Source organism: Trachypithecus francoisi, unplaced genomic scaffold, assembly GCF_009764315.1.
Source record: "Trachypithecus francoisi isolate TF-2019V2 unplaced genomic scaffold, Tfra_2.0 Lachesis_group2, whole genome shotgun sequence".
Lineage (NCBI taxonomy): Eukaryota > Metazoa > Chordata > Mammalia > Primates > Cercopithecidae > Trachypithecus > Trachypithecus francoisi.
Genome location: NW_022681465.1, coordinates 88,127,227 through 88,271,405, shown reverse-complemented (window position 1 = coordinate 88,271,405; position 144,179 = coordinate 88,127,227). Strand labels below are relative to the sequence as shown.

The 144,179-nt window shown below is 38.6% G+C and overlaps 3 protein-coding genes and 1 non-coding gene across 12 annotated transcripts in view; 1 reads left to right on the top strand and 3 right to left on the bottom strand.

The window, feature by feature from the left end:
- Nucleotides 1-32,742, top strand: part of MIER3 (MIER family member 3) — a 33,339-nt gene extending 597 nt beyond the window's left edge. The window contains exons 2-13 of one of the 2 annotated variants that reach the window (XM_033179603.1): nucleotides 913-937; nucleotides 4,445-4,590; nucleotides 12,398-12,532; nucleotides 13,734-13,854; nucleotides 15,701-15,786; nucleotides 15,953-16,025; nucleotides 18,061-18,212; nucleotides 21,323-21,404; nucleotides 23,161-23,252; nucleotides 28,307-28,434; nucleotides 28,516-28,658; nucleotides 28,764-32,742. In XM_033179603.1, coding sequence (XP_033035494.1) covers nucleotides 913-937; nucleotides 4,445-4,590; nucleotides 12,398-12,532; nucleotides 13,734-13,854; nucleotides 15,701-15,786; nucleotides 15,953-16,025; nucleotides 18,061-18,212; nucleotides 21,323-21,404; nucleotides 23,161-23,252; nucleotides 28,307-28,434; nucleotides 28,516-28,658; nucleotides 28,764-29,221 — 1,641 coding nt within the window. In that variant the 3' untranslated portion in view covers nucleotides 29,222-32,742. Of the gene's footprint in view, nucleotides 1-912; nucleotides 938-4,444; nucleotides 4,591-12,397; nucleotides 12,533-13,733; nucleotides 13,855-15,700; nucleotides 15,787-15,952; nucleotides 16,026-18,060; nucleotides 18,213-21,322; nucleotides 21,405-23,157; nucleotides 23,253-28,306; nucleotides 28,435-28,515; nucleotides 28,659-28,763 lie in introns of both variants that reach the window. The other variant, XM_033179604.1, reaches the window with a different exon arrangement.
- SETD9 (SET domain containing 9) lies at nucleotides 12,720-42,970 on the bottom strand. 5 transcript variants are annotated; one of them, XM_033179606.1, is made up of 6 exons: nucleotides 42,472-42,970; nucleotides 40,684-41,051; nucleotides 39,117-39,240; nucleotides 38,260-38,375; nucleotides 37,295-37,400; nucleotides 12,720-12,836 (listed from the first exon to the last, which is right to left on the bottom strand). In XM_033179606.1, the coding sequence occupies exons 1-6, from the start codon at nucleotides 42,567-42,569 to the stop codon at nucleotides 12,821-12,823; spliced, it is 828 nt and encodes a 275-aa protein (XP_033035497.1). In that variant the 5' UTR covers nucleotides 42,570-42,970; the 3' UTR covers nucleotides 12,720-12,820. The 5 variants fall into 5 exon arrangements, with proteins under 5 accessions (XP_033035497.1, XP_033035496.1, XP_033035500.1 ...); XM_033179605.1 differs by lacking the exon at nucleotides 12,720-12,836 and adding an exon at nucleotides 35,034-35,454 and having other exon boundaries at nucleotides 42,472-42,967; XM_033179609.1 differs by lacking the exons at nucleotides 12,720-12,836; nucleotides 42,472-42,970 and adding exons at nucleotides 35,034-35,454; nucleotides 41,840-42,170.
- A 12,928-nt stretch (nucleotides 42,971-55,898) lies between these two features.
- On the bottom strand, nucleotides 55,899-133,539 carry MAP3K1 (mitogen-activated protein kinase kinase kinase 1). 4 transcript variants are annotated; one of them, XM_033179598.1, is made up of 20 exons: nucleotides 132,883-133,522; nucleotides 92,636-92,786; nucleotides 89,482-89,682; nucleotides 86,060-86,260; nucleotides 85,537-85,653; nucleotides 85,019-85,167; nucleotides 79,213-79,334; nucleotides 78,537-78,618; nucleotides 78,242-78,425; nucleotides 75,983-76,261; nucleotides 72,193-72,314; nucleotides 70,510-70,601; nucleotides 69,707-69,896; nucleotides 68,118-69,399; nucleotides 67,314-67,466; nucleotides 65,864-66,026; nucleotides 64,623-64,754; nucleotides 62,929-63,071; nucleotides 62,089-62,220; nucleotides 55,899-58,522 (listed from the first exon to the last, which is right to left on the bottom strand). In XM_033179598.1, exons 1-20 carry the CDS (start codon nucleotides 133,362-133,364, stop codon nucleotides 58,373-58,375), a joined length of 4,527 nt encoding a protein of 1,508 aa, XP_033035489.1. In that variant the 5' UTR covers nucleotides 133,365-133,522; the 3' UTR covers nucleotides 55,899-58,372. The 4 variants fall into 4 exon arrangements, with proteins under 4 accessions (XP_033035489.1, XP_033035493.1, XP_033035491.1 ...); XM_033179602.1 differs by lacking the exon at nucleotides 132,883-133,522 and adding an exon at nucleotides 131,823-131,976; XM_033179600.1 differs by lacking the exon at nucleotides 62,089-62,220 and having other exon boundaries at nucleotides 132,883-133,526.
- Nucleotides 92,134-92,242, bottom strand: LOC117066296. The gene has a single exon (XR_004430270.1). It is a non-coding gene; the product is annotated as a small nucleolar RNA U13 (small nucleolar RNA).
- Nucleotides 133,540-144,179: the final 10,640 nt, after the last annotated feature.

Genomic DNA, 144,179 nt, shown 5'->3' with positions numbered 1-144,179 from the left:
GCGAGATGCGCGGCCACCGGGCTTCGCTGAAGAGCGGGACTCCCCGCTCCGTAGCCCGGGAGGTGCGGGCGCCCCTGGGGTTAAAGGGCAGACCGAGACCCTCGACGCCCTCTCCAGGAGAGAGGCTTGATAGCCCCAGTTTACTCTGGGCTGGAGGAAAGAAGGCTGGGCAAGCGAAGCTGCCCCGGCCATGTCCCCCGGGACTGGTGAGCTGGGGGGAGGGGGCGTTGTGGCAGGAGCCCCTGGGCTGGAGCTCGCTGGGGCTGGAGGCGCGCTGGCGGTCCAGGGAGGGACTGAACACTCTGGAAGGAGCCAGCATCCCTGGAACTGAGAGGAGCTGCATCTCTGGACTCTGGAGAGAGGATGGGGGGCTCGCGCTTTGGTTTGGGGGCGAGTGTCCGATTCGAGCTGGCCTATGCTCCAGGGGAAGAGATCGGCCTCGGAGTTGGGGCTCCCGGGCCCCAGGGGCAGACTGGGTGCTCAGAACGCGAGTTCCTTCCAGAAAAGGGTGTTACGTTTGGAGTTGTTTGGGGCTTCGGAAAGCCGGGCGGGATTTGGGGGACACCGGAGATGCCAGCGATGGGGACTGATGGTGCGAGCCGACTGCTCTGGGTTTTGCTTCTCCGCTTTGTAACTTGCTGGGCTCCAAGAAGCGACTTGGAGTTAGTTGCCTCTCAGACTCCGGGCTTAGTCCCGGGTCTGTGAGTTTGTACACTGGGGACTCGGGGAGGAAGGCGAGGCAGCCAAGAGGGGGCCCGAAAGGGGCCGGGAGCGATTGGAGCGAAGCTACGTCTTGCACTTTTGGCAGCTGCGGTGGAGCGCTCGACTCCGCCTCCTCTGCGCCCTGTTGCCGGCGCTGCCTCTTTCCCCGGCTGCGGGATCTAACCTCACGTTTTCTTCTCTCTCTCCTAGGCTTCTTTTGGAAGTTCGAGCCCAGGTTTGTCCTATTTTCTTACGTCTTCAGTGGTTCCTAGTGGGTAATGTGAGCTCAAAGAACTGTTGCTAAATGATTCCCCACAGAAATGTATCCTGCAGGTTTTTGTTCATTGATTTTTAAGAGTTTCAATGTGCATTTAGTAGTTAAGTTTGGGGAAGGAACAGTTACACTGTTCTTTGTTGTTTTCTCTTGCATGTTGGAAAGGTAACTGTTACAAAGCTGCTTCAACACGCGTTCTTTTAAGTAATATGGCTTTAATTATTACATATCTTATTTTTCCTCCTAGCCTGAAACAGTTAATCCCAAATTAACTTGACACCAACTTTAGCAATTTAGATTTTAATTTCGGTTTCTTCGAGAGAGAGAGTAATTTGTCGGAACTCTGGGACTACTTTACTAACCGTAACTCCTCATCTCCTCTTACTTTGTTTCTTTTTCATCATTAAATGTCTATGAATCGTGTTAAAATTGGAAGTTGAGAGGTAAAGCTACCTTAAAATAAAAAAGAACTTCCAAATTTGTCACAGAAAAATGGTGATTTCGACTTCTGAGCTGAGACAATCTTAGGTCATCTAGTACGGTGTTTCTTAACTTTCTTGAGGTCAGAAACCCCTATGAGGATCTAATGAACTCTGCACATATGCATAATTACACACAATCTGGGGTTTGTAGAATTCCTGAAGCAGGTCCATGATAAGGACCTTTCCTCATGTGCTAATCATGTAAGGATATCTTTGTTTCAGTTTCTCATCCCCTTTCTGTTTACCTCTTCGCTGTCCTCCCTCTCATAGTCTATACGAAAAGCACCTCTGGACTAGTCCAACTCCATTATTTTACACTTGAGGAGACTTTTAAGTAACTCTAGTTCGTGGTGGAGCACAGATGAGCTCCTAAATCTTCCATTATAACTTGTTTCCATAGAGTGAACAGTCTGTTTCCTTAACAGTATTACTTTTTATATCTACTCGACCTTCAGAGCCTCACTTGACTGTCATTTAGGCTACATCTTTAAAGTGTATTCTAAAAATTTTTGTTAATTTTAAGATGAACTTTTTTGTTATAACTGATTTTAGGAAAATATATACACGATGTCAAGCAGCTGGATTAATGGAATTTTTCCGTTTGGCCTCACTGACTTCTTTTAAGAAGTTTCAATCTAAATAAAAAGCCAAAAGACAGTGTAACCGGTCTTTAATCAACTAGCCTGTTTTGTTGTTGTTGTTGTTGTTTGTTTGTTTTTTTGAGATGTCACCCAGGCTGGAGTGCATTGGCGCAATCTCACTGTAACCTCCGCCTTCTAGGTTCAAGCCATTCTACTGCCTCAGCCTCCCAGGTAGCTGGTACTACAGGGATGTGCCACCACACCCGGCTAATTTTTCTGTATTTTTAGTAGAGATGGGGTTTCACCATGCTGGCCAGGCTGATCTTGAACTCCTGACCTCAAGTGATTCGCCCGCCTCAGCCTCCCAAAGTACTGAGATTAATTATCCAGTTTTTTAAAAAGAGAATTTTTGAGTTGGAAGGGACTTTTGAGGTCCTTTCAGTCATCCCCATGTATTTTGCAAATGGAAGACAGGAGCTTGACCTAGAAAGTTTAAATGACTTGCTTCAGGTCCCAAAAAGCCAAGGACAAAGCTGGGAGTAGACCCTCAGGTCCTTCGATTTTTGGCCCTTATTGAATACCTTCCATGTTAAAGGGGAAGCCTGTTGTGCCAAGTGATAGAGGAGTAACAGAAGAGTCCAGAGGAGCTCTGCTACCAAAGAGGTGGAAAAGTCAGCATCTATTTCATTTCTGCCTCTTTGGCATACTGTGGAACTTGCCAGGAATTCCTCAAAAAAAGAAAATTTGTAATGGTGGATGTGAGCTAATTAATTAATATTCATATGTCTTTTTGTTTGTTTTTTGTTTTTTGAAATGGAGTCTTGCTCCGTTGCTCAGGCTGGAGTGCAATGGTGTGATCTTGGCTCACTACAGCCTCGACCTCCCAGGTTCAAGCGATTCTCCTGCCTCAGCCTCCCAAGTAGCTGGTATTACAGGTGCCCACCACCATGTCGAGCTAATTTTTTTGTATTTTTAGTTGAGACAGGGTTTTGCTGTGTTGGCCAGGCTGGTCTGGAACTCCTAACCGCAGGTGATCCCTCCACTTTGGCCTCCCAAAGTGCTGGGATTACATGCATGAGCCACCGCCCCTGGCCTGTATTTCTTTTTAAATTAAACCACATGTAAATCAACAGGTTTTTAAATGAGCAGATATTTTTCAACGTTAAGGAAGATAACATAATGTAAACCTGCCAAAAAATTAAGTCCTGTAGAAATTGTATTTTTAAAACTAATTAGAGTTCTCTGAACCTAGAACCAAAAATAATGAATTATGTGTGTGGTTTTTCCATAGTGAACAATCTTTGGCCTAGTTCCGTGTTTTGGTAATGATCTCACACTGTCCTGAAATGTTTGAAATTTTAAAATATTCAGTAGCTTGACTAAGAACAGATTAAACTTTTTATGTTGAGTATGCTTCCGTCCACTTCTTCCTTCCCCCAACTGCAGTTTCTGATACTTTCCTTCCTTTCTCTGAGGGTTACTGGTCTAATTGAATTGGATACTAGAGTAAAACAAGTGGAGAAAGTCCTGTTTTCTTATAAATTTGATTTCATTTCTTTGGGATTGTGGATTTTAGTCATTTCTTCTCTTGGTTTTTGGAGTTTCCTGTAGATTTCATATTTGCTATTAAAAGATATTATAGTTTTATAAACAAGTATGAATTATCCAAAACAACTTGCAATGGATACATCTTCCAAAACCTTCAGATGTGATTTTCTGTATTCCCTACACATAATCCTAAGAACTTTGTTAGTAATCCAAAGTAAAGCAAAGTCTTACAGTTTAATGCTTGTCTGATTAATGCTAGGGAACTTGAAGTACTGTTAGAGACATGTAAAGTGATACAATGCTTTTAAAAGCTGAATGGCTGTATAGCTGCTTCACAAACTTTTATTTGTTTTATAAAACAGATTTTTGTTGTGTTTTTGTGTTTATTTGAGGGTTAGAATTTGAGTAAAATTTATATCATCCTGAAGTGTGAGTCTTAGTGTATAGTAGATTCTTGTGAATCTTCCGTTCATGGAAATTTAATTCTTCTGACATTTTACTTTGCTTTTAGACAGCTGTATTAAACGACCTGATAAGCGAGTTTGGCTCCTTTTTCTATTAGAATGTTTCTTTAAGACCATGCTGCTTAAATCACTTTGTTGTTATAAGATGTTTTCTTGTGGACTAGACCCCTTATAAAACTGTTTGTGAATAACTTTGCCTTGTTATTTTGCTGGTTTAGACATATTTTCTGAATCATAGGGTCTTAATTTATAACCTATAAAGTATATAGTAAATTCATTTATTAAAACCCTCATGTAAACATTAAAAGGAACTGGCAGAAGAACATAAATTTTTATTTTATTTTGTTAATAACCTTGTAAATGTGTAAAGTGATTCAGTTTGTTTTATTCCAGTTGGGTCTTTGTCTTCTGAAGATCATGATTTTGACCCCACTGCTGAGATGTTGGTCCATGACTATGATGATGAAAGAACTCTTGAAGAAGAGGAAATGATGGATGAGGGTAAAAACTTCAGTTCTGAAATTGAAGACTTAGAAAAGGTATAAGATTTACTTTAATATACACATTTACAAAGATTTTGAAATTCTGTTGTAATTTTTAAAATAATCTACCTGAAATAAAAATAGGATCATAATCCTTTTTTTTTGTTTTCACTTTTATTTTGGGGGATAGCCTAATAAGTATGTTTTCATTTAATTTTTCAAAATTATTTTGTATCTCTTAACCTAATTTTTAAGCTTATATCAGCACAGTGAAGTAGGTACACATAGGCATTTTACAGATGAGAAAATTGAGATACGGAAAACTATAGGCCCTTAGATTAGTTCTGAATCCTAGTCTAGCCCTCTTCCCATTATATCGTACTATTCTGCTAAGGGTCAAACTTGAATTTGGCTAAGTACTGTAGTAGATACAGAGAGAAGTCTTTTCCTTCAAATAACTCATAATCTAGTGGAATATTTTAAGAAAATTGAAAAAGGTTTACTGTATTTTCAAATATAAATTGGTAATATCCCATCCCCTGCTCCTTTAAAAGTCATCTTTTAAAAGGTTGGCAAGAGTGAGTGTAGTTTATAATTTTTTAAGCCCCAAGTCAATATAAATTCAAATGAACTGTATTTTTAACATGCATTTATAACAGGACTGTATATAGAGAGGTCCCTATAGGGGTTACCTTGAAAACATGTAGGATTTATGCTTACTTAACCATATTTGAAAATTTCTAATCATCCAGAATAACAAAAGCTTTCAGAAATGATACTTATCCCCTGAGTTATCCTACACCTCTTTTTCTTGAAAAGGGCAAGCATATTCTTATATCATTTCCTCCGCTTAGTAGCTTTGTGAGGCAGGAGTGGAATATTATTTTATTTCCTTCTTCACATTAATATGCAGGGAAACAGAAGAGTGACTTAACTGCCCTCCCACTTGCTCTGATCTGTGGTTTTTATCTGTAGTAAAGTACAGCTGTATACATGTGGTCTCTATTATTTTTATTGATGTTTAATGAAACATGAAAGTGAATTAAAAAACAGTAGAGACACAAATATAGAGTAAGGATCAAGTTTTTAGAAGGAATTTCAAATTATGTTTTGATTATTTCTATATAACTTGAAATAGTGTATTAATCTTTTATTAATGGAATAGTGTAGGTATTGGTGTGTGTTAACAGTCTTAGGGGATTGATGTTAATGTTCATTTGCAAGAATTTTAAGTTTTTATGTTGATAGTAAATAAACTCAGTAGTGTATTGACTGTAATATGGCCCATATTTTAGTGTTCACAAATTTTTATTACATCGTGTGTTATGGAAAATAAGGTAAGTACAAAAGCAATTTTCTTATAGTAGCTCTTTGAGTATAGAATATGTGGCTAGATTTTAGTTATTAAACATACTAAAATATGGTTTATGTAATATCTTTATATATTTTAATGTATTCATATTACTGCCTTCTGAGAGCTTTCAATAGTCGTAGATTTATAGGTAGAACTTTTTTCTTTTCTTTGAGAAGGAGACTTGCTCCATTGTGCAGGCTGGGGCGCAGTCTTGGCTCACTACAGCCTGTGCCACCTGGGTTCAAGTGATTCTCCTGCCTTGGCCTCCCAAGTGGTTGGGATTACAGGCATCCACCATCACACCTGGCTACTTTTTGTATTTTTGGTAGAGACGGGGTTTTGCCGTGTTGACCAGGCTGGTCTTGGACTCCTAACCTCAGGCAATCCACCTGCCTTGGCCTCCCAAAGTACTGGGATTATAGCGTGAACCACCGCACCTGGTTGGTAGAACTTTTTAAAGAGTTCTTATTTCTGCTTTTATTAATATATAATTATCGCCTTGGTGTTCACTGTTAGAAAAATTCAAAAATTCAGAAAAGCGCAAATGAGAAAGGTTTTTTTCCTTTTTGTTAAAAGAGAAAAAGAAAAAGCATTTAGGCTGGGGGCAGTGGCTCACACGTGTAATCTCAGCACTTTGGGAGGCTAAAGTGGAACGATCGCTTGAGCTCAGGATCTGAGACCAGCCTGGGCCACATAGTGAGACCCCATTTCTACCAAAAAATTTAAAAATTACCTGGGCATGGTGGTGCATACCTATAGCCCCAGCTACTTGGGAGGCTGAGGTGGGAGGATCACTTGATCATCCCAGGAGTTCAAGGTTGCAGTGAGCTATGATTGTGCCACTGTATTCCAGAGTATGTGACAGACTGAGACCCTGTCTGGGAAAAAAAGATCACAAGACATTAAACAAATTATATGTGTATTGTTTAGCAGCCTGTGCCTTAAGGTATCAGACAGGCGTTAGTTATTAACATGAAATGCATCTCAGACAGTCTCATTTGGCCCATCCAGCAATGCCATCAGTTGTGTCAGATGAATGTTGGCATTATTTTTCTAGGCTCAGAGGCCTTGTTGATTGTAGGACGTAGTGTTGATTTCTTTTCTTTCTTTTTTTGAGATGGAGTCTTGCTCTGTTGCCCAGGCTGGAGTGCAGTGGCGCAATCTTGGCTCACTGCAAGCTCCGCCTTATGGGTTCACACCATTCTCCTGCCTCAGTCTCCCAAGTGGCTGGCACTATAGGTGCCCGCCACCACAATTTTTTTTGTTTTGTTTTTAGTAGAGACAGGGTTTCACCGTGTTAGCCAGGATGGTCTCAATCTGCTGACCTTGTGATCCACCCGCCTCGGCCTCCCAAAGTGCTGGGATTACAGGCGTGAGCCACCGCACCCAGCCTACTGTTAATTTCTAAACAGTGTAGGGGTAGGGGGAGGAACACTTGTATATGAAGTTTGCACTTTAGTATCAGGCTACATCCTGATTCTGATATGTGAGGGAGTGCATCGTAGGATCAAGGAAATGATGGTATGTGAGGAAATGGAGGTGAGAGGGATTAGGTGATTTGTCCAATATAATGGTTAGCAATTAGTGGGTCTTCTGCCCTAAATATGCTACTCTTCCTGATAGAAATCCTTTGATTTATAGAACAGTTCATTTATAAGTGTGACTAGATTCTACTGTATGCCTTAAAATGTAAATAGGTTCAACAAAATAACCAAGAAAAGGAAGAAAAAAATCCTTATACCTGGGATAAGGTGCTGGATCACACTTCTAAGCTGATTTAGCTACCACAGATCCTTACAGACTTTGAGACTTACTAATTCAATTTTGAAAAAATTGTTTTTATGTTTTAAAGGACTTAAGTGCTTTATTAATAGGCTCTCATAGAGAGCTCATTTGTGAAGTGCTTCAGAGACTAGAGTCACCTTTTCCAGTTTTGCTTTAAAAGTTTTGGTACAAATGATTTGTGTTTTAGCATCAGCCCTCTGGCCACCACTGTCATCACTTGAACTTATTAATGAAGTTTCTATGAAGATGGTCATCTTCTCCCTCAACAGATGGTCATGCCTGTGTCTTTATAGAAAAGTGGGGGTTTTCTTGAGTGAGTGCTGGGAACCTCCCGTCTCCCTCACATATACAAACTTTTATATTGTTCTTTCCCTCCTGTCCTGTGAAGTATCTGTGATATCCCAGGCTAACCTCTAGATTCTATCCCTCTTGCCCTCAATTTATTCTTTTACCCTTTTTTTTTTAATTTCCACATAAGAATCCTACTCATGTAGATCCCACATTTGGAAGAAATTCTCTTTTCATCTTGTGTTGCCCTCAGTCACTCTCCTTTTGTAGCCAAGTCTCAAGTCACGTATGTACTTTCTTCCCCTCCCATTCAGTCCTTAGCTTGGCTTCTTCCACCATGCTATAAGGCCACCAATAATTACTTACGTAGAGATGGTCTCACTCTGTCACCCAGGCTAGAGTGCAGTGATATGATCATAGCTCACTGCAACCTTGACCTCCTGGGCTTAAGCAATTTTCCCACCTCAGCCTTCCAAAGGCTAGGGATTACAGGTGCACCCCACCACCCTGGCTAATTAAAAAAAAAATTTTTTTATGGAGAAGGGGTCTTTCTATGCCCAGGCTGGTCTCCAACTCCTGGGCTCAAGCGATCCTACCTTGGCCTCCCAAAGTGCTAGGATTACAGGCAGCAGCCACCGCGCCTGGCCCAGGTCACCAATAATTCCTGATTGCCAGATGCTAAGATTTCTTGTCTTTTTCTTAATTTCTTTTTGGAATTTGACCCAAGTGACCATTCCTGGTTATCCATACTTGTTTCTGCCTTAATTTATGTAATCCTACTTTTTCCTGGTTCTATTGTCTTGACTTCTCCCTCCTTATTTTATGATCTTTTCTTTCTTTGCCCGCATTTTCATTAACATTTTCTGGGGTTTTGGCTGTTGTCTTCTCACTCTGTATGCCTTTTCTGGGTGATCTCACTCAAACCACTGCTTTAGCTTTCACCTTAAACTGATCATTACTGTCCCATCCTTAAATTTATCTTGTGTTTCTGTCTCATAGTGGTGCTATAGTTACCTAACTTCCCAGGCCAGAAATCTGGCAATCCATTTAAACTCCTATGTTGCTTTCATTGCTTCTATCAAGTAACTCAAGAAATGTATCTTTCCCTAAATTTCACTCAAATAATCCCCCTTCTTAGTTCAGGCTCTCATTCTACTTTCCTTAGAATATTATTTCCAAAATACGAATCATGTTTAAGAATTTTCAGACATACCCATTGCCCATAGTGTAACATATTTGAAAGTTCTTCTGATAAGCATAGATCCCCTCCTGTTTTCTCTCTACCCTCTCCGTGGGTGAGCTCATCAACTTCTGTGGTTTTAAATATCATCTAGATGCTAATGAATGCCAGATTTATATCTTTAGCCCAGGCTGGTTCTCTGAGCTCCAGGCTCCTGGCCAACCTGACTTTTCTACTTGGATGTTTCATAGTCCTCTTAAACTGAACCGTGTCCTTTGCAGAACTCTTGTTTTTGTTTTGTTTTCCTTCAAAAACCTTTTACTCCTTTAGTATTCTCTATCTTGGCAGAAGTTACCACCGTCTAGGCAATTGCTCAAATAGAAAACTGGGGAGTCCTCCTTCCCTTTCCCTCCCACGTCCAGTGACCCATTTGGTTCTACCTCAGAATATGTCTCTTCACTTCTCCCCTCTTGTGTATCACTACCCTCACCTAGCACGAGGCTTTTTAAGTGGTTTCCCTGCTTCTCCTGTATCTCTCCACCCTTCTCAACTTTTCTTCATGCAGGTGTTCAGTATTTTAAGAAGAAATAACGCCATGGTACTCCCTTTTTATGAGTCTCCGAGAGATGGCTCCTCATTGCCCTGGGAAGGAAGTCCAGGTTCCTTTCCCTGGCCCTGAGACCCTTTGTGATCTGTCCCTGCCTCTCTTTCCGTTCTCTTGAACCATTCTTCATTCTACTCACCAAACTTTGGCCACTTGGCTTAGTAGGAAACCACCTTCAGCCCTTCAGGCCTCACGTGTCATTTTTTTTGCCTGGAATACGTTCACGGGACTGGCCTTCTCAGACTTCAGGCCTCTGCTGAAGATTGCTGACTATCTTTCCCTGCTACCCTCTGAAGGTGGGCCCCAAGTGTTACTCTGTATCTCAGTGCTCTGTTTGTTACACTCATCAAACTTGGCAGCCCTATATTTGTGTATTGTCAGAAGCCTTGTCATCTTTCAAGACTTAGCTCAGTCTTCACCCTCTGTGCATACCTCCATACTCCATTTGAGTATTCTTGGGGTGTAGATCTGCCCTTCTCTATACTGACAATTGAATATTGAAGTCATTACATTGTATTATAATGGCTAACTCATCAGTTTCCCCCACTAAGACTGAATTCCTTGTGAGCAGGGATTCTTCAGTGAATTTAATTTTTATGTCCAGTAGCCAGTAGCCCTCAGCCAAGTACTTAGAACTGAGTAAATGATGGGAAGGTGGACCATCAGTGCATAAGAGGTGAAAATTGCCACTCCCCATTTCAGGAAGAAAGACTGAAACTGTGAGGTTCTGGAGAAATACTACTGACAGGTGCTTGGCAAAGGCTGCAACCCAGGCACCTCTTACATTAGAACCAATATGAGCCAAAGGGAGTGCGCTGCGTGGACTCTGCAAGGAGCAAGATAGGACTGTAGAGAGACTCTAAATCTGAGTCTTGTTACCTTCAAGGGATTCTTTGGTTTGGAAGAAAAATAATTCATGGAAGTTTCCCCGTGATGTAGGTGAACTTCACCCTGTTCTGACAATCCAACTCAATTTATGCTGACTCCATGCTCCCAAAGGAGTTTTGGTTGATTTAAATCCCAAGCTGAAAAAGATTTTCATGATCATTTATGGTCATTAGAAAGGCGTATGTCTAATACTGCAAATTTATAAATTAGTCTTCTATCATATACCTGATTGTGTAAGTCCATTTAGCATGAATCTGTTTTAGTTACGCACAATGAATTATATAAGTTCCATACCCGCAAAGGTGCATCCCCTGTGGGCACTGTGGGCAGCCAGCTGGCCCTCTAAGGAATCGTCACTGGCTCTTCTCAGGTCACTTTGTGATCAACTGTGGACATGTTTTGCATACTCTGCTTTAGCGTTTTCATGCTGTTTGCTTTATGGATTATTTTATTTTAAGGGAAAACTAAACCATAAGCAAATTTTAAAAATAAATCTCTTAATTGATGGATACAGAAATCTTAAAAATATTTAACAGATTAACTAGTTCATGAGTATATTGTTTTGAAGTTATTTATTTGAATGATAAATAGTTCTTTTTTTTCTTTTTTGTATTTTTAGTAGAGATGGGGTTTCACCATGTTGGCCAGGCTGGTCTCAAACTCCTGACCTCAAGTGATCTGCCTGCCTTTGCCTTCCAAAGTGCTACGATTACAGATGTGAGCCACTGTGACCGACCTTGAATGATAAATAGTTCTGTACACTTTAGTAGTCAAAACATAGTCATGTGTCGCTGAACGAGGGAATACATTCTGAGAAAGGCGTCATTAGGCAGTTTCATTGCTGTGTGAACATCATAGAGTATGCTTAGACAAAAGTAGTTAATGTAGCCTACTATACACCTAGGCTATATGGTGTAGCATATCATTCCTAACACAGTTGTATATGCAGTCTGGCTGTATATACAGTCTGCATGCACTGAATGTTATGTAGTATATCGTAACACATTTTCACATGGATTCCTGAGAGGGAAACAGTGACTTGGTGTCACTATGAGTCATGGCATAGGTATTCATAACATAGGCAGCACTGTAGCCGGGGCATGTAATTTTATTAAAGCAGACAGTAAGATAACTGGGGAACTGGGATTCAAACCCGGAATTAAGCCTCAGTTTTCTCACCTGTAAAATGGTGATAATAGTATAATCTTCCTCAGACAGTTGTTTTAAAAAAAACTGGTATAAAAATATGAGATGTAGTAAGAATATAAAAGGATAATTGTGCTTTGAACATAAATATTGCTGATGTTAGTAAACATTCAGCAAAGGTTTTTCTACCAGGTGTCTTCTAATTAACATGAAGAGTAAAGCAAGCGGTCAGCTGTTAAATGCACGGAAAGAAGCTGTGAATTACAAGTTATTGATTGATTAATTGGAAATGTTTTCAGGGCAAGTCTTTATGTTAACTTGAAAGCTTAAAAAAAAGGTACTAAAGCAAATATGTGAGGAATTTTTAAAATAGTAAAATGCTTCTGGAAAATAAAAACTAAGGTGTTAATTGTTAGGCTTTTGTTTATACATAAATTATAGCTCTAGGTGTTTGCTCCTGTTTTCTGACAACAGCACAAAAAGAAAAACTGAAGCTTGCCTTTGATTTGTTCTGCTATTTTGATAATGTGCTTTATGAACCTAAGGGGACAGTACAGTTTACCTGCAGTTCAGTATTATGACATCTGCTGAGTCCGTGTTTATGCCCTGGCTTGAACAGGAAGGAACCATGCCTCTAGAAGACTTACTGGCATTCTATGGCTATGAACCTACGATTCCAGCAGTTGCAAATTCCAGTGCAAATAGTTCCCCAAGTGAACTGGCAGATGAACTACCAGACATGACATTAGACAAAGTAAGTGTGAGTATTTGAAAGAAAAATTCAGGATCTGTTACCATTGACTGCTTTTATTAGAGTTTTTTTTTCCATTTAAAGTATTATTTAATAATTCTTAAATGTAAACTTCTTGTTGACCCATTGGGCTTATTTCGGTGGCTGATTTAAACATTGTTTGGTTTTGATCACACTATGTTAAGAGTAGTATTAATAGCAGCTTCATGGTACTTTGCATGCCTGAATATTCTCCCGTAATGTTTTCATCTTTCCTGTGTAGACACATTGTATCTAAACTTAGATCTTGGCTTAACTTCTTTTGATCCTATAAACACATAAAAGCCTTGATTAATAAATCCCCCAGAAGCCTTCAAACCAAGCTGACTTAGGCGTGGAGTGGTTGGAGAGAAGTTCTGTTTTCTTGGCTCTGGGAGTGACAGCGGCCGCAGCAGCCAAGACCACGGTGATCCATCTCTAACATAGGCTGGTTGTGGGGAGGCCTAGTCCCTGCTGAGGAAAATTCACACGGCCATGGCCTCTGCTAACAGATCCCTGGGAACCTTTCCTTGCCTTTCAGATCTCAGGCAGGGAGAGGAATCCACATCTTGGAACCTCTTCCTGTGAGTTATGTTGTTCCCACTTTTAAGTCAATGTGATATTAATGTACCACAGACCTTAATGACCATAGTCATTCAACAAGTATTTATTGAGTGGCTACTATGTGCTAGGCACAAGGATGACTGTATACTTACATAAAAATTAATTCAAACGTGTTTCTTTTAAAATTATGTCAGTAGTCAGAGCTGTTCATTAGTTGGATTTTTAAATTATTGGATGAGTGGAGGTTGGAGGCATTTTTTCAGTTTTACTTTATTATTGACAGAAAATGAATATAATTGTTAAGCACATAAAAGTCAGACTATTTTTGTTGTAAATTCACTAAAAATTAGCCTACATCTTTAGATAAGTTCTCTGTATACCCACAAATTAGGCAATTGTTTAAGTATATAGTTGCACTAATTATCATTTAGTAGTATATTATTGAATATTACATAATATCAAATACTAAATATTTTTGTACATGAAGTAAATAATAGGAGAATTTCATATTTCTTTCATAAGGTTCCAACTGCTTCTTAATTATATGTTATAAAAAGATAGTTTTCTTAATTAATGAGATGTAATCATTTCTAACGCTAGCACTGCCTTCTTATTCTTCCAGGAGGAAATAGCAAAAGACTTGTTGTCAGGTGATGACGAGGAAACTCAGTCTTCTGCGGATGATCTGACGCCATCTGTGACTTCCCATGAAACTTCTGATTTCTTCCCTAGGCCTTTACGATGTAAGAAACCCAGTGGATTACTGATTAATAGTAACATTGATACTGTAGCTTTAGTACATTTTATTGTGTTCAGTAATTTATGTCAGAATAGTCTAAATATTTTATGTGGTTGAGATAAAATACGTCTGTAATTTAAACAAGATTATAACCTTTCTTTTGGGATAGAGGTGAACTAATACGTCATTTAAAAATTGAAATATTTGGCCAGGTGCAGTGGCTCACGCCTGTAATCCCAGCACTTTGTGAGGCCGTGGCAGGCGGATCACTTGAGGCCAGGAGTTTGAGACCAGCTTAGCCAACATGGTGAAACCTATTCTTTACTAAAAATACAAAAAATTAGCCAGGCATGGGGGCATGCACTTGTAATCCCAGCTACTAGGGAGGCTGAGGCATGAGAATCACTTGAACCTGGGAGGTGAAGGTTGCAGCCAGCTGGAGATCATGCTACTGCACTCCAGCCTGGGCCACAGAGAGAGACTCTGTCTCAAAAATAATAATAATAATAACAAGATAAAAATGGAAATATTGACTTTATTTTTACAAGGCCATTTTCCTTCTCAGGACTCATCTGTTGCTATGGTAACCATTCCTAGTTTCACCACAAAACTTTTTAGACTTTTTTGAATTTCTGTTAAAAGGCTCCTGCTCTCCTGGTTTTGAAAACTTATCAGTGCTCAAAAGGTATTTTTACTTTTAATGATTAATCTTTTGCCTATTAGTTCTTGGTGTTACCTCTTAAGGTTTATCAGTAATACTTAAAAGGTTTTGGGGTTGGGTGTGTGATCCCAACACTTTGGGAGGCTGAGGCGAGAGGATCACTTTAGGCCAGGAGTTCTAGACCACCCTGGGTAACATAGCAAGACCCTGTCTCTACAAAAAAATTTTAAAATATAAAACTTAGCTGAGTATAGTGGCATGCACATGCAGTCCCAGCTATTTGGGAGGCTGAGATAGGAGAATCACTCAAGCTCAGGACTTTGAGGTCACAGTGAGCCATGATCAGGCTACTGCTCTCTAGCCTGGGTGACAGAGTGAGCCTGTTTCTAAAAATAAATAAATAAAATGTTTTGGACTGAAATAATTTCTTAGATGCAATCTGTAGTCTCACTCTTTTTTTTTTTTTTTTTTTTTAGGTATTTTTATGGTAGAAGAACTGTTTGGTTAATAAGTTCAAATATCCATGCATTCGTGTGTGTACAAAAACAGTTTTGATGGACCTAATATGCAACTCTGTGTGTGTATCTCCTTCTGGATTAGTATAATCAGAACTCCAGTGTTTTACTTTCTTTTTTAAGGTGGCCACAGTGGTTTCCTTTTACCTCCCAAACTATTTAATAGTATACCATAATAATTATCAGGATACTATACACTTTTTTTTTTTGAGATAGAGTCTCACTCTGTCGCCCAGGCTGGAGTGCAATGGCGTGATCTTGGCTCACTGCCACCCCTGCCTCCCAGGTTCAGGCAATTCTCCTGCCTCAGCCTCCCGAGTAGCTGGGATGACAGGCGCCTGCCACCATGCCTGGCTAATTTTTTAATATTTTTAGTAGAGCCTGTTGGCCAGACTGGTCTTAAACTCCTGACCTCAAGTGATCCACCCACCTCAGCCTCCCAATGTGCTAGGATTATAGCCATGAGAGCCACTGCACCGCCCAGGATACTATATACTTTATTAGGATTTTCAGTGTCTCATTTTGACCAATGTCGATTGTGAAAATCATGCCGGTGGTTTAGTATGCTTATGCTGATCTCACTTATTTAACAACATTTAAAAAAATACAACAGGCATTCTTCCAGGTTCTGCAAAAATAGGCAGTAAAAACCTTTTAAATTTTTGTCTTTTAAGCAAATACTACATGTGATGGTGATAAGGAATCAGAGGTTGAAGATGTTGAAACAGACAGTGGTAATTCACCTGAAGATTTGAGGAAGGTAAGTTGAGTTAACATAGTGGACTAAATGGGCTTTGAAAAATATTTCTGAAATGATTTATGATAATTTTGTTGTTTTGACCTGTAGAAACTGATTAATGAGTTGGGGCTTTTTCTCAGTATCTATTTTTATAATAAGTTATTTTTACCTCTCAATTTTCCTGTAGGAAATAATGATTGGTTTACAGTATCAGGCAGAGATTCCCCCTTATCTTGGAGAGTACGATGGTAATGAGAAAGGTAAGGAAAGCTTTTGATTTTGATAATGTTTGGTAGATCAGATTACCACTTGATATGTTTATTTAAATACCTGGTTTTATACCAGTCTTGGCAATATATAGATAGATTTGGGAAACATTCAGAGTTAGGATATTTAGGCCTGACTTAGGAAAAATCTATCAAAGTTAATCACTAGACTCAGAGTTTCCCCCAACCCCCGGCCCTGCCCAAGGCACACATAGTGCTTGTTAGCCAGTGCGCTCAGTGCCTGTTGGAATAGTTCAGAGCCTCCCACAGTGCTGTACTGTGGCCTTCATCCTGCTTCAGTAGAAGTGGGTAGGATCTCATCACATGAGATAATGAGAATATTAAGGATATAATCTTCTGGAAAGAAAACTCTTGAGGGAAAAAGAGACTGGAAGAAATTCTCCTTCCCCAGCCCCGGAAGAGCAGGAAGTAAAATGTAAGGATCTGCTGCTTTTGCTTGTATACTCCTAATTATGTGTAATCAGTTTTTCCTTACATTTTTGGTGCATTCCAACGGTAGTTGGTTTTCAAAATATGGAGGGGATAAGGTGGTAGGATATAAAAATACAGTTACACCTTCTTAGTTGAACTCGGGAACCAAGTACATTAGGAATATTTTCATGGGTGTTTGACTTTTTCCCTAAGTTGATTTATCCCTGTGAAGTCAAAAGGGCAAAAGCAGCACCCAACACAATACTTCCTGAGTCCTTCTTTTTCCTTTCCTCCATGCCAGGTCATCCTCCATTTAAAGGAGGGAAGGACTGGTTACCGTGGGATTGTTAGCCATGGCAGCCACTAGGAACACTGTTTTCCTAAACTGCTTTCAAAGTGTTAAAAGACAGTTGTCCCAGGGGAAGCAAAACATAACTGATGATCTTCAGATGTGCCAGCCTTCTCACCCCACCACCCAAATGCCACACTTGGCCCTTTGAGCCAAGTACATGCTCAGCAACTGTAGGTCCTTAGGTCACACATAGTAGAGGTGAAATTTTGTCAGTGCTGCAGACTGGAGGGAAGGTGTACTTTATCTTTTGAGGGAATAAGCCCAAATTGTTTTACCTATTTTATTTGTGACCAGAGATAAAGTAAGTTCTAGGAACTGCTCTCAAAAGACAAGTTTTACTGCTTCACAGGCACACTTTATTTTTAACTTTCCTGCTACCTGGGACTGACAATGCCTGCTTCCTACAGTTGGGATCATAATGCACTTATCATGGTCACTGGCACGCAGTGTGTTCTCAGTACATTATTTTTATTAACTATAGTCAGTATTATGCACTTGAAGAATGGATTGCACTTGAAGCACTGGACTAAATACTTGGGCCATTCATATTACTTTATTGTGTAAAGTAGAAGCTTTGAGTAAAGTGGCAGAGTGCATTAATAAAACATAAACTTGTTTTAATGACATTTTGTTCATTAATGTATCAGCCTCTTTAAGAGATTGTAGAAAGTTTACTTTTCTTACTGTTTCTTCCTCTTCCCAAAAACCTCCCTAGGGAGGTTTGGTTAATCTACTTTCTCCTTTAAATAAAAGTTATCTTATTGGGAGAAAAAAGTATACCTTTCTTAGCTATTTCTTTATTACCAGATATTTTGGGTTTTATTTATTTGCAATTTTTAACCCCTAGAGATTTCATAGAGCAATTTAGGGATTTCAAGAGAAAATTCCAATGAGGTTGTTAGAGAATTTACACAGGTTTTGTTTGCCCCTTCATTAGAAGAGTATAAGATAAACCACTATGGGGTTTTATATTAGACTTTACTAGGCATGGAGAACCTTCAGATTGGTCAGTATGTCCAGCCACCAAAAAAGCTACTTGCTTTGGCCACTGGAATCCTTGGCCTATAATAAAGTTAAATTTTTGCTTGTGTGTGAAAGGCCCTACTTAATGGATAATCAAATTACTGGTGTCTTCAAAGTTATTTACTTGTCCCACTGGATAGCCTATCAAGGAAGACAAAGAATTGTGTACGTCTTTGAGTGTGTTCATGATTTTTAATGTGTTAATGGGATTTTCTTTATCAGTATATGAAAACGAAGACCAGTTACTTTGGTGTCCTGATGTGGTTTTGGAGAGCAAAGTTAAGGAATACCTTGTTGAGACTTCATTAAGGACTGGCAATGAAAAAATAATGGATAGGATTTCTGCAGGAACACACACAAGGGACAACGAACAGGTATACTTCAACTTCTGTGGAAATAGCATCCAGTTGACAGTATCTTCTTGATTTCTTATATTTGATACAGTTATTTTTAACATGTGAAGTAGGTATCTTTTCTGATAGAGTTTACAATTTGCGAAAGACTGGTTTAAAAAACCATAATCTTGAGTTCTAGAGATAACTTCACTGTAGTTTCATATCTTTTCTTCTGGTCTTTTTAAAAATACCTTTACATATGTCTTACTTGAGATGCCATTTTATATCCTTTTAATTAATTAATCTTATTCTCCTTTGCCATTGAGAATTATTTAATACCTTATTCTTGATGTCTGTATAGTCTATCCTATACTTAAAAAAAAAAAAAAAATTCCCCTAAATTTCAACTTAGTGTATACTATCCTATACTTATAATTCATTTATTTAAACATTCTGTGGTTGGACTTTTAGATTTTATAAGTGTATTCTTTGAATTGTTCTCAATTTTAGGAAGTAATTAAAAAGTAATGTCTATTAAGACTGTATAAATTTGACTTAGGAGCATTTGTTAAGCACTTGTGTACCTGTAGATTCAGAATACTGTCCTGAGTGCATGTGGGATGGGGGATGGGAACATTGCCTATTTTTTCGAATGCCTCTAAGTTTTGCCCCTCTGACATTCTGCTTCTTTCATATGCCTTTATCACGGAGAATCCCCAACCCTGACTAATGAGTATTCAGAGGTGGGCAGACACAAACTTGAATTTTGAAGTAACATAGGGAAGTCATACTAGCTGTCAGACAGAAATCTCTGGGTTTTTGTATTGATATTTGAAGTCTATATTAATTTTAGAAGAATTAAAACCTTTATAACATTAGAAACTCAAATGGTTTTGCTTTTTTGAATATCACATGCATCTCACTAATTCCTCAATATCTTTTATGTGTGTGTGTATTCAATGCTATTGGAAAGGGGATCTCTATTTTATTTATTTATTTATTTTTCTGAGATGGAGTCTTGCTATGTCACCCAGGCTGGAATGCAGTGGCGCGATCTCAACTCACTGCACCCTCCGCCTCCCGGGTTCAAGCAGTTCTCCTGCCTCACCCTCCCGAGTAACTGGGATTACAGGCATGCACCACCGTGCTCAGCTAATTTTTGTAGCCAGGCTGGTCTCAAACTCTTGACCTCGTAATCTGCCTGCCTCAGCCTCCCAAAGTGTTGGGATTACAGGCGTGAGCCACCACGCGTAGCCCTCTATAATATTTATAATTGTATATTGTTGATGTTGAGAAATACCAATTTTTTTTTTTTTTTTTTTTTTTTTTTGAGACGGAGTCTGGCTCTGTCACCCAAGCTGGAGTGCACTGGCCAGATCTCAGCTCACTGCAAGCTCCACCTCCTGGGTTCACACCATTCTCCTGCCTCAGCCTCCCAAGTAGCTGGGACTACAGGCGCCCGCCACCTCGCCCGGCTAGTTTTTTGTATTTTTTAGTAGAGACGGGGTTTCACCATGTTAGCCAGGATGGTCTCGATCTCCTGACCTTGTGATCCACCCGCCTCGGCCTCCCAAAGTGCTGGGATTACAGGCTTGAGCCACCGCACCCGGCCGAGAAATACCAATTTTTAAAAAAATGTACCTTAAACTGTTGAAACTACCTGACTCAGTTGTTTCTCAGGTTTTCTAGTTTGCTTTTTAAAAAATTTATGGGTAATATCATTTTTGTTTGACACATCATAATTGCATACATTTATGGAGTGGTTTTTTGGTTTTTGATTCATGATTAAATTACACTTTTGTTCCTTCCTTACCATTATTATTCCTGCTTTATGTCTTAATGCATTAGCTGTAACTCTGAGATATTTGGTAATAACAGTGATTTGGTGCCTGCTTTTGGTGGAAGTAATACATCTAAGGTTTTTACATTAAGAATAATACTGGGCCGGGCGCGGTGGCTCAAGCCTGTAATCCCAGCACTTTGGGAGGCCGAGACGGGTGGATCACGAGGTCGGGAGATCGAGACCATCCTGGCTAACACGGTGAAACCCCGTCTCTACTAAAAAATACAAAAAATTAGCCGGGCGAGATGGCGGGCGCCTGTAGTCCCAGCTACTCGGGAGGCTGAGGCAGGAGAATGGCGTAAACCCGGGAGGCGGAGCTTGCAGTGAGCCGAGATCGCGCCATTGCACTCTAGCCTGGGTGACAGAGCGAGACTCCGTCTCAAAAAAAAAAAAAAAAAAAAGAATAATACTGGTCCTTGGTTCTACTGTCTTTATTATAGCAAGATAATATCCATCTATTTATAAGTATTGTAGTTTTTGTCTTTTTAAAATTAGAAATGAGTATTTATCAGATGCTTTTTAAGCAGCTGTTGATTTGATTTTTTTAAATTAACATTTAATTACACATATTTAGGTACACAGTGATATCTTGATACACATAATGTGTAGTGATCAGATCAGGGCAATTAGCTTAGAGATGACTTTTTAAAATGTAGGCTATTGATATATTAAAAGTTTTCCTAATATTGAACCATCTTCACTTCCTTAAAACTTACTTGGGAAGGTGGATTATTTAACTTTCAATTGAATTCTGTTATTCCTGTTTATTATGTTCATAATTCCAAGCAGATTTAATAGGAATATATTCTAATTTTAAAAAGTGGCACCTTTCATAGTAGATGGAAATAACTGAGACCATTATAATCCTAGTCTGAAGTGCCATGCCTGTTATTCCAGGCCTGCTGCTGTTCCCTTATATTAAAACTAAAAGAGACAGGGAGGAAATGACATCAAGGGACAGACTGTAACTAATTTTTCCAAACTAGAAAAAAAAAGCATTTAAAATAGGGGAAACTCAATCTTAGACCTAGTGTTTTTGTTTGTTTTTTTAAAAAGTCAGAATGATACAGGCAGGTGATTTCTGAGAGGTAGCATGAGGATGAACAAACTCACATGGTACCAGAGTCAATCTGCACGATAGTTACATAGACTAAATGCTTGGGCAGGTATACCTTCAAATGCCCTGAAATTAGAGAGGATTTCAGTGTTTATCAAGACTCCAATATTTATCAAGACTCTTATACCTGTTTTTTAAAATGCTGTTAGGTATGAACTTTTAATACTTTTTATTGAATATCCACCCCAGGCATTATATGAACTTCTCAAGTGTAACCACAATATAAAGGAAGCAATCGAAAGATACTGCTGCAATGGAAAGGCCTCTCAAGGTAAGAAACACTTGGGTTTAAGAGAGGGACATGACAGGGATGGTCATTTGGGGATCAGAATAAGCAAAGTATCCTAAGGGACAGAGCAATCCTGTAACACTTTTTTAAGATCTGGTTCAGCTCCATAGCAAATAATTTTTCCTTTTCTTGTGCTCTATTTTTAGATGTATCAGAGATTGTTCAAATACAAATTAGTCACCCCCCTGCCACCTCTACTTTCTGGAAGAAATAGTTACAGAACAAAGCAGACCCCAGAGATGACAATATGTCCAAAGTAATTAGAATAGTTTTATGATTTCATTGAAAAAAAGTTTTTTCTTTTTTTTTTTAGCCAGACAGGAAATGAAAAGATTAAAGATTAAAAAAGAAACATGTATAATATATTCCACTGAATTTATTTCAAGAAGTGTATTTTTAGTAATCATGTAATAACATTTTATAGTTCTTACATTTTGTCAAGGAAAATGGTTAGCTTCTATTTTAGTGTTTTTTGTCATATAAATGGATTGCATGCACCATAGCTTTCATTAAATATGTGTAGAATGAAAATAATACTTAGTAATATTACTAGATGACTTGGAAAAGTATGAAAACTAAAAATAATACATTTAAACTTACGAATTGAGATAGTCTATTAAAATGTCTCCCTTAGAAAAGCTGCTTCTTTGAAAAAAAATTATTTTAGACTCTCAAAACTCTCAAAATACAGGTTTCTTCCTTAGTTCAAACTATTTTTCACCTTTATTATGGACTACTATTAATGGCTTTGGGGACCTGGTCTGCAGTACCAAATAAGACACTTCATAGATACAGATGAGTAATAGCTAATCTTAAGTCTAGGCTATGACTCTTTGAAGACCTTCCAGGTCTCTGCCCTAGGTAGATAGGGAATTCACCAACATTAACATCTGCTGGGAAATTGAATGGGATTTATTATTTTGAGAGCATGGACCGTTTCTTATTTCCTTTATATTTCCAGAGTATAGCACTCCACACATCAATTTCAAATAAATATTTGTTGATTATACTTTAATTATGGTCTCTAATTAAATAATTTTTGGTTTTATTTTTTGTCTTTTTTTTCACTCTGTCTCCCAGGCTGGAGGGCAGTGGCATGATCACAGCTTAGTATATCCTTGATCTCTTGGGCTCAGGTGATCCTCCCACCTCAGCTTCCTAAGTAGCTGGAACTATACGTGCCCGCCACTACGCCTGGCTAGTTTGTTTTTTTGTACAGACAGGGTTTCTCCATGTTGCCCATGCTGATTTCAAATTCTTGGGCTCAAGCGATCCTCCTGCCTTGGCCTCCCAAAGTGCTGAAATTACAGGCATGAGCCACCACACCTGGCTAGAACTTGTGGTTTCGATGTAAGACCAAAACAGAGCTTCTTTCCCTCGATAAAGGAGAGTTTTTTTTTCTAATTAAAAATATGCTCATTGTTAAAAAAAATTTTTTTTAATCAGAAAAACAAGCATGTTATAGAAAAATGTTAAATTCTCATCCCATAATGTAGTGGAAAAAAGCATTGTTTATATTTTTGTATTTTAGACTTGATCTGTATACTTTTGGTAATTCTAACTAAAATCTGCATGCAGAGAGAGTGTGTGTGTGTGTGTGTTGTGTGTGTGTGTGTGAGAGAGAGAGAGAGAGAGTTTATGACCTTTTACAGGGAAAACTTAACTGAAAATAAATCAGTGATTCACATAAGAGAATTTGGGGGCCCACGAATTTTATTTAAAAATTTTTTTTTAGAAGGAATGACTGCATGGACGGAAGAAGAATGCCGAAGCTTTGAACATGCACTCATGCTTTTTGGAAAAGATTTTCATCTTATACAGAAGAATAAGGTAAATTAGGGAGATTAGTACAGATAAATTACTAGTTACAATGAATGTAAGCAACTAATTTATAAGTCAGTTAAGTAGGGAAAAAGCAACAACTTACTAACGTTCCCCTGCCCTTAGCATTTCAGATACCATTCTAACATAACTAATTTGCTCAGAGATGCCACAGCCTGCTTATGGAATGGCTGATAGTATATTCACATATCTTTCCACATGAACAGTTAACATAGAAAGTGGATTCACTGTATTTTTTAGGAAGTCTCATTCTGATTTCTCCTTGACTTTCTTTCCTTACCAAGCCATTCAGAGGTTTGTGGCCTCAAAATAATTTCTCTTCAGCAGTGAGAACAGCTGTTGCTGAAGGAAGAATCATTTTTGCTAAAACAACTAGAAACATATTCTAACACCACCAAATGCTGGTAAGGATGTGAAGCAACAGGAACTCTTATTCATTGCCTGTAGGAATGCAAAGTGGTACAGCCAAGTTGGAAGATAGCTTGGAAGTTTCTTATAATACCAACCATACTCTTACCATATAATTTAATAATCCTGTTCCTTGGTATTTATCCAAATGCATTGAAAACTTATGTCCACACAAAAGTGTTTATAGCAGCTTTCATCACAATTGCTAAAACTTGGAAGGAACCTGTATGTCCTTTGAGATGAAAGGATAAACAAACTGTGGCACCTCCAGAACTGGACTATTATTCAGCACTAAAGAAATTGAGCTAACAAGCCACAAGGAGGCATGTGAAATCCTAAATGCATATTATTAAGTGAAGGAAGCCAATCTGAAAAGACTCCATACTGTAGGTTTCCAAATATATGGTATTCTGAAAAAGGCAAAACTGGAAACAATAAAAAGATCACTGGTGCCAGGGCCGAGGCAGGAGGGAGAGGTGAATAGGCAGAGCACAGACCATTTTCAGGGCAATGAAACTATCCTGTATGATGATACTGTAGTGATAGAGACATGTTATTACACATTTGTCAAAACCCATAGAATGTACATCATCAAGAGTAAACCCTAATGTAAACCATGGTCTTTGGGTGTTGATGTGTCAGTGTAGGTACATTGATTTTTAACAGATGTACTACTTCAATGTAGGATGTTGAAAGTCGGAGAACATCAGGATATATGGGAACTTTCTACTTTCTGCTCGGTTCTGCTGTGAACCTGAAACTGTTCTTAAAAACTAAAGTCTTTTTTTTTTTTTTTTTTTTTGAGGCGGAGTCTCGCTCTGTCGCCCGGACTGGAGTGCAGTGGCCGGATCTCAGCTCACTGCAAGCTCCGCCTCCCGGGTTTACGCCATTCTCCTGCCTCAGCCTCCCGAGTAGCTGGGACTACAGGCGCCCGCCACCTCGCCCGGCTAGTTTTTGTATTTTTAGTAGAGACGGGGTTTCACCGTGTTAGCCAGGATGGTCTCGATCTCCTGACCTCGTGATCCGCCCGTCTCGGCCTCCCAAAGTGCTGGGATTACAGGCTTGAGCCACCGCGCCCGGCCAAAAACTAAAGTCTATTCAAAATACATATTTGTGTGCATTAGAATAGTTTGGAATAATTCTCATTAAAATAGGTTTTGTTTATTTCTTCTTTTCATCCTAAAGGAAGGCAGGGTTCTGAAGCATTTGGTGGGCGGGGGTAGATCAGTATTGTATGCTTTTACAAAACTAATGGACGTTAGTTTTTAGAGCAGTTTTAGGTTTACAGCAAAGTTTACAGCAAAGCTAACCAGAAAGTATTGAGTTCCCATATGTCCCTTCTACCCCTATAGTTATTATTTTATCTTTTATTATTAATATCTTACATTAGTGTGGTACATTTGTTAAAATTAATGAGCCAATATTGATACATTATTATTATTAATTAAAGTCCATTGAGCTTTGCTCTTCATGTTGTACATTCCATTGATTTTGGCAAATATATAATATATATCCACCAGTACAGTATCATACAGAGTAGTGTCACTGACCTAAAAATCCCATGTTTTCTTCTTCCCCCTGTCCCTTCCCCCTCCTCCCTAACAACCTCTAGCAGCCATTGATCTTTTTATTGTCTCTACTGTTGCCATTTCAGAATGTCATATAGTTGGAATTATACAGTATGTAGCCTTTTCAGATTGGCTTCTTTGACTTAGCAATATGCATTTAAGTTTTCACCGTGGGGTTTTTTGTTTGTTTTGAGGCTTGATAGCTCATTCTTTTTTTATCACTGAACAGTATTCCATTATGTGGATGTACCAGCATATTTATTCACTTACCTATTAGAGGATATCTTGGTTGCTTCCACGTTTTGGCAATTATCATTAAAGCTACTATAAATATTCATGTGCAGGTTTTTATGTGGATGTAAGTCTTCAGTTCATTTGGCTAAATACGAAGGAGTAAGGATTACAGGATAGAATGGTAAAAATATGTTTATTTTGCATGAAACTGCCAAACTGTCTTCCAAAGTGGCTGTACCATTTAGTATTTCCAGCAGTAATGAATGAGATCTATTGCTCCACATCTTCACCAGCATTTGGTGGTGTCAGTGTTTTGGATTTCACCACTGTGGTAGTTTTTAATACCATCTCTTTATTGTTTTAATTTGTAATTCCCTCATGAGGATGATGTTGACCATCTTTTCTTATGCTTATTTGCCATTTGTGTTATTTTTTCGGGTGTTCATTCAGATTTTTTGCCGAGATTTTAATTAGGTGGTTTGTATTCTTGTTGAGTTTAAGGAGTTATTTGTATATATTTGTATATTTTGGATTAGATACATGTTTTGCAAATATTTTCTTCCATTTTGAGGCTTGTCTTTTTATTCCCTTACCAGTGTGTTTGCAGAGTAAAAGTTTTTAATTTTAATGAAGTCCAACTTGGAATTTCATCTGATTGTTCATGCTTTTAGCGTTCTATTTAAAAAAGCATTGCCAAACCTAAGGTCACCTCTATTTTCTTCTGTTGTCTTCTAAGAGCTTTATAGTTTTACATTTACATTTAGGTCTATAATCCATTTTGAGTTAATTTTTGAAAGGAGTAAGGCCTATGTCTATATTCATTTGTTTTTTATTTTTTTTGTATGTGGATGTCCAGTTGTACTAGCGTTTGTGGAAAATACAGTCTTCCTCCATGGAATTGCCTTTGTTCTTTGGTTAAAGATCAGTTGACTGTATCTGTGGGGTATATTTCTGGGCTGTCTCTTCTGTTCCTTTAATCTGTTTGTCTTCCCCCCCCCAATATCATACTGTCTTGATTACTATAGCTTTATAGTAAATATTGAATTTGGGGAGTGTCAGTACTTTGGTTTAATCTTTTTGTAATATTATGTTGGCTATTCTGGGTATTTTGCCTCTCCATATAAAATTAGTTTGTTGATACCCACAAAATAACTTGCTGGGATTTTGATTGGGTTTGTGCTGAATCGGTAGATCAAGCTGGGAAGAACTGATGTCTTAATAATGAAGTGTCTTCCTATCCATGAACATAGAATATTTCTTTATTAAGTTCTTCTTTGATTTCTGTAATCAGAGTTTGGTCATTTTTCTCATATAGATTTTGCATATATTTTGTTAGATTTATACCCAAGTATTTTAATTTTGGGGTGCTAATGTAAATGGTCTTGTGTTTTAAATTTCAAATTTCAATTGTCATTACTGTTATATAGGAAAGCAATTGACTTTTGTATGTTAACCTTGTCTCCTGAAACTTTGCTGTAAGTGCTTGTTAGTTACAGGAGATTTTTTGTTGATTCTTTGGAATTTTCTACATAGACAGTCATGTCACCTGTGAACAGAGACAGTTTTATTTCTTCCTTCCCAATCTGTATACTTTTTGTTTTTCTTGTCTTACTGCATTAGCTAGACCTTCCAGTATTGATGTTGAAAATTTCACACTTTTATACGTTTGAAAATCTAATGTTTCTCAAAGATGAGATAAAGCGTATAATTTAGTGGATAAGACATTTTTAAAGAAGTCTGGATTGTCCTTTTAAGTAAAAATAAAACCATCAGTTTTGTAATGACTTATGAAATTCACTGTATCCATTCATTCTGTAAACAGTTACGTCCTTCCACTTCACTTACCAGACATTGTTTTAGACACTAGAGATACAACAGTGAGTAAGACAGAAAAGGTCTGTGGCCCCACGAAGCCGGCATTCTCTGTGAAGACTTATAGTTAATGATGTTTATTGAAAGGTATACTGTATTTCTTGGTTTAAAAACCTTATTCGTATATTAGTAATCTTATATCACAACTTGCTCAGGAGTCAGGTTAGAGATACTGAAACTTCTTTATTGGGTACTGATTAAGCAAGGGAGAAAGCGTTTATTGAATAAGGATGAAAAATTTTGTTCATACATCTGAATTCGTATCTGTGGCTGTATGTGGTTAGAGGAACCCTGGTTTGGGTGTGGAACCAGGTTGGTGAGGCTCAAATTTTATTGTTATTTCCAAAATCTGTTGGATCTAAAAACCAAACATACTGGAGGGAGAAAGCCCTGCCTTTAGCTAACAAGTCATCTTAAATTCCAGATGCTATAGACTGTTGATCCATTTGCCAAGGGTTCTTAATCTCTTTTGGATAGTGGAACTCAATCTGATGAGGCTGCATTCCTTCTCCCCAGAAAAGTATACCTAAATACAATTTTGTGAATTAATAGATTTCAATGAAATCCATTTATGGACCCCTCAGAGGTTAGTTAATCCAAAGTTAAGAACCTCACTATAGTCAAAATCATAGAGCTCAGTGAAGAAAAGTAAAGAATGCTAGTGTTTAAGATTTTCAGTAAAGGTGTAAGATAATTTTTGGATACACACTTGTTTTATAAACTAATACATTCTGATTTTTAAAAAAAAAAAACCTTGGGCTTTTGAAAATGGCCTCATTATTAAATGTAAAGGCATTCCACTAATAAAAGTGTTCAGAACTTTATAATTTATTAAAAGTGTTCAGAACTATATAATGGGAAAATAAGACCCATGGATTGAAGTTGTAGTTTTGGGAAAAACAGTTGCTTAAAAAAATGGTTGAGTTTGTTGGTTTTTGAAAAATTCAACTTTCTCATTAGGTGAGAACTCGGACAGTTGCTGAATGTGTAGCATTCTACTATATGTGGAAGAAATCTGAACGTTATGATTACTTTGCTCAACAGACAAGATTTGGGAAAAAACGATATAACCATCACCCTGGAGTTACGTAAGTACTGTGGCCTTGACTTCAAAGACTTATTTTTAACTGTGATATACAGTCATAGAATTACTGTGGTGTGTTTTTCAGGGACTATATGGATCGTTTAGTAGATGAAACAGAAGCTTTGGGTGGGACGGTAAATGCTTCAGCCTTAACTTCTAACCGGCCTGAGCCTATTCCTGATCAACAACTAAACATTCTCAACTCATTCACTGCCAGTGACTTGACAGGTAAAATGAAGACCTTTTTGTGTTTAGTACAGTTTGTTGCAAAATTGTGTCCTCTGTTTCGTGTCATAGGACCACTTACTTAAACAATTTTCCATTCCTTTTTAGCTTTGACCAACAGTGTAGCAACTGTCTGCGACCCCACAGATGTGAATTGTTTGGATGATAGCTTTCCTCCACTGGGCAACACACCCCGTGGACAAGTTAATCATGTGCCTGTTGTAACAGAAGAGTTACTCACCCTGCCCAGCAATGGGGAAAGTGATTGTTTTAATTTATTCGAGACTGGATTTTATCACTCGGAGCTAAACCCTATGAACATGTGCAGTGAAGAATCAGAGAGACCAGCAAAAAGATTGAAAATGGGCATTGCCGTCCCTGAATCCTTTATGAATGAAGTTTCTGTAAATAACCTGGGTGTGGACTTTGAAAATCACACACATCACATCACCAGTGCCAAAATGGCTGTTTCTGTGGCTGACTTTGGCAGTCTCTCTGCCAACGAGACCAATGGTTTCATCAGTGCCCATGCTCTGCATCAGCACGCGGCCCTACACTCTGAGTGACCTGAGTGAGGAGCCCAGAAATGCGTGTGCAGTACCAGTAAACTTGAGGGGAGCTATCAGGTTTGCATAGTCTTTCACTGGAAGTTTGAACCTTTCTCACTATGACATCAGTGATGTCAGTATGTATAGAACTATATCTTGATTTATCAAGAGTATTTTCATTTTTCAATCCATAAATGTGGAAATGAACTATGATCAGCAGAGTTGGGAACTAAGATTGAACTCTGTGGTGCAGCTTTAAGCTCTGCTTCTCTCTTCCTCATCTCCCAATACCTCTTCCCCACTCCCTTCTTTTTCTATTCTGTTCCCCACTGCCCTCACTCCCAATTTTAAAACCTGTAGACAGAGGCCACCAGCTCAAAACCAGCACAGATGTTCTGAACTGAATGGTGTGGCCTCTTTTTGTGTAAATTCCTTTTGCCATAATGGATGCAGTGGAATAACAATGTTTACAGGTACCGATCCCGATCCCTGCTCAATGTAGCATTTTTTTGGTTTTATTTTCTTAATAAAAGCAGGGGTAGGTTTCTTTAAACTGCACAAACATGCAAGGATTTTTTAAAAATGGAAACTTCTCTCATGTTATTCAACTAGAGCACTTCAGTTTACAAAACAGCAAGTCCATCTTTATGGAAGCCAGCACGAGGAACTGTGTGCAAATAATGAAGACGCTTGCTTGGATCCTGTTTCAAAATTCTAGACCAGGGCTACCTTACACAGAATTGGTCATGTTACTGCCAGGAGATTTCTGTGTAACTTCATTTATTGGCTGCAAATTTGGCATTTGAAGATGTGGTACTCAGATGGGGTTTTGCCCACCATTGTCAAGATTGTAATCTTAAAAATCATACCAGTCATTGATAATTTAGTTTATCCTGAGGCAGTTGACTTGCGGAGGCACAGTCTACAAAGCCTAGGATATTGCCACTCAATGGTTTACATTTTGGGACACCTTTTAAGTTGTTTGTAGCACTGCAGTTCAAAGTGTTAATATTTAGAGGGACTTCTAGATTTTATACCTAATGCAGTAGAACCTTGAAGTATATTTAAGTTTTTTTGTTAAGCTTGAACAGTTGGCAAGAATAATGTGAGTTCCTATCTGAAATAGAATGGTACATTACCACTTTAAGTTTTAAAAATTGATAGATGTTCAGGTGTATCTCAAACTCAGTTTTATTTTTATTCCAAATATTGTGAATGAGAAGCCATTGTCCTAAACTTTGGCCATTTTTGCGCTATAAACATGCATTTTTAAGTTATAAGGTGAATCAAACAATATGTAATACAGTATTAGGATGTAATCTTTGCTTTTATAGTACTGTTAAAATAGAGAATTACCTTTTTTTGCACCGTCTTAATTAAAAGTTTTGACTTTTACTAGTTGCTTTGCAAAAAACTTAAATGTTTGGCTGCATTGCTAATATTTGTAAGTATAAGTTGCTTCAAGGTTGTGCTGATGAGTAGATAGGATGTAGTGATCTTAGTAGTGATCGAAAGGGAGGGTATTTATTATACAAACTGTGAACTGCAATGACATCCTTAGTTTTGGATGATGTGTATTCTTGTTTTTCTTTGCAGCATTTTAATGAAGATTGCTTTGAAGTGTTTACGCAGTAGCACATTAGTATAAAATTTAGTTTAGCACAGTGGACAAAAAGTAGTTAAATTAATAACTTAAAATCAGTCTCTAATTTATACATCTGAAGTATAGCATTCCTGTATGCACACAGTAAATAATGGGTAGCCTGGGCTCTGCGTTACTTTCTTATATTTTTATCCAAGTTGTTAGCTTCTTATTGCTGTGTTGTTGTGCTAAACTTTGAACCTTATTTCTTTTATTAAAAATCAGTACACTTTCTATAATTTAGTTAAGATACTGGCCATAATCTTCCATTGTTATAACTTTAATTTTCACTCTGGGTTTACAGTGGCTGGTCTGTATAAATAATTTACACAAAGATGACTGAATGCTAATACCAGTTGCACTTAAATGAACATGCCCATTCTCAGTAGCTGATGCAGTAATATATTCAGTTTATCTATGCATTGCTGGGGTCTTGATATAAGATGGAAACAGTGTTTCTTATCTAAAGTTTTGATTATCAGCAAGTTGAATGGACACTTTAGTTATTTAAAGATTTTTGACCAAAATCCAGAAAATGATATGAGAGAAAAATAAATTCCAGCTAGTTTAATAGATTTTTAAATGCCAATCTGATTTTAGCCTCTTAGAGAGTGCTAACTAGCTGGTAATGTTTACTTTTAATTCCTTGTTAAAATGAGGCAATAATTTGCAAGATTTTTGTATATAAGTGTAAATTCTTCATATCTTTTTAGATCTAATTCAATATTTTCTGACTACTTCGGCCATGTATAATACCATTTTTGTGCATGCTTGATGTGACATTCATAAATTGTACCACTATGACTTTATCCATGTAAAATAGCTATTTATTGAATTTTAAAAGCTGGATTTACTGTTTTTTTCTCTCAGTTTAAACATCTTAACAGAGAATTTGTTACTGTTTATTAAAAGAATTGCATTTGGAAGCAAGAAAACAACCTGATTTGCAATCACATGAAGAAACAATAATGCCTTTATTATCAAGTGTTAAGCACAATTCTTATAACAAACTGTGATAAATTCTTTTTGTTGTTGTTGCTGTTTTTTTTTCCTTTGCCACATTATTTTCTTATGAACAAACCAAAAATTCATGGTGAGCAGTTGCAGTGTTGGCTGATATATCTTTTATGTACAGGGAATTTGAAGAGGACAGTGGATTCATTTAGAAGTGTAACTGGTGCTGTGATTATAGCAATACATTTGTTAGTTGTACTTCATCTTTTTCATGCTAGCTTTTTAAATGTTTAGTTTTCCTCTTGTCATGGTCAGCTGCTGAATTTACTTGAAGGATGTAGATTACTGTTTAAAAAATACTAAAATCTGTACAATTAGGTCAAAGAATTGTGCAATCGTTTCCTTTTTAATTTTTAAAATGTTGAAGGTCATAAATATTTGAGAACATCAGATCTAATAGAGCTTAGTGATACTATTTAATTTAACCAAAGTCTCTAGTGAATATTTCAACTTTGAATGTAAACAAACAATAAACCTGACCAACAAGGAGATTGCCCAGAGTTTCAAAGCACATTGTCTACAAATGGAAATTGAAATAATTTATAAAATATTGACATTACTATGTTTTTTAAAAAAGTTCCTAATTTTTTCACTAAATGGAGGAAACTATTAGTTTTATTGTTAAATATGGTAGATATTAATATTCCTCTTAGATGACCAGTGATTCCAATTGTCCCAGTTTGAAATAAGTACCCTGTGAGTATGAGATAAATTAGTGACAATCAGAACAAGTTTCAGTATCAGATGTTCAAGAGGAAGTTGCTATTGTTGCATTGATTTTAATATTTGTACATAAACACTGATTTTTTTGAGCATTATTTTGTATTTGTTGTACTTTAATACCTGGTGTACAGTTCCAGAAATAAACATCTGGGAATCTTTTTTTCTTGGTTTGTGTGAATATTTGCCAAAAGTAGATATTTTATTTAATGAATCTTAAGCTATAGCAAATAGGTAGATATTATACCACTGTTAAATTGGTTTTAGATGCAGTAAATAAGATATAGTCAAGTTGGTAGATTAAATGTTTTCCTTAAATCCTCTATAATAGTTTTCCATCTATAATGAAAGTCCCCCTGTAATTCCAGCACTTTGGGAGGCCAAAGCGGACGGATCATGAGGTCACGAGTTCAAGACCAGCCTGACCAACATAGTGAAACCCTGTCTCTACTAAAAATACAAAAATTAGCTGAGCGACGTAGTGCGTTCCTGTAATCCCAGCTACTCAGGAGGCTGAGGCAGGAGAACTGCTTGAGCCCTGGGGGCGGTGGTTGCAGTGAGCTGAGATCCCACCATTGTACTCCAGCTTGGGTAACAGAGCGAGACTCCATCTCAAAAAAAAAAAAAAATCCCAAAGTAAGGATTATACTTTTAGTTTAATTCAGGAAACATTATGTTTCAAACACTGTTCTAGGTAACTGTCTTTTAGGAAGACAGATCTGAAATTTGGTCAAATATTACTTGACAGACTACATTTATGGTCAACTAGTCTTTCTTATCCATATGATTCGTAGTTTGACCCTAGTCATATCTTTCCTAAACATCTTTTTAAGTTAACGTTCCTATCTTGGCCTTATTTCACAAGTTTGTCCCCATATTTCATTTGCTCAGACCAGAACTTTATGTAGTTCCATTTTTAAGATGCAGTGATCAGACATCCAAAGTTTGTACAAGGCCAAGAAGGGGATAAAAGGAAAGCAAAAACCTTGACTCCTCTGCTTTGGTTACTTGACTAAAACCACATTCCTTCCTTCTCAGACACCAAAGGACCTTAGCGCATAGGGCTCTGTGGTGGACACATGCACAGAAGTGCCTTCAGAGCAGGGACAAGCACACATATTCTGAATACATCAAGAATGCAACAAAGTGCCATGTGAGAGCTCATAATATTTCAGGCTTTAGGAGACGGAAAAGCCTGTGGAAGCAGGATAATCTCTAGTTACATCTGTGTTACTAGAAGTCATTTTGGCCATAATTTCCATCTATGGTATGTTTGCTGGTGGTAAGTGCTGAGAATGAAGAATATATCGGGGTGGGGGCAGTGAGGGATTGTAAATTTCAATAGCGTGATGAGGCAACGCTCCTTACTGAGGTGACAGGAAGGGAGAGAACAAGCTATGTGGCTATCTGGGGGAAGATGTTTACAGGCAGAGAGAACTAAGTGCAAAAGTCCTGGGGTGGGAATATGCCTGGCAGGTTTGAGGAGTGGCCAAGAGGCAGGTGTGGGTTGGGGTGGAGTGAGCAAGGGGAGAACAGGAGAGGAGCTCTGAGATCCTGAGCAGCTCATGCATGTGAAGGACTTCATAGGGAGAGGGTTTTGAGCAGACGTATGTCAATACCTGCCTTTCATTTAAAAGAATCACACTTGGTGATATGTTCTGTAAGGGGGACAGGAGTGGAAACAAGGAAGGCAATGAGAGGCTACTGAAATAGCAATAAACGAGGTGAGTAAAGCTGGTGGTAAGGAAGTGAAGGTGGTCAGATCTGGTTATATAGGTTCCACGAATTTCTGAGGGTCCCAGTGAAGAACACCCTCCTTCCTATCCAAGTTTGGAACTGAGAGCGCGGGAGTCAGGTCGATGGAGGTCAAAGTAACTATTGCTAATAAAACTGGGGAAGGCAGCTTCAGGGCTGCAGCCAGGTTGGCCTGCCAATATATCACACCTCTAGACTCTGTCACTGCCTGGGCTGGCTACAGGCTACTGTCTGCACAAGGCAGAGAACTGCCAGGACACATTCTTTCTGCTGGCAGCCAGAGTCCACAGAGAAGGAACTAGGAAGGTATAGGACATGGGTGCTTAGTTATTTTCCAAACATAATCAGGATGTCACTCTTCCTCCAGTGGGTGGAGAGATAGGCTAGGAACATTACTAGTGGAAGCCTCCACATGAAGACATGAGACACGGGGAATAAGTGTTCCTCCCACCAACACTATCTTGCACTTTTTTTCACCTTTTCCTTGGTGTGAAAATGTTCAAAGAGTAAAGAAAATAGTATAATGACCTCACATTTTCCCCTTATCCAGCTACAGCAATCTTTACATTATACATACATATACCAATTTACTCATGGCAACACGATAGATATTTTTTACTCAATTCTGTAAAAATAAAGTTTTTACAGAAGTTTGTACACATCAGCAGTACTACAAGAACTGCTGATGCCTGGCTACAATTTTATAAACCACCACAGAGCTTACAAAATAAACAAAAGAAAAATTGAAATTACAATTTCAAAGAGTAGGTTTTAATTTAATAGGCTATTGTGTATTTAGGTGAAAACCAATTAAAATTGAAATTGCATTACAAATTTGAAATTGTAATGAAGCAAGTAGCTTTTATCATGAAATTGGAACATAAATATAATATCGACAAAAACATAAAAAATTCCTATTCCAATTAAGTCTCAAAATATTTGTTTTACAGGTATAACTCAGAGAAGTGATTAACAATAAACACTTAGAATTAATAGATGAGTAGAAAACCTAATAATTTCTGATTCACAGAGTTAGCTGACAATTGTGTAGTAGTTTGAAAAAAGCTCTTCTCCTTGACTGATGTCCCTAAGTGCGACAAGAACAACACATCGAAGTGGGCTGAAAACAAAAAGAAAGATATACAAAAGGTAGAGCATTAACAAATATAAGCTCATATTTTTAATATAACCAACACGGCTTTTACAGATGTGACTTTACTCAGGTTTCTTACATTTTAGTTTATGCATTTGATTTCCATGAGGAAATAGTTCTTATCCCTGGTGCAGGTATTCTAAAGTTATTATCTATATCATTTAAAAAATCACAAATCAATGTTTATACAACTGACTACTTCTTCTGAAAACACTGTTTCTAAGTTTAGGCCCCCAAAACTAGTATCACAAAAAGGATTTAAAAATGACATTATAGTTTTTCTTGTGTTCATTTGTATCTTCTGAAAAATGAAAACATTACTTAAAATTAGAGTTTTAAAAAATGCTTTTTCCTAGACATCATAAGATACTGTTTGTTTGTTTTTTTTGAGATGGAGTCTCACTCTGTCCCCCAAGCTGGAGTGCAGTGGCATGATCTTGGTTCACTGCAACCTCCGCCTCCCGGATTCAAGCGATTCTCCTACCTCAGCCTCCTGAGTAGCTGGGATTACAGGTATGTCACCACGCCTGACTAATTTTTGTATTTTTAGTAGAGATAAGGTTTCACCATGTTGGTCAGGCTAGTCTCAAACTCCTGACCTTGTGATCCACCTGTCTCGGCTTCCCAGAGTGCTGGGGTTACAGGCATGAGCCACTGTACCCAGCCTAGATATTGTTATATATACACATTCAACATTCTAATAACATCATCCCCTGGAGTATATGGCTAAGAAAAGCTAATTGTTAAACACACAAACATACACATGCAGAGAAGCAAAAGTTATCAAGTTTTTTGTTTTTGTTTTTTTCTTGTTTTGGGACAGGATCTGGCTCTGTTACCCAGGCTGGAGTGCAGTGGTGCCATCTTGGCTCACTGCAACCTACACTGCAATCCTTGATCCCAAGGTCAAGGATCCTCCCACCTCAGCTTCCCAAGTAGCTGAGACTACAGGTGCAGCACCACCACACCCAGCTAATTTTTGTATTTTTTGTAGAGAAGGGGTTTTGCCATGTTGTTTGGGCTGGTTTCAAATTCCTGTGCTCAAGCAATCCACCCACCTTGGCCTCCCAAAGTGCTGAGATTACAGGCTTGAGTCACCATGTCTGACCTCAAGTTTTAAGTATAGAGAATAGTTCATGTTTTCATGTCATTCATCTTACAAGGACAATTTAATAGGTCCTATATAAAATAAAGTTTGCTAGCAACTCAGCAAAATAATACAAAGATTATATCTTCCTACAGCACTGTTAAGAAAGAACTCTTAGCTCTCCAGAATTACCTATATTTTAAAATTGCTATTTGAATATTCTCGGTAGACTTTCCACTGAATGAACAGAAAATAAATGCTATGTTAAAATATGTGTCTTCTGAATATAGTCCTTTTTTTCATTATTAAGAAACTAATAGTGAAATTGGCAAAGAAATCATAGTGTAATTTGGCCTCTTTTGGATGCTTTCTTATAAGGTAGAGAACATGATATTATAAATGAATAAAGTAAAAATATATTTGAAGATTTTGTAGGTAGGGAAAACAACAGAATTATCTGAAAAAACTTTAAGGTGGATACTTATGAAGTATTGCCATAGAATAAAAATGGGTAAAAATAAGCAGACTGAGCTAAGTTAAATGAAAATTTTAAATTTCAAATAAGCCTACATTAACAGGTTAAGGTGTGAACATAAAAATCTAAGTTATAATTTTTCACTAAAAAAAAATCTTACCCCAAATTCTATATAGCTTTTTCTTCTATATTTTTTTAAGTACAGCATAAGCAGAAGATATGAAATGCTCTTTTAGCAAACGAACCTTTGTTTGTCATAGCTGTAGGCAATGTTTGGAAGATACTGCTTCAGTTCTATAGGGAAAACTGCAGGCACATCAAATTCCTGATAACAGACATTAGCTGCTCTGTCTAGGAACAAGCACATAATTTTTAGAAAAAGAGCCATTATACAAGGTCATGGAAAACAGAACTGAATTATGACACTTAATGTCTGTTTTTCTAAATTATCAAAACATGCTCAAAATAATTACTACCATGTTCCAGGCACTGTTAGATTTTATTTACTTAATTTGCAGATACATATATGGTAAATCATAAATATATCAAATATTCAAAAAGCAAATAAGGCATATATAAAACTTTTTATTATTTACTTTTTGCATAAACATATATAATAAACATATATGTTTAGATAATATATACCAATATACATAATAAACATATATGTATGTTTTCTTGTTTACTTTTTATATATCAGGAAATAGAGGCTCAGAAATGTTAAAGGTTAAATATTAATAAACGAGTCAGGCTTGGACTTCATTTCTCACTAACGACGAAGCCCATGTTAAATGTAGTCAATCAATCAAACTTTTACCTATGGGAAAGTCAACTCCTAAAGAAGATATAGTAACTCACAAACTTAGCAAAAGAAAGCAGATACTAGTCTAGCCGTTAATCTACAAGGCTATATTGAAGTACTGACATAATAATTTCTATTTTTAAATGCTAAAATAATAATGATCAAAGGGCAGTTATCAATTGCCTATATTCACTGCAAAATCAGAAGAAAAATAGTAAACAATTCTAAATAATGTATATCATTTCCCCCAATTCTCTGATATTGTCTGCCCAAAAGTGATAGTTGCTTAAGGACTTGACTAGCTTATTATATGTTATACTCAACTGCCCTTGGCACTCAGTCATATGACAAAGGAGTAGAATTAGCCATTGCTATATCGCGTCTCACAGCCCCATGATGCCTTCTTACCATTGGAACAATTGTTGACATACTGTCCCACAGCCAGAGGGTTATGAATATCTGACGTTAGCCATGTACTATCACTCATTTTTAAAGGGCCGAGTCGATCCCTCCCATTGCAAGATCTGAAACAGGTGAAAGCATTAGCTAATGGATCTGTACCTTAAAATAGAATTCCAAAATACAGAATTAACCTAGAATGACACAAGTGCTTTTTTTCTTTAAAAAAAAAAAAGGCTTTTGTATAATCAGTAGGGCAATTGAGTTGTTACACAGCAGCTATCTAAACAGAATTTTATTTAAAGTATAAATGCTGGCCAGGTGCAGTGGCTCACACCTGTAATCCCAGCACTTTGGGAGGACGAGGTGGGCAGATTACTTGAGGTCCAGAGTTCGAGACCAGCCTGGCCAATATGATGAAACCCCATCTCTACTAAAAATACAAAATTTATCTGGGCCTGGTGGCACATGCCTGTAGTCACACCTACTTGGGAGGCTGAGGCAGAAGAATTGCTTGAACCCGGGAGGCAGAGGTTGCAGTGAGCAGAGATCACACCATTGCACTCCAGCCTGGGCAACAGAGTGAGACTGTCTCAAAAAATAAATAAATAAAGTAAAAAATAAAATAAAATAAAGTATAAATGCTGAGCTGGATGCGGTGGCTCAAGCCTGTAATCCCAACACTTTGGGAGGCCGAGATGGGAGGGTCGCTTGAGGCCAGGAGTTTGAAACCAGCCTGGACAACATAGCAAGACCCCATCTCTTTTTATAAAAAATAAATAAAGCACAAATGCTGTCAGTCATAATCATTGTGATAAGTGTGGTTCTGTCTCATATAATTAAATTTGAACATGGACATCACTTACCTGTACACAACTTTTGATATTCCTTTGTCATTCCCATCAATGAGTACCCCATCCAGGCATCTAAAAATAAATGGATTTCCAATGGACTGGAAAAAGATCGGCTCATACTTCTGATATACTGTACCTATTATACAACAAGACAAAGAAATATTACAGCAACATGAAAAATCATAAACACTGCGGTAAGAACCCCTCTTTGGAACACAATCACATTCTGTTTAGTTACTTTCTCCCTTTTAAAGAGTGAACGCCCAATAGCAGATGGAGCACAGAACCAGGTTATCCACATGGCAAAATAGAATATGGCTATCTTGGTTAATGATAATATGAACAACACATTTTAGACTCAGTTTTAAAAAGTCATATATATATATATACACACATACACACACGAACATAAATATTTTTAAGTAGAATATGATTTAACATCTAAAGAGTTTGAAATTTATTTTGCTAATAAATAATGTAGACACATATGGGAATAGATGAGTCTGACATTAAGGCTGTTTCTCCTTTCACTGGCAAAAGAGGAAATGAGAAAATATTTACCTTGTGCGTTCTGTGTTCCAGGCATGTTAATCTATTTATTAAACTTGTTTTATTATGATTTATTCTATTTAGTTTTTACAAAATCAGGTTATTTGTACAGCAGGAAACTGAAACTCCCTTGCTTGGGGATGTAAAATTAGAAAACAGGAGAATGAATTTTTAAAAACCTGGGTCTATCTGACTCAAATATTCACACACACACTTTCCACTATACCAAATAATATAATGTTAGTTTAACACATAACATAGTCTATTTAGCATTCTAGTAAATGATCTTGTGCCAAGAAATTGCCTTACTTTCCAAGCATAGAAAGGGCAGGAAGGTCTTTATTCGGTGATTTATGGGTTTAAACGCTATCTTTTACGTTTTGATTCTTACCTTTTTTTTTTTTTTTTTTTTTTTTGAGATAGAGCCTAACACTGTCGCCCCGGCTGGAGCGCAATGGCACAGTCTCGGCAACCTTGGCCTCCCCGGGTTTAGGTGATTCACCTGCCTCAGCCTACCGAGTAGCTGGGATTACAGGCGCACACCACCACACTCGGCTAATTTTTTGTATTTTCAGTAGAGACAGGGTTTCACTATTTTGGCCAGACTGGTCTCGAACTCCTGACCTCGCGATCTGCCCGCCTCGGCCTCCCAAAGTGCTGGGATTACAGGCATTAGACTATCCATACCATTTTTTATTTTTAGCTATCAAACCAAACTGACATGTTTCTCTAGTGCTTTTTAAGTAATTTGTCAAAGTGGGTCATACTATGTTCTAAATTTAAACATTGACAATAAAGCTTTCCTTGAAAGAAAAAGTGCATTTATCCCAACAAATACTCCAGGATACTTTCTAACATATAACAATTTACAAACAGTTAATTTCCGAATTAGAATTATAAAAATCTATGGAAACTCGAGTTTCCAATTTAATCCCTTACTCTAAGGATTGCAAGGCTGGGTATTTTATTGAACTTATATTTATCAATACATAAGAGGCTTGGCAAAGTATAATATTAATCGTGCTGTTACCAGGATACATAGATACGACTGCGCCTTTTGGTACCAATCCTTTTGTAACGAAGACACCTTTTCCAGCAGAAATCAATGAGCTAGTTGCTTGGGCAACACTGAAACCCAGAGTCTTGTAAAGAATTTCTTCCGGTTTAAAGGTACTTTGCTGTTGATGTCTGTTTTCAAGCAGTTTCACCCCTTGATGTTCAACTGCCAGTAGGTCTTGATATTTTGATTTAACAGATTCCGGAAGCATAGTCAAGATTTCTGATTGTTTATTGAAATCATTTAAGAATAGAGCCTGGAAAACTTTCAGTAACGTTCCTAGGACATCTTCATCTGAGATAACTTTGTCTTTGGATTCCTCTGGAACATACCGGAGGGTCCTGAAAATGGGAAAAGTTTCTATTCACTACCCTTCAACTGGTAAAAGCCAAACTTATCTGCATACTTTTTGGGTTCTTGGCCTTAAGGAACTATAAGCTTAGTCTCATGTGTGTGAAGGGCTGGGAACTAAGTTCAGAAAAGGTTTGGGGGAGTTCTAGTTAGCTAACTCCCAACACTTCCCACCCAAGCAGCCAGTAATTATGAAAGACCCATTCTATACCATATGCTGTGGGGTCCTTACATTCTTCCATTTTTGCAGACAAGGAAAGCAAAGTTGTTAGGGAACTTGCCCAAGGTCCCAAAGCCAGTAAGTGGGAGAGCCAGAGGCAGAAACTAAGTTCAGCTCTTTCCCGTACTACACCCAACAGCCAAGCTGAATGTCATCACAATGAGAATGAATGACCTCACATTAAATTGCTTTTTAAAAATGGCCTTGTAGATTCAAAGACAAATTCAACATCGTATACTTTGTGACATTCTCTCCAGGAGTACTAACGTCTTCAATGACTGCATCTCTTATTTCCATAATCATTACCTTTTTGTACTAACTGCATTATTTTTACTTGAACAAAAAGGTTGTAATTCCCGCCTCACGGTTCCGTAGTCATGATACAACTGATCTCCTGTTTCCCTAGTATGCAACCTTCGGGAAAGCGCTTTGTTTCCCTATTTTTCGGACACTGACTTCAGGGAGGCCCGGTCGGCCTCTTTGGTGAGCACGGTGTTGAGCTGATCACTGGGGAGCCCTTAATAACGCCTGCGGGACGCACCCCAATCCGAAACCCACCATCCCGACTTGCTTTTGAGTGGCGTTCTGCCCGTTCTTAACGCACGAGCTACTCCACGCTATTCTCACAGCCGGGACGGGTTTCTTTAACCACGTGAAGTACTTGCATGAACTATGAAAATAAACCCTGGCTTGGCTTTTCTGAGGAAATTCAAGCACCTAATTAAGGCCTGGTGGAGAAAAAGCCACGCACTCTCACGCGGTAAGAGAGGTCTTTTAAAAAAGTTTCCATTTTTTGCCCAGATACAAGGTCCCTAGTCAGTGACGAACGCAATACAAAATAGGAGACACCTCCGGCTGGCGAGCCCCGCCTGCCGGGCCCGGCAGCGCGGCGGACACTGGGAAAGAGGACATAGGCCCCGCCCACTTGAAGCCACCGCCCACTTCAGGCTCCCAGTTCGCCTCTGACTCCACCAGCCTCGGCCCCGCCCGCCTCTAGCCCAGGGTCCTTAAACCCCTCCGCGGCCTCAGTCCCCGCCCACCCGGCCCGCCCACCTCAGTCCCTGCCCTCCCTGGCCTGCCCGTAGCAGGCGGGCAGTCCGCCTCAGGCAGTCCGCCTCGCGTCCCGCGGCCGTGGTGGCGTCTGGGAACTGAAGGCAGGCGCCCTTCGTTCTGCTGTCCCGCCCTCTCACCTCGGGTTGTGGCTTAGGTTCAGCGCGATCCAGGGAACGAAGCGGTACTTGTAACGGCCCCATCGCTGCCACAGGCCCCGCAGCAGACGTCCCGGCATGGCTGCCCCGCGGGGCCCTGACCAGGACGGCACGGGGAAGGCGGATCCAGGCCTCGGGCCCGTCTCGGACCGGGAGGAGCGAGGACCGCGCTCGGCAGCCTTCCCCTGGCTCCGCCCTCAGTGTCCCTGGCACTGCCTGACTTCTGTTGCTCTGGGGCTCGGTCCTTCCCCTTTCCTGACCTCTACCTCTGAATGAGAGGCGCGTAGAGCTGGAAGGAGGTCCCCTGACCCCTTTTTCTTTCTCCAGTCGGTCGGGTGTTTCCGTGGGCGCACACAGGCGCTAGCCCTGGTTGCGGGCGAAGGGTCACCGGGCCTCAGGGGCCAACTCGCCCCCGAGACCGCATCCCAGGAGCGGACCGCCTGGTTTCTCTGTCACGGCGGTCTGGCCTGCCCCTTTGTCCCGGCCGCGCTCTGTGTTCCATCCTCCGTCCGCCTCAGCTCTGCCTCTTCCTCGACGTTCTCTCCCCTTCTCTCCGTGGTCCCCGAGCAATCCGACTTCGGGAACCCGAGTTTCAGTCCTGCCCCCACAGCAGCCCTTCTCCTGCGTGAACCCGTGTTCCCAAAGTTACCAGTTTGGGCGTTTTGCGAATATATACACGTTAAGGAACAAAATGTCATGACGCCCAGTTTTCACTCGTTTTTCTCTTCATTCACCCCAAAGGCAAAACTACATGGGCAAATGTTTCTGAAAAACAGCCTTATTGAGGTATGGTTGGGATACAATAAACCGCACATATTTAAAGTGAACAATTTGATAGGTTTTCGACACCACAACCAAGATAGGGATCCAGCCCCTCCCCCAGTCCCCAAACAACCACTGAGATGCTTTTGTCCTTTTAATATGGTCTTGGATTCAATTTGGAAAAGTTTTGTCTAGAAGTGTTGCATCTGGGTTCATGGATATTGTTCCGTAGTTTTCTTGTAGAATCTTAATCTGGCTTTGGTTATTAGGCTAATGTTGACCTCAGAGGATGAGGTGGTAAGTAGTCCGTCTCTAGGTGAAATTTAAGAGGACCTTTACGACTGCTCCTCGCCAAGGCACAGATGCATACACACTCACACACATATTTAGAGCATGTTTGGACAAAGTTCACTTTTAAGGGGAGCAAACTACAGGAATCCCTTAACCATATTCAAATCACCAAGTGTTTATTGACAGATAAATACATTGGTATCATTTCCTCTATTCTTTGCCTGAGAGTGAGGTTGGATCCTAAACAGAAGTTGAAATTGAACGGCTCAGATCTAATAAAAACTCAGCCAAGGCCGGGCGCAGTGGCTTATGCCTGTAATCCCAGCATTTTGGGAGGCCGAGGCAGGTGGATCACCTGAGATCAGGAGTTCAGGACCCATCTGGCAAACATGGCAAAACCCCGTCTTTACTAAAAAACAAAAACAAAAACAAACCAAAAAAACCAAAAATTAGCCGGGGGGGGGGGGGGGGGGGGGCGTGGCACGTGCCTGTAGTCCCAGCTACTCAGGAGTGTGAGGCAGGAGAATCGCTTGAACCTGGGAGACGGAGGTTGCAGTGAGCCGAGATCCGCCACTGCACTCCAGCCTGGGTGACAGAGTGAGACTCCGTCTAAAAAAAAAAAAAGGCAGTTGCCAGTAGCTGCGGGACTAATTTGTTCTATTCTGAAAGAAATAAAGAGAAAAAGTCTCCACCAGTGTCTCTATTTCATTCATATCGTATAGAATGTTAGCAAACTCTAGAGGCTTTTCTCTCAGACTCTGTGTTTCATAATTTGGCATAATCTAGATTTACCTGACTTGATAAATGGAGTCAATTCAGTTCCAGGATGTATTAATAAGTGGCATACAAGAAAGTTTCTTTATAGTCGCCAAACTTAATAAAGAACCCAAAAGAACTACTTTAATCTTTACCAATGGTAATGTACTTGTCTCAAAAAAGAAAAAAAAAATCAGTTTTTGTGTATTTTTTACAGTGTTTTTTATATTTATGGTATTAAATTTTGGTTAGGTAAGTAATTAATAAAAACCTTCTTTTTCTAGTTTCTTAAAGTAGGTTATTAGGTCACTAATTTTAATCTTTTCTTCTTTTCTGACAGAAGCATCTAAAGTTATACAAATAGAAACATGGTAGCTAAAGCTTAAGTCACCCTTATCCAAACTCTGTACCTTGTACTTCCACCAATCCTGGTCCTTGGCTCGTCTCAGAAATTATCAGACTGGTGTGTTTTCTGCCAGTTTTATTTTTATGTATTTACATACCTGCGTATGTTTTTATAGAAAATACATAGTATTTTGTGAGTATTGTTAAAATACTATAAGGATCCACAACTTCTTTGATTTACTCAAAAATACTTCTTGAAGATCTATCCTTATTGGTTAGTGTAAGTCTACTGCATTCTTCTAGTTTTGAGGTTTTGCCTTCAAGTTTGGTATTTACTGTAATTTTCTGGTAGGTATACTTTATGAAGTTTTATAAAGTTCTGTTTTTGACTTTCCAAAAATTTTTTATTGTTTTAAATTTTAAATGAATGATAAATATCAAATACTTTTCTCTGTTTATTGAGATGACCATATAGTTTTTATTCCTTTATTCATGTAGTGAATGATGACACGTTGTCAAATGTTGATCTGCCCTTGGATTTCTGACATAACTGCTGAGTTATGAGTACCTCTTTGGTCAGATCCTGTAGGTTTTAAAATGTGCTATTGTCGTCCCACATTATTTTGAAGTATGTTTTAAAATTTTTTAGATCGCATTTGCCTGTGAAAACATCTGGGCTTGTAATTTTCTTTGATAATGAATTCAACTTATTTTAAAGTACAGGGCTATTCATAATGTCTGTTTCATCTTGTGTTTTTTGGTAAGTTATATTTTTATGGAATTTGTTCATTTCATCTAAATTGTCAAATATCTTGGTATAAAGTTGTTTATAAATACCGTCTTACTAGCCTTTTAATGTCTGTATGATCTGTTGTAATAGCCCATTTTCATTTCTGATTTTGGTGGTTTGTGTTCTCTTCTTCATCAGTGTAATTGAGGGTTTGTCAATCTTCAAAGAAACAGCTTTTGGCTTTATTACTCTTCCCTGCTTAATTTTTATTTTGTTGACCTCTGTTCTTGTCTTTTTTCTTTCTTTTTTTATTTTTAATGATGGGGTCTCACTATGTTGCCTGAACTGGTCCTCAAGTGACCCACCTGCCTATGCCTCCCAAATCATTGGAATTACAGGCATAAGTCACTGTGACCAGTCATATTCTTATCTTTAGTATTTTATGTTTTCTACTTACAGTGGGTTTATTTTTCTCTTCTTTTTCTAGTTTGTCAGAATAAAATATTAGGTCACTGATTTTGGTCTTTCCTTCATTTCTATAGAAGCATCTAAAGTTATAACTATCCTTCCAAGCATTACTGTAGCCAAATCTCAGGAATTTTGATATGTTGTATTTTCATTATCATTCAGTACAAAATATGTTTTAAATTTCTTTGTGATTTATGTTTTTAATCCATGAAATATTTAGAAATGTGTTTTTAATTTCCAAATATTTGGGATTTCTAGATATCTTATTGTAAGTGGTGTTTAGTTTAATTCTGTTGTGTCAGAAAACATGAATGAGTTCAATTCTTTTAAATTTATTGACTTGTTTTATGTCCCAGCATGCACTCTATCTTGGTGAATATACCGTGTTCAGGTAAAAGGAATGTGTATCCTGTAGTTGTTGGGTTTAGTGTTCTATAAATATCAAGTAGGTCATTGGTTCATAGTGTCTTTTAAATCGTCTATGTCTTTATTGATTTATATAACATTTAAAATACAGATGGATGAAGAATGACAAATTGACAGTTTTATAATACATCATAGATAACAAGCAAAAGATTGGCCATGATGGGCATGGAGATGTGCTGCTATCCAAAATTACTCTCTTCTTCTGACTCTTTTTCCCACTTCCTGTTGTTTCCAGTTTCCCTAAATACTCTACCCAATTGAAGATAAGAAAGTATGTGCTGTGTTTTTCCATTTAAAGCCCATTTATGCTATAAATCACAAAAATACCGTGTAGGAAAAATGTTCTTTTTTGAAACAAGGTATATAGCTCACTGCAGCCTCCAACTCTTGGGTTCAAGCAATCCTCCCTCCTTATCCTCCCCAAGTAGCCGGGATTACAGGCACACACCACCATGCCTGGCTAATTTTTTAATTTTTAATTTTGTAGACATGGGGTCTCACTATGTTGCCCAGGCTTGTCTTGAACTCCTGAGCTCAATCAGTCCTCCTGCCTCGGCCTCCCGAAGTGCTGAGATTACAGGCGTGAGGCACTGCACCTGGCCGGTAAAATCATCTTTAACATCAGTGTCCTAAATATCTATAAATAGGGCATGTATGCCTGCACAGATTGTAACTTCCAGAGTTCAAAATGAGATTAACTTGATTTTTAAATAATTTATTGAACTCCTACTATGTCCCGAGCTCTAGTGCAGGAGACAGATACTAAGTAAACACATAAATAATGTCAGACAGTGATTAATGCCATGAAGAAAATTAGGCAGGATAATGAGAAGAGAGTGGGCTGGATATCTTATGTAGCCTTTCCAGAGCCACTGTCCACACCCTGGGGGATTGACTGGCTTGCACAACAACAAGGTCTCTTGTCTTCCTGCTTCCAAGTGGATTCGACCAGTGGAGAGCACTGGCAGAAAACTGCAAGAAGAGAGGAGAGTGAGGTGCTGATCTCTGTGTACTGGCTGTATCCCAACCTAAGGTCCTCTCCATGTAGTCTTCTGTGTTTCCGGGTTTCATTCAGGCCTATGGATGGTAACAGCACTCTATTATTGCCAATTCTGTGGTTCTATACAATCTCCCTGTGGTTTCCCTTCATTCTGTCCATGCTGTTACACAATTATTTTCAAATGTCTTATTTTGCATGTGTTATCTGTTTCCTACTGGGACCCCACTCTCTTTGTGTGGGTCACATGGTGTGGGATTAGGGGTAGCAATTTTTGATAGGCTGATGACACAAATGACTGAGACCTAAATGACAAGAAGGCAACAAACTTGAAAATATTCATGGGGAGATTCTCCCAATGGGAAATGCAAAGGCACTGAGGTAGTGATAGGGTTTGGAGGTTTTTTTCCCTCCAAATCTCATGTTAAAATGTGACCTTCTGTGTTGGAGATGGGCCTCGTGGGAAGTGTTTGGGTCATGAGGGCAGATCCCTCACCTATGGCTTGGTGTTGTCCTCACCTCAATGAGTTCTTACTGTGTGAGTTCATGCGAGAGCTGGTTGTTGAAAAGAGCCTGGCATCTCCTCTCTCCCATGCTCTCTCTCTGTATGTGATACACCAGCTCCCCTTTGCCTTCAGCTATGATTGGAAGCTTCCTGAGGTCTCACCAGGAGCAGATGCTCCAGCACCACACTTCTCATACAGCTGGCAGAACTGTGAGGCAAAACCTCTTTTCTTTATAAATTACTCAGCCTCAAGTATTCCTTATTGCAATGCAAATGGACAAGCACAGGTGGGGAGGAGCTTGACATGTTCAAGCAAGGAAAATAAGGTTATGGAACAGGGTAAGTAAGAAAAAGGGAAAGATGAAGTCAGGGAGAAAGAGAAGAGGCCAAGTCCTGTAGGTCCTGGTGAGGAGTTGGGATTCTTAGTGTAATGGGAAGCCACTGGAGGGTTTTAAGCAGGAGGGTGATAGGATCTGATTCATGTTTTAAAAAGATCACTTTGGATATTATGTGGTGAAAACGTTTGTAATCACCACACCGGTAAGGCCAATTAGGAGGCAAATACAGTAGTTATGGCAGAGATGATGGTAGCTTAGACTAGGGTGGTAACTGGAGATGGAGAGGGTGGATGGACTGGGGTTTTCTATTTTGGAGGAACTCACAGGACTTGCCAATGGATTGGATATGGGAAGGTGAAGTTTTGAAATGCCTCCAAGAAATGTCAAGTAACTAGTTGAATATTCTCACATCTGGAGCTCCAAAGCCATAGCTGGTGATAGAGTTTTTAGCCAGAGCACTGGATGAGATCACCTAGGAAGAAAAAGGGGATGACAAAGAACATAGATTGAGCAGTGACCATGAAGTCACCTGTCAATAAATGCAGACCCCTCATAAGATGGTCAAAAGCAGTTTTAGTGATAGGTTTGAGTGTGAGTGCATTGAGAACCTAATGTGAGGCAAGGAATGGGAACAAGTGTGCGTGTCTCTTTCAGTAAATTTTATGGAAAGAGAGGAAGAAAAATGGAGCTAAATTAGGCAGAGAATAATTCGGTAAGATAAAAGATCTCATAGCATATTTGTGTGTTGATGGGAATGATCCAACACAGAGAAGGAAATTGTAGTGTGTGTGTGTATATGTGTGTGTGTGTATTGGGTGTCAGGGGACAGAGAAAGTAGCAGGCACAACTTTGATTTCAAAATTTGGTGCTGGAAGAGAGATGATAATTAGAGATAGCAGATATTCTGTAGACTATTTGAATAGCTATGTAGCCTAATGTGGGTAACATAACTGGCAAATATTTATTCACTGAAAACTGTATGCCTAGGTACAACTTTAAAAGATTACAGTCTATTTGGGAAAACATATAATTTCTAAAAATTAAATATTAATTACCATAGAATTTCCGTGTGAGCTACCAGAGTTGGGGAGTGCTTCAAGGAGAAATAAGTAGAAGAGAAGTAGAAGGGATTAATAGAAGCCCGCAATTCTCAAATGTGGTCTGGGGACCCTGGAGGTCCCTAGGATCTTTTCTGGGCTCTATGAGGTCAAAATTATTTTCTTAATTGTACTGAGATGTATTTGTCTTTACTCTCATTCTTTCTTGAGGGTACAGTGGAGTTTCCAGAGGTTACAAATGTGTGATAAAACAACAGATTGAATGCACAAGCAGATATGAGGATCCAATTGCCTTTTATTAAGTTAGAAATTACATAGATTTAGCCAGGCACAGTGGCTCACGCCTGTAATCTCAGCACTTTGGGAGGCCAAGACGGGTGAATCACTTGAGGTCAGGAGTTTGAGACCAGCCTGGCCAACATGGTGAAAACCTGTCTCTATTGAAAATACAAAAATTAGCTGGGCGTGGTGGTGGGCGCCTGTAATCCCAGCTACTCAGGAGGCTGAGGCAGGAGAATTGCTTGAACCCGGGAGGCAGAGGTTGCAGTGAGCCGAGATGCCACCACTGCACTCTAATCTGGGTGACAGAGTGAGACTCCCTCTCAAAAAAAAAAAAAAATTATATAGATTTGAAAAAATATAAAACGTCACTCTCCTATTTTTTGGGGGGTGAAATATAGCGATTTTTCATAAAGATATGTTATCTGATTTAACATATAATAAGTTTTAATAGTTATTTCTTGTGAATTAATGCATTTTATGCATTTATCAATTTTAATATTGATACAGTAAATATCAGCAGCTATTAACCACATGAACAAAAGGTCCTTGGGGGCTTCCGACAATTTTTAAAAGTGTAATGGGGTCTGAAGACAAAAATATTTGGGAAATTGAGTGTTAGAACCACATATTGTGATTCAAAATTTTGAGAAGGAAAGTATGTGACATTTCATTGAATGTTGTAGTTAATACCAATTCTATGAATTATAGTAGTATGTTACATATTGATGAAATTAGAAAGTATTTTAAAATAATTTTGTGCTGCAGGACCTAAAATATTGCATAAAAAGGAGGAGAAAATGGTCTCTGCTAGTTCTTTGTATGAATTAGCAAAAGGCACCTTTTCCTCTGGCCACTTTACTGCCATCGACTGTAAAAAAAATGTAATAAATATACAAATCTATTAGGACTATACTGTACAGCATGCCACATATAGGTGTGTAGTACACCAGCTAGTTTTGGCAGTCTTGGGAATCAACTGGAATATTCTGTGGCAGCACTTCTTGACTGCTCTGAGAACAAAAAGTTTGAAAACCACTGGTGTGAGGGAAGGTGCAGAGGTGGGGTGGAACACAGTGGATTCGGAGAGCAGGAATATAATGAAAGGAGTAGAACAGAAATTTTGCATTAGGGATAGTAGGAAATAAAGATTTAGGCAGAGTAAGTTCAGACCATTAAAAAACATGGACATTTGAGGTAATCAGCAGTAGATAGTCATTGAATGTTCTAGTAGCAGAGTACTAGCTGGAAATAGAGTTTGAAAAGCTCAGAGGAAGAGTGGTTGGCAGGATGCATGGATGGATAGATGCATGGATAGATATAGATAGATGGATGGATGGATAGATGACCCTGCCAGCTGACAGCAGAGTGGTTCTGAGAACAAGAAACCAGGAAAGGGCATCAAATATCTTGCTACAGCCTCTCCTTTTGTTGTTATATAGACTGTTGGAAGGAGGTAGAGGGACTAGGAACACCCTGTTATGCAATAGATAAGCATTGAATCTAGGTTTTAGAATGGACAAATGCAACTCTCAGTGATTGTTTTGAGTTTTTTCAGCATTCTAAGGGGGACACTGAGATTTCTGCTCTATTCCTGAGAAAGGGGTGAGATAACGTTTGATTTTTAGATATCTGGCAGTCAGTGCAAATTAAAGAAAAGTTTTACTCTGCTGCCCTCTTCTGGATGTTGCATCCAATAATTCTTCCAAATAATTCTTCCACGTTGTTCCCTTCACTTTTGCTCCTAGACAGATTTCTGGACAAAGTAGGTTATGCACGTCATCTCCATGACCATGCTTGCCCAGATATGATCATGTTTCCTTCCAGTCGGCTTCACTGGAATGGTCCTTGCCATTCACCTTGTGAGACTAAAGTTCTTATCTTACCTGACGTCTGTGGCTTTTGAAATTACTGACCTTTCTTTAAAACATTCTCCTCTCTTGATTTCCCTGACCCCGTGCATTTCTAGTTTCTGAAGATGAGCTCTTGTCTCCTTTATCTATTCTGCTTCTCGTCTATGCCTTAAATCTTGGTCTTCATCGGAGTTCTGGTGTTGGTTTTTTCTCACTGAACGTATTCTCCTGAGTATTCTCCCCCATTTCCCTTGTCACTCATTGTGGTAGATGCTGTAAAGTTGCCTGCTTGATGCCCATTCTTCTCCGACTTCCTTACAGCTGGGGAGTCAAATGAAATGTGAGTGAAAATCTCAGAAGCATTTTTAGGAAAGTTTGTGTCTTCCTGACACAGGCACTACCTTTGTATCTTCGTTTTTCTTTCTCTGATTGTAGATTGGAGACCAGAGTTGGAGCCTGAAGATGAAAGCCTCATGCTAAGAAGAGTGGAGTGGAAAGATAAAGCATGGCAACATTGCTGACATCCTAGGCCTAATACACCGGCCCTGACCTGCTTACCCTCTCTCGTTCGTAGGCTATGTAGTCCAGTCACTTTTACATGCAGCTGAGTACAACCCTACATGATCTATCAGTCGCTTCAGTGACCATTTCTATGTCAATAGCTTCCACATTTATTATTTGCAACCAAAGTATCTCTGGAGGTACTGATGTGCATATACAGTATTACTGGAAACTTCTACTTGAATATCCTCCAGACAACTCGAATTTAACATGTCCAAAGCACATCTTGTCCTCCAATCTACTCCCCCTGTCATTTCCTTGTATCAGTAATGGCATCAGCGTTCACACAGGTGACCAAGCCTGGATAGCAGACGCATCCTCGATGTCATTCTCCATCCTCCTCATACCCTTCCCCCAAGGTCATTTCTATAATCTTTCAATTCTGCTGTTTAATATCACTCAGATTTGTCTCTTCCTCCTCATTCCCATAATGCTACCTTTACCTAGGCTCTGGATACTGCAATTGCCTTCTTTCTCCCTGCCTTTTGTATTGGCTCATGTAATTCTTTCTTCAAGATACTGCAAGGGTGCTCTAACGCACAAATATCATCATGCCACTCTCTCCCATCTTTTTATTTCTCCTCCTATCCTTTCTCTCCATTTCACCCTGGTTACAATCCTCATCCTCTCAGTATGTCTACATAGATGTTAAGAAATCTTATTAAGCAAATTGACCTTAAGGGAAGCTATCACTTAGTTATCTCAAAAATAAACTCTAACAGGAATCTCAGCATTGTGGGAAAAAGAATTTTGGGGCATGAAGGATTTATCCCTTGCCACATCAGCTTAGGCTGGTTTTACCTCTACAGATCTGATAAGCTACAAACTGAGGGCCATGAGGCATGGGGTATAGAGATGTCAGGTTGCATACCAACTAATGAGACTGGCTTCCGTCATCGATGGAGTTCTTTTGGTAACAGATTGTGCAGACAGTTATCTATTGCGAAATAAAACCTACAAAGTTAACTCTAATATTGACAACATATTTGAAGGCTACATATGCATATTAATATTTTGTAACATGACACTTGAGCTATAGTGGTAAGCACTTCACATTAGTGTGTATAGTTAAGATATTAATTTTCTCTTCAGAGGTAAGCTCTCTAGCATTTATAATCAGCATCTCCACTTTTGTTCATCTCACATCTTAGAAGACAAAAGTCTTGGCTGGGCATGGTGGCTCACGCCTGTAACCCCAGCACTTTGGGAGGCTGAGGCGGGCAGATCATGACGTCAGGAGATCGAGACCATCCTGGCCAACATGGTGAAACTCCATCTCTACTAAAAATACAAAAAAATTAGCTGGGCGTGGTGGTGAGTGCCTGTAACCCAGCTACTTGGGAGGCTGAGGCAGGAAAATCTCTTAAACCAGGGAGTTGGAGGTTGCAGTGAGCGGAGATCACGCCACTGAACTCCAGCCTCGTCACAGAGCGAGACTCTGTCTCAAACAAACAAACAAAAAAGACAAAAGTCTTAGATCCAATTTTCCAAAGCTGAGATTCCCCTCTAATTTTCTACCTCTTTTATTTTCTAAGTCTGGGCACAGGTCAGAGGTCAAAAGGTATTCAGCCACAGGCCAGTAGTCTAGCCCAATAGTTTTTATAGTTCTTAATAAGGATTTAGTTTTTAATGTTTAAACATAGGGAATTGCACCTAAAATCCAGATTTCCAGTTTCTCTTGAAAATTTAGAGCATTTGACAATACCGGGCTTTCATTCTGACATGGTAACAGTGGCCTCCCCTGGACATGAACTTGATGCAAACTCTTAGGTCTGCCACAAGCCTTGCTGGGGATCTAGTCCAGTGGGTGTTTTAAGTCTATGACCTTTGGGTCGGTCATTCATAAAAACACGTATTGTGCATTCACTACATGCCAGGTACTATTGTACGCCATTTATATAGGCTCTCTTCTCACAACACTGTCACTTTCATTTTATAGATGCAGAAATGGAGGTTCGGAAAGTCAAAATGGGGGTCACGTAGCAGGTAAGTGGCAGAACCAGATTTAACCCAGGCTGTATCTCAGGTCCTGTAGTCACCAAATCCATCATTACCTACTTTAAGAGGCCAGTCCTTTCCTTTTTTATCACAGCTCAACCTGGCATTTATGCTTACAGTATAATTTAAAACAGCCAAACCATGTCATGACATAGACAACAATTTGTGTAAGTTTTCATTAGTCACTGTTTTCCCTGACTGTAGTTATTTCATGCATTGTTTTATAACAAATGACTTACATCAGCTCATAAATGCAATCATCGGCATTTCCATGAGCATAATACCCCAACATTTTTCTGGTTTCTGACATGAAGACTGTCACCCATTTTATAAAATTATTAATATCATTTAAAAAGAATTAAGGAGCAATAGAATTGATTCTATTCATCTGGAACAAAAACTTTTCTCCAACTTAGTATTTTTCTTAAGTGACAGAAATATACCCTTTTGCAAAAATACCCAAAACCTGTTTAAAAGATGTACATTTAAAATCAAATTATACTTTGGGAGGCCGAGGCAGGTGGTTCACCTGAGGTCAGGAGTTCGAGACCAGCCTGGCTAACATGGTGAAACCGTCTCTACTAAAAATACAAAAATTAACCAGGTATGGTGGTGTCCACCTGTAATCCCAGCTACTCGGGAGGCAGAATCCTTTGAGCCTGGGAGGCAGAGCCTTTAGTGAGCTATTGTGCCACTGCACTTCAACCTGGGCAACAGTGAAACTGTCCCCCACCCGCCCCAAAAAATCAAATCAAATTATACAGAAACTTGAAACCAATGTAGAGAAACAAAATGGCTTCTGAACTCTGACATTAACCATCCTGCATGGAGATTGGTTACATGGGGGAGGGAGATGGGGAAGAATTAAGCAAGTTAGTCAGTATGTTGGGAATAATCGGAGTCACGATTCTCACTGCCCGAGATGAAAGTTACAAATTTGGAAAAAGGGAAAGCTTGAGTGAACCCTGTTGGCCTTGGATTGCAATCGGAAGGTTGGTGTGAGCTCATGGTTTTTATGTGTATGTATGTAGGTATATGTATGCATATTTTGCAAGTGTGTGCAGAACTGTGTATATTCATATATATATTCTAGCTCTACCGAGAGAGCCAACGAGCAGTGACACACAGTAGAATTGAGCCTATCTAGCACCCAGATCTTGGTTTTAAAAATACTGTTCTCCATCAAAGGAATCAGAGCTCTTTGGGAAAATGGCTGATCCCAGTGCCAAAGGAGACACTGCATAAGATGGGGCTGAAAGTATGGAAGTGTTCAAAGAATAATGGTGGCTTGCCAAGGATAGAGAAGCTACCTTTCAGACATTCCCACTGGGCAAATCCGCAACTTGAGCAAATATATGATACATGATAAACAAATGGGAGAAGGGAAAGCTCTTCTTTGCAGCATGCTGCAAAGAAGAAGTGAAGGAACTAGATCACCATTTGGCAACCATCAGAGTAATATATTCAGGCAAAAAAGCTAAGAGCAGGGAGTTAAAACTGGGCAAGAAACGTGGTATTTATGTAGTCTCAAATATTGCCCCTAAAGAATACTTTCAATTATAAAGGTGGATTTTAATGATAAAAGGAAAGAGTAACTATACAGTGTTACTATCAGTCATCACCAGTGACGGGGCAAACGACCTGTCTGCATCCTGACATGACACACCGAGAGGAGCACAGCATCACCTCTGTGATGTTCCTGCCAAAAGTGTGTACTCTGAATCTAATTAAGAAGCAGCATCAGACAAACTCAATCTGAGGGGCTTCTATAAAACAATAATCTGAAATCTTTAAAAAATTAAGGCCATTAAGGTCAAGGAAGAACTAAGAATGGCCCTGGATTCAATGAGACTGAAGAAACATGACAACTGAGAGCAACTTGTGATCCTGGTTTGGATCCTCTTGCTATAAAGGACATAAATGGGCAGCTGGCGAAACCTGACTAGGGTCTTTGGATGAAGGGTATACAGAAGTTCTCTGTGGTATTCTTGCAACTTTTATGTAAGTATGAAATTATTTCAAAATAAATAAAAGTAACAACATTTGTTCAAAAACTTTTATTTACTATAAAGACAAAAACACCAAAATAGGTACAAATACTATAAAATCGGTTCAATGGGGTAAAAATTTTAATTAAAATATCTCAATATATTTAAAATAACAAAGGATACATTTAAGCCAAATTTTCTTAACCCAGAGATTTTTTTTTTTTTTTTTTCTTGTAACATTTGCTTACACAGTAAGGTGCTAATAGAAGTTAGCCCTTAAGCCCTGGAAATCTTAGGAATCATAGTCACAAAGCAAATATAATTTCATTGTGAAAGTGAACTTTGGTAGAAGAAAAATCTATAGGACACCTGAGGTAGTAGAAACTGGAATAAACAGTAGTAGACGTTATTTACAACTTGAGTACCAAATAACATTAAGAACACAAAAATAATTACACAATACAATTTCCAGTCCAGCTTTGATCCAAAGAAAATAAGAATATTACATCACATTTGCATTGAAAACGAAACAAAAAACAAAACGCCACAATTACCAGCAAGCTGAGGGAACTGCAAACAAACTCAAACACAATGGATTCTGAAATCTACAGATAGTTTGAGTTTGAAATGTGGTGGGCATGGTGATCTACAAAGTAATACTGATTAGCTGAGGTTCCTCAGTTTATACAGTTTACATTTTTGTCAGACACAGTATTCATCTGACCAATGATCTTCCAGTACATAAAATGGCAAGAGTGCATCCTTTAAAGCTTGCACATGAGAGACTTGGAAACAATCTTATTAGAATTATGAAAATTCTAAGTAGTCAAAAAATAAAAAATTAAAAAAAAAACAAAATAAAAAAGAAAGTCAAGTACAACACATTTAGAGCTACCAAACTTCACATTTCTGTACTATTTTTAACTCTTCAAATATCGCCAATCTTCCAAAACAAAGGAATGTAAAATTTCACTAAGAAACATATTCACATAAAAAACAAACTGCCTTTTAAAAATTATAAGCAATATATCCCTGTAAACTTATCTTGTAACTTATTGTATTTCCAATTTGTGTTGTACATTTTAAATGTACTCTATATAGCTTATTTAGTTTATCCTGAGTCTTTGAGAATAACCAATTCTATTTCACACTGGCTTCTGAAGAGTTAAAACTAAAATCTCAAAAGTTGTATTTAATAGTTAATCAGTACTTGATTTAAAAGACTCACACACACACAAAAAGATTAAAAAGCTACCATTTTCCTTCAGGATTCCATGCATCTGAATTTAACTCCAGACTAAAACCATTAGGTAACTGTGCAAAATCTAAGGAATTAGTGTATAAATGAAATTCAATTCCACTTTTCTTTCTGAACACATTTTCCAAGTTCAAAGCAAATGTATTCTTTAAAAACATTACTGATTGGTAGTTGAATAATCTTTTTTAAAAATGATCTGCCAGGCCTACTGTAAAGAGATGATGCATGGTAAAAGGAAAATGGCAGTCATATGTTATTACCAGTAGTGAAGGTGAATGATGGATTGTTACATACAGAGTAAGACTTAAATGTTGTGAAGTTTCCTACAGTTTGACAACCAAAACATCTAAAAAATTCAAATAAATTTTAAGGTAATCTTGATCTTCGTTGTGAGTTGCATCACAGAGGACAGTTCATTTTTAGTTAACTTATATTTAACCTGCACAATAAGAGTGGTGACTGACTCAAATGTAGGTAGTACTTTATTGTATTCCAATATAAAAAACAAAATTAAGTCTGTATTTTAAAAACTTTTACAATAGCAAGATATTTAATGAACTCTTGTTCATATCTATTTTTTTTTCGTTTGAAAAAAAGATCACCTTTCCCTGAATAAACAAAAATGAATGTAAATAAAAATGAAAATACAAAACCATAATTTCCAAAAACGAAATGAATGGGCCAACAGTAAAATGCACAATGAGCCACAATTGCCCAGGTGTTTAAGAAAATAAAGGTCACGTGTGGGTCATAAAGAAGTATCAACTTTTAAAAATATATGTATGTAATGCTACTCATAGCATATTCTGACCTAAAAGAGGCAGATACTGATTTTATAGCCAGTGACAAAAAATTTTAACGGAATTGTAGAACCCCCGCTTGTGATCACTATATGAAATGGAAGAATAATTCAAATATTAAAATAGATCCTGAGCCCCTCAGCCGCTAATATTGCTGAAAAAGTGCCCCCCAAAAATAAAATTATGCTTCTGCAATTTAGTCATGCAAACTTCACTGTTTTCCTGTTCACCTAGGGCCAGTTCTTTGAAAGGCACAGTTTACAATTTCTGCACTAGTTGTGGGCTTTTGCATACTGAGCTTAGGTACAGATCATGATTTGTCAATCACATACTTAGGTAAGGGTTCCCCACTGGCCTCGTTCGTAGCTGTTCAGTGGCATCATGGCCAGTAGAATATCAATGTGGTTCCCCAAAAGTTTTTTTCTCTTGTTGAGCATCCTGTTTTTATTGTAGTTGATCTGCATAATTGGCTACCACGTAGTACGAAAGACTGGATGCTTTAGTAACTCTCTTGATGGAGGTCTGTCCTGAGGTTGAAGTTCTAAACAACGAAGAGCCACATCTCGTAAGCCGGGAGACAAATGTGAAGGGATTGATGGAGCAGTCGTTGCACTAGCAATCTGTGGAGAAAAAGCCAGAATGTTGGAGCTTTGCACGACTGGAACTTCTGATACACAAGCACATGTGCATAGACCTCATAACCCTTACAAAATGAAGAAGTGGGAGGATTTTCTGTTATCAAAAAGTCTATAAAAAGATTCATCCACCGGATGGGAGGTTTTCTCTAACCATCTTTCAACTTTTAGGATTTTAGGATTTGATCAAATATATCCTATTCCTTATTATTTAAATCAACAAGGCTAAGTACATCAAAATGTGCAGGTAAAGTGTTCACTCAAATGAATTCTGCTGTCCTCATAGTCAGTCTCCAAGATGGTTTGTTCTTACTGCACGTTTTCTATTTCTTCAGCAGACAGAGTTATTTAGATTAAGAAAGACTAAAACTGAAGAGTCAATTTAATACACAGAAAACAAAACTGCATTGTTTTTTTCCTTCCATGTTGGACAAATTCTGATTCTTAGTATCAAATACACTATGAAGAATGATTTTATAAAAAAGTTTTAAGTCTGACTACTTTAAACTCACCTACCCACTCCTAATCACAAGAAAACTCTTTCTTTTCCCTACCCCAGTAATTTCATAAATGCTTTGGGTTAAAAAATGCAAAGTAATATAAAGAAAAGTCCTCTAAGGTCTGTGATCCTGTATCACAATATACTCAGCTGATATATACACATCTTACACACCACAAAAAGGAAAAACACAAAACAAAAAATTAAAGTCCCTCTTCCTTCTCCCCAAATGTAACTTACTGTTGACGATTTGTGTGTGTGTGTGTGTGTGCGTGCACAAGTGTGTGTGTTTGTGGAGAAAAAAGGCCAATACATTCACAGACTTAAGATTTTCTAAAATGTCTACAAAAGAGAAAACTTAATTTAGAGACAGGGTCTCTCTCTCTCTGTCATCCAAGCTGAAGTGCAGTGGTCTGAACATGGCTCACTGCAGCTTTGACCTCCTGGACCCAAGCGATCCTCCCACCTCAGCCTCCTGAGTACCTGGGAGCACAGGTGGTGCCACTATGCCCAGCTAATTTTTTTTTGTAGAGATGGGGTCTCACTATGCTCAGTCTGCTCTCCAACTCCTGGGTTCAAGCTCTGTTCCCGCCTCAGCCTCCCAAAATGCTGAGATTACAGGCATGAGCCACTGTGCTTGGCCAGGATCACTTTATATACTTTGCTCTTTTCACTTAATAATATATCTTGTAGCACTCTGTAAATCAACATCAACAGCTTTACACTTGTTTAATTTCTGTATAGTGTGGATAATTTAATTACTTTCTTGAGTAGAGTGAATAATCCTGAACTTGGCACTTGGTACTTCTAGACATAATCTTGAGTAAATTCCTAACAATGGGCATAGCTGAGTCAAAGAATAAGTGCATTAAAAATTCTGGCAGATACTGCCAAATCACTCTCTAAAAAAACATGCTACAGCAATTTATACTATCATAAACAGGGTATGGAAGTGTTTGAGAAAGCTTTGGGGTGATTCCAAAGACCTCAAAGTATTTACTCCAAGTTAAGGAAACTGAAAATGTTACAGTACAATTCTCTTTAAACTTTCCCTAGGAAGGAGAATGCCATGAAATCTGTTAAAATATGAACTGTGCCAATTTGAAAATTATTTACAATTGTTTCCAGGGTCTCACCAAAACTCTTAAAATAACATCAAACTTTCAAATTGATCCTAGCCATGAGTATCTATTGAGCAACTTCTGTATAAGACTCTGAAAAGAAAAAAATCAATCAGATGTGAAAGGAACTCAAGGAGATTTAGTTTGAAAAAGGAGGCAAGATAGGAACATAACTAGGAGACAAGAAACAAAGTGTCAGAAACAAGTATGTACTAAAATGCTACGAGAATCTGTGGAAGGAGTTAAAAGCGGGTGCCTAAGCAGGAGAAGCACAAAATGTGGGCCTTAAAGAGAATAAGAATCTGAACCACGCAGAGAAGGAACACTGGACGTCTGAAAGAATAGAGGAAATGAGGTGGTAATACAAAACAGACAGGTATTGTCAGAGAGGTGACTGAGGAGGTTATATAGTAAGTGTGGGGAGCACTGGAGGAGGTTACGGCAGGTGGAGCTGTGTGGGCTGAGTGTTTGACTAAGGCCTAGGTGTAATTTTGTTTATCTTCATAGTAATCCCACGAAGTGCGTGCTTCATGGGGTTCTTGCACCAATTTCACATATGAGAAAATACAGGGTAGACACAAAAAAATAATTTTCCTATGATCACATGGCCAATAAGGGGTAGAGCCAGGGTTTAAAACTAGGTCAGTGTGACTCCAAAGCCCCTGATTTCAACCATCACATCTACTGAAAAGCTAAAAATCTCAACCATTACCTATTCTATGGTGGAAAAGGAGATAATTGATTTGTGAGTTATAAAAAGGTAGGAAAGGTAGACAGGACTGAACTGACTTGGGTGTGAATTTTAAAAATATACAAAATAGTAAATTAGGCCAGGTGTGGTGGCTCACACCTGTAATCCCAGTACTTTGGGAGGCCAAGGTGGGCTTGAGGTCAGGAGTTCAAGACTTGCCTGGCCAATATAGTGTAACTCCATCTCTACGAAATATACAAAAATTAGCTGGGTATGGTGGCACGTGCCTGTAGTCCCAGCTACCCAGGAGGCTGAGGCAGGAGAATCGCCTGAACCTGGGAAGCAGAGGTTGCAGTGAGCTGAGTTCCCGCCATTGCACTCCAGCCTGGGCACTGCAGCGAGACTGTCTCAAAAACAAAAACAAAAAACAAACAAAAGAAAATGGTAAATTAGATTTAAAAAATTTTGAATTATGTAAAATGTATGACGAATTTCACGTTTTAAAAGTGATGGATGGATATAGATACACACACATATATAAATGCACTACATATTTCTTCTAATTTCTTCTAGGAGCAGTGTTTTACTATTTGCTAATTCAATATTGGTAGCAACTTAACAGAGCATAACTACCTCAAATAACAAGAAGTGACTATATATGTCACTAACATTGACACCACCACTGACAATACCAACTCCTGGAAATATACACAGACGCTCTTCGACTTATGCTGAGGTTATGTCGTGATAAACCCTTTTAAGTTGATGATATTGTAAGCTGAAAAATGCAGTTAATACACCTAACCCACCAAACATTATAGCTTAGTCTGGTCTACCTTGAATGTGCTTGTAATACCTATATTAGCCTACTGTTCAGCAAAATCATCTGACAACACAGTCCACTATAGAGTATTGGTTGTTGACTCTCGTGACTGTGTGGCTGACTGGGAGCTGTGACTTGCTGCCACTGCCTGGCATCATCCGATTATATCGTACCACATATTGCTAGCTCAGAAAAAAATCAAAAATCAAAGTATGGTTTTTACTGAATTTGTACTGCTTTTACACCATCTTAAAGTACAAAAAATTGTGTATCAAATCCTCTCTGAATAAATATACAGACTATTTATTTATTTACCTTCATGCTAGATTGTTAGGGAGAACCCATCAAAATTTGCCTCCTGCCAAATTCTGCTGTACTCCTTTTAGCACCAAGAAGTAATTTTTATCTCACAATTACCTTAAATATCAAAGCAAGATGATTGGAGTGCTTTTCTGCATTCCATGGTGGTTTTGCACAAGCCATTTCTATAATAGCACAGCCAACACTCCATACATCACAGCTCCTTCCATACTGCTGACCTCTTAGTACCTAAAATAAATTAGAGTTAATTTGGAAATATGACTCATTTGAAAAAAGAGAAGGCCAATTTGTAGTTATAGATTCTACTTTCTTACCTTAGGGAGAAAACTGGTACAAACAGCAATTATGTGGACTACCTAAATCTAATTTATTTCATTAATAGCTTAATTTTCCAGGTACACAAAAATATTTTGGATAATTGTGAGATTCTGAAGCAGAGTCACATCACAGAATTTTGCTCTTAGCAAACTAAGCGGCAAGAGGACAACAAACATTACTACATATGAACATGAAGAATTATGAACACGACAGAAGAGGCTGAATCAGAACAATGCTTAAACTCCTTCCACTACTGACAGAACCTGCCTCTGTATGGTCATCTCCTTTTAGAATAGAGAGAGAATATTTTTTAAAATGTGTTATGTGCACTTTTGAGTTTACTACGAAACAACTGCTATAAATTACCCCAAAATTCTTTATTAGTAACAGCCCTTAAGCAAATCTATTAGAACTTATTTTTTGAATTGTGTCAAGGCAAAGACAGAAAGGTTGGGAAGAAGGGTCTGAATGAAAGATACTATTAAAACCGTATTTTAAGGGCCATGGACTTCTAATTGGTAAGTACATACTGGATACCACTGCAAGACAGTTTAGTATAATGCTGTTACACAGAACTCAAAAATATTTTCTTTCATTACACTCAAAGATGCTTCTCACCTCAGGTGCCATAAATGCAATTGTCCCCAGTAATTGTCCCTGAAACTCTCCTGCACCAGTTCCTTTTGATGCCAACCTGGCTGCAGCTCCAAAATCTGCAATTCTTAGTCTCTGACCAGTGCTGTCAATTAGCAAATTGGCACCTGTCAACAAACACAGCAAATGACCTTGTATGTTAAAAAAAAAAAACAAAAAATAAGGACAGATTAAAAACCCAGTAAAAATACTAATGAAATAGGACAATGACAAAAGAAAGAAGTGAACTACATTTCAGAGGTTCAGACAGTTACTCTCTTTTCCTTTCACTTTCCTCTTGCTAAAGGCACACAGCTCTCTCTAGCATAAGGAAAATCTAAAACCTTAAAAGCAAAGTCTGAAAAACAAATATTATAAAGCACAAGGAGATCAAAAAGGCGATTTAGTGAAACTTGAAAGAATCAGTGTTGAAAACCTTTAATATGCTTTCCAACAAAATCTTTCTCCAAAATTCACATTTTAGCCTAATTTACATTTGAAGACAATTTTGTTCAAACATACTGATCTAGACCAATTCAACGTATATGTGCTAAATTCATAATTAGAGCTTAATTTAAAAAGTTATAAAATTACTTCAATACATTATGTCAAATACTAGCTAAAAAGAATGATGACAGAAAACCAGATTTGCTCTTGAGAAAAATAAACTGAGGCCAGGCACGGTGGCTCACGCCTGTAATCTCAGCACTGTGGGAGGCTGACGCAAGCGGATCACTTGAGCCCGGGATTTCAAGACCAGCCTGGGGGCAACATGGCAAAACTCCATCCCTACAAAAAATATAAAAAATTAGCCAGGCATGGTGGCGCACATCTGTTGTCCCAGCTACTTGGGAGGCTGAGGTGGGAGGATCACGTGAGTCCAGGAAACGAAGGTTGCAGTGTGCCAAGTTTGCAACACTACACTCCAGCCTGAGTGACAGAGATCCTGTCTCAAAAAAAAAAAAAAGATAAGCAAAAGAATAGGAACCACAAAAGATTTGAAGGAATTTTTCTTAAAAGAAGTTTATGATATCCTAATATCCCATTATTCTAAATAAAACCAGGAAAAGGAACTTTCTGGGAGCCTGTGTATCATGAGGCCAAGACAGGGAATCTGGAGACATGTATTGTATACTTTCTGCCATTAACTAGCAATAAAACTGTTGAAAAGGCACAGCCTCTCTTGTATTCAATATACTTTTCTAATAAATGAGGAAGGCAGATTAAATGACCCCTAAGACTTCTTTCGGTTCTAATATTCTGAATTACTCAGAAGAAAAAAATCCCATAGTTAGAAACCATCAACAAAGGTTCACTTTTTTTTTCCTTCTTTGAGACAGAGTCTCGCTCTGTCACCCAGGCTGGAGTGCAGTGGTGTGATTTTGGCTCACTGCAACCTCTGCCTTCCGGGTTCAAGTGATTCTCCTGTCTCAGCCTCCCAAATAGCCAGGATTCCAGGCATGCGCCACCTCACCCTGTTAATTTTTGTATTTTTAGTAGAGATGGGGTTTCACCATGTTGGCCAGGCTGGTCTTGAACTCCTGACCTCAAGTGATCCACCTGCCTTCACCTCCCAAAGTACTGGGATTACAGGTGTAAGCCACTGCACTTAGCCCTGAATTTTAAAATTACATTAATTTTTTTTATTGTCACTAGATAATAATTAAAAGAATTCCTACCTTTGACATCTCTGTGAATGATTTGGTTTTCATGGAGATACGAAAGGCCACGAAGTAACTGTTCAGTGTAGTTAATAACTACTGATTCTTTGAAGGCTCCATATTTACTCAGCAAATGAGCCACAGATCCCCCTATAAGACAATAGAAATAATTATCATAAACTTAAAGACGGAATTAAAAGTATTTATTACACTTTGGTTTCTAAGGTTTTCACTGCATGAACTCACATTCACATATGAAATAGAAGAAAAACATTTCAAAACTAACATATTCCTGTATCATTTCAAAAACTACTAATTAGGAGACACTTTCATGGAACCCACAGGGAACCAGTTTATTGGAGGGTCAAGATTTCAGAAAGCTGTAAAAGTTAACCATTTTGGATGAAACTATTTCTGAAATGTACAATTCACTTCTCTGTCTTCTCAAAATAACACAAAACAACTTTATTAATGACTAAAGTAAACAATGTTAACATATTATTTAGTAAAAGGTGAAATGAATGGGAGGAGGAACAGAAGACCCAGAGTTAGGCTTCATATCCTACCCATTTACTAGCTCTGCCCTGGAACATGTCTCAAGTTTAGCCGCTTTTAAAAGTGTTTATAGTAGTCAACCTATCTACTGTAGCGTAAATCTTTATTAAGACCAACAACACATAACGCACTTAAGAACTGATTGGTAAATAGAAATGCACTCTTAAATACACACGCAAATCTAAGAAGTTAAACCAAACAACCTGTTCATCACATCAGGTCATTAATTTTATTGTATACATTGTATAATACAAAATAAAACTCAGTCTTCATTTATTTCAGCAGATGACAAGGTTCAACTTTATGCTTCAGTGCTAGTTTACTTGTAGTAAGTTTTCAAGTTATATGTTAATTTTGTTTTTATATTGTTATGTTAAAACACTTCCTCATCTGTCCAGTTTATCATGGCTACCTGGAAATATACAGATCTTATACATATCAGGTATTAAAAACAACAATGCTACTCAATCATTGAAAAACACACTGGAAAAGTTTAAAAGGTAGAGATAGTCAATATTTCATTTATATTAAATGAAATACAAAATGAAGTATCTGTGGTTCATACTAATATATTGGGGTGATTTGCTTTTAGAAACCCGAACTATTTGATAAAAATAAATTTTAATTAAACCGGTTTTTCCTAAATTTAATCACAGAAAGTTAAATCCATGTACTACTATTTGTAATTTAAAACATTAACATACCTGCCATCCATTCAATGAAGAGATTGTAATTGCTCTTCTCACACGTGGCTCCCAACATCCTAATGATGTTTGGATGATTCAGATGGCTCATCATTCTTATCTCTTCTCTTAATGCTTCTACTACTTCTTCTTGCTCAGATGATGTGTTTCTGACATAAGTCACCTGTTTCAAATAAACATGTCCACAAAGTTTTGCATATTTTCACTAGCAATCTGATCTAAAATGAACAAATGCAAACCAGCATATATATTAGCAACAGATGGCATTTATGTTCATGGATGCAATGTACTTTAAAAAAACTGGCCGGGCGCGGTGGCTCAAGCCTGTAATCCCAGCACTTTGGGAGGCCGAGACGGGCGGATCACGAGGTCAGGAGTTCGAGACCATCCTGGTGAACACGGTGAAACCCCGTCTCTACTAAAAAAATACAAAAAACTAGCCGGGCGAGGTGGCGGGCGCCTGTAGTCTCAGCTACTCCAGAGGCTGAGGCAGGAGAATGGCGTGAACCCGGGAGGTGGAGCTTGCAGTGAGCTGAGATCCGGCCACTGCACTCCAGCCTGGGCGACAGAGCGAGACTCCGTCTCGGGGAAAAAAAAAAAAAAAAAAACCCAAGTCAAACTCTCTTAAACACTAGGAATCTAGCGTAAGCAGCAGTGAACATCAGAAATGACAAAAATATTGGGATATAGTCAATATTCCAATAGTCTCAGAGTAAAAATGAGAAAAGTCCAAATATGGGAGAATAATCAACATGATTTAAAAATTAAAGTTTAATAATTTTCCTATCCTGATTAAGTATACTCATTATAAAAAGTAAACCACTGAAACCCCAAGATGGCACTGCACCAGTACACTGTTCAAAGTACCTGAAAACCACCCCTCTACTACCTACAAAAAGCAAAACCAAAAAACCTTTGTAAGGCCCATCTTGATATTGTAGTCTTATGATAATCATACTTCAACTTTTATTTTATTTTTTTTGAGACAGTCTTGCTCTGTCGCTCAGGCTGAAGTACAATAGTGCGATCTCGGCTCACTGCAACCTCTACCTCCTGGGTTCAAGCAATTCTTCTGTCTCAGCCTCCTGAGTAGCTGGGACTACAGGTGCCCACCACCACTCCTGGCCAATTTTTGTATTTTTAGTAGAGGCAGGGTTTCACCACGCTAGCCAGGCTGGTCTCGAACTCCTGACCTCAAATGATCCAACCACCTTGGCCTCCCAAAGTGCTGGGATTACAGGCATGAGCCACCACGTGCAGCCTCAGCTTTTAATAATAACAGAATTCATGATGTTTCTGGTTCTTTGGAAACATCTACTTTGAAATCTAAGTTTCTCAAAGTTTAAAGAGCTAAAGTACAAACACGTGGACATATCCTTTATTCTTTTTACTGAACATGCTTCATTTTGTGATTTGAATCATTTCATTTATATGCTCACTAGATATTTACCTGTTTAACAGCCATTAAAGTTCCAGTTCCCACATCTTGAGCCTGATAACAAGAAGAAAATGCTCCAAGGCCTATCTGTTGACCTTTCAGCCATTCAGTGTCTTCTCTATACGGTTGTTTTGCTTTGGTATGTCCTGGTAGAGTCTCTGGTGTCTACATATTAAATGAAAGCAATCTTTTTACTGTTAAAGGAGTAAGATTTTGTGAAATTAGTCTGCAAGATATTATTCTTGTTCAGTCTGGCTTCCCAAACCACCTATAAATGTGACCTCTGACTGGAAGGTATTTGTGACCAACATCAAATGCAAAAGTGATCACCATTATAGAATTAACCAGAAATGCCCACAGACAAGAATTATTGCTATTTAAACAGTACAAACATTATTGTTGTATAAGTAATAATTTTATGTGGAAAAATCTGCTTCTAAATGTTAGAAGCAGCATTTCTGAATTAGGTTTATTTTAGTATGGTCCAAGGAAGCTCTCTGTGAGACAGTGTCTTGCACTATCATTCAGGCTAGAGTGCAATGGTGTAATTACAGCTCACTGCAGCCTCAAACTCCCAGGTTCACGTGACCCTCCCCACCACAGCCTCCTGAGTAGCTGGGACCCCAGGTGTGCACTATCATGCCTGGCTAATTTTTTATAGAGACAGGGTCTTGCTTTGTTGACCAGGCTGGTTTCGAAATCCTGTGCTCAAGCAAACCTTCGGCCTCAGCCTCCCAAAGTGCTGGAATTACAGGTATGAGTCACTGTGCCCAGCCCCAAGGAAGTTTTCTAACCTCTTAAAGAATCTATACTTACATCCTGTTGAATAATGATGATATCTTCTCCATTTTCAACCTGCAGCTGAGGAACTATGGGGAGGGCATCCTGAGACGCTGACATTGCCATGGCAATTGCTAAAGCTTCTTCTTCTTCAGCTTCCATCTTTTCTTTGCACTTTTGATTATGATTCACATCATCTTTGTAGGTATCATCATTTTCAGCCTTTTCAGGAGAGAGGACAGCAACTTCTGACTTGAAAGTGACTGTTGTATCACTTGAAGGCATAGATGCTTCAAGAAGGTCCTCAATACTGGAGTTGAGCTCTGTATTGACATCTAATCTGCATTTCTCCTCTACTGGGGTGAACACTGTCTCATCACTGGGTATAACAGCATTACTACTATTGCTGCTACAGCCAAAGCTGTCATCACATTTGGAACTACTGTTCAGATCAAGTGTCATGCTATTTTTTGAGGGATCTCCCTGTTTACTTGCATTACCTGGGGTAGGTCGAGATGGCTTTGGCCTGTGTATATTACTGGAGGGCAAGGGTCTTGACTGAGTAAAGACTGGAGAAAGTTTATCTGAGTCTCTGTTTTCAGGACAGTTTCTGTGGAATTGTAGAGAAAACTTGCGCTGTGTTTGAGGAGATGCAGAAGGTATTTTGCAGGGAACGAATCCCTGAAGTCTATGCTTAGAGACATCTGTTGCAGCGCCAGCTGGTACAGATGGGGCCGAAGAAGAAGGGGTTGACAAGGCTGGAAACATTAACTGGGAATGATGAGATAAAGGAGAGGAGTTCAAACACTGACTATGGGGCCTGCCTTTTGTTTGAACCATTGGCTTTGGTTGCTCTGTTGTTGTTGAACTAGAAGGTCCTACTGAAATGCTGGCCAGTCTCTCAGAAATGTCCTCTGAACTGGCACTCAATTTTGTAGCACATAATCCTTTTCCAGTTTTCTCTAAATGGATTGTGCACTCAGGGGAACTGTTCTCTGTGGTTTCCAGATAGTCACTGGGAACAGATGCCTGCAAAAAGCTGTCCTGTTGACCATCCAAAGTGTCTTCTACGCCCAATTGGATGGCTTCAGCAATTTCCACGTCATCTGCAATAGCCATCAAACGGCGACGCATCCTGGTGAAGTGAGTGGAACTGGAAACACTCAGCATTTCTAACAGTTTTGAAAACACATGGGGTACTGTAGTAACCATTCTTGCAGAACTCAAGTAGATCCTTCTGGAAAGTTTGCCAACCATTGAGTGGGAATTATCAATGGACTGCAAAGCAAAGGTTAAGAGGGACAGCAGCTTCTTATACCTGAAAGAAAAAACATTCATTACTATAATAAGTTCCAATTACTGAAAAACACATGGAAACTTAAAAAATGGTAGTAATTTACAGCATGTGTACTTCAAAAACCATTTCAGCATAAAGTATCTATAAATTTTAAACTAAACATCCTAGACTTTGGGTTTTCATATGTCAATCAAATATTAAGGTATCAGCAACCTATTTATGCTCTGTATTTTCTGAGTCTTTCATAAATCTAAAATATGTCATTCTTGAGGAGGGTATAAGGGAGGGCAGAAAGATACATGTAATATATTTTCAGAAGAAAAATTACCTGATTTCAACAGGCTCAGCTTGTGAAACATCAGTACTGACAATATGAGGATAAAATTCAGCAGGAAATTCCAACAACAGTCTATCTATAAGACAAAGGCGGCCAAGAAGTTCTTGCCAATTGTTTGATTCAGTTTGGTTTCCAAGAATACAATTTAAGACATAATCAACACCACCAATACCAATGGATCCTACGAAAAGGAAAGTAAAAATAAATGATTAAAAAATAGTGGTATTAAAATCTAAAACAAGACATGATTAAATGGTGTAAGGCCAACAAAAATATTCTGAACTATTTTCAAGAATTTCTCTCAGATTAATTCACATTTCTAACTGTAACACAGTGAATCTATTTATTTATTTATTTATTTATTTATTTATTCATTTATTTATTTGTTTATTTGAGACGGAGTCTTGCTCTGTCGCCCGGGCTGGAGTGCAGTGGCCGGATCTCAGCTCACTGCAAGCTCTGCCTCCCGGGTTTACACCATTCTCTTGCCTCAGCCTCCCGAGTAGCTGGGACTACAGGCGCCAGCCACCTCGCTTTTTGTATTTTTTAGTAGAGGCGGGGTTTCACCGTGTTAGCCAGGATGGTCTCGAACTCCTGACCTCGTGATCCGCCCGTCTCGGCCTCCCAAAGTGCTGGGATTACAGGCTTGAGCCACCGCGCCCGGCCGAGTGAATCAATTTATAAAATTACTTCAAAATCCTGTAAACTGCCTCATGAGAGATTATGAGATTAGACAAGGCTGCTGAGGAACATGATAAAATATGCTATATTCATTTTAAGTGAAAAGTTATTACCAGCTTTTAGTATTTCTCTGCCAACTGCCAACTCTCCTGCTTGGCCTTTGCACAGTTCCAACAGTGTTGATATGGACAGCTGACTTGTGCGGCTAAAAAGCAAAGGAAAAGCAACATCAATCCTGGATCTTGGCTAAAATACTACACAATATTAGAGGCGTAATGCAATGCCTTGTGAAAAAGTGGAGAAATAATGTTTTCAGGAGTGTTTACTTTTCCACCACTAAAATCACATGAACAATGTCACCATAAATAGTTAATACTCATTTATTAGGTCTAATTTTGTAAATTTAACATATCCTCTATGTTAAGCACAGAATCTTCAACAACGGCTCTTAGCAAGTATTGATTTAAATACCAAATTAGATAAAATCTTATATTTTGTTAAAAGAAAAAACAAGGACCATGACATTTTGATTTCTGAACTTTCACTAAGAAGCTCTTGAATTAAAAACAAAACCTTCCCGTCCAAAAACCCTCCATTTCCTTACATAGGCAGAATGAGGTCTGAATATTATAAAATCTCTCTACAGCATTTCTTATGTTCATTCATTCAGGTGACCAGGTAAACAACCTAACTTTAGAGTTTCAAAAAGCGAGCAGCACAACAAATACCATGAGAACACTGAATTCTCAGAAAGATACCTATTCTAATACTAAAAAATGACATTTTTCCTATGCATTTTGCAAATTACTTTCTAATTTGCATATTTTACAGATATACAATGTTTTCTCTAAGAAACAAAAAAACATCCAATATTTTCAATCTATAGAGAAAACAATAGAGGCAAAAGACAGACTTCATGAGATGAGAAATTCGTTAAAGGCAGGTACTTAATTTTTGAGACCCTGTGCAAACAGTCATTATGACTTGCAGAGGAAGAGAAAAGTGGTACTGAGAGAGCTCTAAATGGGTGAAATGGAAGAGGCAACACAAGGGAGATTCAACACTTGTTGCTAACCAAGATCTGCTGGGATAGAAAGAAATAGGAACTACCAAATAACTGTTCACAGTAGCTGTGATTATTCAATGAAAATTTTTCCTCCTATTTTATGGAAGGGGAGAATAAAAGAGAACCACTGGTCTGAAAAAAGCATGGCTTGTACTCTACTGTCACTGTACCTCAATTCTCTACTTCATATTTTTCTTTCCAGTTAGGGTTATTCTTGTTCCCTGTCAATTTTCAAGGATATTGCAGGAATATATAAAATCTAAAATTTTTTTGACTAAAACTGTCATAATTAGAGTAAAATTCCATTACACTGAAAATAATGAGATAGATTTGTTAATTTTTTATCCTGATAATAAGGCACATACAGGTGTAATGATCTTACTGGTTCCTATCCTGTGTAACCCATGAGATTATACCTTATGGATATAGATGTCAACTACAGTTCTTACCAACTGTACTTCACATTATGAATGTTATTGAAGATAATAAGTCACAATACAATAATGTGGAGATCCATACAGTTTGTTTGCCTGGCTTTTACTTGCCAGTAGTTCTTTCCCCCAGTCCTTAAGAGCCTCAAGTACTGCATTTCCATTTTAAATCTCACATTAAAAGACAATGTTCAAAGACTCATTCAATAAAATGTATCAGATATTCACTAGGTGTGAGGCTTGCTGTGAGGCACTTTTAAGACAAGACGGTTTGAAGTGGTTCATCAATGAAGCCTTACCTATTGGCATCTGCACATTTGACTAGGATGGTGTCTACAACTGGCCGGAGAAGTCTCTGAAGTTTGATTCTTTCCGCTAAACTGTGGCAAGGAGTATATACCAGCATGGCTCTCAATGTTTTCTGAGGAAAAAATCTGAAGGTCAGTTTATGTACACTTAAAAAGCATCAGAGATAATGGCCTAATTTGAGACAATATGAGCAACAAAATAAGATAGGAATGGATTATAACCCATAGAATAAAGTAAGAATCTTATGTGTCTGTAATGATACAAACAACTAACAAAATAAATGAATGGGGTAGAAAGGAATTTTCTGAATTCTTTTCTCTGCAATTTTTAGAAGTCTGAATTCATTTCAAGACGCAAAGTTAAAAAAATTATTTTTAAAAAGAAAAAGAACAGGAGCCAACCTGAAAGGGCTCTCAATGGTCAATGCTGGAATAATTAGAGCAACAAAACAAATGATGGTAGTACTGGGTTGCAACCCATAGAACAAAAGGAATACCCAGGAGCCTACACTGATATAAATTAAAAATTGAATAGGTACATAAACGGAGAAGCTCTTCTTTATAGAATAATTCCAATTAATGTAGAAGGAATGAGGAAAACAGAAAATCACCATTAGAACACCATTTTTTTAAAAATTATACTTTAAGTTCTGGGGCACATGTGCAGAACGTGCAGGTTTGTTATATAGGTATACACATGCCATGGTAGTTTGCTGCATCTATCACTCCGTCATCTACATTAGGTATTTCTTGTAATGCTATCCCGCCACTAGCCCCCTGACCCCCGACAGGCCCTGGTGTGTGATGCTCCCCTCCCTGGGCCCATGAGAGCACCATTTTTAATGGTGTAGTAATAGCTGCTATAGGCAAGATCCACAAATATTTTTAAAATCAGTGGACAAAATTTTGAGGCGAAATAGGATATTTGCATAATCTCAAAGTAACTCTCGCAAGATATCTATGAATATTAATTTTACAGCAGGGAAACTTGGTAGACATTACCTTAACTGACAGCATCACCAATAATAAATTAAGCCATGGACATATGTATCCACTGATATGATGCACTGAGAAAGGCCTATCACCTCTGTGGCATTCTGTGAAAAATATGTAACTTCCATCTAATCATGAGAAAACATCAGAGAATCCCAAATTGAGGGACATTCTACAAAATAACTGGCCAGTATACTTTGAAAGTATCTGTCAAGGTCATTAAAAACTAGGAGAGGCTGAGGAACTGTCATGGATGAGAAGACATTAAGGGGACATGGTGACTAAATGCACTGTGGGATCCTGGATTGGATCCTGGGACAGAAAAAAGACAACAGCAGAAAAGCTGGTAAAATCTGAATAAAGTCTGCAGTTTAGCTATGAAGGGCACTGTTGGGCAACAGGAGAGATTTCAGTATAAACTTCATAGTACAAAACAGTATTGTGATTAATGTTAATGTGCTGACTGTACATGGAAGAATAAATGGAATTATGTATTTAGTTTTAAGAGACACATATTTAAGTATTTGAGGAGAAAGTGTCATGATGCCTGTAAAAAACTCTCAAATGGTTCAGCAAAAAAAAAAAAAAAAAAAAAAAAATTATACATGGAGAGGGAGGGAGAAGAAAAAAAGGAAGAGACAGAGGAAGGGGACATAAGGGAAAGGGAAAGGGTGAGCTTTAACAGCAGAAGCCATTTCTGCCTTCATGGAACCTGGTATCCTTTATACAATCTTTGTGCTCTAAGAACTCATAAGCTGGTTGGGAAACAGTCTGAACTTAAGAAGAAACAACCATGACAGTAAGGCAGTTACACCGCGCACAAAAAGAGTAACACAGCAAAGGCTTTCCAGAAAAGGAACTGGCAAAAAGAGGATTTTATTTAGTCAAGTATGCCTGAAGGTTTGTGTTGGAAAATAGTAAGAAAGCGGCAAAATGTTGGGCCAATTGGTCTTTATTCTACAGTATGGTGGTCCCTCCAGATGCTACATGAAGAAACAGGCTGTAGCAAAATAACTCTGGGAAACAATGCATTTTACCCTTTGATCCTTTAGGTTCACAATGTACACTAGCTTACTGAAGGATCCTAGAAGTCTTTCAGTCAACAGACCTAGTTATCCTTGTGTAATCCAGTGTTCACCAATCTTAACTGAATACAGGATTCTTTCTTCGGGGAACTTTTCACAACCCTGCCAAACTTCCACAGAATATGCTTTAGGAATGTCGTTGAAGAAACAGAAACCTCTAAAGATTTCTAAACGAGTTGGGGGATAATCAAAGTTGTGTTTAAGAAATAATGATAACTATTCATGTTCTTACAATGTGCCAGGCATACAGTTGAAAGTTTCTACATAATCTAATTTCAAATCTAAGAGGTATTTTCATTATTTTATGGGTGAGAAAACTGAAGTTTATTTAAGAGAGGTTAAGTAACCTTCGTAAAGTCACCGTGCTAGCAAAAGGGAGAACCAGAATTTGAATCCAGGTCTGTCTCTATGATCTTGATCATGTGTTCAGATTGCCTAGGCTAGTCCAACTTTAACCAGCACATTATGCAAGCACTGTGGCTGGAATGATAAATTATGAGATCACTCAATTGTGACTCCAAACCCATGTTCATAACTGTCATGCTGTATTACCTGTCAAGAAGATTCATTAGGCCCAATCGTTAGAGGATGGATTAGAAAAAGACAGAGGTTCCGGGGAAGCCTATAGACTACTCATGAATTTTAAAAACAGACCAGATAAGAATTAAAGTAGTGGTTCTGAACTGGGGGCAGTTTTGACCCCTGGAGACATTTGGCAATGCCTGGAGACATTCCTGGCTGTCGTGACTGTGGGCATGATTGGGTGGGGGTGGGTTTACTCCTGGTATCTAATGGGTAGAGGCCAGGGATGCTGCCACAGTACACACAGGACAACATCCCTGGCTCTCCCCCCACCCAGCAACAAATAATTATCTAACAAATGTTAATAGTACTGAGGTTGAGAAACCCTATTCTAAAGAGACAGATACTCCTAAATTACCTCCTTGTCACTATTCCACTCATGAAAGAACTTTCAATAGGTTAAACTGGAAAAGCAATTCAATGATCTGTGTCATGGAACCCTTTTCTTTGAAAAGGCTTTTGAATCTCCACATGACAATGTTTATTAAAAATCAAAATGTTTATTAAAAACATATCTTCCTTAATATCTGATAAATTTTTTAAAAAATCAAGAGTAACATTGATGACTTTGCCATCCCAAAAAGCATTTAAAATTTGGTAATGTATAAGGTATCTGCTCAGAAAAACGTAAAGATATGAACAGCAAGACACTAAAAAGGTCTTTAAAAATTAGCAAGCTTGCCTAGCTCGTCCTATTTGTTGTTGTTTTGTTTTGATTTGTTTTAGGCTTTAGCAGCCTGAAGCCATGGTGTTTAGTCTGCCTCTAGTGATAAGCGGAAAAGGAGGATGAGGAAGGAGCTTTACTGTTCCAACCAGAAACAGAAACTAAGAAACCGTAACTGTATTCTCTCCCTTGGATACCCCTGGAAAGTCTTTAAAACAATGAAACTAAACAGTGAAATAGCATATAAGAAACCTTGGACATACATCATAAAACCAGTAAAATTCAAATAAACAGAATAAAAGAAAAATTGTAATTTCCTGGAATTACGGAACAAAAATAAAATTTGGATTTTCCAAAATTAGGTAAAGTAGCTTTATTGTATCTTAAAAACACTATCTACGAACCATCAAAAAGCCCCAAACCCATAATGATATGATTATGGAATAAAGCTACTTACTAAAGCAGCAACGTACACTTTGTAGACAGGGTCAGCACAGACCATTGACAGAACGTTGCAGCATGCCTCCACCACATCTCCTGAGATACTCGTCTGGGAAGACCCACTGGCAGCTCCCCCACTCGGGCTGCTTCCACTGCTGCCCCCGGAATTTCCAGTGCTCTCCCCATTTGCCAACAGCAGGGCCCCACTGACATCATGGGAAAGACGCCTGAGGGCCATCTCTCTCACATTCCAGTTTCTAGAAAATAAGCAGCCAACGAGTTCCATTCCAAACACCTGGATCAAACACACACAATGAATTCAATGTAAAGAAAAGCTTATGGACCCAGAGTATTTTGAGTTTAGCATCATTTTTGATTATTACATAAAAACTAGGCATTTCTTAAATCTTCACCATCCTTCACAACTTCAAATACATCCAGCCACTTAAACATCGTAAGGAAGAATTTTATACTCAAGTTTAACTGGTAATTATCCAAAGTCATTAATATTTATTAGTTCAGGTAAATAATAAACTCCATTAAGTCATTAGATGGCTATACATACATTCTATGCCTCTATTGTCCCCCATGCTTACCAAAACGCCAAAAAAACTGAAAACCTCAAGTCTGTATTCATATTAAGGTAGTTTAAAGAGAAAAACTAGAGCAAGATTAAGAAAAGAAAAAAAAAAAGATCAAAAAAGGCACCAGGAGAAGGTTTCAAGAGATACAGAGTATTTCTCTTCCAGACAAGAGCAGTAAGTAAAACACATTTAATTAGTTGTCTGTACAAAAAGGTTTAAAAAACTAGACAAAACAGGTCAAACTGAAGAAAAAATGCTTGTGTTCGAGTACGCAAAGGAAAACGGCAGACACAGAATTATAGTACATGCTGTTGCCGTCGTCAATCCCATGCCCCAGAAGCCAGAGTCCCTACAGTGAGGAAAGCGTGAAGGGTCTTTCCCTTCATGCTTTATGGGCCAATTAGCTAAAAGTAAGCTTAATACCTAAGATATCATGTGAAAAAGGTCTAAATATTAAAGATGAATAAACACAACTTTTGGAAAAATGGATCATGACATACTTATTTACATGTATTTTGTTATAAAGGGATATTATGGGAGAATGAACCAAATAGAATATAGTGAGCTTCTGGTACTGTTAAGTAGTGTGCCACTACCTACGTTTTAATTGTCTTACCTAACATGCTTAATAAAAAGCTAAGAATATAGAGCCTAGTCTGACCTAAAGCTTAGGCAAAACAAACTAGACCATATCCTTGAAAGAATGAAATCTAACAGCTCAGAATCAACTTGAGAGTTCTTTGATGGGTCATGAAAGTCAGGTGAGGACCTATGTTCATTAGTATTTCATTGAATTTCATTAATGGACTAGATACAAGAATATGTATTTAATATTTTTGCAGATTTTATTAGATTCATAAATGGGTTGCTAATATGCTAAGAGAATTCCAAAGGTGCAGGACTGTAATGGTCACAAAAGAAAAATGAAACAAATCCTAATGATACGTAAGCTCAATGTGTTAATACATCTGTTCACAAATTTAATTCAACAGAATTTAACAGATTACTGAAAATAACTATTTTACTTCTTTATTGTCTGGTACAGACCTGTCTGGTTTTAGATCCTACATTTAAAAAATAATAGATTAAGCATTCAACAACCAAGAAAATCATTACAAACCAACTGACAAAAAAGCCCCACCTTACTGAGGATGAAAAAGCATTCAATCAGAAGAGATGGTAAAGGGATGCAAAACTGTTCTTACAAATCAAAATGATGAACTCAAGGTAACCATCACATATTTTTTCTTATTCATCTGCTCTGCAATTATTAAGCACCCATTGTATGCCATCAGGATATGAAAGGAGAAATTAATTTTAAATGGCAGCAAATAAGAAACATGATAAAAATCCTTGGCAGGAATGGGGATTAAACATTGGGAAAAGTTAGCACTGAAGGGTTCTGGTTTCTATCCTTCTATCCTTGAACAACCCTGTACGTCTGTTAGTTCAGGAAAAGATGTTTCTAGATACGTGAAGTGAAACCACAAGGAAGTTTTGAAGTTGAAGCTGTATAATAAGGAGTATAGTATTAATACCAAAAGTAACATTAAAATTTCCAAAGGAATAAAGGTCATGATGGAGGCAAGCAAAAGTATTTTTTAAATTATAAACAACTGAGGGAAGGAGACAAATACACTAATTGATCTATAAATATTTCTTTGAGAAATGAAAAACAAAGAACTACTTACCTGAATCCATGGCTCAGCTAAATCTTTGTAAGCAGGAGGGATTTGCTGAGTTCCATAATGAGTAAGGTTAAAATTGCTCTCTTGATTCCTTCTTTGTGATCCAGCCAAAGGCTGCTGCTGTACGGTTTGCTGCTGTGCAGCTCTGAGGGAAGAAGGGGAATCCACAGGACTTGACAATTCGTGGCTAAAATGAAAAATAACAAAACTTGCTTTAAAAAAATTAACAGAGTTAAATCACACTTTGAGAAATTTAAAAAAATTAAACATATACATATCATTATTTCAAAATTATTACCTGTAGAAATCATGAGATCTCCACTTAGATCTACAAAGGGGACATATTAAAGGTTCTCTATTTCTTCTACACTCTTCTGCCCCTGAAAAATTACAGAAACAAAATCTTACAAAAATGTAAATACTTAACATTATTTATATTTCATAACTGTTTATAATAATTATTTATAGGATTTATATAGCAGGAACCTCAAAAATAATCTAAACATTTATCTGAAAGCAAGTACATACAACAGGTTAAATGATTTTGAATGCTATTTTATTCATTCTGATAATGTGTACCCTGCTTACTGTTTTTCCAAACGTTCTGCCCTGTTTGACCACCAGGTAAAGTCCTTCCAATCCTTACTTTGATGCTAGCCTCTCTGTAATGCCTGCCCAGGTCTTCTTCCACCTCCTTCCCTTCATGTATACCTTCCAGATTGAAATTGTTTCTAATTCTATGCACTTCTTCCATTATCACCTATGTCACACTTTATTGCATTTCTTTGCTCACACAGGTCATCTCCTAAAGATCCTGCATTCCCATTTGTTGAAAACTCTTCACAGAGGACTTAGATACACTGTTTTTATTCTCTTACCAATCTCCCTTCAAGCCATGTTACACTCTTATATAACATAGTAAGCTCAGAGAGCAACTGTGCTGAATAAGCATAGAGAGAAAAAGAGCCACATACAAATTGACATGCAGTGGTGGTGCAGCTTGTTCCTGCAGCCGTCTTCACACACTGTAAGACTTTCTTCATCAAGCATGCCCAATAAGCAAATAGGACACATCTGCTCCTCTTCATCCTTTATACTATAGAAAAGGGGAAGAAAAAGTATTAAACATAAAAGAATATAAAGCAGAACTGATATGCTAAAAACACTTTCTGCTTGCTTAGAATATAAATACAGTAGAAATTCTTGTTTAAGAGCATCTTACATACTAAGAGATACATATTTATGCTATTAATATACAGTAATTTAAAATCAGATTAACACACGAGTACTTATAGACTGTAGGTGTGAGTTAACTTTCTTTGTGATGAAAACAATACACAGACTGTAATCTTAGAAAGAACATTTGTATCTCCCAAATTCTGCTACTGTACCTTTTGAATAAACCAACAGGTTTGACTACGTACAAAAATATACTACACGGTACTAGTTTCAAGATTTTAAGTGCTGGCGGACCTTAGAGCTCAAAGATTCCACATCCTAAATTTAAATGCCTATTTCAGAAATTTCTAGTGGCAGTATGAACTGGTCCAACTTTCCTAGAAATGAATCTAGGAACACGTCACATTTTAAGGGTACACAATCTTTCACCTAGACTTCTAGGAATGTATCATAAGAAAATAAAAAGACAAATATATAAAGATGTATTATGAAAATGTCCACTGCAGTATTATTTAGAATAACGAAAAGAAATCAAAACAACCAAATGAATGCCAAAAGGAGGTTAAACAAATTATGGCAAACCTAGACACCGTGAAGCCTTTAAAAAGGAACAGAGAGATCCATAAATGAGGTCAAAATAAAACTACCATGTATAGAATGATTCCATTTATGGCAAAATTGCAACATAATGGGTAATTATATTGCATATACTTGATTATCTCTAATATACAAAGTATTTTTAAAAATCAGTAAGAAAAATACTAATAGTAAAATGGACAAAGGAAATAAAAAGGCAATTGGAATAAAGAATAATAGATTGGTAACATCTGGCCCTCATAATGGCACAGAAAACCAGGTTCTCATATCTGGTAGAAGTAAAAACTAAAATCTCTGGAAGGAAATTTTGTTAGTATTTCTTAAAATACTACATGTATATATTCATGACCTAAAAATCCTATTTCCTAGGATGCTATCCTGACATATTTTAAGTATGTAAACAAACAACTGGAGGTGTGCTTAATGTACATTAATTAAGGCAATGGCTAAATAAATTATGGTGTACCAACATAACCTTATACAGCCATGAAAAGAAAAAAAGTATGTAATCTGGTAATGATGTGGAAAAATATTCTTTACATATAAAGTAAAAGCAAAAGAAAATTGCACACCAGAACATATGGCATGACTTTGTTTAAAAACAGTAAGAAAGCTGAGAGAAATATGGATGGGGGAACGTGCGTGCATGTGTTTGTTGGCCGAAGTACGGAGGGTGCAAAGAAGAGTTTCACTCCTTGATTTATGTAATTTTTAAAAGTTGTATTAAATAGTTAACAGTAGTTATTTTGCGTGCAACCAGGCTAGAGAAAGAGGACTTTAGTTCTCTATTTCATAAATGCTTTTAATTAAATCTTCATGATGTGAGGGATGGCTTTTAAAAATCAATAGCTGTATTTCCATTATAAAATAAAGGGAAGGCTCTGGGACGTTAAATAAGTTGCCTCAAATCATAAAATCAGTTTGTGGCAGATCTATCATTACACTTTTATCTGAGAAGAATATGCCATAAACTTACAACGTCTAAATTTTAGAATCTGCTAAGCTAGGCCCAATATTGCACTTCTACTATCTTCAACTATTAGGTTGGTGCAAAAGTAATTGTGGTTTTTGCCATTACTTCTAATTTTTTGAATCCTAATTTTGCCATTAGAAGTAATGGCAAAAACGGCAATTACTTTTCCCTGAAAAAACAGATCTGAGTAACTAGCAGCAAAATAACCAGTTCCCCAAATGCACAAAAAGCTTTCCAACAAAGCTAATCAAACAAGTCAGCAAAGTCATCATGGGTGATTCCTGAGATGAAGGCACACTTACTAGTCTCTCCCTCCCAATGTACCTGCCCCCTCTCTTTTCCTAATTGTAGAGCTACTCAGGATGCGGAAAAACTGTCAGAATATGCATGCATTAGTAACGAAGAATTAACAGTAGCATTACAGAAATGATGTATACAACTATCTATAATAAAAATATTCATGGCAAAAATAATCCAAGGTCAACTAACTCTTCATATAATTACACCAAAATTAAGCTTATTCATAAGAGGAAAATAAAGTTTCACAATTTAGTCAAATCACAAGTGCAACTTACTAAATACTTCTCTGACAACAAAAAGAATACCATTCTGGGGTATTTCCTGTCCATCTTTTTTCCAAGTACATATTTTGTAAGCATTGTTCAGATCATTTATGTATATATATACATGCACTATTTCATATTTAAACAATTATTATAAAATTGCACTTCAACTCTTCATATACATAGTTCATTTTTTTTTTTTTTGTGGCAACATATGCATAACATAAAATTTACCATCTTAACCATTTGTAAGCGTACAGGTCAGTGGTATTAAATGCCTTCATGCTGTGCAACCATCACCACTATGTGTCTCCAGTATTCATCTTATAAAACTGAAACCCTATACCCATTAAACATGATTCTTCACGATCTCCTTCCTCCAGCCTCTGGCAACCACCATTCTATATTTTTTCCGAGACAGGATCTTGCTGTCTCCCAGACTGCAGTACAGCGGCACAAGTATAGCTCACTGCAGCCTTGAACTCCTGGGCTCGAGAGATGCCCCCTGCCTCAGACTCCTGAGTAGCTGGGATCACAGGCGCATGCCATCCATGCCTGGCTAATTTTTCTTTTCTTTTCTCTCTTTTTTTTTTTTTTGGTAGAGACAGGGTCACACTATGTTGCCCAGGCTAATCAGGAACTCCTGGGATCAAGTAATCCTCCTGCCTAGGGTCATTCTACTTTCTGTCTCTATGGTTTTGACTAAGTATCTCATGTAAGTGAAATGATACAATATCTGTCTTTTTGTGACTGGTTTATTTTGCTTAGCATAATGTCCTAAAGTTCATCCATGTTGTAGCACGCTTCCTTCCTTTGTAAAGCTGAATAATATTCCACTATGTGTATATCCCACATTATCCATTCATCCATTGATGGACACTTGGGTTGCTTCCACCACATAGTTTTTAATGCCGCCATAATTTTCCACTGACTAGATAGATCCTAACTGTTTTAAGTATCCATTAATGTTGGACATATAAGCTGTTTCCATATTTTTACATTTTAAGAAACCATTACAAACATCTTTGTACACATTTTTTTTGACATTTCAGATTTTTTTTAGCATAGTTTTTTCTGAAGCAAAATTACATGAGTATAGAGCAGGGAGTAACAAACTTATAAGGAAAACAAATTAGCCTTTGGACTACTTGTGTAAATAGTTTTAATGAACATAGCCATCCCCATTTATTTATATATCGTCTTCGGCTATTTTCAGGCTATAAGGGCAGAGCTTATAATAAGGGCAGAGTTTTCAAACTAATACTTAAAAAATATTTAAATTTAAAATACTATTTAAAAAAATTTAAATTTAAAATACTATTTAAAAAAATTTAAAGTTTAAAAAAAGTTACCTATAATAACCCCTCCTATAAATAACCAGTGAACTTCTTATCCCTCCCGATTTTTACATACCTGTAATACCTTTTCTATATAAAACTGGGTTCATGCATAATATATTATTATAATCTAGATTTGGTTTTACTTATTGACATTTTCCCAGGTCATTCAATGTTCTCCAAAAGCATTAATTTTAATGCCTACATGACATTCGTAACATTGGCATACACTTATTTAATCATTCAATTGTTACTGGATATTTAAACTGTTTCTAATTTTTCACCATAATACTATGAGAAACAAGTCATATATGATATATGTAAGGCTTGTGCATTTCTCAGATTAAACTTTTACTTAAGAAGAACATTTACTGGATCAATGAATATAAATGTTTTTAAAAGCCATTATTGCTTTTTTTTCTTCAAAAGGCTATATACTGCTTCATATACGATCAAGCACATCCTTACAATAACTGAATTACATCATTTAAAAAGTCTTCCATTATTTCAGTAAAAACTGGTATCTTTTTTAAAAAAATGAACATTTCTTTAGTTATCAGGTTGAATGAACAGTTTTTGTGTTTCTTAGCCCCTTAGAATTCTTTTCTGGTGCATATTCTCTTTATGCCCTTCATTTTCAATTGAATTTTAAATTTGTTTATCCTAATTGTTTTATTATTGTTTCCGGCATACCATTTAAAATTGTATGTAATTAGATCTCCAGATATACTTCCTATTTTCTTTTTATTGATTTTAGATATAAATATAGTGGTTACACGAAACAAAAATCTACCCATCTACATAGTACAATCTCAGTAATCAAGATAACTTTTGTGGCTCCCCCCATGGATATGTGAATCCAAATAATTTTTTTTTTTTAATCTCAGAGAGAAACTTTCTATTTTAACTTTGGCTACTTGGTTTTAAGCATCTGTTATTTTTCCCCACAATAAAAAGTTACAAATGTCACTCAAAAGGAAAAAGGAGCTGGGTGTGGTGGCTCACACCCGTCATCCCAGCACTTTGGGACGCTGAGGTGGAAGGAATGCTTGGGGCTAGGAGTTCAGCAGGCTGGAGAAATAAAGCTCATTTTTTTTCATTTTATTTAGAAGAGATGAGGGGTAAAACAAAGATACCCAGGTTCTGGTTATACCTTTCCTCAAATGAACTGCATAACCTCTTGGCTTCACTTACTGCTGTCACTGAACCATGCCAACTAGAAAATCTTCAATGTCCAAAAACTCCCAAAACTCTAGGATTCTAAAATTATTTCATTTAATCAAAATTAAGAAAATCCAAACATTTACTTTTTTCACAGATGAAGAAAACCTCTCTTCTCTTCACTGCACACTTGTTGCGACCCTGTCACTTTTTCATTCTTCATTAATTTTGAGGTAGTTACAACACTTAACAGATTGATAGGATAAAGACAAGATTTAACCGCTCAGAACAGTGCTTCTCAAACTGGGCACTTCGGGAATAATATAGAAGGTGCCCTAGTAAGAGAAGCAGCACTTCCTTTGTGGAGTAATTTTTAAAAATCTAATTTTTACACTAAAACCAATAAAGCAATATACAGAACAGAAACAAGATTCACATGAATACTGCAGTTTTTAGCACAAAATGTCTATATACACACACACTCTCACATGACCTTTAACAACATATAATACACATACACACACCCACATATTTTTTAAGAGACAGGGTCTTGTTCTGTCACCTAGGCTGGAGTGCAGTAGTGCAATCATAGGTCACTGGAGCCTTGAACTCCTGGGTTCAAGTGATCCTCCTGCCTTGACCTCTTGAATAATTGGGACTACAGGTATCACCACTCCCAGCTAATTATTTTACTTCTGTAGAGACAGGGTATCCCTATGTTGCCCAGACGGGTCTTGAACTCCTGGGCTCAAGCGATCCTTCTGCCTCAGTCTCCCAACATGCTGGGATTACAGGCACAAGCCACCATGCCCAGAGAACCTTTAATATCTTCACCCTTGATTTTAACTTGAAAGCCAAGATTCAATAATTAAATCATTTTAGAGCAACTTAACAAGTAGATATAAAAAATTACCCCTAAAATTAAAAGTAACACTGGATTAATGCTTTGAAATCCTTAAAAAGTACTAACCTGTTTTCTGAACTAGATGTAGAAGTACTAGATGATGACAATGTATGAGAATTTGACATGCGTGAAACAAACTTCTGGATGGTGTTACGAGATGGAGCTTTGATCCTTGAGCTACGCCTACTGTGATATTTCTGGAACAAACTCTCAACCTAACATTGGAAAAAGACAGTAACAATGATATTTGTGCCATAATTACACATATGAAGAGTTCTACAGACTGAGCTATTTATCTTTTATTTGCATGTTTTTCCTAAAGTTGATTTAAGAGCTTCAAAAATAAAAACACATTATAGTTTACTAATGACAACATTCATACGGCAGGTCAGTGTTGTTTTTTTCAAGCTAGAAGAAAAAGTTTAGTAAATATCTCATGAGAACTATTTATAAGCATCAACTAATTCTTACACACCTTCACACCTTTCAAAAGGTCACTGTCTAAACTTAAAGAAGGAGAAATTTTAAGAATATATCATAAGAGTATGCTGACAATTTTACTCTAAGCATTTATTAAAAACTACCTCAAAATTCTTTAAAGTTTTTCTCCATAACATTGGGTCTGAAGGTTCTAGCTGAAACACCCGGAGCATTACAAACAGCAGATGAATACAGAATGTTCCACGTCCACAGCTGCAGTTCTGAAGAGTTAAAAAGAAAACCTATAGGTTAATACATCTGTGGCTCATCATTAGAACTTCTAAATTTATCACTTTACAATATTTCCAACTTTTTATACTAAAGTTTCTATTAATTCATATTCTTCATTATCTTTATACATAAGAAAAATCTACAACTATTTCCATGATTTAATCTCTCATTTCCATTGAATTTATTAAATAGATCAAATTTCTATTCTATGGTATATTAAGATAGTAAAAACCTCATGAATACATTAAAGAAAAATATTAGCCTAAAATACATTTTAAGTTTACTTTTGTCTACTAAAGGGAATTAAGTGATCCAAATTTAAGAACATTATAGTATATAAATTTGAGGTAGTACCATATACTACTACTAATAAAATAAAATGGTGACAAATCCTACCTGAGGCCCAATAAACACCCGGTATTTATTGTCTGGGCTGTCTCCTCCAATCAGGAAAGAGTTGGGCCCTATCTGCTGCAGTAAGTACAGTCTGGCCCGCATCACTTTGTTAACACGGCGATTTGTTTCCTCAGGGCTATATGGTGAGAAGCCATCTGGTGAAGGGGCTCTTCGGGGTGGTGTGATTCTGCCACTCTGAAACTTTACAACATTTTTTTTTTATTAGGTATGTTTCTCATTTCTTAATTAAGAAACTATTATCCACCAGCTGGGCGCGGTGGCTCATGCCTGTAATCCCAGCACTTTGGGAGGCCGAGGCGGGCGGATCATGAGGTCAGGAGATTCAGATCATCCTGGCTAACACGGTGAAACCTGTCTCTACTAAAAATACAAAAAATCAGCCGGGTGTGATGGCACACGCCTGTAATCCCAGCTACTCGGGAGGCTGAGGCAGGAGAATCACTTGAACATTTATTACCCTTAATTATTTAATTAGGTATCCAAAAAAACTGGAATTTCCACTGGACATTGATGTAAAGACCAAGTCCTAGGAAAATTAGTACAGTGAGAGTGTTATATATTACCCTCACCACAGGAGAGTTTTTGTCAGCTTCCACAAATTTGTTTTTATTGAGGAAGAGTCTGCAGAGTGTATGTTGGGAGGCATTCCACGGCAGCATTTGTAAATTTCCAGTTATAAAGGAGATTAATAAAGCCTTCAATAGATCCCAGAAAGCTATATGTTTAATTTTTACTACTAGACACAGCATTCTGCCTGCTTATGATATATACTTTTTATGCTTTTTGTTTTGGTTTATATTAGATGTTTCAAAGAACTCAAATGTTTACAGAATAATTTATAAAATTACCACATAGTTCTCTCTCAGCCAGATATTTATAAACATTTATGGGGATGACCGAGATTTTAAAAGTCTTTGTGCCAGGATGAAGAGATGCCAACAGCCCCCCAAGTGTTCCAGTATCCCAGCTGAAGCAACAGGCATGTGAGTGAAGAAGCTGAGCCTGCTGAGCCCTGCTCAATCTGCAGATTCATGAGCTAGTAACTGATTATTGTTTTAAGTTAAAAAAAATTAATAACTAATTTAACGGTGTTTTAACATATAGCCAACAACCGCTGTTGGGCATCAGGTTTTACTGTAAAATGTTTTTGCTTTAAATGTATTTTTTAACGAACTGATGTACCTTAATAACTCCAGATCTTAACAAAAACCCAAATTCCTCTTGTGGTCACTATCTCAACCATTTTTCCAATCATTTGTTCTTCAAAGTTAGAAAGTGAGTCCTTTTTTTTTTTTTTTTTTTTTTTCCGAGACAAAGTCTCACTCTGTCACCCAGGCTGGAGTACAGTGGCGCGATCTCAGCTCACTGCAAGCTCTGCCTCCTAGGTTCATGCCATTCTCCTGCCTCAGCCTCTGAAGTAGCTGGGACTACAGGCGGCCGCCACCATGCCCGGCTAACTGTTTTGTATTTTTCAGTGGAGACAGGAGTCTTAACATGCATTTCCACCACTAGAAGTCTCTCTCTCACATGAATTTACCACCTATCTTTTTGCAAATTTCTTTGATGTTTAGCTTAATATAGAAGACAGCTAAGATTCTCATAGCTGCTTCTGCATTCAATCTGCTGTGATATGATGTTTTGATGAAAGTATATGAAAGGAAATTCGGCCTCACACAGATATGCAGATGTAAAAAGAAGGAGTATTTTAATAGCTGTTTGGTTTTTTTTTTTTTTTTTTTTTTTTTGGAGTCTCATTCTGTTGCCCAGGCTGGAGAGCAGTGGTATGATCTCGGCTCAATGCAACTTCTGCCTCCCGGGTTCAAGCAATTCTCTCTGCTTCAGCCTGTAAAGTAGCTGAGATTACAGGTGCCTGCCACTACGCCTGGCTAATTTTTGTATTTTTAGTAGAGACGGGGTTTCACCATGTTGGCCAGGCTGGTCTTGAATTCCTGACCTCAAGTGATCCGCCCACCGTGGCCTCCCAAAGTGATAGGATTATAGGTGTCAGTCACTGCACTTGGCCGCCTGTTCAAATAATGATGAATATTCTTTGGTACTATACCAAAGCTCAAAACACGGTTTCTTAAAGGCAGTTGTAATGTGGAATCTGAAACCACATCAACAAACTTTTCCTACTGGCACATTAAAAATCCAAATGGTGTTATTTTACATTTTGAATGTATCTTTTACCTAGGAATGATTTTGTTGTTATAATACACTGATCATGTGGAAAATATTGGTTAAGTTAAGCAGATCTTCCAAATGTTCACATATTTCATTATACAGCATGAAAAAGAATCACATTTGCTATCACCAATCTTATCAGGAAAGTCTAAGCACTGGGAAGCTGTCAAGCTCACAGTGGTGGACAGTAGCTTTCTAAAATTCTAATTTTTATTTTGACATCTCAACTTTTAACACTGGTGAAAAAATATTTAAGTTTTTTTTTTTTTTTTTTTTTTTTTGAGATGGAGTTTCACTGTCGTAGTCCAGGCTGGAATGCAATGGTGCAATCTAGGCTCATTGCAACCTCTGCCTCCTGGGTTCAAGCGATTCTGCTGCCTCAGCCCCCGAGTAGCTGGGATTACAGGCATCTGCCACCATGCCTGGCTAATTTTTGTATTTTCAGTAGAGATGAGGTTTCACCATGTTGGCTAGGCTGCTCTCGAACTCCTGACCTCAGGTGATCCGCCCACCTCAGCCTCCCAAAGAGGCAGGATTATAGCCACCGCTCCTGGCCTTAAGTTGCTTTTCTTGAAGTGACAGTCTAATTCATCTTAAGAAAAATGTCTTCCAAATATCCAAATCTAAATAATCATAGTTTGTTGGTCACTCATTTCATGTTCCATGAAAGAACTAGCTCGGCTTGCAACTCTAACAACCGCACAAATACTTCTCCTTGAGAAACTATTGTATTTTGGTATGTAGAAGTGCTTTATGCATGCATCCCATTTCATCACACACAATATTACAAAGGCATGTATTTACTAAGAGTCAAGATTTAATAAAATTAATTTCTATTTCCTTGTCAAAGGCATTATCAAGTGTAACTGGCGTTTTTGTTTTTTTTTTCCTTTAATGGCTGATACATAGCAATAATGAATATAGTTTCTACAGCTGTAGCCTTAAATTGGGAAAAGGCACCAATAGTTTTATCCACCACTGCAAATATCAATGCAGGGAAAGAGGCAAACAACATCCCAGTTTTATCACAAAATTAGTTTTGACCTAATAGACCCCAGAAAGGGCCTCAGGAACCGCCTCCCCCCCTCCATCCTCAGGTGTCTGCAGATTATATTTTGAAAACTGATGTTCTAACAGATGGCTGGCCAGTCTTTTCTCTGTTATAAATGAATCTAAAAATTATAAAAACTAACATATCCGTTGTAACATTAACTTACAGGCACTGGGGAAACTCTTTTTCTCCTTACTCCTGGAGATTCTGATTTCACTGTGCGACCTGATGGGGAGTTGCCAGGAGAAGGACTGCGTCGGCCTTTGGAAGCTGGTGAAGCCGCACTCGCCTGGGCCTCTCCTGGAGACTCAGCTGCCAAGTGATTCATTTCAGATCCATCTCCTTTAACTGGGATTGGTTTTACCACCTGAATCAAAGTATTCCAATATTTTGATTACTTAAAAATATAAAAGGTAAGTAAATATAAATATCATAGACTAGGAAATAAACTTAACGAGCTTTTGTTATGAAATACACCAATATACCAGACAACATATCAACTTGTATTATTACTTTAAGCTATTAATGTAAAAGACTATTTTTACCTACACAAATTCCAGTCATTTAGGATTTAACACTAGTTAAAATGCAACCTCCTCCCTTACAATTTTGTAATGCATACAAAACTGCAGAAATGGTATTATTTGTTATATACCCTAACTCATTTAACACTCAAAAGTAATAATCAAAGGTTATTAAACAAATGTGAAAAATAAGCACTCATAACTTCTATAGTCAACTCATTCAACTACTAGATCAAAGATCTAGGTACATTTTTATTTGTTTTGACAAAATGTAGGACCTTGAAACAACACTGGGCATAATTTCAAATTGTCTGATGACTATGCAATCATTTTGCCCTGCTTTTGTGTGTGTGTGGTTTTTTACGTTATATCACAATAATAGGTTAGACACATATCTCAGAAAACCAAAAGAGGCTACAAGTGTAAAGATCAATTTCTCAGACAGAAATGCAGTTTACAAGACCTGCCCTTTTTTTTTTTTTTTTTTTTAAATTAAGGCTTTCAGACCTAATCTAGACATGACCAAAGGCCAAACTCCACAGCCTTGTACAACTGCAGACCTTTCTGGACTTTCTCCCACTGCTCCTGTTCTACAGCCAGTTGCTGTGTTCACCAAACTTGCCTGACCCTTCCACCTCCTGTGCTTTCCACTCACTCTCCTCCTAATTTAATACTCATCTCCAGCCTGCAGCACCCCAGGAGTACACCTTCACATGAGGAAAATTTACCCATTTTTTTAGACTCAGTTAAAATTCTTCCTTTTATGAAACTCCCCTGAAGTCTACCAGCATGACATTCTTTCTCTTTCCTAAGTCCCTATTGCTCTTCTGCCCATCCCACACATTTGGCACCTAGTCACAAGTTGCTTTGTGATATTTCATGTATTACTCTATTTATTACATATAAGTCTAATTTTCCCATTTGGAGATATTTACACTTTATGTTTCAAGAATGATCTGACACAACTTACTCAAAGTATAAAAACAGAATCAGACCTCTAAAGTAAACAGTAAACTTCTTAAGGATAATATGAAATCTGTAAACCATAAAATGTAGGGTGGCATAATTAAGCTTAAGGACTATGTGTTATGCATCTTATTCCACACATCTCTTTCCTCTTCATGCATGTCTTATATACAGACAAGGTACTTAGGTATTTGCTAGAAAGTGAACAGTATAAAAACCAAAATTCTGTCTTAGAGAACTGGATATTCTTAGTTCATATGTAATAAAGAACAAACGGCTGGCTCGTTTTTAAAAAGTTGTGATTTATGCCCTACGTTATTCTCAAAAGATTTAGGCTCTGTTTGAACACCTCCATCTAAAGGAGCTCAGAAAGCAGAACATTCAAACTTCAGATGGCTGTTTGTTTAAAAGTTCTTTATATTAACTGAGTAGTAATACACCCTTTTAACTGCCAACCTTCTACAAGATGTTTCAACAGCACTTTCTCTTCTCTAAGATAAATCCTTAATTTCTTCATATTCATCTTCTGGCACAAATAGCTAAAATGGTGAGGGGTTCCCACCACACCACCTCACATAAGTAAAAAATGGAAGAAACGTAGAAACTTAGCTGTAAAGACAAAGACTCATGGGCCCATAGTAACTTAAAGTGCTGGTATGGAAAGGAACAATTAGATTTATTCTGTAGAATTCCATGGGCTAGAATTAGAACCAGCGGGTAAAATATTCCTGACAGACTGCAGCTCAGTAATGAGGATACTGAAAGCCGCAGAGATTATGGAGTTAAGTCAGACACGAGTCAGTACTACACATCTAAGAGAGCTTGCGGAGGCAATGGAAATGTGCTAAAACTGCACTGCCGAAAGGGCAGCCATTGGCCACATGTGGTTACTGAGCATTTGAAATGTGGTTGGTGAGACTGAGGAACTACATTTTTACTTTTATTTACATCTAATTAATTTAAATCTAAACTTAAATAGGCACATGGGATGAATGCAGGGCAGACAATCATTTGGCAGGGGTGTACTTTAGACCCTTGTCAAAGTTTAGATAAATTTTAAGTTGCCGTATCTGTTTTAAAATAACAAAATAAACACAAACTTGCTGATAGAGATAAGTGCTAGGATACTGTAATACTTCTTCCTTTGTAAGAATGAAGATACACATTTCATGATGGTATTCTTGTAAGAATATATATTCTTACACCTATAGCAAAGGACAGAGTATCCCTGCTTTTTAAAATCTAGGACTCTAGATTTTCTTTCATCAAACCCCATACATTTTTAATTTATCTTAATCCCCATGGGTCTATTAAACTTTTTTTTTCCAAGTCAAATGAGGGTAACGTGCTGACATTGTAACAAAGTTGGAGAAATGCACATCTTACCCATGCATGTAAAAACCCAATCATTACACTTATGAATTACTGCAATTAAATATTTTCTTTCCTAGAAGATTTCTGAAATTAAGATTCTTGGATCCTGTCTTAGAGATAAAACATCTAAAACAAACTGGAAAAATTCTTTTTAAAATTTAGAAAGTACAGTATAAAACTCCAATGAAAGGATTTTAGATACTGACATGAGAGGGTAGTCTTGGTTTAAGCATTTACTCCTCCACCAAACACAACAGTTAAGTTCCCAGAACAGTTTAAGTTGTTTAATGAGCGTAATTTTAATTACGGTTTCTTCCAAATGACCGCAATATCAAGTAATTAAAACTGCTACATTTAAAATGAAGAAGAAAAGCTTACAAGAGGATCTATTTATGCTTACTTTTCCATTTCCTCCTATGCTTTCTTCCTTATAGCTGGTAACCCATAGCCACTTACCACAGGCCCTCGCCTATTTCTCCTTTCCAACCATTCGTGCTTCCAGGCTGGCATACAGGTTGCCTTCAGTTTCTCCCTGATCATTCGTTCCTCTGGACGATCATCCATCTTGTGCAACCCTTTGAGAGTTTCTTTATTCTCCATCTCACGACTAAAATGAATGGAGAAACAAAGAAAATGAGAAATTTATATATGAAAGATAATTTCCAAGAACAAATGGTTCTATTTTATACTTCCAAGGGACATGTAATAAAAAAGCTAACTGCTAAAAACCCCAAATGACTTAAAGCTTGAAAAGATTCTGAATTATATATTACTGACATATATCATGCAGACCTTTGTTCCACTGTAGTTAACAAAATGAATCCCAAGACATTAAGCACCGTATTAACAAATATATTCACTAAGACTGCATTGTTTTCAATTCTACCACCCAAGTATATAACAAATATTTAGAAGGGTGTATTACTATGCTTTTATCCCAGGATTTCCAATACATTAAGTCAATACAGACAGAATCTGGTGGATATGCTCATTTATCTGAAATAAACTCAATAAATATTTAATAAGTGAAGTGAAACTTAACTGTATCATCTATGATCCCAAAACATTTTTTCATAGCCTACATGATTAAATTTTTATTTTCAGAGAACAATGATTTCTGACAAGCATTTGGGGTACTCTATAAAGAATAAAAATTATCAGTACAAACATTTGATCTTTACTCCATTAAATGGTGTGGATTTACCAGAATAAAACAATCTCTAAACTAAGAACGTTTGAGAATTAACTCTACAAAGCCTAATAGGCAAAGCATCAACCTCACGAAAATCACTAATTTTAAAATATACCCACATCCCCATGAGCATACACGCATACACGATATGCACAGATTTGAAAACCTGATTCATAAGCATGCAGTTAAAGCAACTGCACCTTGGGATTAGTAACAACTTTACAAATACTAAGCTAATTTCAGTAACTATTTTGAAAAGTTTATAAAGCTAGAGAACAGTTTTTCTACACTGATACAAAAAGGAAATACTCAAGGAAATACCAAAGACAAGAACCTCAAGTTTACTAAAAAGACAAATTCAAACTCCTCTAGGAATTTTCCAGCTAATCACAACTATGAAGTACAATCTTCAGAGAATCAGCCAAAGAAAAAAAAGAAGAAACTACTTAAAAATAAATATTCACTAGAAAGGAAACAGTTAACCGGTTTCACTGAAGCATCAAGACTGTGAGGAAAGTAGAAGCCAAAATATTAAACACCTCTGTATCAGCGACTGACCTAGATATTTTTAGAAATACAAAGAATACATAACATTTGGTTTGAAACTTGCAAATGGGCATTAAGACCCCAGAGTAAAATATTTCCTTACAGACACACACACACACAAATACTGTTATATAGAAGCAATATGAGATTTTCAAAAAGTATGAAAAAAGGAGGATTATCTCATTTACTTATACGTGCTTGGCTGCTTTTTATGCTGATCATAAAATATAAATGTTAGGGGATGTGTAGAAGAATGTAAGAGAGGGAGGGAGGAGAAGAAGGAAAGAGGAAGGAGGGATGGAGAGAAGGGAAGAAGGCAGAGAAGAAAGGAGGAGGAGGAGGAAAAGGAGGGAGAGGAAGGGAGAGAAAGGGAGGTAAGGGTGAAGAACACAGGGGATAAAATGTCCTCCAAAAAATCCATCCTGCTCAGTTGGTACTTATTCCAGGGGACTCAGCTTTGTAGGCAACTGAATTTATGTGGTGACTACATACCAAAAATTCACTTCCAAGTCTTTAGTATTAAAAGCACTTTCCCCGTCAAGTAACAATGTTGCAAGAGGTGGTTTGGTTCCTAGGCTAGTTCCCAAAAAATAAGCCTCATAGTGGAACTGCAGTGCATTTTTATACCAGAAACTCCTGCGCTCCTGGACCAAGGTGCTCGATCGTCTTTCCTCTGGTCCTAGCTATCTCTCTTCCCACAAATCTGTTTCAGGAGTGTCTCTTCTCTGTTATGGATTTTCAGTTTCTGTTCCTGGCCCCCAGTCGAACACACAAAGGACGTTCCTTGTCTAAACAAATCTTCCTGGATGGCGTGGCCTCCTTAAAGTCTAATTTGTCTCTTTCCTTTCCACTTGTTTGAAAATACTATAATCTTTTAGACCAATTTATTTTATTATAAATAATAGGGATAAGCATTCTAGCAGCTGAACTTTTACAAACATCTGAGATTCTTTTTTAAATTTTGTTTTACCTTATTTATGTTCAAGGGCTATGAGATTATTATTATTTTGAGATGGAGGTTTAGCTCTTGTTGCCCAGGCTGGAGTGCAATGGCGCAACTGGCTCACTGCAACCTACTCCTCCCAGGTTCAAGTGATTCTCCTGCCTCAGCCTTCCAAGTAGCTGCTATTACAGGCATGTGCCACCACGCCCGGCTAATTTTGTGTTTTTAGTAGAGACAGGGTTTCACCATGTTGGTCAGGCTGGTCTCAAACTCCTGACATCAGGTGATCCACCCACCTCAGCCTCCCAAAGTGCTGGGATTACACCACGTCCGGACTAAATTATTTCTTTAGAATAAACACCCAGAAATGGAAATGCTGGGTAAAAAATGTACACAAATGAAGACTTTTGATAATATGGGCAAATAATCTTCTAAAAAACATGTCTTCCATTCACACTTCCACCCAGGTCAAGCTGCTTTTACCTGGTCTGAATTAGCAACAGGCTCCTAAAGAGCTTCTTTAACTGATTCTTACCCAGATTTCACAGTGCACCCAGGGTTACTTCCTCCATTAAAATCCTCTAGTGGCTTCCTCCTGGGTTTAGACTAAAATCCAAAATGTTCAGCCCAACCTAAGTAGCCCTGCACCATGTGGTCTCACCTCAATTCCTGTCACCAGACCTGCACCCCCTGCTTCTTCACTGCCTCAATAACCCCACGATCTTTCCTACTCAGGGTTTCTGGACAGGCTGCTTCCTTTTCTGCCTACTTTTTACCTAATTTCTACCCATTCTCTAGATTTTCCTCAACTCCTCAGACTTTCCCAATTTCAATTAAGAGCTCCCAGTTCCATTCTTTCACAGCACTTGTATTTTTCCTTTAACATGGTTAATGCAGTTTGCAAAATGTTCCTCTCTTATGAACTGTAAGCTCCATGAGTGAGGGGACCACGTGTTATATCCATCTATACACCTAACATCTAAGCACGTCTGGCTCATAATAGGTATGAACATACATTAAGTGAATGATCACTTATTAACTCTGGCAGTCCTACAGCCTTCCTAGTTTTAAATTTTAATGACTATTCTTATTAACTTTTAAAATAATTCTGTAGTTAATTAAGATAAATTTGCAATTTAGATGTTATTCAGAACAATTTTCACTGTTCCTAAGTTAATCTGCAAATATAAACCAAAGTGTTTTTCCTAGTCTCTCTGTAATAATTATATGTCATTAATTCTAAAATTTGTATTTTTTCACATTTTAATATCTGAAATCTGAATGCCTCTTGAAATCAAATGTTACTGTAATTTAATTGGCAGGTTTTTTTTTTCCTTCATGGTATATAGAATAATGGTACAACTTACAACCACTGGGATCTTTGAATCAATGATATATACAGTAAATCCTATTATATTTGTCAGGAATAAATCATATCTACTCTGTTTAATTTCTCTCTGAAATGGAACCAAACTCTGAAATTTTTTTTTTACATACTTGTATTGTTTTTATTATAATCCTAACATATAATCTTCCATAAACCAGGCATATATATAGGGTTTTTATTTTTACCAGATGAGTGTGTATGTGTATGTATGGATGTATATAGCAGTGATTTGTCATCCAATTAATATATCACAGCCATAGCAGGAAAAAAAACCTTTTTTTAACCAAAGCTAATCTAAACAGATAGCTGTAAAGTCACTGAGAGATAAGAGCCATCTCCAATTCATGTTGGTTAAACATGAATGTTTCGGGGAGTTATTTTTGCCACACATTACCAAGAAACATACCTATTGTAAATAATAGCGTATATACTTCTGACCTTAAAAAAAAAATAACAGATTTTTTAGTAAAACAATGTGTTTTGAGAAACTACTTTGAAGACTTAAAAATAAACAAAATTGTGGTTAGAAAAATATGAGAAACTTAAGAACTGTTACAGATCAAGCTTTATCTTCATTTCCTGTTTATTTAGGAAACATGAGGTTTCTTGGTTTTGGCTTCTAGACATTCCCAAGAATGAATTTGCGAATGACATAGAACTTCAAGAACGCTTACTCCCTGAGGTTAGGTTTCTAGTCCTAGATTCTTCCTAGACCTACAAAACTCACCTGCTAAAATCCAAGATGCTTCAAGGGTCCCTTCTCAGGGAAACTGTAGTCAGTCCTCCCTTTATAATGTGGTGTCAGCCACTGTTGATTGTGCTAACTCTCTTGTAGGTCTCTCCTCTACTCTTCTATGAGGTCTTTTTCTCCTAGTTCTGTGTCTAATCATCTTCATCAGTACCATAAATTAGGCCTTCTTTCTGGAGCCCCTTAAATACCAACTACGGCCCTCTTCTCATAGCACAAAAAAACTTCATAAATATACTATGATATTTTGCACCCATCTCTGGAGAAGACTTTTTTTTTTTCCTGCCAGGAATATCCTTTGCCATCTCAATATGGCTTCAATGAAGAATTTCCTACCACCATTCTAAGGCTGCTCTCTCCCTGCATGGTAAATATTCACTATATCATAACTATATCATAAAATTAAGTATACGTTTAAGTATCTGCTTCCTTGTCCACATTGTGAGCTCTTCCAGGACACGCTACCTCTCATTCATTGTTCTATCACACTGCCCAGTGTCCTGGATGGGCCAAAAAAGGTACCTGACACACTGCCCCCTTCTGGGAAGCCAGAGGGTCTGCCCAGTCCTAAGGGTGGTGGCTAATGCTTAAGGTGCTTTAAACATCTGAATCCATCCCACCGTCTATAGCTGCCTGGTCCAGGAATGTTCCTTGATCCAATGACCTTCTATACTGAATGGTATTGTATGCCTGAGTCAGATCTCCCTTTCTGAGAGTTTGAAAGTAAAACACACATATAGTGTCACTGCAAGAAGAGTGGCATTTAACAGGGAAACAGAGCAAGGTAGTAAGTAGAAACACTGAGACAGAAATAAAGGAGAAGAGAGAGAAATTAGAAGAAAGACAGGGATGGAGAAGTAACAAAAGCCAACCTAACACTTGTACCTGGGTCCCTTGATAAGCTGTCAGATGACGAAAGCCACTTTTGTACCACCCTGGATAATGAACGACTAGTTCTCCAGGAGCCAAGTGTATAACGGAGGAAACTTCTTGGTGGGTTCTTTAATTTGGAATGAAATAAATTTTAACCCATCTCTGTTCCCTGCAACCTCAAAAAGTCTGACTAAAACACTAGTTCTACACAATGCCTGGCACACAGGGGACATTTAATAAACACTTAAGAATCCTGGCCGGGCGCAGTGGCTCACACCTGTAATCCCAGCACTTTGAAAGGCCGAGGCAGGCAGATTACCTGAGTTTGGGGGTTCAAGACCAGCCTGACCAACATGGAGAAACCCCATCTCTACTAAAAATACAAAATTAGCCGGGCGTGGTGGCACATGCCTGTAATACCAGCTATTCGGGAGGCTGAGGCAGGAGAATTGCTTGAACCCAGGAGGGGGAGGTTGCGGTGAGCCGAGATTGCGCCACTGCACTCCAGCCTGGGCAACAAGAGCAAAACTCCATCACCAAAAAAACAAAAAGAATCCTACCAGTCTAATGTAATTTTTAAGTTATTAAGTGGCTCATCTTTAGGAAGGAAATACTGTTTGTCAACAACTAGTGATAACGGAGAAATAACTGCCAGAGTGTCATCACAGAAAAATTATATTACATGCCAGACAATGGATTAGGTGCTTTACATGTATGAATTTACTGCACCCTTCCAGCAACCCTGTGAAGTCTTTTCTATCAGAGGCTTGGGGAGGCTAAGTTATGCGCAGGGTAACACAATTTATAAGTGAGGGGCAGGGCTAGATTCAAACTCCCACAGGTTTGATTGAAGAGCCTGTGCTCTTTGCTGCTATGAGTGTTCACTGTCCAATCTGAGTTTGTTTTTACAAGGAGTCAGCACTTGTGCTGATACCTATATGATAATAATACAAAGAAGTTTTATAAGTTTTTACAACAGTGACTATTTGATTATAATAATTTTAAAAGCATATTAATTCTCTTCATTATTAGAGCATTTCACTGCAATAGAGGCAACTAAGACTGTAATGATCTTTTGTAGAAAGCCTTTCTGGAAGTCAATGAGATTCAACCTTAGTATAAATAAAGATTTCCATATCTTGATTCTCTTAGTGTCCAAGGAACTTCAAGGAACCCTAGAAAATACATTAGATTATTTGGGACAGGCACAATTCAGAGCTAACTACAGTCTACTCGTGAAGCCTTCATAGCAGAAGAAATTCACACGCTACCAAACTCATAAGCCATATTACTGAGGAAAGAGGAGAGCAACGGAGGACCCAGCTTCCAAAACAATCCTAGTCCACTGTGGGACCCTTAAAGTGTAAGGTTCCAGGTAAAGGGAAGGAGCAGGAATGACTTAACTGCAGGTAGGAGATCATAATGAAACAGGAAGACTGACAGTTCCTTCCCACGGACAGGGCTAACAGCCACATGGGGCTACTCAGTCAATTCTCTTGAGACACGGCTCTTACTACTCCATTTTACAGATGAGACAAAGGATACAGGAGGTTCAGTTACATGTTCAAGGTGATAAAGTCTGTATGCAAAAAACACTATGACTTACACTCAGATGAGTGACTTCACAGTCTGTGTCTTCTAAGAACAAAAGGAAAATGAGTATGTACAAGTACTTTTAATCTGTTGACCTAGATTGCAACCAAAACCAAAACCAAAACCAAATCATCTTTTATCTCAATACTCAGACATTTCTATTTTCCAGTAAGACTGTTTTTCCAGAGACTATACAGTCTTTGCCAACTGTTGGCCTATTCCTTCTTCTAAGCAAGGAGGATTAAATAAACCATTGGAAGGGGGAATCTTCCATCTTTATATGATGCAACATTTGTAACACAGGTAGGTTTACATAAGAAGTAACAATGTATAAAAATGGCTCACATTCTGAAAATTAGTTCCCACAAGATTTCATTCCAGGTTCTATTCAGTAAAGTTTGACCCTGAGAACTAAAGACAGTACAACTTCTATTTATTTATAACAAGAAACAGGCACTACTACTTTCATCTCCCCACAGGGTAAATATCCTCTCTTTAGCACAACACATTCGTTCTTTTTTTTTTTTTAAAGACAGAGAGGGTTTGGCTCTGACGCCTAGGCCGGAGTGCAGTGGCGCAATCTTGGCTCACTGCAACCTCCACTTCCCAGCTCAAGCAATCCTCCAGCATCAGCCTCCTGAGTAGCTGGGAACACAGGCGTGAGCCACCACACCTGGCTCATTTTTTTTGTACTTTTTGTACAGATGGGGTTTCTCCATGTTCTCCAGGCTGGTCTTGAACTCCTGAGCTCAAAGCAATCCACCCGCCTTGGCCTCCCAAAGTGCTAGAATTACAGGCATGAGCTACCACATCCGGCTGAAATCAGTTTTATAGTATGTTGAATCTGTATCAGAAATCTTTATTGGCGGAAAAACTATTTTAAGTATTGTGTGCAAATCTTCCTATTTAGGCCTTTGAGAGATATGGGCACGGAATTCACCCTCAAAAAGCTCATGCTCTGATTAACCACATCAACAGTTAAGTAATATGGAAGTCAAGTAACAAAGACAATAACACAACTAATTATAAACAATACATATGAGCAGTTTAATACCACCTTAGTGATTCTGATTGACTCATATTTATCATATATTCCACATGGTCATGCACAATAAATCCATTTACCCTAAATCATGGATTAGTTTCCATTAAAACACCACTCCATTTGAGTTTTAAAATTAAAAGTATTCTCCAGCACAATCACAGGATTTTGAAAACTAGAACACAGTATAGAAACATAAAATATATATATATAATTAACCAAAATTAAAATAAGACAACATATTAATAATCATACTATAAATACACAATCACTGGCTGAACTAGACAAGGAAAGGGTAACTTCTTTGAGGGCAGGGCCTTTTCCCTGTCCTGCAGCTAGGAACAAAGCACCCAGAACAACAGATGTTACGGGCTTGATAAACACTCCCTGATTCAGAGTCAGAGTCAGAGTCAGAGTAGCTGGTTATCACTTCTAATCAACAAAGATCTAAGAAGTAACACCATGCAGATGTTACACCATCATTCATAATGGACAAATATAGCCCTTAACAACTTCTACCATAAATTAGTGCCTCTAGGGACATGCAAATAACTTCAAAGAGAAAAAGGTAAAGAACTTCAATGAGGAAAGGAAGAATATTCAAAAGGTTTTATTACTTCCAAATTAGTAAATTTGTAAGAGATTGGTTTAACAATCATGAGGCAACTATAATAAGAGGGAATTTACAAAAGGCAGAGAGCTACTAGTCAGTATCAAATCATTCTTAAAAATGGCAACTCTGTACGAATTTTTTTTGCAGTCAATTACCTTTGACTTAGTCTATGAAATAAAGTACAAGCCCAAATCTCCCTTTAGAGAAGAAAAGTGAATCAAAAAATGTGTATTAACTGTACAGTTCTCCTATACTAAATGTTCTTATATGTTCACAATGTATGAATATAGTTAAAGCAATTGATCCTCTATTGAATACTGAATAAACCTGAAGGGATTTCTAAGTAAATTATTACACAGACTCAGTGTGCTATAAATTTCAGACACCACTGGAACATATAAAATAATGTCTGCATAAAATACTGACAAATGTAGACCAGGGCATTATTATGAGCAGAGAATACATTATTAAGTGAAGGAAAAGATTCTCATTTGTCTTCTTACAGGAAGTACATTTTTAAAAACTGGATTCAAGATTATTTCATGATTAAAAGGCATCTTTCTTGACCACAAATAGTCATAAGAATATGACTTCTCAAATATGAATTTGAGAAAACTGCCTTGCAGGAAAAGTGTTTTTACTTTTTTTGATTGTTGAGACCCAGTGTCACTCTGTCACCCAGGCTGGAGTGCAGTGGCAGGATCTCAGCTCACTGCAGCCTCCACCTCCCAGGTTCAAGCGATTCTGCAGCCTCAGCCTCCCTAGTAGCTGGGATTACAGACGCCCAACACCATGCCCAGCTAATTTTTGTATTTTTAGTAGAGATGGGGTTTCACCACGTTGGCCAGGTTGGTCTCAAACTCCTGACCTCAAGTGATCTGCCCACCTCAGCCTCCTGAAGTGCTGGGATTACAGACATGAGCCACCATGCCCAGGCAAGTCTTTTTTACTTTTAAACTAACATACAAACATTATGGATGTACTTCAACAGTTTCTGAAGTCACTGACATATTTAAGGTAAAACACTAAGGCTAAACTTTCAGGTGGCCATGTTTATATATGGGTAAATATCATCAAAACACTAAGAAAAAGATAAAATGCGAAAAGATTTTCTAAATCATCTCTTTACACCTGCCTAGTCCCAGAAAGAAAGTAAAGCAGCAGTGCAAAAGCTTGGTTATAGTGTTTCTTTGGTACACTCATGTCTCTCAGAAATGTAGCTGCAGATTCTATTAAAAACTACCACATTCAAGTTATTAATGTACCACAATAAATCAATCCAATACACATTACTTAGCACATCACTCAATAACAGAATTGAGATGTTCTGTCCAAATTTGGAAAAAGAACAGTTCTTCCTTCTAAATGTGTTAATAGATGAACAGAGAAATCAACAAATTTCTACGAGAATGAAACTAAATATATAGACTTTGTTAAGCCATGGAAACAATCATGAGCATGACAGGTCAAGAAAATGTCAAACTGCAACAGAAGTCAAAACTTGCCAAGAGGAAATATAATCCAGACAAGTCAAATATACATCAGAATTCGGAGAGAGGGACAGTGGAGAAATAGCCATGCAGAGACAATCAAGAAAATGCAATGACTCTTAAAATTGGTAGGGTTTTAAAATAAATCTAAAAGAGATAAGACAATTCAAGTTAGTAAGCAAGTTAACTTGGTAGTGAATGAAACTTCTAGAAGACTAGCAATTTGAGTTAGCGAATGAAAATCCTAGAAGACTATCAATTTGAGTCTGGTACAATTATTTTTTAAAGAGCAGATGAGGAGAAAAAGTAGGAAGTCAAGGAAGACATGTTTTCAAGCGAACACTCTTGGTGTATAGGCATAAAAGAAAACAAATCAGACTAGTATGAAGCCAATATGTTTTTAGTTCTATTGTGACCTAAGATTCAAGTTCAATGAAATCTGATGACATAACACAAATTATGAACTATAATGTGTGGGTAATATTTACATAGGCAAGTGAAAACTGTAAAAATGATCAGACCTGAACAGAAATATGAGTCTGGTGATTCTGCATGATTCATCATCTTAGAAAATATATAAAAACGTTAGCGACAGAAAAACAACATTGTTCTGCTATTTAAGACAGACAAAACAAACGAATTGTAAAGTTACTGTCTGTCTTAGGAATATTTACTACTCAGACTAAATATTGCTTTAAAACACTTCTATCACTCATCAGAGTAATCAGCTTTGTAACAGTACTTCTAAATACGAGGACTCTCCTCATCTTCCTGTGGGGGGAAACTCAGAACATCCATCAGGCTTAATGTAAACTATTTTCTGAGCACCCAATAGAGGGAGTTTAAGATTAATACGATCCCATTTCCCACTTGTTCCTTTCCAACAAAAACCCACAAAAGCTTGTATTATTTTGAGATTCTGTGCTAAAAATTCCACTGTTCATTCTTTCCTTTGTTGTGTCCTTGGTACTTGAGGAAAAACTTTTAGAAGCCTTGGGGGAAAAATAAAACATTGAGAGTATCCTCTTCCCTAATTGTTGAACACAGATCAGTAAGAAAGAAGGATGTTTTTAAAAACAAAACAAAACAGTTTTTGGCTAAACGTGTATTTCCTTTTAAGAATCCCCCCTTGCTACTTGACAAATCTAGGGCTGGGAATGTCTACAAGACAACTGATGCATAAACCAAGGGAGATGTTACACTACAGAAGTAGGCTGGAACTTCCTATGCTACTACTGTGGGGGAAGGGGGTGTTCTCAGCAAGGTAGTACATCCTGCCCTAATCTGGGGGGCACTGGTACAGAATGCATGACACAGTGAAATGAAAACCTCTGTTCTTTCACCACTTGGTTTTTCATCAAAAAGATCCCAAGTCAGTGTTACATGAAGGCTGCAGTGTACGTTTCTCCTATGTTTACTCGTTATCTTTGGGGAAATGTGACAGCGCAGTTTGAGTATACTTCTAAGTGGTCAACTCAACAGGGCTAGTACATACTTACGAAAGTGGTCTGTTAGTACATGTAGATTATGGCATAATACAACTTACTATAATTCTTAGCCCACTAACAAATTTTATAGCTTCTGTATTTTCAAAAGTTTTAGATATGTAATATTTTGAGTGAATACTTTCTATTTTAAAAAAGCCCTTGTTTTTAATGCTCTGAGATTAATGAAGAGGGGATAACCTCGAATTAGCACACAAAGCCCTCTTACAGTCTTCACTAGGAGAAGGATTTCTTTCAAAATTCTACAGAACAGCTAGCACTATACTACTTCCTTCCAGCTGGTGGAAAGGCATGTTAACTGGGATGCTCAGAATGAGGAAGAATGACTTCCTGACAAATGCAGCTTTTCTTCTTTACGCTTTGAACGCTAGCAAATCCACTCCATTCAATGAATGCCGGCACACCTACCACAGATAAGCACTGGCCACGCAGTAGAGAAGAAAAATTAAAAAATGAAAGATAAATAAAACAGGGTCTGTGTTCCTCCAATCATTCTGTCTCACAGAAGCAAGAAAACACAACGTCATCTCCGCTGTAATTTAACATCCCATAAATAGTTGCAAAGGTGGAGTGATCTCCATTCTTAATTTTATCTAGGAGAGTCCTGAAAAGATCCACAGAGGAGGTGATGTCCGAATAATTCTAAAGAACAGAACTGGCAGACAGAGTTGATGAAGGCCAAAAGATGTTCTAAACAGAAGACACAGCTTTGGCAAAAATAATATCCTATAATACTAAACATCTAATGATTCTGCAGATTAGGGAACACTTGATAAAAAGAAGTTAGTTGGCTTTATTTATCACAGGACAGCACAGAGCCTCTAATAAGATCTCTATGTGTCATGAATCTCCAAGGGGAAAAAGGTATGCAGCATTCCTCACATTCACTTGGCATGGAAGTCCTTTTTAACAGAGCATCTTTGATAGTGCGATGTTCCTCAGAACTTACTCTAAAAAACCTGTACGGGCTCATCTCTACAGACCCTCTGGCTCCAGTAAGTAAGTATTTCTAAGAAGAAAATTGCAGAGAAAAAACTAACACCAGGAATCTTAATGTCTTAATACGTCTTAAGCTATCACAAAATTTAGCATGTCTGTAGTGCAATTAAGGCTCCAATAATTTAAAATGAATATCGGGAGAAAATATTATTTAGACAGCCAGCGAGATGTGTAGTCTCATTGTACAAACCCACCCTAAGAGACGGGGGCATCAGACATTTAAGCCTGGCCCAATTCAACCACTAGCAGAGGCCATAGTCTCTCACAAAGATTTGCCCCTGGTCCAGTCCACTCATTCTCTGCCAAGCTCTTAGGGCTGGGGTGAAAGCAAAAAAGCCATGAGAAACAAATCAAAACAAATAAAAACAACCAAAAAACCTTGATAATTTATCTTCTCTAAAGGTCTCTGTATGGTTACAAGTAAGTCCCAGAATACAAAATAAAATAAATGGGCCTGGGGAATGGTTCTCATTTCATTGCAAAGACCCTGGAGCTCTGCACAGTGGGAACATTGTGCATCTTCAGCAATCATGGTGGTGTTACTGGCAGGACTTGTGGGTGAAGCAGGTCCAAGGGGGCGAGGCCAATGTGGCTGAAGGAGGTGATGGCAATGGCCAGAAAGCAGTGATGACTCGAGACGGCTACTGGGTCACTGGCCAAATTCAGTACATGTAAGACCCACACTGGGGACACTTCAGGAAGAATTGGTGGGTGGGAGGTGAGGAGACTGTTAAAGGTACTTATGGAGCAACAGTCACCCAAATCAATCAAATCTGGGTGCTTCTATCAAAATGACCCCATTTTAACAGGCTGGGGTCACATGAGGAAATGCGTTGCATCTACAACAAAACCAGGAAGGACTTCTTAGTCAACAGAGATCATACCACCTGGAAGATACGTTCCTAGGATTGGAAAGATAAGGTAAGAAGCCATACCACATACACAAGAAGTATGGCACAGTGATCAGGGGCATGAGCTCTGGAGCGAGACTGCCTGGGTTGAGATATAAGCTCTGATACTAGCTGTGCAATCTTGGTAGAAGTGCTTCTTTCTGCCTCAATTTCCTCACTATAAAATAGGGATAACAGTATCTACCATATAAAGTGGCTATCAGGATTAAATAAATTAATATATATGTAAAGTACTTAGAAGAAAGTTAGCTTCTAAGAGTTCCTCCCAATAATTTATTGTCCTATAAAATGGGGATAACAATAATAGCTAATACTTATGATCCACCTACTATCTTGCCATACCCTGTTCTAAGTCTTTTACATATAATTAATTCTTACCTCACTTTTTAAATGAACATAGATGAAGTACTTACAATGGCACCGAGGGCACGGTAGCACACGATAAACTGAATTACTACTATTACTACTATTACTATTAAAGCTAGCCTCTGCAGTGCTTCGTCTGTTGTAAATACTATGCTAGGTGTTGTCCATACGGTGGCTTTATATCTCACCAAAGCTACAAGGTGAGACTCCTCATCTTCACTGGGCAGATAAAGAAACCTGCAGAAAGATTAAGTAGTTTGATTAACTCTCCATAATAAGTGACAATTCTGAGTTTCAAAACCAGCTCCCTATGACTTCAAAGTCCTGTCCTCCTCCTCCTCCTCCACTATGCTGTTGTTATAACTTTTTTTTTTTTTTTTTTTTGAGACGGAGTCTTGCTCTGTCGCCCAGGCTGGAGTGCAGTGGTGCGATCTCGGCTCACTGCAAGCTCCGCCTCCTGGGTTCCCGCCATTCTCCTGCCTCAGCCTCCCGAGTAGCTGGGACTACAGGCGTCTGACAGCGCGCCCGGCTAATTTTTTGTACTTTCTTTTAGTAGAAACTGGGTTTCACCGTGGTCTCGATCTCCTGACCTTGTGATCCGCCCGCCTCAGCCTCCCAAAGTGCTGGGATTACAGGCGTGAGCCACTGCACCGAGCCTATAACTTCTTTTAACAAGTTATTTGAAAAACAGGTGACAGTAGCAAAATAAAACTATTTTTTTCTGGTTTCAGAAGGTAACAATGTTGACTAGCAACATCTAGAATATGAAGACTGCTGTACAAGGCTGCTTCTGCTAGTAGGGAGGGAGGGAAGAAGGTCTAGCCAGAAAACAAAGAAGGTTTCAACTGTTTCTTTAATATTAGTTCCTTTAAAAAATACACATTCAACCGCACTGCAGCAAGTACAATAAAATATTAACATTTATGAAATACAGGTGAAGGTTTTCTGGCTGTTTATTATACTATTATCTAATATATTCCCTCTGTATTTTTCTGTATGCTTGAAATATTTCCTTAAAAATAAACATGCACCACTGAACCACTACTCTACACTGTGGGAAGCTTCACGGAACTAAAGAAAATGACAGGATTCAGGGGTCTGGAAATTCATAATCAAGTCCTGATTGTGCCACTAGCCATGACATGCTCTTAAGAAATTCACAACCTTTTTGGAACTTAAGAACCTATGAAATCAGATCAGACTACAAGATGACAGCTTAGGGTCATTCAGTGTGAACATACAATTCATTTATCACCACTGCTACATCAATATTATTCCTGTCAGGCAGACAGACACCATCAGAAGATAGAAGGCTCAATAGGACAACAAATTCCTTTTAATTGTTAAATCTGGAGAGTACTTCCCAACATTTTTTTGAGTAAAATATTCTTTGTCATTCTATAATCCAGTGGCTCTCCATGTTTTCAAATGTGAAAATCCTTTCTTAAGGTATCATCACCATCTACGTAGTAGCTATGTGGATCTGCAGACTCTTTGTACTAACTCAGGCAGGCTCTCAAAGTTCAGACTGTCAAGTAGAACATACTGTCAAGTAGAACATTCGAGAAAGTAGAGTACAAAGATTTTAAGATTGTTTTACATGAAAAATATTAACCCCTCTAGTTTTTTTTTAAATGAATAAGCCACACATTTATCTTCCTTAAAAGGCTTAACAATTTTGACCTCAGATGATCCACCTGCCACGGCCTCCCAAAGGGCTGGGCTTACAGGTGTGAAACACCGTGCGCAGCCAACATGGCAAAACTCTGTCTCTACTAAACACACAAAAATTAGCTGGACGTGGTGGTGCACGCCTGTAATCCCAGCTACTCGGGAGGCTGAGGCAGGAAATTGCTTGAACTCGGGGGGCGGAGGTTACAGTGAGCTGAGAACGCGCCATGCACTCCAGCCTGGTGACAGAGCGAGACTCCAGCTTAAACAAACAAAAAAACTTAACAATTTTGCATATTTAAGTGTTATTAGTCAAAAAGATGCAAAGCAGTAGCCTGAAATGAGACATGAAACATGGCGGCTCGCAGACCAAGTTTCAGTTCCAGTTGTTCTTACGTCCCAATGTGAATTCTATTAATATCTACTTCAGGCCAGAGCTCTCTGTAGCCACACAGCTGACTTTTCTCATAATCTGGAATAATGGTATCAGATATGCTTAATCTGGGTCAAGTTACACAAGTTAGGGTTTTCTGTTTTTAAAAAGGAGAAAAGCTGGGACACAATATTAAAAATCATACTGGTTTTTTGAGGGCAAATCTGAAAACACAGTTATTGCTAAAATATTTTTGCTTTTGTATTATTAAAAGCTATAATGTTTTCAGAGAATACTTGCTATTCGGCCAATTAATACTTATTATTTGGCTAGGCGCGGTGACTCAGGCCTGTAATCCCAGCACTTTAGGAGGCCGAGGTGGGCAGAATACCTCAAGTCAGGAGTTCAAGACCAGCCTGGCCAACATGCTGAAACCCTGCCTCTACTAAAAATACAAAAATTAGCCAGGCGTGGTGACATGTGCCTGTAATCCCAGCTACCTGGGAGGCTGAGGCAGGAGAATTGTTTGAACTTGGGAGGCAGAGACTGCAGTGAGCCGAGATCAGGCCACTGCACTCCGACCTGGGTGATAGAGCAAGACTCCATCTCAAAGAAACAAAAAACAACCAAAACAAAACAAAACAAAACCCTTATTTAAGTAACATGAGTAGATGTCAATGGCATGTTACACAATAAGAGAAACTTCGACTTTAAAACCAACTTTACCACAGGCCAATTGATGTAAACAAGTGGGACAGTTCCTATGGTGTGTTTCTGGTCACAAAAAATATCACCAAGCTTCCAGAGACCCCAAACACTTCTAACACTAAACACTGAAAAAATGTGAGCTATAACATACATTTAAGAAACATTAATAACAAGATAATTATTTACCCACTTATTCCAGTTCAGGGTCACAGGTGGCCAGAGCCTGTCCCAACAATTCAGGGTGCCAGACTTAACTAGCCCTGGGTAGGATGTCATCCTGTTGCAGGGTGCACTAACAAACATCCACATTCTCTCAGTCTGGGTCCTTGCAGACATGCCAATGAACATAATGAGCACATCTTTGGGGTGTCAGGGGGAAACCAGAGTACTCAGAGAAAATCCACCCAGAGATGGGGGGAATATACAAACTCCATACAGACAGTAGCCTCTGCCAGAAGAGATTTTTTTTTTCCTCATCAACTTTGTAGCAAAATTGTCCAAAATGTTGAACTAAATGACATTATTGAAGGATCTGCTATACTTTAAACTGGAAAAATAAAAGGCAACTAAGCGATGGTTAATAACATCTAGCGTTCAGGACACAAACTTGACATATTTGGCTTAGAAAGCATAAAATATTTTATGTGGAATAAATGCTAATACCTGATACCATATATACATTTTCCACTTCAGGATATTAATATATCACCCCTCATGGATTATACAATTAATCGGTACACATAAGCAAGAACAAATCAATTTAGCATACAGTCCACCTCCTTTAAATATCACTCATTACTTGCATATCTGACAAGTGGAAAAAGCTGGAGATGGCTGATGTCTAGCAGTCAAGCCACATCAAAAATGTGCCAATATACTAAAAATGATGACCATGTGAAATTCTCAAATGATGTCCTTTACTTCTGATACTGGTGTGTTTGCTGCTATTCATGTTCTCAATCTTTCACTGATGAGATAATGTATTACTGTTAGGAACTACCAAAAGAGCACCATATGGATTACTCTGAAGTAGGCCTTTGGATTCTCAACTTGACCTCAGGAATCCCTCCACTGACCTATGGCCAAGTTGTGATCAAGCAATCTCTATACTAATATTATCCCCTAGGAAAATGAAGTCTCCCCAGAAGATCTTGACCAATGTCATACGCTCTTCAATCCCCTTCAATTATTTTTTGGAATAGTTCATTTCCTCCCAGCCATTTGCTCCTAGCTCAAAACAAAACAAAACAAAAAAACCTTCTTGGCCAGTGAGTACATTAAGATGATGGTAAGGTTTTGAGACTTGCCAAGTGCTGAATCATGTTGATGCTTAGGTTTTTGTTTCTACACCTGGTTTGGGGGGCATAAACTCCCTCTAAGAATCCTAGCTACCCGAGTCAATCCACTGGAAGATGGGATCACTGCCCAGCAAACACCACCCACTAAGAATTCAAAGTGAAACAAGATTCTTGGAATTGTATGGGAGAAAACAAAAGCTTTTCATTCAGTAGGTGGCACTCTTTCCTTAAAAATGTTAACCCAGGCAACTATTAATATCAAAGATGTCATCTGCCCACTAATCATTTAAAAGAGAAGGCACATTAACTCCAACATCCTGTCCTAAATATAGTCTGAATCATTACTGTCTTCCTAAATGATGTCTTCCTCATTTCAATGAGATCCTGGAGTTGTTCATAAATATGCCAATTTCTTTTCACTATAGCAAAAGCTACAATTTCATAGAACCAAATAATTGCATTTACTTTAAACTGGCAGGTTTTGACTTATGACTTTTCCTGCTATATGGTTAAAAAGACATTCATCATAACTGTTTTCTAATTTTAATGATTTCAGATATAAATGACAATTTGAATGGAAATGGGGCAAAGAACTGTACTTGTAATACAGAAATTGTATTACTCCATTTTAAAACAAGACAGCTATTTTTCATAAGCACGCATACGAATATTCTTTTTAAAAGAACAGCTTTGACTCATCATCACTCTGATACTAGACCAAAGTTATCAACCTGAAAACTTTTAAACTGAAAAATGAAAGCAGTCTGACAGCTAATAAAATGTGAGTTTGCCTAGCATACAGAAGCAGCAAAAAATAAAAATAAAACCCCCAGTTTATCTAGTTTTCCTTAGGAATATTTCTTGGTGTCAGTACTCTGTAGGGTCCACATCTCATTACTGAAGCTCTAGGGTCCCCCTTGGAGAAACCATCCCAGGTGCTGCCTTCAGCCTCTCCGACTGGCCACTTCCCCTAAAACTCAGTGTGAAGAAATCTTCCTCAGTCCTTACTCAGCAAAGAGCACTGCTACAAAGGCCTCTTATCTGTTTCCCATTCTTGACTTTGAGATCCTTGAGGACAGAAATGGGTCTCAAGTTTATGTCTCCTGCCCTAGCAGAAAGCTTGGCACAAGGGTGGTAGTCAATAAATACGTACTGAATAAAATAATGGAGTGATCGTTTCCCCTTGGGCTTTTACTTGAGAACAAGGCCTTTGTCTTACTCATCTTTCATCCAGCCGTGCTGACTCCCAAATGCCCAGTATTTGTACATAGCAGGCTGTGAGGAAGCAATGCCTTTCTAATATGAGGTTCTACACCAGAAAAATCTCCAAGATGTAAATAAGCTTCACTGAGGCCTTTGTGTATGCCAAGGATCCACTGTTAGTCCTGGGGCACTGCAGAAAGAGAAAAGAGCTCCCACACCACTCTTGGGAAAAACAACAGCTTTCAACCCCAGGAAAAGACTAAGAAACTAAGTAAAGAAGCTAAGAACCGTGAGTCTAGATTCATTTATATTTCAGTGAAAACCTAACTTAGAACCTTATCCATGTCTATAATTTTGTTAATGGCTGTTGATTTTTCCTGTGGTTAGCCGGAATAAAATGCCTTGAAGAAAACCCTCAGAGATTCAAAGATCTTGTGGCTGGGAGGGGAGATGCAAAAGCCATGAGCTGCATCCTATTAGGGAAGCAACCTGAGAGGAAGAAAGGGAACTAGCTCAGGGGGTCAGTGAACTGGCATGTCTGGGGGGCAGTGCTGGAACTCCGAATCCATATTCCTCAAACCTAGATTCTCCTAGCTTAAGGTAGGGGTATACTGCTGGCAGGATACATTTGAAACCACAGCATAAGCATGAAAAATGGAGCATCTATTTTCTAGAGTGTCAATTTTATTCCAAGATTTCTGAAAGGAGTACCCTGTGATGGTTTTATGTTAAAGATACAAAGGTGGCTAAAATACAAAATTCAAATGGATTAAGGTAAATCAAAAGACTTGACATGTGAATCGATTTTGTTCACTGTTCGAAGTAAGCATTACTAGGATGACAGTCTGCACGGACACTCCTGGGTCCCTTTCCTTCAGTTCTCTAAAAGAAGTGTGCTGGGTGGATGGGGCCAAAATGTTTGACAATAGGCTGAAGCAGCTGTTCTCAACAACTCTGCCATCATAATATGACAGTCACATATATAAGACAAAACTTCAATAAACTGTTTAGGGAGTGCCACACAACTAGCCATATATAAATAGTAACAAGTCACCCCCCGACCCTAAGCAGAGATAAGATAAACCACACAAATGCCAAAGTGTTAATCACATCTCTACCACTTTCCCTATCCAAGAAAGCCTACCAGTATGCAAGAGAATAAGTAATATCTATACGGGTATTTCTAAATAGGTCCGAAATTATTTCTCTAAAAACTAATCACTTTAACACTCTGACATTTCATTATTGCCAAAAAAAGTACTCCTTAATTACCTTCCCAGGTGCATTGCCACACCCATGTCACCAACATCAAAATCTGACTGGCTGCTAGTCAGGTACACATGCTGACCAAGTTGAAATATGGAGATAGAGTATTTCTATGAGGTATTTAAAAGCGACTATTAGGAAGAGGGTAGACAAACACAAGAGCCACTCAGAGGGCTCCGACAGAAAACAATTCTCTCAACAACCTGGGATAGACATGGTCCTTTATAGGAACTGCTCACATCAACCTCAGTCGAGTCCACAAACCAAGCAGAAATCATGAAATGGGTTCTGAGCACACTTATAAATACGTTTTTGTTAGAATGTTATCTCTCCAAGAGCAGGGATTTGTGTCTGTTTCATCACTGCCATCTTCCTAGTATCTGCATATAGCCAATTCTTCACAAAATTTGTTGAGTGAGTGTTTTGTTATACCACAAGCTACAATAATTTAAACAAAGAAAACACAAACATTTCTATCTACAAATTTCCTATTTCAAAGGTACAGCAAGCTTTTCATTATAGACTGGCTTCCTATTAACCATCAGCTGACCCCCTCCAAGCCGCCATCTCCTTGAGAAACGATGATGTTTCAGAAAAGCATGCTCACTACTTTAACCACAAATAAAACTTTTTCCTCTCTGTGCCATCTCTTCAACTTGTAACATTCCCCCCCTTTTAATCTTAAAACAAAAAACCACCAAACCCTAAAATGCTTCATCTTTGCAAACATTCTGGCTTCTACTTCTCTCCCATCTCCCTCCTTCTCCAGGTTTCTCCAGAGTAGCCTACGCTTCCGCACCTCCTTCATCCCTCAGTAAAGTATGTCCCACTCCCATCACTCCACTAACCCACGTCCTTAATTATAAAATTAAGATATACTAAATTTTATATCTTATTACTTATAAGACTTATTATTACAATATCTAAAATTAAGTATCTTATTTTATACAAATTATTCTCCTAAAAGCTGTATATAAATAAAATACACATAATAAAATAATTTTCAGGAGCCTGACACCATCACCCTTATTCTGGCTGGGGTGTCAACTCACATTTTAATTTAAAAGGCTTTCTTAAAGCACAGCAATATTTTTCTCATCTTTTTTCTTTTTTTTTTGAGACGGAGTCTTGCTCTGTTGCCCAGGCTGGAGTGCAGTGGCATCATTTCAGCTCACTGCAACCTCCACCTCCTGGGTTCAAGTGATTATCCTGCCTCAGCCTCTCGAGTAGCTGGGATTACAGGCATCTGCCACCATGCCCAGCTAATTTTTTGTATAGTACAGGCAGTGTTTCAGCATGCTGGCCAGGCTGGTCTCGAACTCCTGACCTCGTGATCTGCCCAAAAGCAAATTAATAGGCAGTATTCACCAAGCTGTCCTCATATCCAGCATACACATAGAATCCTGTCAAATCCAGGTAGAACCTCAACTACCCCTTCAGCTTCCTCCACGAGTTTCCTATGAAATTAGCTACAAGTAATCAATAACTAGCTAGAGAACACAAAAATTAACTCTCTTTTTATCTTCCCTGGCTCCAGCATTTACACCTGGGGCTTACTAAGTTCCCAGCACAGTATGCACACACAGGAAAGTATGTCAATAAACACGAATTGAGCTGAAGTGACAGTGTTTAAGTTTCCATCCATAAGCAGTTCACATAAAAGACTTACGGGCCAGTAAACTATTATTATTGAAGAAAAAATAATGGCATGTCAGAGACACAGTTAAGGATAAAGATATTTATCTTGCCTCGAAGGAGATTTCAGTTTTACCTGAGTGACCTTTCTATAAACTAAAAGATAATCTCCTTTGTTGGGAAGGCATAGGGATCAGGAAGATTACTGAATTCTCTCAGAGCCACTAAGCTCTTTTATAATTATCAAAGAAGGTGCCCGCTGAACACAAAATAAAGGCCCCACATGTGACAGACAGGCATTCGTTAACTTACTTCACTAGTAAAGAATAACCACTAGTAACAAAATAAACGAACAGAAGTCCATCTAGGCATAACTTAACACTAGATGCTGGCCTTAGATATCATCTTTACTCAAATTAATAAAAGGGCATTACCTACCAAGAATAATTAATTCTCTTAATTAAAACACATTAATTAAAAGAATGCTGAAGTGTGAAATAAGCCTAAATTTAAAATAACTGGAAATGAAAACCAGCTTTCCCCGCCCCCGCCAAGGCCCATTTGTAAAGAGCTTTAACAAGTGTGTCTTGTTGTAAAGATGTACATTTCAGAATGCCTGAGGCAATGCAGGAAGCTCCCTGGGAGCATGCACAGAGATACTCAGGTGTGAGCTGAGGCACTGTGGCGGAGGGAGTGTGTGCATAGACAGCAGGAGGTCATGAGTGTTCACTCTCCCCTTACCACTCTGCAAGGCTGCATAGGCACCAAGTGTGAAGCATGTGAGACACTCTGGGCAGGCACTCTGTGAAGTACTCCAAAAGTGTTAACAATCATGGCTTTTAATGCATGTGCACACCAAGTGTATCTCCAATTCTGCTGGCAAAAAATGTATGTATTAACAAAGTTCAACCATACTTTTCCCTGAAGCCTCGTCTCTTCCATGGCATAGTAAGAACACTGAAATCTAAATGTATTTGTGTTTATAACTTGCCTTATAAGAACTTCATATAAAAACAAAAAAACGATGGCTAAGTGCAGGGGCTCATACCTGTAATCCCAGCACTCTGGGAGGCCAAGGCAAGCGGATCATGAGGTCAGGAGATCAAGACCATCCTGGCCAACATGGTGAAACCCCGTCTCTACTAAAAATACTAAACTTATCTGGGTGTGGTGGCATGCGCCTGTAATCCCAGCTATTAGGGAGGCGGAGGCAGGAGAATCACTTGAACCTGGGAGGTGGAGGTTTCAGTGAGCTGAGATAGCGCCACTGCACTCCAGCCTTGTGACAGAGTGAGACTCCGTCTCAAAAAAAAAAAAAAAACAAACTTTAAAATGCTTCACTAATGTTTTCTGTATTTTTGGAAGACCTAAACAGATAATTTAAAAAGTCATCACTACATATAGCAATTTTGACTTCATAATACACTATGTGATGAATAAAAGCTAAGACAAATAAATGAATAATTTTTCCAAGATAATAAAATCTGTGTTCTGATTAAACAAACTTATCTCGATTTAAAAAAAAAAATGCAAAGATAATCATAAAGGTTAAGAACGCAGGCTTGAAGTCAAACTGCTAAGGTTCAGTTTCAGGTTTCGCTGCCCACTAGCTGTGTTACCACCTTGCCAGGATAGCTCACCTCTCACAGTGTCTGATTTCTCAAATGTAAAATGGGAATCAAAATTCACAAGGATGATGTAAGACTTAAATGAGACAAACTATATAAGGCATCCAGTGTACCAAGCACAGAGGAAGTTAACTATTATTGCCATTTCAGGTAAGTACAGTAGGAGAGTGACAATGAACTAGGATGATTGAGGTTGGGTCCCAGACCCAGCACTGTACTGAAGCAGGAAACCTCTCAACAATGGCTGAACCCCTTATCCTTGCCACTTTTACTGCTTAGAGTCAGGAGGTTGTCCTTCCGAATTCTAAAATGCTATGATCATAAATCCTAGTATTTTATTTTTACCCTTCTGAAAGGGTAGGTTTTTATATTCATCATCTCATTTGCTCTTCCCAAATTCTGTAAGTATGAAGGGTATCATTATTTCTAATTTATAGATGAGGTCAAACTCAAAAGAGGTCAAATAAAGTAACTTTACTCAAAATCCTGCCAAAGTGTTAGGATAGTAATGGGGAACAGTCTCACAAGCCTGAGCCAGTGCTAACACTTCATCTACCACAATAAGCAGTCAGACAGCAGGTTAAATATCTTTCCACTAAAGACACCTGGCAATTCCCTCTCCAACAGCTAAAAGGGGAAAGAGGAAATCAAATAGGCCTACAAGGAATGTCTAGACTCTTGAATTTCAACTGCAATTCAATTAGGTTTTTTACTTTAACAGACACAATAAACTGTTTAGTATCAAAGTAATTTTGGTTTTCAAAGTATTATCTACAAAAATCTCACCTTCACATAAAGTAGGTCTACTTAACTCTTGTGAGGTCAAAAAAGAATTCTCATGGAACTCATTTAATTTTTGCATTAGTCCTACATAAGCAATCATAAGTATCTTGAAATACATGAGAATATTCAAAAGGATTAACGTTTAATGTTCTAAAAGAAAAAGGAAATGATACTGGATATCATTTAATAAAGGCATAAGGTTCAATTTTTGAAAGTGCAAGCTAAATGCCTGCCTGATACTTGGTCTGATTAAACTCGAATTACAAAATGAACACATAGATAAACATTAGAAATCCTGGGTTAAAAAAAAATTAGGGCTAGGTTTTTTGTGGTCTATCTTCCTCTCTCATAGACTCTGCCTAGAAAGAAGCCTGATTAGGTTTTGGAGTTCACCGGTTTGCGATGGATTCTGCCACCTTCCCTTTTCTACCCCCTGCTCTCCCTCCCATTCCTAACCTTGGAGGTGGGACTCACAGGGGACACATATAATCACAGAGGAGCAAGAGTAATGGCTTTCAGGTTTCTGCAGTGACTGCAGTCTCTGAACCTCAAATTCACACACATGATCCTAAAAAAACCCAATATTTTATCCCATTTTCACGGGTTACAAAAAAAAAGTTATAGAAGACAGAACAGGAATGCAGAAATGATAAAATTTCTAGGCTATTTTAATGCAAGAATATTGTACTTGAAAAGACCTGACACACATGGCTACTGCTAAGCATATGGGAAAGAATGAATTAACATTTTCAATATATTATATATATTCCTTATGCAGAAACTTCTTACAAAACATTTAAGTGCTGTTACCAATGGTTTTAATGTAGGCAATCTCTCATAGTGCGTTACAAAAAAAAAAAAAATCAAACCTAGATTAGGTATTAAAAAAAAAAAACAGTAAATGACAACATAAAATTTTGTGTCTTTGGGCTAAATTTTGTGGCAGATTTTTAAACTCTTTAACCTATATAAGATTTAGCTCATGTGCTCTAAATACACACAAAATGATATAGCTGGGGCAGAAGTAACCCAATAGTGTAAGGACAGGAAGTCAGACTAGGAGTAAAAAAGTACAGTACAGGTAATCCAAAGTATAAAGCAGATGGGTAGCGTTTGATTACAAACACAAACCCTATCAATGCTCAATAAATGATTTATAAAATATTTATTTTTAAATAAAGAACTGAGAAATTTACAGGAAAATGTGTGTGTACCAGCACTATAGCAACTTTCCTATAGCACAGAACCCAGTGTAAGAGGCTTACTGAAGATGTCGGAACACCAAGTCCCAAAACAACTTGGCCATGTGGAGTGAAAAGGCAATAATTTAGCAAGATCTGTATATGTATGGGGGTGGGGGAGGTAGTAAATGTATGTGTTTAAGAAAGAGAGAGGGAAGGTGAAACATGAAACGGAAACAGAACTTGGGGAAAAAATTTCATTTTGGATTAGGGTATGGCCAACAGTATCTTCTACTCAGATAAGAAATGTCTACTAATTTGTTTTTAGTAATTAAAATCTATGACATTTAAAATTTTAAATTTACAATTGAAATCTGCAAAATCTGTGACATCTATCAGTATTCTGGGGGCATCTTCAACAAGAAGAAAGCATTATATTACACAATATAACTCTGATCACTTTTTTTTTTTTTTTTTTTTTTTGAGGCGGAGTCTCGCTCTGTCGCCCAGACTGGAGTGCAGTGGCCAGATCTCAGCTCACTGCAAGCTCCGCCCCCCGGGTTTACGCCATTCTCCTGCCTCAGCCTCCCGAGTAGCTGGGACTACAGGCGCCCGCCACCTCGCCCGGCTAGTTTTTGTATTTTTAGTAGAGACGGGGTTTCACTGTGTTAGCCAGGATGGTCTCGATCTCCTGACCTCGTGATCCACCCGTCTCGGCCTCCCAAAGTGCTGGGATTACAGGCTTGAGCCACCGCGCCCGGCCGATCACATTTCTTTAGAAGGCTGTTGGATTCAGAGGTACTTCAGACACTAACGGTTTTGTGTCTTATCACCAAAACTTGGTCCAAGAAGTAAGAGGGAGAAGAAAAAGCAAGAAGTTCTTGAGCATAAACCTTTTCTCTTTAATGCCAAAACTGCTTTTTTTTGGACCTAAGCCCAAAAAGGGAAGGCTTTGTTCTCGTGTGTCTTCAGCACTATTTAAAACTCTCCCAGCAAATCATCTTGCAGTGGAGGGAATGTCCTACTATCCACTTAAAAAACTGCAGGATGATTTCAGTTTGCATTGTGCAGATGACAGCTTAGCTGCCTTATTTACTGGTAACAAAATGTACAGCCAGGTATCACCATCAGTCACAACTAGCTAGAGAATGGTGCCGAGGTGACCAAGATTCAAAAGACTTTGCTCTATTCCTGATCACAGCCTTACCTGGAAATCACATGCTAGCAGCACAGAATAAGTGCCCCAAATAAGTATCTAATAACTGATTACAACAATAAGAACTAGCATGGGTTGGGGTAGAAGCAGGAAGGGTCAAGCATTCTTTACTGCCAGGAATCCAAGACAAAAAATAATTACTGCTGAATGTCCGTGTGCTCTGCAATGAATTATGAGCAGTTTCAGTTCTATGTATAAAAAACAGCAATGCAGGCTTGGCATGGTGGCTCACACCTGTAATCCTGGCATTCTGGGAGGCCAAGGCGGGTGGATTGCTTGAGCCCAGGAGTTGGAGACCGGCCTATGCAACATGGTGAAACCCCGTCCGTAAAAAAACAAAGCAAAACAAACAAACAAAAAATTAGCTGGGCATGGCGGCATGCGCCTGTGGTCCCAGCTACTCGGGAGGCTGAAGTGGGAGGATCAACGGAGTCCGGGACGGTTGAAGCTGCAGTGAGTCATAATCGTGTCACTGCACTTCAGCCTGGGTTAAGGAGTGAGACCCTGTCTCAAAAAAAAAAAGAAAAGAAAAGAAAAGAAAAACAGCAATAGGCAAGGTGGTTTGTGTGAATACGCTTCAAGTTGGTGCAATTACAATGATTAAATCAGTTAACGTCTTATTCCAAGTCTATTTGAAAGTCATAATTTTTTAGAACTTGAGCCCAAAATAATAGGATTAACAGCAAAATACATTTGCATTTTCTAGTAGCTGTCAACTTTATCCAAATTACATGAAAAGAGCTCCCAAAATATAATTGTGAATTTTCACAATTAGGAAGCAATATGATTTACCAAGCGATGCATTTTTAACTTAAAAAAAGATGCATACATATGTTTACTTACAAAAAGGTCTTTATAAACATAGGAATAAGTCAAAGAAGAGGCTTTTTTAGAGGTTATATCCAAGAAAGTCCCTTCTTTATACAATTAACATTGAGAAGAAAAAGATATCTTTTAATAGCAAGGTTGTCAAAAAATTAAAGTTATTTTCAAAACTATCCCCTAAGTAAGGTAGTATTTGCTAAACACAAACATATTAATGACTCTGACCTATTTTCTCCAATTTGTAAAATAATATCCTCCTAGCAGTTATAAGCTTTTTTAAAAACATATTTTCTCATCATTTAATGTTGCTTAACAAATATGATTTCTTTTTTCTAAGCCTTTGTTGCTTTTCATTTGCATTTCTCTTTATAGTTGTTACCCAGGTTTAAAATTCCAAGAGTTTATAAGTTCAAAAAACTAACTGTTGTTTCAATAATTACAGCTAAATTTAGCCACAAGAAGTAATTTCCAAGTTAAATTTTTGGAGAGTTGCTAGAGCTTGAAGGGAACTGAGAGATTATGTAAACCAACCTTTTCTTTTCACAGATGAGAAAACAAGACCAATAAACCTGCATTAGGTCACAGAGATGAGCCCTGAAGAGATGCTTTATCCCACATCACAGAATTTTGAAAGTTGCCATTTTCTATTTTTCTAGTAAATCATTTCAAAATAACGGGAAAATGTATTGTTATCAAGATGATGCATTACCTACACAAACTGCCTTTGCTAACCTAGTGGTAAGTAGCATGGCATCCTTGGGGGAGGCTCTTAACCTCATCCTCATCTGTACAGTTTAAAGGTTTAAGTAGTGAGCATAGATAGTTATGTGCAAGATTATTATCTATAGTTAGTATTAACTGAATACTTTTCTGGATCAAGAATGGTGCTTGATCCAGAAAAGCACCACTAAAATGGTACCAACAATCCCATTTTAGAGATAAGAAATTCAAGGTTCAGAGAAGTGACTTCCCTGGGGTCCAAGTAGCTAACAGGTCTAATTCCTAGGGCCCAGGTTCTTTTTTTGTATTTTTAGTAGAGACGAGGTTTCATCATGTTGACCAGGCTGGTCTGGAATCCCTGACTTCAGGTGATCTACCCGCCTCGGCCTCCCAAAGTGTTGGGATTATGGGCGTGAGCCACTGTGCCTGGCCGGACCCAGGTTCTTAATCTTAATCACTACAGTGTATGGTCTCTGAAATGTCAACATGTAGTTCCAAAACCAAATTCAGGACCATAGTGGATGGAATTCATTTTGCCATGAGAACACTTCCCAATCTGTGAACCTCTGAAACTATGTGGAGCTACTGAAGTGCAAAAGCCACAGCTCCCAGATTTGTGACCCCAGACTGTCTTGTCCCAGCTCTGATGTAAATCCTTCCTGGGGCCTCCTGACCCACTTCCTAACGCTCTGTGGTTACCTGTCAAATTACAAAGGCTTTTTTATTTGGTCCTAAGTGCTGAGATCCAAGGATTGGTCAGTAGTGGCAATACAAGGCAGAGAGCTCTGCGTGGCTCTCTCTCTGGCCAGAGACAGACATTGTGTCCCAGCTTGGTCCCTGCACCCTGCCTCCACTCTGACTGAGTTACCAGAACTATACTTGCAGTCCTCCATGTCATCCTAAGACTGCTGATTTCTGGGTCTGTGTGTTCTCCACCCACCCCTAGGCCACAAAACCTCCTTGCAAGTTCCTTTCACCTGGTTCACTCCTCCACATTTATCAGGACTTGGCTTGGTGCTCCACCTCACATTTCCAAAAAAAGCCCCCTGATGCCTCCCTGACTCCCAGTGGACTGGGGCCTGCACTGTCTTTGTCATCAGGTAAGCTGCTCCACAGGCAAGTGACTACAGGATGGAGACTTCCCTCCTGCTGTGTCCCCAGCACCTTGGTGCCTGGCTCACAGCTCTGGGAGTGTTTCCTGGAGGCATGGACATCTCCTCAGAAGTGATAGCAGAACTGAAGACACTCACTTTAGCATGTTTACTACTCTGACCTTTCATTTCTCAAGAAAGAACACCCACAGATCTGACAAAAAGGGATGTGAGTGACCTGCACATCTAACATGCTTGCTCACCTACAACCTGTCAGCTTGCTGGGACCCTGTCTGTGCAGGTCCAGCAGCTGACATAAACCTTGTGATGCCTCCTACATCATCATCAAGCTCTCTGCTTGAAGTATCTGAGCATATCTGTTGCCTGAACTGTGAAAGCCTTGGTTTGTCCTCAAGAACGGCAATATGTAGGTTGGCAGCAACATTTTTTCCCTGAGACCACACCTCTAAGCTTCTAACTCAAAATAAGAAAATCTGATTCACTTTACAATACTGTGTGCTTTACAAACATCTCTTTGTAAACACTGTCGTTCAGAAAGACCTGACTACATGTACAATGATGGAGAAAAACACTAAAAAGGCTTAAAAGTAGCAAATCTAACTCAGACATCGAGGAACGTTAAAGCCAGAGTTCAGCAGAATTCACAGTATAGCACTGATTTCTACAAAGCCACATCTATTTTTTAGTGGAATACCAATAATTCTTTATTGCAAAGAGAATAAAAACCAAAACAAACAAACAAAAAAACCTCACCACGGAGCTGGAAGGAGTATTCTCGATAGAGGTTAGAGCATTGGGCATGCCGAGAAAAGGTGATCAGCTGCAGGACAGAGCTGGAATTCAGCGGGTCAACAGTCCAACCAGAGAAGCCATTTCAAATGCCTTATCTATGTATTCATGCCAACACTTTTTATAAAATAAATTTTTAAATAAAATTTGTTTTCTTAAAAAAAATAAAAAAAAGAAGGGTCAGTTGAGGGACTAAAACTATGAGCACGGTGCCGAATGACTGCAGCAGACTGTTTTGAGGGACTGCTGTGATTGAGCAGAGGCCTGAGAGCTAGGGGTTTCTGAACTGCATTACAGAGTCTGGACTTTATTCTGAGGGTGAAGAAAAGGTTGACAGTGAGTTGACAGTGGCCTGACCCTGGGTTAGCAGCCATGGCAGTGGAGAAAGTTGGGTGGATTCTCAGGCTAGTAGGAGAGTGATAACAATAAGAACTGGTGACTGATTGGAAGCTGAAGATGTGAAAGCCAGAAGAGTAAGAGCACAGCATTTAAAGAGACAGTGGCCGTGTTTACCCTGATGGGCACCCTAAATCACATGGAGATCTGAATGCAAGGATGAAGAGGCTGAGCAGGGCAGGGACGCAGCCTGGACATGTGACTGCCACAGTGCCTGGCAGAGGGGTCCCTCCTGGAGGAACTATCCTGGAGAAAGTTGTATGCAGGATTCTGTCACAAAAGCCAAGATGTCTTAGGCACCACAATATCAGTAAGTCAGCGAAGATACAGCTGATAATCTCCTGACAAATCCTTTTCTTTCTGGTTGAAGACTAGCTTTCCTTCAATCTTTGTACAAAACTTGAAATCTGGTTATTTAAGAATCTAGATCCAACTGGGCACAGTGGCTCACACCTGTAATCCCAGCACTTTGGGAAGCTGAGGCGGGTGGATCACCAGAGGTTGGGAGTTCAAGACCAGCCTGGCCAACATGGTGAAACCCTGTCTCTACTAAAAATACAAAAATTAGCTGGACTTGGTGGCAGGTGCCTGTAATCCCAGCTATTCGGGAGGCTGAGGCAGGAGAATCACCTGAATCCGGGAGGCGGAGGTTGTGGTGAGCCGAGATCATGCCATTGCACTCCAGCCTGGGCAACAAGAGCGAAACTCCATCTCAAACAAAAAAAAAAAAAGAAGAAGAAGAATCTAGATCCTTGGAAAAAGAACAGTATCTTTAAGACTCCGTCTCAAAAAAAAAAAAAAGGAAAAAAGGAAAAGATCAGTAAATTAGTGATAGTGGTGATTATTAAGCATTTTAAAGAAACTGCAGGGTATAAAATGACTCAGGTCAACAGTAACAAAAAAGATTTTTCCACACAGATAATTGTTAAGACACTTGGTGAGCAGCGTCCAATTTTATGTAATTCTAAAGTACATATTTATTCAGTATCATCAAGGCTAGAGAACTACATCTTACAGAAAAGTTAGAGGCTTACCACTGAAAGATCAAGACACTTTCTATAACTATCTTGGATAGTAACTTTCCTTAATCTATATTACAAGCTTCCCAACTTCACTGAATATATTTTTAAATGGTAGAGGCTACCCAGGTGGAACTAACTGTACCAATGCCAGGTGGCCCCGACTGTAATGTTTTGACATCCTCTTCTCCCTCTCTCCTCTGTCACGTGTGCCAACACTGCTGCCTTTGGGGAACCTGCCTCCTGCAGGACTCACACTGCCACCCCCTCTAACTGGCTGCTTCTAATTGCTGCATGTTAGGAACACCACATTAACAAGACTGCATGAACAATATCTGAAATAAGTATCAATCCTAGAGCAAATGCCCTAGGAACTCTTCTAAGTATAAAATCAAAGTGCTTCAAAGCACATATTTTGTTACAGGTCGTTTGGCTGCTTTGAGCATTTTTTCTTACTTCTTAGTGCTAACTCATGTTCTAGATAAGAGAGGCTGCTGGGTTTACTTACCAACAGTAAATTTTAAAATGTTTTCTGTTACATGGGTTCTTGGCTTCTGCAATCTCGTGGAGTACCTGCCTAACAAATACTATCTTCAATGCAAATGTGAACTTTTATTTATCCCAAGTTGAATTATGATCAAATTAATGAATTTTGGATGAAGTAGGGTTATCGAAACAAGAATTCTAAAAATGGTATCTTGAGTTTAGATGACATCCTGAGAACCTTAAAAATAAGAATTATATTAATGCATGACACCTTTATGTGTATATTCATTCACACAGATGTATGTGTGAATATATAAATGGATATATATACACACACACACACATTCTTAACTCCCTATTAAGTACAGAATAAGCATATATACATAGCAGACTCTTCTTACCTATAAAGTTGTCATGCAGTATAGCTATTTGCTCTCTACTACATTAACCTGTCCTATTTCACTCGAGGCACTAGGCATGTCTACAAGTCCAGATACCTCTCAATGAGTATATCACAAATCTACAATGTGGAAACACCAATAGTCTAGACTTTTGCCATTTAACACCTTTTTAGTTATGTCCTAAATTACGTCTGACTAAACAGGAAAAACAGTGGATCCACTAATTTGAACATGTCATGCCATTATCCCTCTCATTCATTTATTCAACAAATATTTACACAGTGTCTACCCTATGCCAGGCATCTTGCTAGGTGCTAGGTCCAGGCCCTGCCCACTCAGTCTTCGGTCTTCTGGGGAAGGCAGTCATTCATCAAATGAGATAACAAATGTACAAGCACAACACTGACAGTAGGGACACCCTGCTACAAAGCCAGTCCGGGCGGATCAGGGAAAGCTTCCCTGAAGAAGTGTCAATGACTTAAGATTTTAACAATGAGGAGCTGACTTTATGGAGAAACAGTGTTCCTGGGAGAGAGAGCATGTGAGGGCCCTATAGCAGAAGGCAGTGAGTCTGAGGAAATGAAAGCAGGCAACCCTGCCATGGAACGAGGGCAAGTGTGAGCTGAGATGGGCCTGGAGAAGCATGCAGGGACCCGACCAGGCAGGGACTCGGTCAGGCACGTTAAAGATTTCCCAGTCTTTATCCAAATGGAAGGCATCTGAACATCTTAAAATTAAATTACATTTACTTTTCTGGAGGGAGACAGTTACGATCAGATTTACATTTTGAAATGATCACTCTGGCCACCTAATACAGAGAACAGATTGGAACAGACTGCAAAGGAGAAAGGACACAGAATCAGGCAAGGAGGCTACTAAGTTAGTGGAAATGAGAGACAATGGGCACCTGGCTAGGGGTGTGATAATAGATCAAACTGCCAGCACCTAAGGATGTACTGAATCTGAGGAGGTGAGAGGAGGAGGTGTCAAGGGTGACTCCTCGGTTCTGGTTCTGCCATTTAATGAGCAGGGAACATGTTAGGAGAAGGTTTAGGGAAGATCTTGAATTTGGTTTTAGACATCTGACTGCACAGGTGTCACATAGCCAGGTGTAGGTCTGGACTTGAGGAGAGGTCATGGTTAGGACAATAAACTCTGCAATCATTTGTAAGTGGTCCATAACTGATCTAAGGGCATTAATAAGACTGGGGTGGGGATGGACAAGACAGAATGAGAGAAGGCCTAGGACCACCCTGGGGATCTTCTAGTATCAATGTTCAAGAGGATGAATATGGGCGCCACGGAAGAAGTGTCAGGGTTAAGAAGAAAATCAGGAGGGCTTACCAATTAACTCAACCAGACACTTTCAAATACCAGGAATTCAATTTTCTCAATATTTGACAGTTTGAGTATGGCTCCAATTATTTTGTAACTACACTAATTATTAGAAGGCTCACATAATATAAAATTGGTCAATATTATCAATGACTGCTTGTTAAATGCCAACTACTGCTAACAAACATCAAGCAATGGTCTGGGCGCAGTGGCTCATTCCCGTAATCCCAGGACTTTGGGAGGCCAAGGTGGGCGGATCACTCGAGGTCAGGAGTTCAAGACCAGCCTGGCCAACATGGTGAAACCCTATCTCTACAAAAAAATAAAAAATTAACTGGGCATGGTGGGGCATGCCTATAATCCCAGCTAGCTACTCGAGAGGCTACGCAGGAGAACTGCTTGAACCAAGGAGGCAGAGGTTGCAGTGAGCAGAGATTGCGCCACTGCACTCCAAGCTGGGTAACAGAGCAAGACTCTGTCTCAAAAATAAATAAATACCAAACATTGTACAAAAACTCCTAAAAAACATTTCTTGCCTTCAAAACTTGTCTTAAGCTAGATCATGATTAAAATCACACTACATTAAGTTATTTTAATCTTCAGATAACACTAATTTAACCACTTTGGGAAAATTAATTCATGTTAACATTTCTGGGCACCTAATATTCATGGGTGCCAGACACTAGTCTAGATGCTGGGAGATGGTGCAAAGAATCAGATAAAACTCCTGGTCTGTTAACAACTGATACTTAGTATTCAGAATGCCATAAGACCAGTTTGAAGATTATGTGATAACATCTCACTTAAATTACTGTTTTGGCAATGAAGAAAAGTAAAGCCAGACGCAGTGGCTTACAACTGTAGTTCCAGCTATGTGGAAAGATCACCTGGGCCCAGGAGTTCGATTCCAGCCTGGGCAACATAGTGAGAACCCATTTCTAATTTAAAAATAAAAAAAGTAATGATAACATCTGTCAAGAGCAAAGTTTCCACCTACACCCCAGTATTGACCCTCTTCTCACTACACATCTATCCATCATCATTATGCTTACAGGTGATAAACTTATTTAATGCACTAACTACAGTACTGTGTAGGCTGTACCATGTGGCTCCAGGCACTTTTTCCAGTCTTCAACAGGTCTGATGGCTGAGTTAATTCCCAGGTGACTGATGTGTACTTGCAGAATTATACACTTGGTGAGTTTTAACAATTCCCCTTAGTATTCTACAACATCTCGATCAAATTAACATCTGTATCAAACCAGCCTCATATTCCAAAGGACTCAATCACTAACAATACAGAACTCCCTTCCGTACCAAACATAACTAAATCACCTATGACATGCCATAGAGTAAATAAAGACAAGGCTACCTTCTTGATCATCTTATGCCCTAGAGCATTATTTTACATTTCTCCATGTTGTTTTCATAACTAGTAGAGTTGCTGTTACTAATAATAAAGACTGAATTTCAGAACTAGCATCAGCAGATGTTGAATTTCTTGCTCCCTGTATCTCCTTCTTTCTCTTGCAAGAAAAAAAAAATCATGCCTGAACATGCAGTTTTGTATATATTCCTCTGATGAGAGTAGGCAGAAATAGTTTGAAACTAGTATGTTGTATCCCCTCTGTATCCCCCATCTCTCTTATAGCACTTAACACGGTATTGTGAAACATGTTCATACTACAACCTACCGACAGAAACAGCTTGTGCACTCATAATCTTTTTCTCCACCACCCAAGACCACTACCTTGCAGAAGTTCATAAATGTTAAACGGATGCAGTCTAAAACAATAACAAAGGGGTAGGGTATAGCAATACTAAAAGTTTCTCTTCCTGTGTGATTATCATGAATGAACCACGTTAATTTCAGCTTATCTCCTTTCACTTATGATTTAATACAGCAAAAATCAATAAATCTAAGAAACATTCAACACTAATGACTAATCCTCTATGGCTGACATGATAGGGTGATCTAAATACAGTTTACTTGTATTACATATATGAGGCCAGGTTACAGAAACATACCTATTGGCAAACTTAGCAGAGGGTAGAGATCTATAGCTCATGATCTATTAGAATGCCTGCAAAACAAATTTCTCCTTAAAAATAATCAATTAATTTGATTATTAATTTGAAAAAGAAAATAGAAGAAGCAGAGTAGTGGAAAGAAATGGACTGTGGAGTCAGACTGACTTGGGATTGAATCCTAGCTTTCTTCTAGTTGTGATCATGAGGCTTTACCATCTCAGATGAGTTTGCACCTCCAGAAAACAGAAATTACACTATCTTAGGGGACTGCAGTGATGATTAAATGAGATTATATATAAACATATATATAATACATATAATAGATATTATACACACACACAGAAGACAAAAAAGGTGATTATATAAAAGTTATCTAGGCGTATCTATATGCTCAATGAATATGTTTTAAGCCATAGATAAAATCCTACTATATTTTTGCAATCTGAAAAGAGTACCTGACTAATCTCACGCTTTGCAATGAACCATCTACTAATTCTGGCCCTGATTATTTCTTTCATGATTAAACATGTTCTTAAATAATTTCTTAAAGACAATTTTGGGTTACTCCTAATCTTACACATTTCCTCACATTAATATTCTACCATTTACGTCTTTAAGTTGCTTAAGCTTTTAACTTAGGATATAAAAAGAGGCTAGGACTAAGGAAACAACCACGTCTATACTTGATATATTTGATAGAAGCAAAGAATTCCAAGATTAAAGGTGTAATATACATGCAGTTCCTAAGCAGCCTCTAGAGACTATTACTTTTCCATGACACATTTTCCCATTGCCTTCTGTATAAGAGATAGCCCTCAACCCAAGAAGATGACTAGAGTACAAAATGTAAGTGGTGCTTTCTACCTGAGAGCATTTCTGAATGTCCCATATTTTTCCTCATGGTAATCCATTCCCCATTAACTAACTTGCCACTCCATCATTTCTTCCTTTGGGATGCACACAGGCAGTGTCAAGGACTGATTAGCCGACTCAGCCTAGGCAAGCTGTAGCTAGTTTTTTTTTTTGCTCTTGTTGAAAGCAAAAGAACACTCCTTTCTTCCCACATTTTGAAATCTGCAAGTTGACAACTCAGTGGCCATTTCTAAAACATGCAACATATTATGCTCGAGGTGCTATGGAAGTCGTAAAAGAATACCAATGAACAGGGCTACTTCCTGTTTTTCATATCTAACAAAATGGAGTTATTATAGTGCATTGGAAATCATATATTAAGGAATGTTGGTTAACCAGTCATTCTTGCCAAAATCAGATATGAAAAGAAAATAAAAGTTGGCAACAATTCTAGCTGTGATATTTCTCTTCCAGAATTTTATTTAATAAGGTTCATCTTTGAAGAATGCATTAATTTTCTTACCTGATTTAAAATGAAATTGAGACCATTCTTAACTAAAACCTTACAAATTCATGGAAGACTAACTTATTGACTACCTGTACTTTTATAAAGTCACCAACTTAATATTTTAAGAGTAATTTTTTGGTAATAATGCTCTTATAACTCCTCTTTACTAAAAGGTCACTAAATTATATTTTTAGCCTAACAGCTTTAAAAAGGAAGTGAAATCTGAGGGCTATATGAGGATATAAAAGCAGCCTGTGAAATATCTTTAGTTTTAAACAAAAACTAACATTAACAAGTACAGCATATCTTGTTCTTTCAAGGGGCCAGCAAATTGATAGTTTGGTTTTTTAAGTTACAAAAACAGGATGGGGTAATTATATCTACCAAACTCACAATAGCCTGTTCAATGGAGAGTAACACTGTAATTTTTCTTCAAAGACAGTAAATAGGAAGAAAAAGCCCCTAAATTTTGTAACATAAGGAAAAATTCCAAACCCTTGGGCGCCACTTACAGGCGCTTTCACTGACTTCAGCTATTACCCTGAAAAAGAGGGACAAACTTAAAATCTTCTATTTAAATATGAGTATTATTTATATAACTTCTAATTCAAAGTATATTTTCTACACCCAAAGATCAGAAGGAAATTCTAAAATTAAAAAAAAATCACAGAATTCTCAAATATTTCAAAATCTTAGATTTTCCTCTTGGAAGTATGAATGTAACTTAACAACTGTCAAAAAAAAAAGTAAAACATAAAGTTCAACTGACATTTTATTGAGTTGGCTATAAACAAGGGGTTTTTTTCTAAAGCTTTAATTTAAATGGTAAGTAATAATGTATCATAACCAACATGCAACACAAAATACACACAAATAAGATACAAGCCCTCTCCCCACAAAGTCTTAAACCAACAGATTCAAATGAATTTCAACCCAATTGTTAAGGAAAAAAAATTCACTATAATATTTCATAAGGTTAGGGAATCAACATTTTACTATAAATGAAATCTTTACATATGACATTTCGGATAAAACAGCGGCATTCTGACTAGCAAAAATTTTTTTTTAAAAAGAGATTATTCTTACTAGCCCATTATTTTCTTATACTGTGCAATTATAACCTACACCTTAAGCAAAGGGTTTGAAAAAACCTCGGTTATAAAACGCAAATACTAAGCATGGATTACTTAGTCCCTAAATTCTATCTGCCGCCACCTTAGACCTCTTTTTTTGTGTCGAGACAACACTAAACAATTTCAGTACATTATTTTTACAGTGGATGCTCTTCTACTATATTCACAGCTCATTAAGAGGACTAGAATGCTGACGTTTGCTAAATTATTTATTGTATCCAAAAAGTTAGGTCTCCTTAGATACAATTAATTTCTTAGATTTGGGGTCAAAAATTTTTATCTGGAGTTCATTTAAAGTAAAAGTTGCCTTCAAAGAATTATTCTAGTTAAGTTTTAATACAATCTGCACAGAAACAGGAAAACTATAGAGGTTCATAACTCTTTTAAGAATAAATTACATGTACAAGTGCACAGAAAACTGTTATCAGTCACAAATCTCCTTTCGTCTCAGTAGTGCCATGGCACAGTGCGGAGCATGTTTTTTAGTTTTTGGGGGGGAGGAAGAGGACATCTAAATATTAAATGGATCATGATTTTAAGCAAATAATCAAGTGCACAAAAAATGCCAGAGCACTTTAGATAATTAATCCAAACCAAGGACTCCTACTGTCAAATTCGTCTCACAAAATGACACGCTTTATTCTCATAATAAAGGTCAGGGAATTCTACAGGGCAACGAGGGACTATCACAAAAACATTTCCAGCAACTCAAAATACCCATCAAGACTTTGTGCTATGCATACGTTAATCAGATTTTTAAAAAGCAAACAAGGACGTAGCTGTCACACTTAAAATAATTTCCTTTAACATAAAAATTTCCAGTAGCCAAAAATGGGCGAGGCCAATAAACCGCTGGTCTAAATTACCTTACACATACTGTACTTCATATGCACCAGAAGACGCATCTGAACCGAAGCCCACCGCACTGTGGCCCCTGGAATTCAGCGGGCGGCCGCGCCGGGGCACCGAGCAGGAAGCACCGCACCCGCGCCGTAGTCCGCGCACCAAGCCGGAGGGGCTGCGGGGAGCAGTCACTACTGCTTTGAAACTGAATGGCTGACACATCCGGTCCTGGCTCTTACACCACTCCGCCAAATGCAAACTTCAAAGGCCAAATTCAAACTCCAAAGAGAAGTCACTCAAGTGACTTAGCAGTGCAGTTCACATTCCCAGGAACACTCAGAGCCCCTTGGGGGCCGCAATTAGACAAACCGCACTTCCTAAAAGACTGCAAGCCCCTGCGAGTGTGCAGCCTCCCGCCGCACCGCTTTGACAGGCGTTACCGAGCCGTCCTCCTCCAACCCTGCGGGCCGGCGCTGGGGGCGCGCCGCCTGCGTCCGGGCCTGGCCCGCGATACCTGCCTAGGGTCTCGAGTCCCGGGCGGGCCGAGGGGCTCTGCCTGTCACGGCCGCTGGGACCTGCTACTTTCTCTTCGGCCCTCTCAGTCCCCCACCCGACCTCGGGCTTCCCACCCACCCCGCCCCTTTTCCGACCACCGCCCGCCGCAGACTCGGGCCTCGCCCCCAATGCCTTTGCCCCGGGGACACCCGTCCGGGGGCGCCGCCGCAGGGCCGTGCCCCAGCCCCGGGCTCCTCGGAGAGCCCCAGTTCCAGGAGTCCCACAAAGCCAGCCGTGGCCCCCTACACCTTTTCGCCACGGTTCCCCGCAGAGAGGCTCGCACGCCTGTCACATGTCTGCAAACAATAACAAACTCTTCCGCACGTCCCCGTCCGGTCCCCCAGGCTCTGGGTCCGGGGCGCCGCCCGACTCCGGAGGGGTCGGGGGGTGCTCAGGCGCGCGGGTCCCGGCGAGCGGCGCGTAGCCTCGCTGCGCTGAGCCCCGGGACGCCGTGCAGGGTGCCCGGGGTTCATTCATTGCCCTCCGCCAGCTCCCAAGTCCCCGCGGCGCCCCGGCCGCGCTGCTCACCCGGCGGGGGCCGCTGCAGGAGGTGGCTCAGCGGCGGGCGCCCGCTTCTCCCCGGGCTCGGCCGCTGCGGGACTCGAGGCGCCGCTGTCCGGCGCGGCCACCGGCTCGGCAGGGTGGGCGCCGCCGCGGCTCGCGGCTCTGTGGGGCGCCGGCACCGCCACAGGCTGGAAGCCGGTCCCACTCCCCGCTGCGTCCGCGGGCTCCGGCGACGGGGAAGTCGAGGAGGACGGCGGTGAGGCGGCAAGGAAGAGCGGCGGCTCAGGCAGCTGGTCCAGCTCCACACTCCGCACTTTGCGCAGCTGCCGCCGCCGCCAGTCCGCCCGCTCGCGGCCCCCGCTGCCCGCCTCCCGCAGCAGTCCCGCGGCCGCCGCGGGCGCGCTGCTCGCCTTGAGGGCCCCTCCGCCGCCGCCCGCCTCAGGGCTTGCAGCCCCGGCGCCCGGGAATCCAGACGACGAGGCGCGATTCCCCGCCGCCGCCGCCATTTTCTCTCGCGGGCTACATTGGCTCGGCCCCTGCGAGGGAGGGAGGGGGCGGGGAGAGCGCAGGGGGCGGGCACTGCGCCGCCAGCGTAAGGCCTCCTGCGCCAACTGCGTGAGCCCGGCCCGCCGGGCGCCTGGCCTGGACTGACCGAGTGGCCGGCGCGCTGGGTCCGGCCTGCGGCAGAGGTGCGGGCGGAGGGCGGCCCGGCGGCCGCAGGTGGGAGGGAGTGGGCTGTGCTCTCGGCCGGGCGAGAGGGCGGGCGGAGGAGGTGGACTGGGAGAGGGAGGGGGCAGGGGTGCTTTGAACTCAGCGCTGCGCGCGCCTCGCTGCCAGGTAGTCCCGGCCTCACCGGCGACAGGAGGAGCCTTGGCGGTAGCGCCGCGCCGCTTCCTCTCCGCAATCTCGGCCCGGCTCCGCGGGAGCTCGCCGGAGGGGAGTTGCGGCTTCCGAAAGAAAGAATTAGTTCCGACTTGGGTTTCTGGTGCTTGAAAAGGACGCAGGCGAGAGGGTTTAGAGTCTGTCATTCGCATTGCCGTTTGCAGTGGGCGTCGAGGGACCCAGGCGCGGACCAGCCTCCCACCGACGCGCAGGTGGCGCCCGGGACCGTCGCCTGCTGCAAAGCGAAAGCAAGTCAACGTTTAGCAGGCAGGCTGCCGAGGACCAGAAAAATAAAAGTTTGTTTTTGTTTTCTTTTGAAAAGAAAACACTCCTTCTCTATTGTCCCACTCCTATCCCTGTGCTACAAATAACAAAACTTCAAAGTTTTCTGTAATACGTTACATCCTTAAGCTGCTCATTTGGGAAAACTACCCCCTACCCGCACCAAGTCCCCACAGCCTCTGAGAAACCGTGGTGGGGAGGAAAGGAAGGGGGTGTCCTGGTCGATCTTTAGTAGTTTTTGCTTGACTGCCTTTGGGAAAGACAGTCGCGTACAGAACCACATAGAGCGCGTTTAGGGAAGGGACCAGCGCTGTGCCAGGAAATGCTCGGCAATGTCACCCTCGGCCAGGTCGGCCCTCCCGAAGCCGATGCTTCTCGCTGCACGTCCTTCTTCCCTGCAGGGTCGGGCCACTGGCCGGATTCCCTCTGTCCCCACCCCTGCAGGGCCGGGCTGCCCCTAGTTCCGGGACTCTACGTGAGAAGGTGCTTTGGGATGGAAAAAGCAACATTTACATGTTAATGATTTTTGACCTTTTGTCAACTGAGGAGAGCTTCTGTGTTGCGTATATTTCTTCCTTCCTTGCCTTTCCTCCAGCTGGTTTGTTTAGGATGGGGAATCTCCCAAAACCCAGGAGGAGCGTCTGTAGATTTACTTTGTGAAACATGATTAAGGACGGGGGAAGTTAGGGGTGGGGAGTACGGATTCTCACGGAGGTAATCTTGTCAGTCTTCACATATTTAGACAAAAGCCTGAACTATTTACAGAAAAATTCCATAGACTTCTTGAGACAAGGTAAAATGAAAACCCCTTTCCCAGATATAATGTTAACTGCGTAAGCAGGTTAGATCAGAGGAGTTTTAAAAAGTCCGGATTTCATATTAGCTCAATGTTTTGAAAACTGCTGTAACATCTCCCGTAAGATGGTTACAGATCGTTACACTCAACGGTACAAATTTTGAAAGTTCAGATAAATCTGTTAAAAATTAAGTCTACATTTAGGCTGTAATTATATGCTCTTTTAATGGTACTCAAATGTATCATTCAAACCAAACAGTAGTTATTTCCCAGGTTTTCCCGGATTGCCACACCCACCAAATCCTAAACTGAAACGGATAAACTTTCCTTGTTCCTATTTTGATCTGAAGACTTTTAAATTTGCACGCACATATTCAGGTACCTGTAAGTGAGAAAAGTAAGTGGAAGACTTCAGCCAGAGTAGCAAAGTAAAAAGGATATTCCAGCAAAAGTTTTGATTTTTAACTCTTTGTACAGTGGTTGAAACTGGGGGGGTCAAAGGGAGAGGGCTACCCAGCGCAGCGCTATCAACTAGACCCAATTCTCTAACTTCCTCCAGCCACCACGTATTACTATGGAGAAACCTAAGTGCTGGCCTTTTCCCACAGTTTTTGGTGCTTTGAGTCATTTTTTTTCTTTAAATTTTTACGTAAATATTCAGGTTGTCATTATGCATCTGCATATGGACACACTGATTTCTTAGAGAACCAAAAGACATGCTTAACTGAAAAGGGTGTTCTCCCTCTGCCGTATGTTAATAGAAGTTTTGAGGAGCATTTAACTATGGGATTGCTACCAAAGTTTCTGAGTCTTACGCGTGATTAAGACTAGCTCTGGTTTTGGTGCTGTTCAATCCTGCTCTGTGTTACTGCAGAGAGGTGGATGTCAAATATCAAGGACTGTAGGCTCTGAATTCTCTTAATATGATTTCTTTAATGACATTCGAGACTTGTATTTCTTCCAAGGTTGTTTCTAGACAAAGCTCTGGTTCGTATTTCAAGCTCTTCATATCCATCCTCACTGGGACGTAAACCTTGCAATGATTTCACGCATGCAATTTCATGACAATTTCAGTAACCTTTATACCGTTGCATTGCAGATCACTGCCTCCACATAGTGCTTCTGGAAACTACATCACACTTCAGTTCCTACACCATATTCACGTTGAGGATCCCTTTTGACACTGGGCATTTCCTAACTGTGCATAAATATCACAAATATTAGAATGAGCAGACATAATATACATTGGGAGATTATTTCAGCCTGTACATGATTCATCATATATTTAGTAAGCACCTACTGTGCACATGCAGGAATTTTTCTCCTCTGAGGATATTGTTTGTTGTTTTTAATTTCTACAAAAATGAATAAACAAAATATTCCGATCTACAAATATTTTTATTAGTGGGTATTTATCAGGCTGACTGGTAGAATTGCAGATCCATCAGTATGTGAGTGTATTCACATATTCATGGCTGTTTGTGAGATCTATACCTCAGATAAACATAAAAGAATAATGTAACCTTGAGAATAGGGTAAAAGCTGGTGTTCTTTCAAGCTTACAAATATTTATTATGGAATACTTGCAGGAGTGCTGGGGCTAGAATTTGGTTTCTGCATGCTCTTTCCAGACAACATACTTCCCAGTATGTTGTTTTCAGATGTTCTAAGTCAGAAAATCCTGTCATCAGTGGGATAATTGGTTCCCTACAAGGGCACTGTAAATGACATTATAGTAGAAGGTCTCTTAACCAGCCTCCATTTAGCTGACTCATCCAGTAACAGATACCAGCCATTACTGTGTGGTGTACAACATGCAGATGACACAGCACAATAAATGCTCAGGCCAGTGGCTGGTGTACACCTGCATACTTCTGTTCCTACTAGGTGAGTTATGGGTCCCGTGAGAATCCATTGTACTTGTTCCCAAACTTGATTCCGCCTATTACACTGTTCCTTGTGAAATTTAATTAAATATTACACAATTGATTATTAAATAAAACATGAATATGTATGTGCAAAAAAAAGGTTGTTCCAGTGAAAATGAAGTGAAATGCTTTGAGAGAAAATGATTGAAACTGGGGATCAAAGTGAGGCGGTACCCAGTGCAACAGTCAATTAGTTAACAATTCTCTAACTTCTTGCCAGCCACCACATATCACCATGGCGAAACCTAAGTGCCGGTCTTTCCAATAGTTTTTGATGCTTGTAGTCATTTTTATTTTAATCACTTATGTGAATATTTAGGTTATCATTGTGCATTTGCATATGGACACACTGATTTTTTAAGAGAAAAATAATCAGAGGACATACTTAATTGAAAGGGTGTTCTTCCTTTACCATGTGTTAGTAGGAAGTATTGGAGGCGAGGCACTGAAAAAATCTCTGTCAAATTAGTTGTGGGTATGACCATTGTGAAAGATTGGGAAGAAAGCATTCAAGCCTAGAATTTACTTTGCAGGTATCTATCAGGAGTCACTTTGCTTTAAAGAAACTAAAACTGAAAATTGTAGACAACGTGAAAGATACATGGAACTCTAAACGGTGGACCCACATTCTAAAGACTAAGGCCCTACAGCCAAATATTGACCAAGAAAACCCCAAACCAACCAAAACAAAACACTGTTGTTTATATGTTTTAAGCTAAAATAAAATACTTAAGAGATATATGATTCCCTTTTATTAATAAACTTTCTAAACATTTTGCATGTATCTGCATGTTCTTAAAATCAGAAATTAATTTTCGTAATAAATAATGAAAGGTACTTGGAATTTTATATTTAAGAATACAACATTATAACTTATTAAATTTAATTTGCCTCAGAGTAAGCAAAATTCTTCTCACTTTACAATCCTGCACTGATTGAATTCTTTGAATGGCCATCGTGGTTGCTGTTTTTTGATGCATACTGAGATACTCTTTTTCCATTTGACCTTTGTGGCTTAGTCAGGGCTATCATTTTTGCAAACAATATTTGAAGGGTTCATACATTTTCCCAAGATCCTTCTGTAATACTCAGTTGCTTTCTTTAGACTAGTGTCCTTGTCAGTTTTTTCTTCCTTTTACCGACTTCCTGGTACAACTCTGCTGAATCCTGCATTCACAAGGCTTTGCATGTGACCTGAGCAGTTCAGGACCACTTTCATTGGCTTTGTTCACTTCTGCATCTTTTGCAACATTTGCACCTTCACTTTACAATTGATTTCCATTGTTTTGTGGCCAAAGCTGCTATAAAGAGGTATACAAAGTTGGCATGGGGTTGGGCACAGTGGCTCACGCCCGTAATCCCAGCACTTTGGAAGACCGAGACAGTAGGATTACTTGAGACCTGGAGTTTCAGGTCAGCCTGGGTGACATAGTGAGACCCTCATCTCTACAAAAATTTAAAAAAAAAAAAAAGTAACTGGGCATGGTGGCACACGCTTATATTCCCAGATACTCAGGAGGCTGAGATGGGAAGATGGACTATGCCCAGGAGATCCAGACTGCAATGAACCATAATCATACCACTGCACTCCAGCCTGGGCCACAGAGCAACACCCTGCCTCTAAAAATAAATCAATAAATATAAATTTTCAAAAATTGTCACGCACTAGAGGAATGCTGTCTAACAAAATATAGTGCAATCCACGTATATAATTTTAAATTTTCTAGTAGACACGTTTAAAACCAGGTGAAATTAATTTCAATAATATATTTTATTTTACGTAACATATCCAAAAAATTATTTTCATGAGTAATTAATCAGTGTATAACGTATTACGAATGAGGTAGTTTCTCTTTTTTGGCGCTAGATCTTTGAAATATGGTGTGTGTTTTACACTGACAGGACATTTCTAACATCTTAATTCAGACTAGCCACATTTCGAGTGCTCAAAGGCTGCAGGTAGCTGGCATATTGGACAGTGCAGACCTAGAACTATAGTACCTAACACCAATGAGTTTTATGAATTGTTAAATGCTTTATTAGGTCAGGATTAACATATAAGAAAAATAATCCACATATATATGTTCAGGAAATAAAGAAGAAATGCATTAGATATAAATTATAGTCATGTGCTGCATAATGATGGACACATACATGATGGTGGTCCCAGAAGATTATAATGCCATATTTTTACTGTACATTTTCTATGTTTAGATATATTTGGATGCCCAAATACCTACGCTGCCTACAGTCTTCAGTACAGTCACATGCTAGATAGGTTTGTAGCCTTGGAGCAATAAGCTATACCATATAGCTTATGTGTGTAGTAGGGTATACTATCTAGATTTGTATACATACACTCTATGATGTTCACACCATGACAAAATCACCTAACGATGCACTTCTCGTAATGTATCGAATGTATCCCAGTCATTAAGTGATGCATGACTGTAGTAACACATAACTAAGAAAATTAGTCTTTCCACCTCTACTAGCTACCTTTTCAAATACATTTTAGGCACTACTGTTGGAGTTACCTTTCTCAATTACAGTTCTGATTCTGTCCTCTCTCCTCAAACCCTTTAATGATTCCACACTGTCTGGAATCTACATTCTTTGATTCATTAAACGAACATCAAGTGCATTTTCTCCTATGTGCTAGACACTGTGCATACCCTAGAGATCAAAGTAGGTATGACATTTACCCTCATGGAACTCCCAGTCTATCACCTCCCTTACTTTCCACCATTGACAGTTCAGTTCTCACCATAGTACATTCTATCCTGAGGCCTGAGCTCCAGCCACAAATATCTGTTCCCCCTAGTTAGGAATATATCGTACTGTCTTTCCTCTTCTCCTGAAAACACTTCCTTAAATCCACTTCACCCCTAAAACCCTCACTATACCACCCCTGGGCCAATCCTTTTCCTAACATTTGCAGGGTCAGGGCGAGAATACAGATGGAGGCCCCTTACAACATTTTTAATTATTTACAAGTTAAACTGCAAGCCAACAGTAAGTAAAATATGTTCTAGATTCCCACTTTGATAAGTATACTTTTATAAAGACAAAATTGAATATTATATGTAAAGTTCTGGCTTTTATATGACTGATATGACAAAATATCAAAGATAGTTGTATTTAATTGCAGTCCATTAATGGGCTGACAATGTTTGGATGAGGAATAAAGACACGTGATTTGCAATTTTTTTATGAAATTAATTTTCTATCTTTAATGTCAACAAAATTACTAATTATGTTGTTATATTAAGATATTTCACATAATTTGTGTTCGGTCACTTGAAACAATCCAATGATCTATTATTATTAAAAGATAAAAATCAATTCAAAATACAAATTTGACAAACATCAAAATTTTAAATAAAAATATTTAAATAAAGCTGAACTTTTAAAACTTTTGAAAATTTGATTATCAAATATTTTATTAAAATAGAGCTATTTGAACTTCTAGCATTCAAGAACCACATAGTTGCTAAAATATGGACAACATACTTTAAATGTTTTGTCAAATCTATATAAATACAAATATAAGTCATACATAATGTTTAATACTGCAAAATATTCCTTAGTGTTTGTATGTAAATGCTGTTAATATTGCCCATATATTGTGAGTAGTTAGGGATCCATGAAATGGAACACAAAGGGAAACGAGAACATGGACTCTCAGACAACCAGGACGTGACATGTTATTCAGGAATCCATTGCGTTTCTGTTATGTGAGGGAAGAGATTTGACAAGTTAGCGCATTTGTCTCTTCTCTTACTGAAAACTTCTACCAGTGAGGTCTTCGCTGTGTCCAAAGTGGTGTTGTTTCCAACATCAGTGGCAGCATCAGCATCTACAAAACTTCTTGACATTTGAAGGCCCTGGGGCAAGGCATGTGAAGCTGCGCTTCTCTGTGACTCATTAGTTTTGATCGCCGCAGCAGACGTTTGCCCAGCTACCGCTGTGCACTAGATCCCAGTGATCAGGGCAGCTGTGTGTTCTTGAGTCAATTTCAATTTCCAAATTTGTGACACGTCATGTACTCTAAAACACAGGGCCGGGGTAGTCTCCTGCCCAGGTCCGAGGGAGGTACTGCTAAGCACCTGCTAAGGGGCAGGCCCTTTTCTGGGAGGAATAAGAGGTACTGAGAGCAGAGAAAACAAGACAATGCCCTTTTCCTCTGGATATTTACAAAGCCTGCCTTGCATTGGAGCCACTTGTGTCTGTGTGCACATTTTCCAATTCCTATGAGACCCTGGAGCAGAGACCATTTCGTTTTCGTCATCTCACCTCCGGAGGGTCCCTACCTTGGTGCCTTGCATGCAGCAGTTGCTCAGTGAACAAGAGTTGGTTTAGATGATTACGAAACACCAACTGTCTAAGAGTTCTTAGGATCTGACCTTTAATCACAACGGTCCCTCCCTAACAGGGAGTTCCCCTTCCTTGAACTAAAACTACCTCATCTGCGAACTCAATTGTGCATTCATTTTAGAAAAAGGTAAGAATTAACTCTATCTATATGGGGGTAATTGGTGGGAATGGGGGATCAGGGAAACTGGGAATCTAAAAGGCAGAAAAATAGAATGGCAGAAAAGAAGCAGAAAGTTTTGCAATGAAGACTCAGGAAAATTTAAGGAAAATGAGGGGTAGTAAACTCAGGTCTCAAAAGTGCACTTCAGGGGCCTCTGTGAGGAGAAGGGATTGTTGGTAGTGTGAGGGAGGAGGTGGAACCTGGAGAAGTAGACTGTGGTCAAGGTGGTGCTGGGGGTCATACAGTTGAAAGGCATTGAGTATTTGGATAGAAGCCCATAAAAGGAAAGAAAAATGTCTCTAGGTGTGTGTACCACCGCAACATAAAACCAACCTGAAAGGTTTGGGGAAGAGGATCCTGAAAGTTTCTGGAGAACAAAAGGTGTTTAAAATTATCATTAAATATAAACATGTATTAAACATTTACTATGTGCCATAGGAAGCACAGTGATAAGTGCTTCCTATATATTAACTTATTTAATCTACACAATAACCCTGTGAGGTAGACACTGTCATCATCGCCATTTTCCAGATGAGGAAACTGAAGCAGAGGGATTAAGTAACTTGACCAAGGCTATTCAGAGGCAGTGGAGGTGAGATTTGAACTTAGATACTCTGGGCCCACCGCCCATTCTTTTAACCTCAAAGCAGCAATGCGTATCCATTATGATAACATAATATATGTAAAATATCTTTGTTGTTTTTCTGTGGTTAGCTACTATTTTCTTAGTGAGAAACGTATTTATGAGATCTTTCAGTGTTCTTGCTTCAATACAGCTTTCATTCTCTAATGCCTTAAGCTTCTCAAGTGAAAATATTACCATGAAGTTCTTCACCAATACATACCCCTTTGAATGCAGAAAGGGACACTACACTCTGCATTATTTTTTAACCGAAAGTACCAAGCTGTTTCAAATCTTATTTTTGAAAAATCTTCATAAACTAGACATAAAAATTTACCTTTGAATTACTATAGATATTAAAATTCATTATACAAAGAAATAGAAAACAATAATATCCTAAAGACTCTATGGGAAACTGTGATAGAGAGGGTTAGCTGCCAACCAAAGTCCTTCTCCACAGCGATTGCCATGCAGCTGTAGTGGGGAAGCACTTGCCTAGCCAGTGGCTGAGTTTTCCAGCCTGCCTTACAGCTAGGTATGGCCCTGTGACTAGCTGTCATCAACAGCATATGATCCATAGATTTCAAAAAATGGCACAGCTGAATACAGATGACTACCATGGCCCAGAGGATGGCAGAGAAACAGTGAAAGGGTCCCTGAATGACTGGATGGAGGACCGTCCCCTAGATAACTCGAGTTCCCACCCAGGAATATAATTCCTTCGTCTTAAGCCATTGCCTGTTTAGATCTACTTGTTAGAGAAGACTAATTGACCCTAAGTAACACAATACAGTTTTATTTGTTCACTAAGGCATTGTGAGATGTATAGCTTTCTGTAGGTGGAACAGCGTGACACAGACTAGAAGGCTTTGCTATCAGCCAGGTTTGTGTTTGAATCTCAGCTCTTCCATGATTGTGTGACTTTTGGCAAGCCGTACACACTTTAGTCATCATTAATACAGGGATATAGTAGTCACTTTTGGGCCTCGCCCTTTTCCTCTCACCTTACCACTATCTGGTGCACGTAAGCCAGATTTCCATGGCAGCACCTGTATTTGTCTGGCTTGTGACACTCAATTTGCTGAGTATATGGCCGGCTGGAAGTGGGCTCTGCTGCTGATCCTAAGCAGTCCTTAGCCAATGATGCGAGTTGCAGATGGCGTGCTAGAGGTGGCTTACATCAACTTGAGAGCCTAGAGTGCATACTTCTTCCAAACTCTTAAGTTCAATGATGTCGCATTGGTGCTTGAAATTGGCCATGGTGGGAGCATTTACACTACAGAAATCAGCAAGTGCTACAAATTAGAGCTCTCCCATCTACTTCCAGAGCTGGCTGCTAAAAACTGACCAACCTACTACCTCTCCTGCCCTTTGGGTAGGACACTTCAGGCATGTTCTACAATGACTTCTGGATTTTATTTTCCAGCAAGGTTAGGCTCTAGTCACTCACAGTAGTAGCCAGTGTTTCCTTCACCTCCTGAGTCAACTATTTGAACTGGAATCCCATCTGAAGGTCCCCTTTTGGAGGAACTCAAAGTAGGACAGGGGATAGCAATAAATAAAGTTGAAATTATCTAAAATGCATAGAATTTAGTAGGTTCCTTGCAAATATTAGCTCTTCCCTAGCTGAAATAATATATGGCTGAAACAAACTCAACAGAGTTATTATAGGTTAACTAACCACAATAGGAGTTTAAATTATGCATTTAAAAATCACTTGTCCTAAATATATGAATCACCTTCAATGACCTTTAACTTTCATTATTTTAAATAGTTTTATTATAATAAATAAAAACTGTACAAGTGAAAACTTAAGGTAAATCTCTAACGTATCCAAAGAGACGAAGTTAACTCTATAATGTAGTCTTGTGAGCTCTAGATGTCCAGGCTCCCTTATGCTGGTAGGTATAGCCTTCTAAAAAATTTAAGATCTCTGACACTATTTATTTATTTATTTTGAGATGGAATCTCTCTTTGTCACCCAGGCTGGAACGCAGTGGTGGGATCTTGGCTCACTACAATCTCTGCTTCCCAGGTTCAAGCTGTTCTCATGCCTCAGTCCCCCAAGTAGCTGGAATTACAAGCGTGCGCCACCACACCCAGATCATTTTTGTATTTTTAGTAGAGATGTGGCTTCACCATGTTGGCCAAGCTGGTCTTGAACTCCTGATCTCAAGTGATCTGCTGCCTCAGCCTCCCAAAGTGCTGGGATTACAGAAATGAGCCACTGTGCCTGGCCTATTTGTTGGTCTTAATTTTGCATTAGCAACTCTC

Excerpts from the sequence above, each read along its gene's own strand:
- SETD9 (XM_033179605.1), bottom strand. The coding sequence starts at position 42,569 with ATGCCGGGACGTCTGCTGCGGGGCCTGTGGCAGCGATGGGGCCGTTAC. Across the intron at positions 39,241-40,683 it reads AGTCGTATCTATGTATCCTG|GTACAGTATATCAGAAGTAT; the intron begins GTAACAGCACGA and ends GTTGTATAATAG. Across the intron at positions 37,401-38,259 it reads TGTCAACAATTGTTCCAATG|ACAGAGCAGCTAATGTCTGT; the intron begins GTAAGAAGGCAT and ends GCTTGTTCCTAG.
- MAP3K1 (XM_033179598.1), bottom strand. The coding sequence starts at position 133,364 with ATGGCGGCGGCGGCGGGGAATCGCGCCTCGTCGTCTGGATTCCCGGGC. Across the intron at positions 67,467-68,117 it reads TCATCATTATTCAACAGGAT|ACACCAGAGACTCTACCAGG; the intron begins GTAAGTATAGAT and ends TTTAATATGTAG. Across the intron at positions 58,523-62,088 it reads ATCTTGCTTTGATATTTAAG|ATTGCTAGTGCAACGACTGC; the intron begins GTAATTGTGAGA and ends TTTTCTCCACAG.